Raw genomic sequence first — 140749 nt, forward strand, 5'->3', positions numbered from 1 at the left:
GGGATGCAGTTATGAGGCTTTAGCAGCCAACACTCACAGAACCTGGGGTATGGGTACACCAGCCATGTTCAAGGGGTTCCCCTGCTTCAATCTGCCTTTGAGGGGTGCAGAGTCATGAACACCAAAGCAGACTCTATGATATGCCCCCAGATTCCAGTGTGTTATGATGAATGAGCAAAGTTATTGGAAACAAACCTAGTGTGGATAAAGAAGACTAGGCATGAGATAATGAGAACTAATATGGAATAGGAACATGGACATCCAAGTATTTAGGGTCCAGGCTTCCTTTGTCAAAAAAAAAAAAAAAGCACCATATATAAGGGCAAGAAAGGAGAAGTGAGTTGGTCATTAGAGAGGAAATAGCAGGAGGTCAGATAGGCAGAAAAGGAAGCCCCAAGGTAAGGAAGGGTTTCTCCCTTCTTTAGGCATTGGCCTTTAGCCAGGTGGGGAGAAGCAAGGTGGCAACCTTCACATGGTTCCTGCAGATACCAACAACTAATGTTGAAAGTAGCTCTTTTGCTGGGCCCTTTGCAGTGCCCTGCCCCTTGTATGGCATGTTTTCTTGTTTCATTTCCTCTATCACACCAAGGACAGGATAAGGTCAGACCTGAGCATGTGGGAGGGAATTATCCTGAATTAGAGCCCAAATCAGGATATCCTGTCTTAATGTCATGGCCTATTTATGACTCTGTCTCAGCACTGACAATGTAGTCAATGGGTGGCTGTATGTCCATTATTGATTCTGGAAAATATATTCACAAATATCTCTCTCCTTAAAAGACTTAGACATAACAATTAACATTCCTTTCCTGGGGTCTAAGAAGAATCTGAGAAGAATATGGCCTTTGACTTTTCCTCATACCACCCAAAGCGATGGCTCTCTGTGAACATTCTGAAGAACTGACCACAGTTTCTTTTTAAGATTTTTTTAAAGATTTTATTTATTCATGAGAAACACAGAGAGAGAGAGAGAAAATGGCAGAGACACAGGCAGAGAGAGAAGCAGGCTCCATGCAGGAAGCCCAACGTGGGACTCGATCCCGGGTCTCCAGGATCAGGCCCTGGGCTGAAGGCAGGCGCTAAACCGCTGAGCCACCCGGGCTGCCCTGACCACAGTTTCTATGTCTGTGCTTAAAGCCAGGCATGTATGTTATTTTATTTATCCCTCATAACACTCCTACAATGGAGGTTCTGTGGTCCCCATTTTTAAAGAAAGCATTTAAAAGATTGGAAGGGAAAGGAGAATCATTCTGGCAAGTCTGATAGGAAGAAAGGATGGACAGGAAGTCTCAGGAAGCCAAGAACAAAAAGGAAGGGAAGGGAAAGATGATAACTCTAAATACAGTACAAACAAAACATTTTAGTACCCTCCTGAACATCTATACGTTCCTCTATAGTATTCAGATTTAATATAGCACTCCAGCCTTCCCAGGTAAGAAGCATATTAGGAGTCCAAGGTAAAGCTCTAACACTGAAAGTCACTTTTTCTGACATTTTCTAAAAGGAGAAAAAAAGAAAAAACCTCACCAAGCAGATCTCCGATACCTGGATGGTGAGCCTGTCACTGCCAAGGTATGTGCCTGAGAGTGTGAGAAAGCACCTGACCTCAAGTTATAGGTTAGGGACACCATGATCTCATTTCCCATCAGTGCAGCAATTATAATGTCACTGGTAGCAATGACAGTGTCTGCAAGGGGAACCAATAATATCCCTGAAGAACTGTTGGCACAGGTTAAAAGATAAATAAATAACATGAGCAATACTTGGGTGAGAAAAATCCAGAGGGACCAATGTACCTTGTAGAGAAACTTTCATGTGATATAAGGAAACAAACGTATCTTGAGGATGATGTAGAGAGGACTTGCATTGCTTGAATGCAGAACCTGTGAGGTACAGGATTAATGACAAACTCCCATGTCTCCAAGCTGACATTTTCTTTTTTTATAAAAGATTTTATTTATTCATGAGAGACATAGAGGGAGAGGCAGAGATACAGACAGAGGGAGAAGCAGGCTCCCCACAGGGAGCCCAATGCAGGACTCTATCCTAGGACCCCAGGATCATACCCTGAGCCAAAGGCAGATGCTCAACTGCTGAGCATCCCCCCATGCTGATATTTTCATCTACCAGTGTCTCCTCATCTGACTCCACAATTCACGCACCACATCTCTCCGGTTGTGCTAGTCTAGGTTCATTGCCTCACCATCAGAGGCAAACTTGACTTTTCATCAGCCAGGGATTCCTTTTGCCTATTAGCCCTATGGGGACTTCTTATTTTCGCACTGCTAAAGAAAATGATTGCTTGTAAAAGTCCAGCTCTTGAGTTAAATGCCTGATGTCTGTCTAAGTGATACACTGAATTCGGACCAATAGATTCCACTATCTGCCATGCATTTTTCTCACTACTTAGTATAGAGCAGGAGTTGGCACACTTCTCCAGTAAAAGGCCAGACAGTAAGAATTTTAGGCAGGGTCTCTGTCACAACTATTCAACTCTGCCATTGCAGTGGGACAGCAGCCATAGACAAAGTGTAAACAATCCGGTGTAGCAGTATTCCAATAAAACTTTATTTATGGATATAAAATTTCAACTGTCCATAAGTATTGTTCATCTTGTTCATCTTTCTTTTTTCAATAATTTAAAAATGTAATAACCACTATTCTAAGCTCATTAGCTGTACAAAACAGGTGGTGAGCCAGATTTGGCCTGGAACCATAGTTTTTTGATGCCTGCTATAGAAGGAAAATCAAAGAGTCAAAATTCTTGTTCTAATGAACATTTTATTTGACCAGAGGATGCATAGAATAATTAGAATACAAAAAAAATGTAAAGTTATCCATGTGATAAGGAATGACAAGAACAAAAAAGAGTGTTTTTTGAGAACCACTGGTGGGTGATCATGACTTATATATGGATGTAAAGAAGGCCAGTAAGAAAAATTAGTAATTAAGCTACAGTTTAAAAGATGAGAATGAGTGCCCCAGACAAATACAGGGAGAAAAGAATTCCTGGAAAGTCTGGATGGACAGGAATGGCATTGCAAAGGCCTCGAGAGCAGAAAGTGCTTGGAGGTTTTGAAAGGAATTGAAAGGTCAGAAGTGCAGGAGTATCACTGGCCATTGTTCACCTCCTCTCCCCTCCCCTGAAAGCTTAGTTATGATTTAAATATCATTTGGCTGGATCCCCTCTCCTAAGAGTTCCCTCAGATAGTTTAGGTGGTTGGCATAATTGCTAAGTTCCTCCAGGTCTGAGATGTCTTTCTCTGTTCCCTGTATATGATGGAGATTTTCCTAGTGTGGCTGTCACTGGTGGTGTCCCACCCAACAGCCATCTCCTTCTGTGATGAAAGAATCACCGTATATTTTTAAAGTTTTTTTATTTAATCCCAGTCAGTGAACATACAGTGTTATATTAGTTTCAGGTGCACAATATAGCAATTCAACGCTTCCATACAACACCCTGTGCTCATCACAAGTGCACTTGTTAACGCCATCACTTATTTAACCCATCCCCTACTTCCCCTCGGGTAACCAACAGTTTGTACTCTATAGGTAAGAGACTATTTCTTGGTTTGCCTCCCTCTTATGTTTTTCCCTTGGCTTGTTTTGTTTCTTAAATTCCACATGACTGAAATCATTTGGTATTTGTCTTTCTCTGACTTATTTCACTTAGTCTTATACTCTCTAGCCTGATCCATGTCATTGCAAATGGCAAGATTTAATTCTTTTTTATGGCTGAATAATATCCCATTATACATATATATAATATATATTATATTATATTATATTATATATATATAATATATATATATATACACCACATCTCATTCAGCAATTGATGGGACACTTGGGCTGCTTCCATACTTGGATATTGTAAATAATGCTGCTATAAACATTGGCGTGCATGTATCCCTTTGAATTAATGGTCTTGTGTCCTTTGGGTAAAAACTCAGTAGTGTGATTGCTTGATCATAGAGTAGATCTATTTTTAACTTTTTGAGGAACCTCCATACTGTGTTCCACAGTGGCTGCACCAGTTTGCATTCCCACCAGCAGTGCAAGAGGGTTCCCTTTCTCCACATCCTCACCAACACCTGTTTCCTGTGTTGCTAATTTTAGCCATTTTGATAGGTATGAGGTGATATAGCTCATTGTGGTTTTGATTTGCATTTCCTTGATGATAAGTTATGACAAGCAGTATTGTAGTTTTAATCCAGCAACTCCAACGGTCTGGTGAGGGTGTGTGGTGACATTACTGGTCTAAGAAAATTACATGAGTGCTTACCACATGCCAGATCCATTGACATGTGATTCACATGAATTATGTAACGTTCAAGCCAAAAACAAAAACAAAAAAACCTGTCTATGGCACATGGGACATTCTCCAGAATAGATTACATACTGGGTCACAAATCAGATCTCAACCAATACCAAAAGATTGGGATTAATACCTGTATATTTTCAGACCACATGCTTTGAAACTTGAACTGAATCAAAAGAGAAAATTTGGAAGGAACTCAAACACTTGGAGGCTAAAGAGAATCCTAGTAAAGAATGAATGGGTCAACCATGAAATTAAAGAATTTAAAAAATTCATGGAAACAAATGAAAATGAAAACACAATGGTTCAAAACCTTTGGGACACAGCAAAAGTGGTCCTAAGAGGGAAGTACATAACAATACAAATCTCTCAAAAAAATTAGGAAAGTCTCAAATACACAAGGTGACATTACACCTAAAGGAGCTGGAGAAAGAACAACAAATGAAGCCTAAACCAAGCAGGAGAAGAGAAATAATGAAGATTAGAGCAGAAATCAATGAAATAGAAACCAGAAAAGCAGTAGAACAGATCAATGTAACTAGAAGCTGGATCTTTGAAAGAATTAATAAGATCGATAACCCCCTAGCCAGACTTATCAAAAAGAAAGGAGAAGGATGCCTGGGTGGCTCAGCGGTTCGGTGCCTGCCTTTGGCTTGGGTCGTGATCATGGGATCCAGGATTGAATCCCATATCAGGCTTCCTGTGAGGAGCCTGCTTCTCCCTCTGCCGGTGTCTCTGCCTCTCTTTCTTTTGTGTCTCTAATGAATAAATAAATAGATCTTTAAAAAAAAGTAAAAGGACCCAAATTTTAAAAATCATGAATGAAAGAGGAGAGATCACGACCAACACCAAGGAAATACAAACAATTTTAAGAACACATCATGAGCAACTAAATGCCAACAAATTAAGCAATCTGGAAGAATTGGACGCATTCCTGTAAACTTATAAACTACCAAAACTGAAACAGGAAGAAATAGAAAACTTGAACAGACCAAAAACCAGCAAGGAAATTGAAACAGTTATCAAAAATCTCCCAACAAACAAAAGTCTAGGGCCAGATAGTTTTCCAGGGGAATTCTACCAAACACTTAAAGAAGAACTAATAACTATTCTTCTGTTTCAGTATATGTGCTGCCAAAGTGAGCATATCTTCTGAAGCTGTTTCAAAATACAGAAATGGAAGGAAAACTTCCAAACTCGTTCTGTGAGACCAGCATTACCTTGATCCCCAAATCAGACAAAACCCTCATTAAACAAGAGAATTACAGACTGATAACCCTGATGACCATGGGTGCCAAAATTCTCACCAAGATACTAGCCAATAGAATCCAACAGTACATTAAAGGGATTATTCATAACCAAGTGAGATTTATTCCTGGGCTGCAAGAATAGTCCAACATTTGCAAATCAACTAATATGATATGTTACATTAATAAAAGAAAGGACAAGAACCATATGATGCTCTTAACTGATGCAGAAAAAGCATTTGACAAAATACGAAGACTTTCTTGATTAAAACTCTCCACAGTGTAGGGATGGAGGGAACATACCTCAATATCATAAAAGCTATGTATGAGAAGCCCACAGTGAATATCATTCTCAATGGAGAAAAACTGAGAGCTTTTCCCCTAAGGTCAGGAACACCACAGGGATGCCCACTCTCACCACTGTTGTTCAAACAGTACTATAATCCTAGCCTCAGCAATCAGACCACAAAAAGAAATAAAAGACATTCAAATTGACAAAGAAGTCAAACTCTCCCTCTTTGCTGATGACATGATACTATATGTGGAAAACTTAAAAGACTCCACCCCAAAATTGCTAGAACTCATTCAGGGATTCACCTCTCTCTGTGTGTGTGTCTCTCGTGAATAAATAAGTAAAAAATAAATAAATAAATAAATAAATAAGTAAGTAAGTAAGTAAATAAATAAATAAATAAATAAATAAAATCTACAAAGAACTTATCAAACTCAACAAAAAAAACCAAAGAATCCAGTCAAGAAATGGGCAGAAGACATGGACAGATATTTCTCCAAAGAAGACATACAAATGGCCAACAGACACATTTAAAAATGTTCCACATCGGGCAGCCTGGTGGCTCAGTGGTTTAGCGCCGCCTTCGGCCCAGGGCCTGATCCTGGAGACCTGGGATTGAGTCCCACGTCAGGCTCCCTGCGTGAAGCCTGCTTCTCCCTCTGCCTGTGTCGCTGCCTCTCTCTGTGTGTGTGTCTCTCATGAATAAATAAATAAATAACATCTTTCAAAAAAATGTTCCACATCACTTGGCATCAGGAAAATACAAATCAAAACCCCAAGAGATACCACCTCACACCGATCAGAATGGCTAAAATTAACAAGTCAGGAAACAATGTTGGTGAGGATGAGGAACCCTTGTACACTGTTGTTGGGAGTACAAGCTGGTACAGCCACCCTGGAAAACAGTATTGAGGTTCCTCAAGAAGTTAAAATAGAGCTACCCCTATGACCCAGAAATTGCACTATTAAATATTTACCCCAAAGATACAAATGTTGTGATCCAAGTAGGCACCTACACCCCAATGTTCATAGAAGCAATGTCCACAATAGCCCAGTTGTGGAAAGAGCCAAGATGTCCATCAACAGAAGAATTGATAAAGAAGATGTGAGATAGATAGATAGATATAGAGATAGAGATAAATATGGATATAATGGAATATTACTCAGCCATCAGAAAGAATGAACACTTACCATTGACATCAATGTGGATGGAAGTGGAGGGATTATGCTGAGCAATAAAGTCAATCAGAGAAAGATAATTATATGGTTTCCCTCTTATATGCAATATAAGAAATAGTGCAAAGGATCATAGGAGAAGGGAGGGAAACCTGAACGGGAAGTCATCAGGGAGGGAGAAAAACCATGAGAGACTTTTTTTGTTTTTAATTTTTATTTATGATAGTCACAGAGAGAGAGAGAGAGAGAGAGGCAGAGGGAGAAGCAGGCTCCATGCACCGGGAGCCCAACATGGGATTCAATCCTAGGTCTCCAGGATCGCCCAATGTGGGATTCAATCCTAGGTCTCCAGGATCGCGCCCTGGGCCAAAGGCAGGTGCTAAACCGCTGCGCCACCCAGGGATCCCGAGAGACTCTTAACTATAGGAAACAAACAGGATTGCTGGAGGGGAGTAGGGGGGATGGGTGATGGGCCTTAAGGAGGGAACATGATGTGATGAGCACTGGGTGTTATATGCAACTGATAAACTATTGAACACATTTGATACTAATGATGTAATATATGTTGGCTAATTGAATTTGAATTTAAAAAAAAGAAAAGATGTTAAAACAAAATGAAAAGGTTACAGTATTTCTCCTTCAAAGTGAGCATAATAGTACACTTTACCAGAAGAAGGCGCCAGTGGGACATTTAGAAGCAAGAGGACCTGACTTTGAGAACTCACCCCCCCATCCCCAACAATCAACAAAAACAATAAATCAAGCATACAAAAACAATAATTTGTAATGATTGTCAATTCCCACAGTGTGAACAGTCCCATCATGGCCAATTTCTAGCTACCAAAGTGGTATCACTAAAAGTGGAGCTAGAAAGGGATGTGCAGTAGTACACAATCATATGGTATTTCTGTCATACAGACACTATAGACATAATCTCAAGAGCACAGATAATTAATAAAAAAGTGATTCGTTTGACTCTTTGTTACCTTAGTTTTTAATATATTTATTTACATTTACACAATTAAAAAATAATGATTGTGTTTAACACAAGTCTCAAATTCTCTGAGAATCTGCCAGTAGGAACTGGCTCCTGCACACCCGTGCATCCATCTACCACCACTCCATCATATCAGGCACACAAGCGCCTAGGCACCCCCCAACCCATCCCCACACACACTGCCTCTGGTGTTCCCAGTGCTACTCCAAGGGCTGGGGCACCTCAGCGGCCACCACTGCCTTACCGACACTCGTCCTGGACGTGTACTCAGTGACCTGACGCTGAAGTACTCCACAGTGCAAGGCTGGCACAAGCCGACACCTGTGCATTGGGGCACCAACTACAACTACCAGGAACTCCCCAAGCCAGGCCATTCAATGACCCTTAGGTTTTCTAGTATCTTGCTTTTGTGGCACTGGGCTACATTTCCCATAGGCCTCCGCGCCTTGGGTCTCTGAAGTCCCCTAGAGCATTCTCATGGTTCTTGGGTTCGCATGTGAGCAGAAATCAACTCAGATTGAGAAGAAATTGACTCAGGCACAGAGGGCTGTAGGAATACTGGCCTTGGCCCACAGTGGGAGTAGGAAGAAGGAGGTGCTGGAGGTAAACATGAACAGCTGAAGAAGATGATGGTGTGGCAGACTTGAGGAGGACAAGGGCAAAATAGGGTCAGAGTGACTCCCTGGTCACACGTGATGGAGCAACAGGTGTGAGACAAGACTGGAGTGTGTTTCTGTTATGGTGAGGCACAAACATGGTTGTAGAGGTTGTGTGTGAACATTGTGTGTGATAGACTCAAGAGTGTCTCACTGTGTGAAAGGTGATGTTGCATTTGCATGACTGCACATGACACGACAAGGATGTCCTATGATGGGCAGAGTGGTATGTGTGTGCATTGAAATCATTTAGCTTTTCAAAAAAAGCCCACAGAGAGGGAAGAGGAGAGTCACATTGAGAAAAGACCCCTTACCAACTCCAGGATTTTTATTTAGGAGTGAAGCAAATGATATCTACCATTTGCTTTTAGTGGTTCATTAGAGATGATAGATAGATAGATAGATGATAGATAGATAGATGGTAGATGATTGATAGATAGATAGATGATAGCAAAAACAACCACAAATTATTCACTTTTGTTACTGCCCTTCCACAAAGACTCTCTGCTAGCCTTGTGACTCATTCTGGCCAATGGGACAAGTTAGCAAACATAACTTGAGCAGAGGCATGAAAAGCACTTGTTTATTGGAAGTTGCCCTTTTTTGCTACCCTTTGGAACCTTGGCACTCCCATATGAAAGAAGTCCTGTCTAACCTGCTGAAGGTTGAAAGACCATCTAGAGGATAACTAGGCCTGGATGACAGCCAGCCAAGTACTAGTCTTGTAACTGAGGTCAGCTTAGATCATCCAGCCACCATTGGATCCACCAGCTGACCATAGACACATGATAGATCGTAGGAGAGATGGATCAAGTCAATGCATACTAAAACATAAAATGGAGCTGCCATCTTGCATCCCCGTGTGTGTGCATCTAATCTCAGCTGGTCTGCCAGAGACCCCCTGAGCACCAACCCTATTCCCCAGCGTGGTCCCATTTCCACTCCAACAAGATGAAAGAAACTATCACGAACCAGGAGAAACTCGCCAAACTGCAAGCACAAGTGCGCATTGGTGGAAAAGGAACTGCTCGCCAAAAGAAGGTGGTTCATAGAACAGCTACAGCAGATGATAAAAAAACTTCAGTTCTCCTTAAAGAAGTTAGGGGTAAACAATATCTCTGGTATTGAAGAAGTGAATGTGTTCACAAGCCAAGGAACAGTGATCCACTTTAACAACCCTAAAGTTCAGGCATCGCTGGCAGTGAACACTTTCACCATTACAGGCCATGCTGAGACAAAGCAGCTGACAGAAATGCTATTCAGTATCTTAAACCAGCTTGGTGCAGACAGTCTGACTTGTTTAAGGAGACTGGCTGAAGCTCTGCCCAAACAATCTGTGGATGGAGAAGCACCACTTGCTACCGGAGAGGAGGATGATGATGAAGTTCCAGATCTTGTGGAGAATTTTTTTCCTTTTTTAAAAAAATTTTTAATTGGAGTTCAATTTGCCAACATATATCATATCACCCAGTGCTCATCCTGTCAAGTGCCCCCCTCAGTGCCCATCTCCCAGTTACCCCAACCCCCCACCCACCTCCCTTTCCACTACCCCTTGTTCACTTCCTGGAGTTAGGAGTCTCTCATGTTCTGTCATCCAACCTGATATTTTCACTCATTTTCTCTCCTTTCCCCTTTATTCCCTTTCACTATTTGTTATATTCCCCAAATGAATAGACCATATAATGTTTGTCCTTCTCTGATTGACTTATTTCACTCAGCATAATACCCTCCACTTTCATCTCTTGTGGAGAATTTTGATGAAGCTTCCAAGAATGAAGCAAACTGAATTGAGTCAACTTCTGAAGAAGATAAAACTTGAAGAAGTTACTGGGAGCTGCTATTTTATATTATGACTGCTTTTTAAGATTTTGTTCATGGATCTGATAAAATCTAGATCTCTAATATTTTTAAGCCCAAGCCCCTTGGACACTGCAGCTCTTTTCAGTTTTTGCTTATACACAATTCATTCTTTGCAGCTAATTAAGCTGAAGAAGCCTGGGAATAAAGTTTGAAACAAGGTTAATAAAGTTCTTTGCCTAGGGAAAAAAATTAAAATAAAAAAAATAAAACATAAAATGCTTGTTGTTTTAAGCCACTAAGTTTTATTTGCAGTTTGTTATGCATCAAAAGCTAAATGATGTAGAAACACAGGTAAACAAATATGACAAATACTAATAATTTCTGTCTAGATGGTAGATATATAGACAATCATTGAACTAATATTTCAAAAGCTTTGTACCTTTAAATTTTTTCACAATAAAACTTGGGAAAATAGCCTTTATTTTCATGATATCATGATTCTCTACTATTCCATATAATCCTTTGTTTCAAATCTAACCTATGAAGCATTGCTTACATTATGTTAATTCAAAATATTCACTTCTTGACTTTAATTTAGAACTTTGTTAAGCAAAAAGGATAATATTTAGTAATTCTTTATTAACATATTTTAGACCTGTATCAGAACTACATAAATGCCACGAAAGAAGGGTTTGGTCATGCTATTGGGGTCTAATAGCCTTCTATGTCTGCTGTAATTAAAAAAAATATTTTTTCTTGTTAAAATACTCATATCTTGGAGGAACCTGGGTGGCTCAGCGGTTTAGTGCCTGCCTTCAGCCTAGGGTGTGATCTTGGAGTCCCGGTATTGAGTACCACATGGGGCTCCCTGCATGGAGCCTGCTTTTCCCTCTCTCTCTGTCTCTCATGAATAAACAAATGAGAGACATTTATTCATCTCTCTCTCTCTCTCTTTCTCTCTCTCTCTGTATCTGTCTCTGATGAATACATAAATAAAATCTTTTAAAAAAGGATCCATGTCCCAGGACCCCAAGATCATGACCTGAGCCAAAGGCAGATGCTCAACCACTGAGCCACACAGGTGCCGCTAAGCAATATTTTTTTGGTGTTTCCCCATATAAGGGCAACAAAAGCAAAAACAAATGGGACTACAGCAAACTAAAAAGCTTTTGCACAGTGAAGGAAACCATCAACAAAATGAAAAAGCAACCTACTGGTCCAGAGAGATAAGGATAGATGAAAATTTTACTCACCTGGCCAGACCCCCCACTTCCCAATAGTCAAAATCATGAAGAGGGGGATAGAAGGCCAGGCAGATGCCAGAAATCCGAAATCCACTCCTCCCCAAGCACAAGCACCAGAACCAATGCCCAACCCACTGCCTGCTCCTTCACTTCTTTTAGAGGGCTGAAAGGCAACAACAGACAAAGCCTGTATTACAGGAGGAAAAGACAGGAGACTGAGATGAAGGAACAGGAGGAGGTGGAGGTGGAAGTTTGGAAGGTAATGGATAAGAAAAAGGAAAAGAGGGACGCCTGGGTGGCTCAGTGGTTGAGTGTCTGCCTTCTGCTCAGGGCATGATCCCTGGTTTCTGGGGTCCAGTCCTGCACCAGGCTCCCCAAGAGGAGCTTGCTTCTCCCTCTGTCTGTGTCTCTGCCTCTCTCATGAATAAATAAATAAATCTTTAGAAAAAAGAAAAGAAAAGAAAAAGCAACCTATTAAATGGGAAAGATACTTGCAAATGATATATCCAAGAAGTTGATACTCAAAATATATAAAGAACTCATACAACTCAATGTCTAAAACAAACCACCTGGGCGGAGGACCTGAATAGACATCGTTCCAGAGAAAGTATCTGGGCATATCAAAAGATGCTCAACCTCACTTATGATCAGGGGAATGCAAATGAAAACCGTGGTAAGATACGACCTCACATCTGTCAGAATGGCTAGTATCAAAAAGACAAGAAATAGCAAGTGTTGGCAAGGATGTGGAAAAAAGGGAACCTTCATGCACAATGGGTCATAATAGTAAATTAATGTAAATGTGTGCAGCCACTATGAAAAACAGTATGAAGTTTCCTCAAAAAAAAATTCTTTTAAATCTAATTACCATGCAATGACAAAAAAAAAAAAAGAAAAAAAAAAAAAAGAATTACCACACAATCTAGCAATTCCACTTCTGGGTACTTACCCAAAGAAAACAAAACACTAAGTTGGAAAGATATATGTACCCCTAAGTTAATTGCTGCATTATTTACAATAGCCAAGATATGGAAGCATCTAAGTGTCCATCGATGGATAAATGGATAAAGAAGTTATATATATAACTTCTAAATATTATGGAATATTACTCAACCCTTAAAAACGAAAAAAATGAAATCTTGCCTTTGTGACTATGATGGATAAATGGATAAAGAATTTATATATATATAACTTCTAAATATATATATAATGGAATATTACTCAACCCTTAAAAATGAAATCTTGCCTTTGTGACTACATAATGGACCTACACGGTAGTATGCTATGTCAAATAAGTCAGAGAGAAAAAGACAAATATTATCTTATTTCACTTAAATGTGGAATCTAAAAATAAAACAAACAAACAAAACAGAAAGACTCAAATACAGAGAACAAGCTAGTAGTTGCCAAAGGACAGGGCAGGGAAAAGAGGGGATTGAAATAGATGAAAGAGATTAAGAGTACAAATTTACAGTTATAAAATAAGTCAGAGGAATGTAATGTACAGCACAGAAAATATAGTCAATAATATTGTAATAACTTTGGTGACAGAGGGTAACAGACCAATTGCGGTGATCATTTCATAATGCATAAAAACACTGAACACTATCTTGCACACCTGAAACTAGTATCACAGTGTATGTCAATTATAATTGAATTTTAAAAACATTAAAACTAACGGAAGAAAAAACACTGAACACTATCTTGCACACCTGAAACTAGTATCACAGTGTATGTCAATTATAATTGAATTTTAAAAACATTAAAACTAACGGAAGATAGGCAAGACCTACAGCAAATGCTATAAAATACTGGCTTTGAAAAATTGAAGACATAAATAAATGGACAGATATATCATATTCATGGATAGGAAGACTCTGTATTGTTGACCTGTCAGTGCTCCCCCAAATGAATCTATAGATTCAACACAATTCTAATAAAAATGCCAGCCAGCTTTTTAAAATATAAATTGACAAGATAATTCTAAAATTTATATAGAAAGGCTTAGAGTAGCCCTGACGATCTTTAAGAAAAAGGAGGAAGACTTATACCACTTTATTTCAAGACTTATTCTAGAGCTACACTAATTAAGTCACCATCGTAAAGACCTAAGGATAAACAAATACATTGATGGAATAAACCCATAACTAACCGATATCTATAAACCGATGATAGATAGATAGATAGATAGATAGATAGATAGATAGATAGATAGATAGATTCATAAATGAATATGCCCTGGTAGCAACCAAACAGAACCAATAATGGCTACAGAGTTATGCGATGTCCTGTAGGTCCCCTGCACTGTCTCAGTTTTGTTGATAGGTTTTGAGGAGGCCCAGAGTGGCTGGTGAGGAGCTAAGCTGGTTGGAGTTGGAGGCGGTGGGGGAGCAATGGACTGCCTGCCTGAGAGCTACAAGGTCTCCAAGGAGACCAGCGTGGATGCAATGAACATGGCCAGAGAAGTCAGGGAGAGACAAGAGTAGACTTGCCAGATAGAGCACATAAAAATACAGGACACTGGGGCACTTGGCTGGCTCAGTCAGTAGAGCATGTGATTTATAATCTTGGGGTTGTAAGTTTGAGCCCCACGTTGGGTGTAGGGATTACTTTTAAAAAATAAAATCTTAAAAAAAAAGGACACCTAATAAAATTTGAATTTTAGATAATTAGGTAAGTATGCACCATAAAATATTTGGGACCTACTTCTACTAAAAATTATCCACTGCTTACCAGAAATACACATTTAAATTCGCATCCTATATTTTATCTGGCAACCTCAGGCAACGGGCAGTAGAATGGACTCAGGAAAGAAGGGCCAGGAAATGAGAGGCAAGGGAAGGTCAGCTTGGAGAGAGTTGGAAGCTGGAAGGAAGCAAAGAGAAAGAGATGAAAGGAAGTGGGTGGGAGTGAAAAGCAAGGCTGGGAAAATATTTCTAGAAGTGAAAGAGAAGTAGGAGGAAGAAGGTTGTGCCTGAGGAGGAGGATGACGGGGAGTGAGGTAATCTATGATGGGTGAGAGGTGGAAGGGCAGAGAAGGAGATCCTTGGAAAAGGTAGAGAAGTTTGGAATACAGAGGGATATTGGCACATTCAGAAGATTGTGGATAGGGGCGTCTGGGTGGCTCTGTTGGTTGGGCATCTGCCTTTGGCTCAGGTCATGATCTTAGGGTCTTGGAATAGAGCCCTGTGATTGGCTCTCTGCTCAGCGGGGAGTCTGCTTCTCCCTCTCACTCCCCCACTGTGCACTCTCTCTCTCTTCCTCTCTCTCATAAATAGATGATATATGATAGATAGATAGATAGATAGATAGATAGATAGATAGATAGATAGATAGTTGTGGATAGAAATGGAGGAACTCAGGGGTCCAGGGAGACTCTTCTGAGTGTTCTTCCTAGCACTCACCTGAGATCCTCTGGTCCCTCCCCCCACCAGTGCAGGTTGCGGGTGGGTGTATACACTGGTGTGGCCAAAATATAGCCAAGTCCTCCCTGAAGTTCAACCATATCACCTCCTACAATTAGAAACTATGATCCCACTCTTCATTCTGACCCATTCCTGGAAACCTCAGTCTCATTAGTTCTCAGGAACCTGGAAGGTCAAAGAGGGCAGGGCTCCCAGAGTACAGAAATTCCTGCCCTTCCTCACATCTGAAGGGAGCAAAAGAACTCAGGGAAGAAGAAGGTTTCTCTTGAGAACACACAGTAAATGCAGGGTAGAGCCTAGTCCCTTTCTCACACCTGATCACCTTCCAACAACTCCTTCCACTTTGATTGCCTACCCCTGACCTCAAACATCCCTTTAGATGGCCATAAAATTTTCTTTTATTTAATTCCCAAGTCCTTCTCCTCCTGGCTGTGGATCGCTTCCTAGAAGCTTTGTCTTCCACTTTGTTATGAACCAATCCTCCTCCCACACCTGCCCCATTTGTGTGTGGCTTTCCACAGTCACCATGTACAGTTGTTCATGTTGGACAATGCACAAGAGCACTATACCTAAGGAGGTGCCATTCATATCACAAACATCTTTATTACTTTGGAAAAAAAATTGTAAATATTTGTGTATTATCTTACTCTTTTGCTGACTGCAAAGTAAATTATAATTTACCAGCATTTATAAACCAGCAGATGGCAGCAAAGTGTCTTGATCCAACAAGGTTGATTGCTACTATTCCTCTTCCAAATCAGTTTGAAAATGTAAGGACCCTTTATAGGGACACAGGTAAACTGGACTTATCATGGTGATCATTGTGGTGATCATCAGCAATATACACAAATACCGAGTCATTACATTTTACAACTGCAATTAATATTATACATGTCAATTAAACCTCAATAAAAAGAATTTAAAAATTAATAAAAACATATTTTAAAAAATACAAAAGAGAAAGAAAGAAAATGGGAAGACCTCATTGATCTCATATTGTCTAAAATAGCCTGTGCTTCTGCACTAGGATTTGCTTTTCACCTGATGTGCAGAACATCTTTTAAAAAATATCACCTTTCTTCCACAATAGGTTTGCCCCCAGAACACAGGTGTCATGAAAAACACCACTAAACCTAAACCAAAATGGAAAAGGAAATGACTCATGTCAACATCGTTGTCACTGGACACTTAGATTTGGGAAAGTCTATCACTATTGGTCATCTTATCTACAATTGTGGTAGGATTGATAAAAAAAAAAAAAACTATTGAAAATTTTGAAAAGGAAGATGCTGGGATGAGAAAGGGCTCCTTCAAGTATACCTGGATCTTGGATAAACTGAAAGCTGAAAATGAACTCGAACCATTGATATCTCCCTGTGGAAATTCGAGACCAGCAAAGTAATATGTGGTCATCATTGATTCCTCAGGACACAGAGACTTTATCAAAACCATGATTGCAGGGGATCCCTCGGTGGCCAGCTGTTTGGCGCCTGCCTTTGGCCCAGGGCGTGGTCCTGGAATCCCAGGATTGAGTCCTGCTTCGGGCTCCCTGTGTGGAGCCTGCTTCTCCCTCTGCCTGTGTCTCTGCCTCTCTCTCTGCATCTCTCATGAATAAATAAATAAATCTCTTAAAAAAAACACACATGATTATAGATACATCTCAGGCTGATGGTGCTGTCCTGATTGTTGCTACTGTTGTTGATGAATTTGAAGCAGGTATCTCCAATAAGAGACAGACCCATGAGCATGCCCTTCTGGCTTACATGCTGGGTGTGACACAACTAATTGTTGGTGTTAACAAAATGGATTCCACTGAGCCACACAACATCCAGAATAGATCTGAGGAAATTGTTAAGGAAGTCAGTACCTATATTAAGAAAATTGGATGCAATCCCAACACAGTAGTGTATGTGCCAATTTCTGGTTGGAATGGTGACAACATGCTAGAGCCAAGTGCAAACACGCCTTGGTTTGAAGGATAGAAAGTCACCTGTAAAGATGGGAATGCTAGGGGAATCACACTGCTTGAAGCTCTGCATTGCATTCTGCCATCAACTCGTCCAACTGACAAGTCCTTGTGTCTACCCCTCCAGGATGTCTACAAAATTGGTGTATTGGTACTGTTCCCTATGGGCTGAGTGGAGACTGGTGTTCTTAAATCCAGCATGGTGGTCACCTTTGCTCCAGTCAATGTTACAAATGAGGTCAAATGTGTTAAAATGCATGAAGCTTTGAGTGAGGCTCTTCCTGGGAACAACATGGGCTAAAATGCCAGTAACATATCTGTCAAAAATGTTCGTTGTGGCAATGTGGCTGGTGACAGCAAAAATGACCCACAAAAAAAAAATGACCCACCAATGGAAGCAGCAGGTGATTATCCTGAACCGTGCTGGATATGCACTTGTGCTGGACTGTCACAGAGTCACATTGCTTGCAAGTTTGCTGAGTTGAAGAAGATTGATCGTTATTCTGGAAAAAAAAAAAGCTAGAAAATTGTCCCAAGTTCTTGAAATCTAGTGATGCTGTCATAGTTCATATGGTTCCTCACAAGCCTATGCATGTTAAGAGCTTCTATGATGATCCTCCTCTGGGCTGTTTTGCTGTTTATGACATAAGACAGAAGGTTGCTGTGGGTGTCATCAAAGCAGTGGCAGGAAGACAGCTGGAGCTGGTAAGGTCATCAAGTCTGCCCAGAAAGCTCAGAAGTCTAAATGAATATTATCCCCAATTCTTGCCACCCCCATCCTAATCATTGGTGGAAGAATGATCTCAGAACTATTTGTGTCAAGTGGCCATTTAAGTTTAACGGTAAAAGACTAGTTAATGATAACATTGCATCTTGAGAACCTCAGAAGGAAAGGAGAATTTTTTGTGGGCCATTTGGTTTTTGTGTGTGCATATGACAGTTTTAAATTATTAGTTTTCTAAAGATTTATTTCTTTATTTATTTTAAAAAGTGGAGAGGGGTGGAGGGAGAGGGAGAAAGAAAGTAGTAGACTCCTCGCTGAGTGTGGGGCCCGTTGAAGGGCTGGATCCCACAAACCTGAGATCACCATCTGCGTGGAAATCAAGAGTCAGAGGTTTAACCAACTTGAGCCATCCAGGTGCCTCTTAGGTTATTAGTTTTTAAAAATCAGTATTGTTTATAAAGGAATTTTTATTTTTTAAAAAATATTTTATTTATTTATTTTAGAGAGAGAGAGAGAGAGCATGAGTGGGAGGGGCAGAGAGAGAAGGAGAATCTCCCCGCTGAGAATGGAGCCCAACCCAGAACTCAGTCTCACGACCCTGAGATCACCACCTGAGCTGAAACCGAGAATCTGTCAATCAACTGACTGAGCCACCCAAGGAACCCTAAGAGTACTTTTCAATGTAGACAACTGGATCAAAAATCTGCCACAGAATTTTGAGACTCATTAAAACAAAAGTTTAATGAGAAAAAAAAAAAAACCTTCTTGGTGTCTATGCTTTGGATGCATTTAATATTTTATATTACAGTTCATATTTTCTAATTATTGACTGTACCAGAATAGAATTATTGAGTTCCAAATTTAAGTCCACAAATCCTTTCACTTGGCATGAATCACTATATAATAATTAATGCTCAATTACCCTTAGTAATCCACAAAGAATGTACGTGGGTGGAAATTGAGTATTACTCAACAGTCTGTTGATTATATTATTATAGCAGTTGTTTATTATTGCTTTAACAATTTCATCAGCATAGAAATTAACTATTATTAAATTTTAATGACTTGTCATCTCCATATTATTTTAAGATGTTAAGATTCTAGAGTAAAATGTTAACCCTCTTTGACATCTATCAAGAAGGAAACATATTCAGGATTAGAAAATAGAAAGCTCGGGATGCCTGGGTGGTTCAGTGGTTGAGCGTCTGCCTTTGGCTCAGAGCGTGATCCTGCAGTCCTGGGATCAAGGCTCACATCGGGCTTCCTGCGTGGAGCCTGCTTCTCCCTCTGCCTATGTCTCTGCCTCTCTCTGTATCTCTCATGAATAAATAAAATCTTTAAAGAGAGAGAGAAAGAGGAAAAAAAAGAAAACAGAAAGCTCTTTGCTTTAATAGCTAATTGAACTAATTAAATAATTGAATAATTTTTTTCAAAAAATAAGGTAGCAGGAGAAAAAAATTTCCACAGTGGTTATTTCAGCAGAATATAGCTGAATCCAAAATCATTAATGATTGACATGAATTTACTCTCTACTCTATGTAAACTGTGAAGGAAAAATTTTAAGAAATGAGTGGAAGAGGGTAAGTGAAGAATCCTTTCATTAATACACTTTTTTTTGCCAATCCAACCATCTAATTCGGATATCAGACTCCTAAATTTAGGTTCTCAAAATGTCAGCATTTGAATATTAAACACTTAAAATCTTAAAAATTGTTCATTTTTTTCTAGTGGGCAGCAAAGCAAAGTCTATTGAGTGATAGTAAAGTTTATTGAGTCATAGTACAAAGCCCCCAAAAAGGGAGGCGGCCCAAGAGGGTTGCCCAAGAATTATTCACTTTAAATATGAAATTTTAACTTCTTTTTTTAAAGCAGGCTCCACATTCCACGTAGACTCCAACAATGGGCTCAAACTCAGGAACCTGAGATCAAGACCTAACGCTTAACCGACTGAGCCACTCAGGCACCCCAATAAATTTTAACTTTTTTTTTTTTTTAGATTTCATTTATTTATTCATGAGAGACACAGAGTGAGAGGCAGAGACACAGGCAGAGGGAGAAGCAGGCTCCATGCAAAGGAGCCTGACTTGGACTCCATTTCAGTTCTCCAGGATCACTCCCTGGACTGAAGGCAGCGCTAAACCGCTGAGCCACCAGGGCTGCCCAAGAAATTTTAACTTTTGAAAGACATAGTGGTAGACAGAAACATCACTTCACACAAATTCTTCCAACCAGGGAATAAATTATCAGATTCGGGTAACTTTATTTCATCTCAATGTATCCTATAATTAATCTTTGTTTCTCTGGAGATGGAAAAAATACACTTGAAAAAGAGAATGTGTAAGGGCACCTAGGTGGCTCAGTCAGTTGAGCACCAACTCTTGATTTCTGGGATGCCTGGATGGCTCAGGGGTTGAGCATCTGCCTTTGACTCAGGATGTGCTCCTGGGGACCCGGGATCGAGTCCCATATCGGGCTCCCTGCATGGAGCCTGTTTCTCCCTCTGCCTATGTCGCTGCCTCTCTCTGTGTGTGCATCTCTCATGAATAAATAAATAAAATCTTTAAAAAAGGACAAACATTATATGGTCTCATTCATTTGGGGAATATAAAAAATAGTGAAAGGGAATAAAGGGGAAAGGGGAGAAAATGAGTGGGAAATATTATAAAGGGAGACAGAACATGAGAGACTCCTAACTCTGGGAAACGAACTAGGGGTGGTGTAAGGGGAGGCGGGGGGGCGGGGGTGTGGGGGTGACTGGGTGACAGGCACTGAGGGGGGCACTTGATGGGATGAGCACTGGGTGTTATTCTATATGTTGGCAAATTGAACACCAATAAAAAATAAATTTAAAAAAAGAAGTAATATAACATGCTTGCAGCATCTCATCCAATACCTGCTGTATGCTAAGTAAATGTAAGAGATAATTTCAAATTACTTATTACTTTTGATTTGTATACTGTCAGCATATTGACAGAGTAAAATGTGCAAAAATCATTTGTACTCAAAAGAAAAAAAACTGTTGATTTTGGCTGAGGTCTTGATCTTTTGTGAGCTGAAACCCACCCATTGTGCTCCACACTAGGCATGGAGCCTATTGTTAAAAAAAAAAGAAAAAAAGGAGGGTGGGGATCCCTGGGTGGCTCAGCGGTTTGGCGCCTGCCTTTGGCCCAGGATGTGATCCTGGAGTCCCAGGATCAAGTCCCACGTCGGGCTCCCTGCATGGAGCCTGCTTCTCCCTCTGCCTGTGTCTCTGCCTCTCTCTCTCTCTCTCTCATAAATAAATAAATCTTTTTTTAAAAAAGCTAAAAAAAAAAAGATAATGTGTAGAGAGGGTGGTGGATACTTACAGTTAACAATACTGTATCCAACATTTAATTTGGCAATCCTTAGGCAACCCCTTCCCTCAATTTAGGTAAGAATAGGGACATACTCATATCAGGATGAAGGTAGTCCCAAAAACAGAGCCTAGAGTTTCAGGTTGCACAATGAAAAAGTCCAGGAGATGGGTTGCACAACTGTATGAATACTATACTTGACACTGCTGAACTATAAAAAATAAGATCAGGTACAAAAAATCTATATATATATATCAATGCTCCAGGCAGCATCTGTGTGAAATAACAAAAGGAAATATTGGCGGGATCCCTGGGTGGTGCAGCGGTTTGGTGCCTGCCTTTGGCCCAGGGCGCGATCCTGGAGACCCGGGATCGAATCCCACATCGGGCTCCCGGTGCATGGAGCCTGCTTTTCCCTCTGCCTATGTCTCTGCCTCTCTCTCTCTCTGTGTGACTATCATAAATAAATAAATAAAAATTAAAAAAAAAAATAAGGTTTAAAAAAAAAAAACAAAAGAAAATATTGGCACACAATGTACATAATTCCGTTTTTGACAAGGCAATGACTAGGGCTCCAGAGCAAAACTCCACAATTCTGATAACTTATGAGAAAATATTTATGCAGAAATAAAGACTGGCCTTAGGGGTGCCTGGGTGGCTCAGTCAGTTGGGCTTCTGACTCTTGATTTCAGCTCAGGTCATGATCTCAGAGTCATGAGATTGAGCCCCACTTTCAGCCCCGTGTTGGGTTCTGTGCTCAGCGGGAAGTCTGCTTGAGATTCTTTCCCACTGCACCCCCACCCCCAGCCCTGCTCACATGCACACGTCCTATCTCTCTCTTTCATTCTCAAATAAATAAACAAATAAATACATCTTTTTTTAAAAAAAAGATTGGCCGCATGTAGTGTTACATATTATCTAGGGAATGGCATTTAAATAATCTTATAATCATAGCATGTTTCATTCATGGAATCATTTTGAATAAAGTAAGAACGCTAGGGTATTTCTCCATTATTTTGGCTACAAAGCCTGCTTGTAGTTAACAAATCAGTTAAAAATTATTGCTAGATAGGCAGATTTCAGGACAGTACCTATTCCTGTGTGTAAACACGTTAGAGAATTTTGTTCACTTTGGGGAGACAGACAATGATACATTTACTAAACTGCTGCACAAACCAAATCTGAGGGGAAAATCATTTGAGAGGTCAAGTATTTGTATGTGCATGAAAATTGAAAGGTTCATGGAAGCTTATGGAATACAATAGGAGATCTTGAAAACATCCTTAAGGCATTCAAACAGAACCTGCAGACACTCAAACATCAGGTAGTTGAGGACAGATGATCGAGTAGGCAGCTGGGGGCTGGATCAGAGACTCTAAGGTACCACCTCCTGATTCGTCTCCCCTTCTCTCTCCTTGGAGGAACAAATCCAACTGGTCAATGAATAATGCAGCAAAAATTTCTGCTATACTACTAATTTTTTTAAAGATTATATTTTTAAAGTAATCTCTACACCCAACATAGGGCTTGAGCTTACAACCCTGAGATCAAGAGTTGCACGCTCTGTCAACTGAGCCAGGCAGACACCCGTATACTGCTGAATTTTTAAATATCATTCAAGCACTCTACAATTACCTTTCAACTTCTAGTAAATATCAAATATACCGAAAATACATTTTTAAAAAGATTTTATTTATTCATGAGAGACAGAGACATAGGCAGAGGGAGAAGCAGGCTCCTCCTGGGGAGCCTAATGTGGGACTCGATTTCAGAACCCCAGGATCACACCCTGAGCCAAAGGCAGTCGCTCAACCACTGAGCCACCAAAGTGTCCCCTGAGAATACATTTTTATTTAAATTTTGTTCATTAACATACAGTGCAATATTGGTTTCTGAATTCAGTGATTCATCACTTATGTACAACACCCATTGCTCATCACAAGTGTCCTCTTTAATACCCATCACCCATCTAGCCCATCCCCACTCACCTCCCCTCCAGCAACCCTCAGTTTGTTCTCTATTGTTGAGAGTCTCTTATGGTTTGTTTACCTCTCTCCTTTTTCTTTCCCCCCTCTCCCTATGTTCATCTGTTTTCTTTCTTAAATTCCACATGAGTAGGATCATATGGTATTTGTCTTTCTCTGACTGACTTATTTCATTCAGCATAACATATCCTAGCTCCATCTATGTCATTGCAAACGGCAAGATTTCATTCTTTTTGATGGCTGAATAATATTCCATTGTGTATATAAACCACTTCTTCTTTACCCATTGATCTGTCGTTGGACACTTGGGCTCTTCCTATGATTTGGCTATTGTTGATAATGCTGCTATAAATATCAGGATGCATGTACCCCTTCAAATCTGTATTTTTGTATTCTTTGAGTAAATACCTAGTAGTGCAGTTGCTGGATCGTAGAGTAGTTTGTAGGTAGATCGTACGGTAGTTATGAAAATACATTTATTGAAAATAAATTCGAAACTGTTCAGTATGCAAAGAGAAAACTGATTTGGTGGCATCATAGCATCAGGAATTCAATTTGAGGTAGCAAATGACCCCCTTTTAGAAACTGCTCATGACATTCATAAAGATTTGTAACTTAGAACATAAACCAAAGGCACACTTTGAAAATCATTTACTCTTAAATGGTGTTTTAAGTGAAATTAATATTTAAGGTAAAATACTGCAGGAATGCAATTCAATGCCCTATAAGCACCAAAGAAAGAAAGTATAACACAAGTGATATGTTAAAAATTTTTGAGTCTTAGTGGTGAGCATGCTGTTCTTTGCAGGTTCGTGTATGTTTGAAAATCTCTAATGGTAAAAAGTTTTAAAAACAGCACCTTAATGTCTACCAGCAAACATCCTCAGTTTCCACCCAATCTTTTAAATAATTATTTGGTTACTAAAGTTTATTACTGAAAAAAAATCCCTGGGTTCACAGGGAGCTCAGAGTTCATGTTGTCTAGCCCCATATGGGTATAAGAGCCTTGCCCAAATCCCTAGACCTAGATCACCAGGTCTCTGCTTGATTACCTTCTGCAATGGAGAGCTTCCCACCTAATATCTCACTGCCTCCAAAAGTACCTAAAGGTGACCCAGAATCAAAATCACATACACACAGCCACACACTCACACAGTCACTTACACACTGTCATACACACACACATACACACACACACATTCACACAATAAAGTGGCTGGTCTGATGATTCTTCAAGCCTCAATCTCTGAAACTGTGAACTACTGTGAACACCTCCAAAGCCTCTACCATCCACAGGGGCTTCAGAAAAGCCAGCCTCCTTCCTTGGCCAGTGTCTGCTCTCCAGGGGCCCTTAGCTCCACCCTGCCCCTGTGTGGCTAGCACCCAGCAGAGAGCCTAGGGCAGGAACAGGAGTTGTGGGAAGATTAATTTGGATGCAGAACAGGTTTGAGGAAGTGATGCTTGATGGGAGAGGCCGTGATTTGGCAAGAGGATGACCATGCCTATGAGAGTCCAGAATCTGGTGAATGTCTACCATGCCTGGGTGTCTGCTGTCACAGAAAAATTGCACCAAATAAAGTTAAACAGGCACAGGAGACTTCGTTCAAGAGGATGGCAGGGGCACCTGGGTGGCTCAGTTGGTTAAGTGTCTGACTCTTGATCTTGGCTCAGGTCATGAGTTCAAGTCCCATGTTGGACTCTATGCTGGGTGTGGAGCCTACTTAAAAAACAAACAAACTATACCCAATAGAGGAGAGAGACTGAGCTTGACTCCACCAAAACAAAACATGGTAAGGATTTTAAGCCCTGAATGGGCTAGTGGAAGAGTGCTACTCAACAGTGGGGGGGGGGGGGGGTCCATGGGATGTGTCCAGCACACTATTATTTCTGAGTTTCCAGGTGTTTTTCTCTGAGATCAGGCCATCTGTGTTTGCAAACTATCTTCTACTCAATTTCAGCTCCTACCCTCCCACAGAGCCTGGGAGACAGGGTGCTATCTCCCTCGAGGATGATTTTTCGAAGGGAGGGCTCCCAGGTCCCTGAGAATGGCCTTCCAGGTTGTAAAGCTGCTAAGAGACTAAAAGAAGATTTACCCACATTTCAAAGAGACAGAGAAAGAATTCACAACACCAAGTTTTCTAAAATAAATGCCCTAAGGAGAGGGAGGTCAAAGGCCTGTAGCCAGGAAGGAAAATTTAGTGAAGCTCTGGGACCATTAATGGTCACTGCCATTATGTCAGCCCTGTCCCATCCGTCTGTGGGTCTATGAATCTAGGTCTCTGCACATGCTTGGTGCCCACCCTGCATGGCACAGTGAAGGGTGTGGTCCCAGCAGGCAGCTCCACCAAGAGGCAGAAGTGAGACAGGTCAGGAGGTGCTGACTGGGGTCTCTACCCCAGCTCCAGCTGCCTGCGGGGGCATCCGTCTGTATGTCCCCCCCTGCCCACGGGTCTGTCCGTGTTCTCGGGGAACAGTGTGTCCCTCTGGTTTTCTGCCTGTGTCTCTATCTCCTCCAATATTTTTCTATTCATTCATTTAGTAATCTAATAAACATTTATAAATAAATATTTATTATGTCCTGTTCATCAGGGTGCCTCTCTTCAGGTCTGGGTTTGTCTGGGTGTCTACAGTTACATCTGTCCACACTGGATATGACTGTCTTTGCATTCTGTGTGTCACTGCCTCCCCATCTGTCTGTCTGTCTCTCTCTGCTTCTCTGTATATTCATTGGTTCATTCATTCATACAACATTGCAAACATCCCCGAGGCCTCTGAGGAGTTCTCAGCCTGACAGGGGAGACAGATAGGGTGACCATGGCTGGGTGACAGGGAGATGCCTGAGGCTGAGAGTGGGTGGATGAGTGGAGGAGACCTGGGTCATAAGAGGCTTCTAGGAGGAGGTGATGGTGTTGGTCTGGGTCTGGAGATATGGGCCCAGCATTGGAGGGTGTGTGTGTGTGAGTTTATGCATAATGTGTGTTCCAGGATAGAAAGAGAAGAGAAATAAAGAGACCATATGTACCAACCTCAGACTGGAACACAATGTGGGGAAGAGGGTTGAAAGAGATACTGCAAATAACAAATTCCCCAAATTACAGGTTATAGGACTCTAGCTCCCTCTTCCCTCAGACCGGGAAATCCAGACCCCAATCCCTCTCCCTCCTCAGCACCAAGGACTCATCATGGCCCCATCATGATTACCTAGGAGGAGACCAGGAAGGGCGGGGGTGGAGGAATCCCGGGCAGGCTGGAGAGCCGGGATGCCTGGGGCTCAGCAGGGAGAACCAGCCAGACAGAAATCAGAGCAGGAGGAGCTGTCCTGGGTGTCTCAGCTCAGCTCCACAGCTGACAATGGGAGCCCCCAGAACCATCCTGCTCTGTCTCTTTGGGGCTGTGTTCCACCTAACAGGTACTCAGACTTTTGAGATAGGTGTTAAGAACCTCAGACTCCTGGGTCTGAGGAAGGAGGGGGCTGGGGGTCTGGACTCCTGGGTCTGAGGGAGGAGGGGGCTGGGGGTCTGGGCTCCTAGGTCTGAGGGAGGAGGGGCTGGGGGCTGGATCCTGGGTCTTGGTGGAGGAGCAACCTGGAGACTGTGTCCTTCTCATGCGTCTTCTCTGTTCTCCCATCAGTCATCTATCTTCTCTGGCATCTCTCTCCCCGTCCCTGCAGCCTCTCCTCCTCCTTGCCCACTCCCCTTTCAGAGGTACTTCTGGGGAACCCTGGGGGCTCTTTCCAGAACTGAGAACTTTGGCCTCATCCTCAGGCAACCCCTTCCCCTAGTTTGGATAAGGACAAGGACATAGTTGGGAGCAGAGCGGGAGAGGAAGCTAAGCCTGCACCCCGCCCATTGTGTATCTGTCTGCTTTTCCACGGAAGACACTTTGAGTTACGTGCGTGTCTTCATGGATGTGCCTGCTGGGTCTGTGTGCATGTGCCTGTTTCTCCGTACAGATTTCATATGTGAACAAGAGTATGCTTTATGGGTCTGTTTTTCTCTGAGTTTCACTTTCTTTGTAAAAGAGATGTGTGTATAATTCTGTATATCCATGTCTCTTTGTGTTTGTACATCCCTGTGATTGGCAGGCCTGTATTTATCTCTGTGTTCATGTGTTCGGGTATTTTGATGTGTGTCTGTCTCTCTGTGTGTCTGTGCCCCATGTCTCTCTGTGTCTTGTATCTGTCTATGGTTTAAAATTGTATGTTCTTGGGGGGGCGGGGTGCTAGGTGGCTCAGTTGGTTAAGCATCTCCCTTTGGTTCAGGTCATGATCCCCGGGTCCTGGGATCAAGCACTGGGCTCTGTGCTCCATGGGGAGTCTGCATCTCCCTCTCCATCTGTTTCTCCTCCTGCTCCTGTGCTCACGTTCTCTCTCTCTCAAATAAATAAAATCTTTTTTATGTTTTTGTAGGTCTCTTTTCTGTATCTCTAACTTTGCATAGTTGTGGTCTCTCATATTATTTGCATGTCTATGATTCTTAAGACTATATTTGTCTCTCTCTGGGTATGACTTCCTATGTCCCTGGGTCTCTCTGCATGTTGCTTTTGTTTCTGTTTTGTTCCACACATTTTTCTGTCTGCTAGTATGATCTTGCATATGTCTAGGTTGGGAGAGTTTCCACTGGAGGCCTGCTTTTATGTGTGATGGTAGAACTCTGCTGTTGAAGCTCAGGATACTCTGTATGTGTTTGTGAGATTTGCATAAGCCCGTGTCAATTTAGTTACTTTGTATTTATGTCACTGTTTTAAGTGTTTTGTGTGTGTCTGTCTCACTGGGGCTTCCTATATGCATATATTTGCAGTATAAGATTGCACAGCCCATTGCCTATGCTGGAGTCTGTTTTCTACCCACAGCCTTTTAGTGCTACTGGACATCCTGAGTTGAATTTGGCAGAGAGGCTGGCAGAGCAGGAGTGAATCACTTCCTCCTTTATTTAAATCTTAGAGGGCTTCCTGGAAGAGGGTGGAGATCCAGAACAGCTTGGGGAGGGAAACTGGACTGGCAGATGCACAGAGGTCAGTATTCTGCCAGAAGGTGGAGGCTGTGGTGACCAAGCACGGCAGCAAACCCTAGTTCTCTCTAGGCACCAAGGCCTGGCTCCCCTCAGAGCAGAGCCCCTGGCTCCGAGGCTGTCGTTTGCTAGGGGGCTGAGGATGGGGGTGGGGGGAGTTCCTGGACCAGGCTCACGTCCCCCCCCCCCCAAGCTCCTCTCACCCCATCCACCCCTCTTCTCTCCTCAGCGTCCCAGGCCCAGCAATGCTACAGCTTTCAACACATCTACTTCGGGCCCTTTGACCTCAGCGGCATGAAATTCACAATGTCTCCTGTCAGCACGGATGCTCTGAGGCTGTCCTGTCCCTGGACACTGGTGAGGGACAGGAAGTGGCAAGGGGCGGAGGTGGACGGAGGGAGGAGGAAAGAGGGGAGAGAGAAAGACTGGGGTGGGAGAGGGGCGCGCGGTGGGGCAGGAGGAGACTCTGGGAGCCCGGAGGAAGGGGGCAGGGGAGGGCAAGAGGGAGTAGGGGAAGGGAGTTTCAGGGAGAGAAGGAGGAGAGGGAAGGGCAGCAGGGAGAGGCGAGGTGAGTGCGAGAGAGGAGAGTGAGATAGAGGACGAGGAGGTTAGAGACCCGGAGGAGGAAGGCTGGGACCCAGCAGCGCCCCAGGCCCCAGTCCCCTCCCGCCCCCAGGGTACCGCGCCTCAGTGACCCTGGTGCAGAAGGGCTGCTGGACCGGCCCGCCTACGGGCCAGACGCTGTTCGACGACCGCGCGCTGCCGCCTGACTACTCGGTGGTGCGCGGCTGCACGACTGACTTGTGCAACGCCAACCTCATGACCCACGACTCCATCCCCAATCTGAGCCCCGGTGAGCCGGAGGGCGGGGTGGGCACGGGGTGGGCACCGGGTGGGCTGGGAGGGGCCCCGACCCCGGCGGGGGAAGGGGCGTGGCCTCCACTGGGCGCCTCCTCCCGCGGGCTGCGATTCAGGCTTTCTAGTCTGTGAGGCGAGGCGGGCGCCCCGAGGCAGTGCGCAACCCCCACGACCGTACGTCGCAATCATTGCCTGAGTGTGCGTCTACGCTCTCATGCCAGCGCCCAACCCGCCAAATCTCAGCGGCACGGAATGCTACGCCTGCTTGGGGATCCACCCGGAGGACTGCACCCCAGAGAAGTCCCGACAAGTCCGCTGTCACCAGGACCAAAGCGTCTGCTTTCAGGGCAATGGCCAAATGACCGTCGGTGAGGGGCTGGGGGCAGGGCAGAGCCTGGGCAAAGGATGTGAAGGCAGGGCAGGCCTGAGGGTAGCGTCACTAGACAGGCCTGACAAGGAGACATGGCCATTGGTCTGAAGGGGGAGGTGTGACTCTGAGGTTCAAGTGCAGCTGCCTCTCTCCATTCTAACCCTCTCCTCGCTGCCCTCTCCCCTCCAGGCAATTTCTCAGTCCCTGTGTACATCAGAACCTGCCACCGGCCCTCTTGTACCATCAAGGGCACCTCCAGCCCCTGGACAAACATCGACCTCCAGGGCTCCTGCTGTGAGGGGCACCTCTGCAACAAGGACTCGGTGACCCAGCCCTTCACCTCTGCCTCAGCCACCATCCCTTCCCAGGCGCCCCACATCATGGCCCTGCTCCTCATGGTCCCCCTGCTGGTTGGCACTCTGGGAGGACCCCTTGTGCCTCTCCCTTAAACAGCCCCTCCAGCCTCTTTATGAGCAGGATGCTGGGGGCAGGCATGCCCCTGCTTCTCGCAACTTCAGCCTCTGTAATGTGGCTCACTGGGAAATGTTGTCAAACAGGAGTTGCACTCCTGTCTCTATCTGCTACCCACCCCCCACTTCCCCACCCCCATCCTGTCCATACCTGATCAGCAGACCTGGGACAAATTGGGAAAGGTCCCCATCATCCCAGGGTGGGGAGAAACAGCCACATCTTTGCCCACATGAAGAGCAATTCTGACAATAGCTATTACTGAGCACCAGTGAAGCCCTGGCACCCCACAACCCGGTTTCCTGTGCTGTGCTTCTGGAGCCAGCGGGGAACTATGATAATGTCTTTATTCATATCAACATGAGAAGCTCAAGAGGCAGCATATCCTAGAAGCTAGGAACCAAAACTCTGGAGCCAGACTGCATGGGTTTGAATCCCAGCTCTACCATCTAGCCTGTGGCTAGCTACTCAATCTCTCTACACATGCTTCTTCGCCTATAAGGCAGAGGTGAAAATAAAACCTACAATAATGACAAGCCCTACTTCGAGGTGGTGATGGTCAGAATTTAATGAGATGAACAGGGACTGGTTGGGACACAATAGCCTGTCCAGCGTGAGTGGACTATTATGATGCCCATGAGCAAATGAGAGGTGAAGCCACTTGCTCAAGCTCATTATCTGGTGAATTAAGAGCCAGGAGTGTGCCTCTCAACCCCTTCATTTGCTAGGCAATTCTACCTTCCAAACACGCAAGTCTTGATTAATTTGACAGAAAAGCACTCGAGGCGAGGCTGAACCCGGAAAAATTCACCAACCTGTGGAGACTGGGGAAGATATCCTGGAAGAAGTGAATCATAAGCAAACTCCTAAAGGATAAATAGCTCCTTTTTTTTAGATTTTATTTATTTATTCATGAGAGACACAGAGAGATAGGCAGAGACATAGGCAGAGGGAGGGAACCCTATGTGAGACTCAAAGGCAGACACTCAACCACTGAGCCACTCAGCTGCCCCTAGGATAAAGAGGTCTTGGCAAAGAGCAACAGGAGGAAGGACTTTCTAGGTGGAAGAGACAGCATGGACACAAGTCTGGAGGTAGGAAGGAACACAGGGCAGGTGGATACATACATAAACTCATGGACTTCACACACATGGAATCCCACAGTATGTCCTCTTGTGCACATGCTCTACAATGTCCTTTCACATCCTGTTCCCCACTTAATCCTCCCAATGAGTCAGAAAGGCACACAGGAAAGGGAGTTGCATTGCCATTAGGCAAACAAGTTGCCCAAGACACAGTGAGAGGCAGTGATTTTCAGAGTAAGTGGCAGAGCAAGAATTGATCCCTGCATCTTCTGACTTCCTTAATGGGAAGCCTTATGAAGACAAGTCATCTCAGAGATGCTCCTACCCTCCTGTGAGGTCAAGGGGAGAAGTTTTCTAGATGTCTACACATTCTGACATAGAAGTAGAAGCTGAAAGTCAATATCCATTCATTCATCACATTTACTGAGCACCTATAGTATGCCAGACACCGTCCTAGTTTCCAGGCATTCATCAGTGAACGGAAACAGGCAAAAGTCCCTACCTTCAAAGAACTGATCTTTCTAGTGTGGAAGCAGACTTTGGATTTTTATTGCAAATGTGGTTTGAAGCTGAGATGGTCAATCTGATGGGTCCACTTGCTAGGCTACATACAGTCTCAGTTAGTCACTCAAACACTAATCTCAGCATAAATGCAAAGGTATTTTGTAAATGTGATTGTAGTTCATGGTCAGTTGACTGTGAATCAGGGAGATTATCCAAAATCATCTAGGTGGGCCTGGGTCAGCCAGCTGAAAGTGCCTTAAAAGCAGAGCTGAGGCCTGCCTGAAAAAGAAATCTGCCTATGGACAGCATCTTCAGCCCATGCCCAAGAGTTCCAGCCTGCCTCTTCTGACAGCCTGCCCTATGGATTTTGAACTCACCTGGCCAGGCCACACAATCACATAAGGCTTGCCATAAATCTCTTAGCTTAATATATATCTCCAGCTAGTTCTGTTTTTCTGGTTGATCCCACACCGGTACAGAATTCATTGGAGAATTTATAGCAGGGAGCTACCATGTTTCATATGATATATGTCATATATTATATGTATTGTATATTATTATTTCTTATGTAGTATGTACATAATGTTACATATTGTAATATATCCATATAATGATATGTGTATATAATTACATATAATATATAACATATAGTAAAATGCACAATGTGCCATTTTTCCATATGTATACACCTGAGGAACCTCCACTAGATCAAGATACAGAATATTTCTGGTCCTGTCCACAAAGCCTGCCACATAGCCCTTTACAGGCACCTCCTACCCTGGAGGTAGCCACTACTCTGGCTTCTATCATACATCAATTTTGCCTAATATTGAACATCACATAAATGGAGTCATATAGCATGTCCCCTTGTGTACATGCTTTACATTTTAAAAAGATCCTTATGACTGGGGTGCCTGGGTGGCTCAGTCAGTTAAGCATCTGTTTTTGGCTCAGGTCATGCTCTCAGCGTCCTGGGATCAAGCCCCACATCTGGCTCCCTGCTAAGAGGGGAGCCTGCTTCTCCTTCTCCTTCTGCCTCTCTCTCTGCTCATTCTCTCTCTCTCTCTCTTAAATAAATAAAATAAAATCTTTAAAAAAGATCCCCGTGGCAAGAGTGGGTAGTCCACCTTCAATTCAGTGGAACCACTGGTGTGTCCTCTAGTGGAAGCATTCTTTCCTTGGGAAATAAGACTCCAAACAAGCAAAGCTCAAGGTTATGGGGAACAGGAAGCAAAAATTCTGCAAGTGAGTGGTAGGAGTAACAGTGAGAGGATCCCCTGCCACCCCTGGATACCCAGACTCATGTTCTCAGGCTGTAAAATGGTCATCACCCCAAAGCTTATGCTGTACCCTATAAGACACAGCCCCATCCTTTCAAGGTATTGACTCCCATCAGGCAACAATAACTTAGTCATCCCATTATTTTATCAGGTGAGATTCTTTTAGGTGAAGATATATGAGACAGGACCAGTGAAATGCATGGGCATGAGTCCATTGCCACACTTCATTTATTGTATAAAGAGATCCCTGGTCAGAAGCAACACTGTGTGGAAGACCCAGTGGAGAAGAAAACATTGTGCAGTCCTGGGGAGGGAATTTATGTAAGTAGGAGAAGAAAGGAGAGCCCTTAATCCTCTAGTTGTGCATCTACTGCTTCAGATGTGGATCTTGGAGATGAAGCTGAAAGGTGATAAGAGAACAGCATTAATTTACCAAACCTAGATATATACACATAGGTATCCATCATTCAATGTGATCCTCTGTTCCCAGCCATGCACTGGGCCCTGGGGCCCTGGAGGTGACTCCCAGGCCTGGAGGAGCTCCTAGTCTGATGTGAGGGAGGCAGATCCACACTCAGACAGCCACAAGCCTATGGTGGAGGGACATGCATATATAAAAGGACACAGAGTTGGAGAGGAATATGTTGAAGCTGCTGCCAGAGGGAGGAGAACCTGGGGACATGTCTTAAAGCATGCCATATGGACAGGGAAGGGAACAGCATTCCAGGCAGAGGGACTAGCCAATTCAAAGAGAGAGAACACAAAAATAGAAGTAATCTCAGGAGAGAGTCCACAGATATTTATAATTCATTCTTCTGTGCTGGGAGATCCTGGTGAATCCTACCCTGGAGGACTTCTTGGTCTGATAGTGGACACAGGCTAGCACCCAGATGGCCATAGACCTCCAATAGATTGGGGGTGGGTGGGTAAATAGGGAGTGGTTGGATTAGAAGCTAATAGGTAAAGAAGATACCTCTGATTGAGGGTTGAGGCAATGGAGCATCAGGGTGGCTACATAGAGGACAAAACCTGTGTTGGGTCCTGAAGGATGAGTAGAAGGTTATAGTGTGGACAGAGTGCGGAACAACATTTAGGCAGAGGGACAAGCCCATGCCAAGGCCTCAGGAAATGTTTGCTAAATTGCAAGAAGACAGCAGAACAAAGGCAGGCACAAGTAAGATACAGAGAGAGCTGCAGGGAGGGACAGTCAGAAAACATTTTTCATCTATTCTGACCTCGATGATGCCAGGGACCCAGTAATGAGTCAGATCCAACCCTTCTGTCCTGGTCTGGAAGGAGACAGTGAAAAACCCTGAGTCTCACAAGTGGTAAAGTATGAGGTATGAGGGCGCTAAGGGAGCTCCAAAGGGGAAGACCAGGGAAGGCTATTGACAGGAATTAATCTCTGAAAAGATATCTAAATAACTAATAGGAATTGGCAAAGCAGCCAGAGGAAGGGCATTCCAGGTAGGAAGGACAGTACTCACAAAGGCTTGGGTTGTATATACAGTGTGAGGAGGGACAATGAGGATGAAGAGAGTGGCAGGGTCCCCAAGGGCTTAAAGTGTCAGGTGAAGACAGAGTTCCCTGAACTTGTCCCTACAGCCAATGGGGATCTATGGAAGGACTTAGAGCAGGGGAACAGCATGGTGGAAGCCCAGTGATGGGAAGCTCTCCCTGTGACCATTCAGGGGACAGACTAGGGGGAGTAAGACTGGAGGCAGGGAAAAGAGAGAGGAGACTGGTCTCTCATTCAGGGCCAGGGTTCATTGAGTGTTGAAGGGTTGGAGGGAGAAGGAGGGAAAAAGAAAACAGAGTGTGTGAGGGCTGTGGGTTAGGAGGAGTAAACTTCCCATAAGTGGAGGTAGTGGTTTCCTCTGGAAATTGGGAAAGGATTGTTGTCACAAAGGAACACCAAGAAAGGTTCTAGGGAGGACCAATATAACAATATTCTCTCTGGGTGCCCAGGGTGATTTCACGGGGGCTCACAATATGACTATTTGTCCAAAATATACCTCTGAATGTTATGTACTTTCTGCACGTATGTACATTTCATACAAAAAAAATAATGCCAACAGCAAAGTTAAGGCCAGAGCCCAGGTCTTTGGACTCCCATATGGTGGCTTTTTAATCTTTGGTGATAGAAGTCAGAATAGTGACCATCCCTGGTGTGTCAATTGGAAGCAAGAACAAGAAACCCTGTTGTGACAAGAGAGATGCCCTATGGCTTGATCAGGTGCTGGTCACACATGCCCATACACAGAGAGAGTTGCATCAATCTGCGTGCTTAAGATTTTCAAACCTTACAGTGTGTAAGCTGTAACTCAATGAAAAGAAACAAAATTCAAAATACGACATATAATTAAATGATATCATGTCTGGGATTTGCATTAAAATAATAGAGGAAGTGAGGAAGTGGGTGGAGGTGAAATGCAATTAGCCATGAGTTGGTAGTTGTTAAGTGGGTACATGGTGGTTTATTATACTCTTCTTTTCACTTCTGTATGTTTGAAGTTTTCCAAAATAAAAGTATATATGTATGAATGTATGTATATGTGAATAGATAAGCATGTAAATAGTTAAGACAAATACCTACTGAATGCACAGTGACCTGGGCATTCCTTCCCTTAGGAACTCAGATGTATGCCTTTTCTCAGTGATCCAGATGTCCCAATGCCTGGACGGATCATATACGCATCACTCCTTTCCCAAGATTCATCTGACCTCTCCAGCTCAATGGAAGTGGGAGCCCTATTCAGCACCAAGGACAGATCTGTAGCTTTGGGTCTCAGAGCCACAGACCGAAACTTAACAAATTGGGGTGGAGGGACACAGGACAGGGAAATGAAGAAATGACATCCTTCCCACCTCCAGGACAGTGTGGAACAGGAAGAGGGTAGAGTCAAAGGACAGCCAATCAGTACCATTGAATAAGAACATTCCTTTCACAAATATCCATTGGGGGTCTCCTATTGCCACGCACTGTTCTGAACACTGGGGATGACAAAATCCCTGTCCTAAGCAATTAAACAAATAAGAAAATAGGATTATTTAGATAATCCCAAGTGCCATGAAGACAAAACAATTAAATAGGATACATGATTCTTTATAGAGGAGGGGATCATTTTTAAAGAAATGATCAATGGTCAAGAAAGAGGACTATATCTGAGCAAAGGACTGGATGACATAAGAGAATGATTCACGAGGAGATTGGAGAGCAAAGCACTCAGGCAGAGGGACAAGCCAACGCCAAGACTCTGAGGCAGGAAAGAGCTTGGCAGGTTTGTGGATCAACAGGAAGGCCAATGTGATAGAACAAAGTAGATGGAGGGGGAAAGTGGCAGGAATAGTTTTGGTAAGATAGGACTAGACATGCAGAGAGAAAGAGAGAGGAAAGGTATGAAACACAGAGATTGGAAGAGTACAGAAAGACCCAGAGGCGAAAAGAGAAGCAAAATGATACCATCTGCAATTTATAAAGTACAATTTCTATTATCTCTATTCCATTATATGTGCGGAATATATATATTGATATATATGATATAATATATATAGAGAGATCTTTGAACAATGTGGGTTTGACCAGTGCAGATTCACTTATACACAGATTTTTTTTTATAAATACAGTACTATAAATGTATTTTCTCTTCCAGATGGTTTTCTTAACATTTTTTCTCTAGCTAAGAATACAGTATATAATATGTATAACATACAAAATATGTGTTGATCAACTGTTTATGCTGTCAGTAAGGCTTCCAGTCAACAGTAAGCTATTAGTAGTTAAGTTTGGGGGAAGTCAAAAGTTATGTGTGGATTTTTCAACTGTGTGTGGGGACCGTACCTCTAATGCCCCCATTCCTCAAGGGTCAACTATATACATATTCATATGTATACATATATCTTTTTATTATGGAAAACTTCAAACATGAAAGAGAACAAAATAGTATGATATTTATTATTATTGTGTAACAAACCACTACAAAATCTAGTGTCTTTGAAAAAAGACGTTATTGGGATCCCTGGGTGGCGCAGCGGTTTGGCGCCTGCCTTTGACCCAGGGCGCGATCCTGGAGACCCGGGATCGAATCCCACGTCAGGCTCCCGGTGCATGGAGCCTGTTTCTCCCTCTGCCTGTGTCTCTGCCTCTCTCTCTCTCTCTGTGACTATCTTAAAATAAATAAAAAATTAAAAAAAAAAAGAAAAAGGAAAAAGACGTTATTTATTTGAGAGAGATCTGAGAGCACGAGTGGAGGAGGGGCAGAGGGAGAAGTAGACTCCTTTTTTTTTTTTTTTTTTTTAGAAGTAGTAGACTCCTTGATGAGCAGGAGGTGGAGGCGGCGCTTGATCCCAGGACTCTGAGATCATGACCTGAGACAAAGGCAGATGCTTAACCACCTGAGCCACTCAGGCACCCAAAACAAAATAAAAAGTATATTATTTCTAGTGATCCTGAGGGTTGATTGGGCACTTCTGCTTGCCTCTCTAGAGGTTACTCATGCTGCTTTATTCAGTTGGGGCTAGACTGGGCTTTTGGCCAGGGTGGCTTGATTCTCCTCTGCATGGCCTCTCCATGGGCTTCGTCACAGCGTGGTAGTCTTAGAGTTCTAAGAGAACAAAAGAAGAGGCTTCTAGTTCTCTGAACAACTGGACCGCAAGCAGGCCAAGTATCATTTCTGCAACAAACAAGGTAGCCAGATTGAAGTCACATGCCAGCACAGACAGGAGGAAATATTGGCTGCAAGCTTTAGAGACAATCTACCCCAAGTGCTTAATGTATACCAGGTCCGGGGTGCCTGGGTGGCTCAGTCAGTTAAGCACTCAACTCTTGATCATGACCAGCTGAGGTCATGATCTCAGGGTTGTGAGGTCAAGTCCCCTCTGCACTGGGCATGGAGCCTGCATATGATTCTCTCTCTCCCCCTCTGCCGCTCTACCCTCTAAAAACAAAACAACAACAAAACACATATCTGGTCTTGTGTTGAGGACTGTGGATATTCATTTAATTCTCAAGCATTCCTGTGACATAGGTATCATCCCCTTTTTACAGGACACACAGCTAAGGATCACAGAGCTAGATGTGAACACAGGTCCATCCCTGACTCAGGCTGTAGTCTACACAAAAATATTCAGTGGTCACGACTCCCAGACTGTGAGATATAATTATTCAGTTTTATACTAAATAGTATATATATTAAATTATAAACATAATTTAATGTATATATGATGTAACATGATGTACATCATTTTTAATTGGTGGAAAACAAAGATATATAATGGACAAAGTAAACAAAAACAGAGAGAAAGAAAAAGGTATGCACTTGGAGACAAAAACCTGGAGATATGGGCGGCCTGGGTGGCTCAGTGGTTTAGCGCCGCCTTCGGCCGGGGGCCTGATCCTGGAGTCCCGGGATCAAGTCCCACGTCGGGCTCCCTGCATGGAACCTGCTTCTCCCTCTGCCTGTGTCTCTGCCTCTCTCTCTCTCTCTCTCTCTCTCATTAATAAATAAAATCTTAAAAAAAAAAAAAAAAAAAAACACCTGGAGATAGAAACTGAGAAACAAGGCCGATAAGATAGAGAAAGAAAGAATCAAAGACTTAGAATGAGAGGCAGATCGAGGGAACCACCAAACTTCCTTTAGCCTGAAAGCTTTCTGAGGGCAGGGATTCTGTTTTGTTTTTACTACACTCTCAACAAGAAGCAGAACGTGGCACTCAGTAGGTGCTCCATATATGCTCACAGGAAACTAGACCAGCAGGTGCCTGCGGCTCCCAAGGCCACCACGAGGTGGCAGTATCCCGTGCCCTGAAGCCTCCAAATGCCTAAATCAAAAAGCCCAGCCGTGGTGGATTTGCCTCCACAAGCCTCTGACTTTCATGAAGGATGTCTTCCTCCTGGCTCGCCCCGCCTTTCCCTGCACAAGCCCGGGGCGACGAGTGACCTTTCCGCCTGAGACACCCTCTTCACTCTCCTCCACCACCCTGCCCAGTTAAACAACCCTTTGTCCTTAGCCCCTTCCGGCTGGGCCCCAAGGCACCTGGGACCTTTCCAGGCCCGGAGATGGGGCTGGGATGAAGGTGGGGCAGCTGGGATGAGGCCAAGGAAAAGTCCCAGGGACTCTGGAATCCGTTCTTCTAGCCTTCCTGGACCAGGAGCATGAGATCCAGCCCCTTCCTCCCTCGACCCCCAGCCCCTCCTCCCTCAGACCCAGGAGTCCAGGCCCCCAGGCTCCTCCTCCCTCAGACCCAGGAGTCCAGGCCTCCAGCCAATCCTCCCTCACACCCCCAGTCCCCCCTCCCTCACACCTCCAGGCCCCTCCTCCCTCAGACCCGGGGGTTCCAGGCCCCCAGCCCCTCCTCCCTCAGACCCAGGAGTCCAGGCCCCCAGGCTCCTCCTCCCTCAGATCCAGGAGTCCAGGCCCCCAGCCCCTCCTCCCTCAAACCCAGGGATCCAGCCCCCCAGGCTCCTCCTCCCTCAGACCCAGGAGTCCAGGCCCCCAACCCCTCCTCCTTCAGACCCAGGGGTCCAGGTTTCCAGCCCCTCCTCCCTCAGACCCAGGGGTCCAGGCTCCCAGCCCCCTCCACCCTCAGACCTAGCAGTCCACATCCCCCCTCCTCCCCTCAAAGTCTCATGCGGCAACCCACCCCCTCCTCTGAGAGGAGCAACCTATGCAGAGAGGTCCCCTGGTGTTCCTCCTCCCTCTCTTTCACAGAGACCCCTCTCCCTCTCCACTCCCGCTTCAGGGTTGGGACCAAGGGCTGAGTCACAGGAAGCTCTGGGGCCCTGAGTCACCCCCACCCCCTGGCTCAGCCCCTCCCTGGGCTGGAGGGAGCTGGCTCTGGAGCGGTGTGTCCTACCGACTGACCCCCACATCCCAGAACTTCCGTTTGGAGGCAAGTGCCTTTCCCACTGTGACCCCATTGCTGCCCACCCTGGCCTCTCCCGTGACCAGCCTTTGCTCCGCTTTTCTCTCTTAGTTATTGTGGTCTCTTTGGAGACAAAACTCCTGTCTGCTCTGACTTCCATGTCTCGATCCCAGCTTCTGCTTTCCCTTCACCTCCACGTCTCTTCTCTCCACCTCTTTGGTTTTCTCACATTCTCTCCCTGTCTCTGCCTCTCTCCCCCTCCAGCTGCACCACTCAGGGGCTCTCTGGTTGTCCTCCCACCCCCACCCCATCAGTTTTCACCAGGGCCCCCGCACTGAGGCACGGCTGTGCAAGGGCTGGAGGTCTCCGTTCCGTGGCCTCCGACTCGGGCCGCTGCAGCCTCTGTTGTCTGGCCTCTTGCCCCTGAGTGAGGCTGGTGGAAGAACTAGAAAGGACAAGGCTGCCCCCAGGAGAGAGCAACTGAGGCAGAGACAAGCATGGAGGGGTCCAGAGAGAGAGACAGAACCAGAGACAGCAAGACAGAGAGAGGCCTAAAGGAAGTCCGGAGGCAGAGGAACTGAGTCGCAGACAAAGACAGAGAAACCTAAGGTCAGCAAAAGGCAGGGACACAGAGCATTCCGGGGGGGAGAGAGAAAGAGAGAGAGAGAGAGCATAGAGACAGAGACAGTGACAGTGACAGGGAGAGAATGAACTAAAGGAACAGGGGGACACAAAGATGGAGACACAGCGATGATGCTAAGAGAGACACAGAGACACAAAGAGTCTGAGAGACACAGAGCCAGAGAGAGAGGAATGGAAACAGACACAAGGATGGAGAGAGTCAGAGATACTGAGAGACAGAGCTGGAAGAGATAGAGGTAGAGAAACAGGAGAGAACAGGAGAGACAGGGAAAGGCAGAGCCAGAGCTAAAGTTAACAGACCCAGAAGCTTCCAGAGCAGGAGAGACGAGGGAGGAGTCCGAGGTAAGGCCTGAGAACCGGAGAGGGGGGAGGAGAGGTGCAGAGACCCGTGCCAGGCCACAGGGGTGGCAGGTAGCAGGGGTGCTCCGGCTGTAGCCTCAAGACTGCCCGGGGCAGCGTTTTCTCCCAACGGGCACACGCGTGGTATCTGGGTGTGCCCGGGTGTGTCTCTATCACTCTCCCGCCGTGTCTCACCCACAGTGGGAATCACATTTGTGCCATGGAGCGGGCGGGGCACCGGCAGGGGTTGTGTTTTTGTCACTGGGCGTGTCTGTGTGTGTGGTTTGGTGTCTCTGGGTGTGTCTGTGTGGGTTGTGTTGGTGTGTTGCCAGACGTGTCTGTGCGTGAGTGTCTCGTTTCCCTGCGGCTGGCGGGTCCATGTTCCTGCATGACATATGGTGTGGGAGGGAGTGGGGTTAGGTCTGTGAGTTCTCGCTAGAGTGGTGACCTTGCTGCCACCAGCAGTGTCTCAGAGGTCGGTGTGTGCAGGGTGTTCTGTGTTCCCAGGCCAGCGTCTCCCCATGTGTTGCCTGAGGAGGGTTTGGATCTGTGTCCTGATGGGCAGCACACAGATCTCATGTAGTACTTCCATGCTGCTGCACGCAGGGACATTCCACACTGTGTGTCACTCTAGGAGTCACAGTGCATCACTCTGCATTGCATTTGCTCTTCTGTATGTCACTGTGTGTTGTGTCTCTTTATGTGTGTTATCTGTGTAAAGGGGAGCTATCACTCAGAGATGTGACCTTGTGTGTCATGTCCAGGGGTATGTCCATTTCACGGGCCTCTCCTTTCCCTGCTAAGAACACAACCTGGGTGGCCATCCTCAAAGCGTGTTGTGTTTGTGTGGCTGTGTCTTATACTGCACCGGAGGGTATGCCCTGGTGTTATGTGTGGTGTCATTGCAGGGGTAGGTGTTGGCTGTGCCAGTGGGTCCCTCTGTGTTTTATGTGATACATGGTGTCCAAAAAAGGTTGTGTCATTCTGTATTTGTGTATGGCTCTGCCTATGTTGTGTTTGCGTGGCCATGCATGTTGACTATATCGCGCGTCAGGCCGCATGTGGGCATAGTTCAGATGTGGCTTGTCAGTCAGAGGAGACGTTGCATGTTTTACTCGGTGCCTGTTGCATTTGGGATTCAGGATCCATGTGGCCCGTGCCCTGCTCCTCCTTCCCCTGGGTACCATTCTGGGTTGTGTCCTCTGTGATGCGCCAAAATATATCAGAATATCTTACTTTGGGTATGCGCTGTTTGGGTTTCTGTGTGGGTCTCTTCATGCATCCATTCCCACTGTCCTAACTGTACATTTGAATGGCATTGTGCGCTGGGGTATATTGTGTGTCGTGGCGGGTCTGTATGTGCTGTGAATCATTCTATGAGCATATATATTTGAGTTGCCATGTGCCACGTTGTGTATCAGTGTGCATTTCTCTGTGTGTGGGCGCTTGAGGTCTGTTATGGTGTGGACACAAAGCTTGTGGTCTGCACGTGTCAGGTGTCACTCCATGGGTGTATAATATTTGGGACACTATTAGTGCATGGTTTACACAGGTATATGGAGTGTGGCATTCGGGTATCACTAACATATTGTGTGTCTGTCTAATGATTAGCATGTGTTGTGCTAACGTAGCTATAGATGTGCCTCAAATGTGGAGTCTGGCAGTGGCTGTTTGTGTAAGAGAACACTGTGCCAGTTTTGACTGCGGCGTTTTTGCCTGTGTGTGGACAATGTTTGGGTGGTCATGTGCACCACAGGAGCACTGCCTTCCTTGCTGAGTGCCGGCGTGTGTCACACCATATGTGTGGTGTCTGGGTGTGGCTGTGGGTTTCCAAGCTCATCGGGAGTTGTGAGTCACTCACTGTAGGTTGTGTTGTGTGCCCATGTGTGTTAGGCTCCGTCTCCGGCCGTGCCGTGTGTGAGGGTGTATCAACCGGTGTCTTGTGGTGTCTGAGTGTGGCTGAGTTTAGGTGTGTATTACACGGTGCACCGTTGTGTGTGACACAGTCTATTGTGTGCCAGTATGTGTCTTTATCCACGTGGATGCACGCCTCTTCCTTGCTCTGCCCCAAGACACACCCCGGTCCCTCCTTAGACTGAGAAGGGAGGTTAGGGAGCCTCCCCTCTGCCCAAGGGCCACGCCAGCCCCTCCCCGCCCTGCCCAGCCGTCACCACCCCCAGAGGGCACAGACTCCTTCTGTGCCTCAAAGCAAGAGCCCCAGAGCAAGGAGCAGAGCGGGCCGAGGACCTGCAAGCCACAGTGGCTGCCCTTTGTGTGCTGCGAGGTGGGGGACCCTGGGCAGGAAGCTGGCTGAGCCCCAAGACCGCAGGGGCCATGGGCGGGGAGCTGGTGCCAGGCCTGGGGGCCCTACAGCGGCGAAAGCGGCTGCTGGAGCAGGAGAAGTGGCTGGCTGGCTGGGCATTAGCACTGGCGGGAATTGGCATCGGACTCATGGTACTACACGCGGAGATGCTATGGTTCGGAGGGTGCCCGGTGAGTGGAGCTCTTATCTTGGGGCATGGGAAGGTGGGGGCTGAGACTCCTGGGTCTGAGGGAGGAGGGGGCTGCGGGGTCTGGACTCCTAAGTCTAAGGGGGGTGGACCTGGGGGTCTGAAAACCTAAATCTGAGGGAGGACGACCTGGGGGTCTGCAAACCTAAATCTGAGGGAGGAAAAGCCAGGGGTCTGTGCTCCTGGGTCTGAGGAAGAGGCAGAGAGCCTAGACTCCCAGGTCTGAAGGAGGAGGGGGCGGAGGGTCTGGACTCCTGGGGCCCAAAGGAGGTAAATGCTCAGGGCTCTATGCAAAAGGAAAGGACAGGGTTTGAAGGTTTGCAATTGGGCAGCTGCAGGTCCAGGAGTCCTGGAGGCCAGGGGGTGGGCTTATCAGACCATCCAGTCTCCCAAGAACAGATGAGGGGAGAGGGAGCCTCAGGTTCAGTGACAGGAGGGTGGGGAGAAAGGCTAATTTCTTCCAAGTAGGCGGCGGCTCCTTGGTCCTTATCTAAACTCAGGTTTACCCAGGGCCTGGGAGGCCAAGAGCAGAGACCAGAAGAAACTGGCTGGGGTGGGGGTGGAATGGAAATGGAAACAACCCCCACCCCTCCCGTGTTCCTCATTCCCCACCTCCCCAGGGTCTGCATGCTACTTAGTCTGGGAGAAGTGGGTTCACAATGGTCTGGCCTCCTAGGTCCCAGAGGAGGGGGCCGGGAGCCCGGGCTCCTGGGTCTGAAGAATGAGTCTTAGAGCGTCTCTGGGGGAAGGGGCACCTGACCCAGGGTAGTGTGAGCAAGGAGGAAAGGGACAGGTGGGGCCAGAACAGGTCTGAGCAGGCTCTCGGCACATTCCAGCCCTGGTCTGGACCATGATGGGGCAGATAGAGGACAGGGGTCAGAATCAGTGGCTTAAGGACGGAACGGAATTGCTTAATCGGAAAGGAGGGGTTGGAGAACTGTCTGGAGTAAAGGATGTGGAATTGGGCTGGCTGGGGGTTACTGGCCTGAGGATTGGGTTGGGGGCATTCTTGGAGGAGGGAGGCTGAGATTTGGATTTGGGGGCAGAGGAGGAGGGCAGTTGGAAGTGACCAGGAGCCACATGGAGGGTCAGGGCAGGCCAGCTTCCTCTGGCTGGGCAGCCGAGGCCAGGGCAGCGGGCACAGAGGGGGTGGGGCCACCGAAGCCCATGCCAACAGGAAGCATGGCCAGGGACTACCCGCCGCTCCCACGCTTCAGCACCCCGCCCTGCAGGGGAGGTGAGGACATGAGCTCTGGGCAGATGGGAAGGGACGAGGGGGTCTTTCCTACCCCATCCTTCCCTCCCTCTCTCTTGTCACCTCTCCGTTCTTCCTTCCCTCTGCCATTTGCCAGGCTGCTGCCTCCAGCAGTTGAACTCTGGGGAAACTGCTGCAACTTTCGGAACCTCAGTTTCCCCAACTGTAAACTGGGGGTGAGGGTTGAGATACATGGCCCTAAGGGTCCTCCTCAGCCCCCTTTCTACTTGTGCCTTGACAAAACCCATGCCTCCTCCCCACCTCCATTGCTATCTTAGGAGCTCATTTTTCAGGGACCCAGACACCTGCTGGGGGGGAGGGGCTCGAGGAGAGGCAGGTGCCCAACTGGGCCAGTGCAGGGGAACACGATGGAGATATCAGGAGGGGGAGGGGCAGAGAGAGGCTGTGATGGAGAGACCGAGACACAGAGAGACAATGGTGGTGTGAGACAAGAGACAACAATGTAGTAGGAGACAGAAGTACAGCCACAGAGAAAGACAGAGCTTCCCCCAGTTGAGGTAGGCACAGAGAGATGGAAAGTCTGACAGAAACAGAGACCCTCAAACGAAAATAGAGATCGAAACAGAAACATACCCAGAGGCAAAGAAATTTCAGAGACTTAGTCAGGGATTTGGGGGAAGAGGAACTAGCAAAGTAGAGGGCCCCACCAGAGAAGTGGGTGCAGTGTGGGCAGGGGGTGTGTCTAGTGGAGTGGGACTGGGGACAAGGGAAAAAAAAGAGGGAACCGGGGAGCCTTAGAAGGCTGAAGGGGTAGGGGAGGGCTGGGAACAACAGTACCATTGTTCAGGGAGGGGTGGGGGGGCAGGCCCCCTGGGGCAGGAAGCTGGCCCTCTTCCCCTGCACAGAGGTGGGGCCCTGGCCCAGCAAGGGGAGCTGGCAGTCATCTGAGGAGAAACAGGTGCTAAGCTCAGCACCGGAGCTCAGGTGGCCCCCTCTCCCTGACAACACTCCTCAGGCAGGGACTCCTCCCCACTCCTCCTAGGGGATTCCAGCAGCCCCGGTCCCCCCTAAATCCCTCCTTCCAGAATTCTAGATCTCTCCAAGGTATTGCCACACAAAGAAAGGGGAAAAAAAAATCTCTCCGTGGTTTCTGGAGGCCATGTGCTTCCGGCCAGATCTGCCCTGGGCTTAGAGCCAGGAGAGAGGGCAGGGGGAAGGAGACACAGGGGCCAGGACTCCGGGGCCTCCCTCAGAGCTGGGGCTGGGGTCTCAGGGACCCAGTTCCCTAGGTAGGGGGGGTTTGGGGGGTGGGAGGGTGTCATTCACTGCTTGGATACTGGATGGGTGATCATTTCCAGGCTCCTTGAGAGAACTTCTAGGGCAGGTTGCTTTCTAGGGCAGGACCAGCTGTGTGTAAGGGAAGGGAGGAACTTTCTAGAGGCCAGATGTCTGTTTCCAAACCTCCCCACTCCCCGACCCCCTAACTGAGGAACTGAAGGGATGGGGGAGTTAAAAAGACACCTAGGAGACTTTTGAGTTGCAAGGTCTCGCCTCACACGTGGGTCCTAGGAGAATGGCCGAAGAGGAACGTAGACACTGGCATCTGAGCCAGGGAAGGATGGGCAAGGGGAGGCTGGGAACGATGAGGGCAGATGATGGTCTCCTTGGGGACAAGATGATGGTTTTGAGAGTTCCCCAAAACTGAGACATCAGGTAGAACCAGGTCTGCCAGGAGGACAGGCAGGGGGATGGGTGGAGGAGGCCAGGAAATTAGGAATTGAGAAGGGATGGCATTATGGGAGGAAGGTAGAGGGGACTGACTGGTTGGGGACCTAGGATCTTACCCCTTTTTCTATCCCTCCCAACAGTGGGCGCTCTACCTGTTCCTGGTTAAATGCATGATCAGCATTTCCACCTTCTTGCTCCTTTGCCTTATCGTGGCATTTCACGCCAAAGAGGTCCAGGTAGGGCAGACCTCACCCCTGGGCCCCTTCCTGCTACTCCCCCCCCCCAGCCCCCACCACACCCTGTCAGCTCACACTTTCCACCTTCTCCTCCTCCTGGTCTGAGTAATGAGGTTTCTCCACCCTGAGATTTGTCCACACCCTCACCGACCAAGTTGAGAATAACCACAGATAGACAGACTGAGCCTCCCGGAGATCCACCTGCAGCCCTGTCTCCCCTTGCATTCCTGTGGATGCTGAGAGCTCCCACCCCCAGGCAGCCTCACTCCAGGCCCAGCCCCCTAGATTTCTGTCCTCCATCCCTGCAGCCCCATCTATTCCAGTCCCAAGCAACCTGAAGTCTAGGTTATGCGCCTGCGGGTCCTTCTCGACTCCTGAGCTCCCCACCTCTGTGCCGATTACCTCCTAGACTCTGGGGTGGGGGTGGGGGTGTCTTTCCACCCATTGCCCCCTTCTATTTCATGTCTTACCCAGACACTCAGCTCTCCACCCTCCTCCCCTCATCCCATCCCTCACATCCCCAAATCCTGTTGCGTTCACCCCTTTCCTCTCTACCCCCTCCCCCCAAACATTTGTATATAAAATGGAGCTTATCCATCCTGAGTAGTAATTCCCCCTTGTGGGGCCTGCTGAGTAAAAAGTACACGTTATCATTAATAACAGTCATTCGAACAAGTCAGTGGCCTGGTTTTGTAGCTCAGCTGTGCTGCTACACCCAGGGGACCCGGGCCTCAGTCTCTGCATCTGCAAAATGGGGGTAAAAATGCTCTCGATTTCACCGTGTTGTGACGATTCCCTGAGTCATATGTGAAGGAGATAGAGCAGTGCCTGGCACGTTCAAAGTGCCCTGTAAATGTTAGTTGTCATTGCTAACGGAATGAGGTTTACAGTTAGTTCCTACCCTTGTCCCCAGAAACAGGAGGAGAGGGCTCCGGGCATGTGGAATGTCAGCTGCAGGGAAGCAGGGATTTCTGTTTTGTTCCCCTGTATCTTCAGTCTATACAGCCACGTGGGGTACACAGGAAGTTCTGGAAGTGGGCCGAAGCTGAGGGGGTGGGTGGTGGTGAAGAAGAAAGTGAAGAGACGTCCTCCCCAGGTCCTGCCGCTGCTCCTCCTCCACCTTCTCCAGCCCCACCCGCCCGCCCTCCCGCCCTGGCCCCGCGGGGCGCGCCCCCCTTATCTCCTGGCACTGGCAGGCAGGCGGCCGCCTGACCTTCATGTGACCCCCTCCCCCGTCTGTCCCCTCCCCGCAGTTGTTCATGACCGACAACGGGCTCCGGGACTGGCGCGTGGCGCTGACCGGGCGGCAGGCGGCGCAGATCGTGCTGGAGCTGGCGGTGTGCGGGCTGCACCCAGCGCCGGTGCGGGGTCCGCCGTGCGCACAGGGTTTGGGGTCCCGGCCCACGGCGACGCAGTCCTGGCCGGGCTTCCTGGATGAGGGGGAGGCGCTGCTGTCGCTGGCCATGCTGCTGCGCCTCTACCTGGTGCCCCGCGCCGTCCTCCTGCGCAGCGGCGTCTTGCTCAACGCGTCCTACCGCAGCATCGGCGCGCTCAACCAGGTCCGCTTCCGCCACTGGTTCGTGGCCAAGCTGTACATGAACACGCACCCGGGTCGCCTGCTGCTCTGCCTCACGCTTGGCCTCTGGCTCACCACCGCCTGGGTGCTGTCGGTGGCCGAGAGGTGAGGGTGCTGGGGGTGAGGGGTGCGGGTACCCGGAGCATCTGGAGGAGCCGCTAACCGCCAGGGCTGCCCCGCGAGGTGGTACAGCTTGGGCCCCCTGGGGCAAAGCGGAGGAGGACGCGTCTGCCCACACTCACCCACGGGCGCCGGGAAGAACCAATGGGCCAGCTCCTGCCCTTCCCCCACCTGGCAGCCTCAGTCTCCCCAGACACACACAGACCCTAGCAAGCCCTTCCTTTCCCGCTTCACCTGTCCTGCCTCAAGTCTCCAAGCACCTAGTCAATCTCTAAACCCAGGTACTGGGGGCTGGCCAAAGATTGCAGCTGCCTCCTTGGAGGTCAGAGACACCTGTTCTGAATCAGCACAGATGCATTGTAGGTGCTGCCCATGATCCTGGGACGGTGGTGATTTAGGGCTGCTCTGGAAGGGAATTCCCTGAAGGAACTGAATTGATACAGGATTCCAGGCTGCCTGCTGGACAGACTAGATGCTGAGCTTGTATCCTTTCGGGCCCTCACACGCTCTCTCTTGCAGATAAAGTGAGGGGGGGATCTTAGCCAGTGGTTCTTTTTTTTCCCTTTAATATTTTATTTATTTATTCATGAAAGACAGAGGGGGGAGAGAGAGAGAAAGAGAGAGGCAGAGACACAGGCAGAGGGAGAAGCAGGCTCCATGCACCGGGAGCCCAACGTGGGACTCAATCCCAGGACTCCAGGATCACGCCCTGGGCCGAAGGCAGGAGCTAAACCACTGAGCCACCCAGGGATTCCCCTAGCCGGTGGTTCTTAAAGTGTGGTTCCAGGACCAGCGGCATCACCTGGGAACTTGCTGCAAATCCAAATTCTTAGGCCCTACCCACACCTACCAAATCCAAAACTCTGGCAGGTAGGGGCAAGCAATCTGTTTTAACAGGTGATTCTGACCCCTGCTCAAGTTTGGGAACCTCTGGTTTAGTACATCTATCTGGCAAAGGATTCTAGAGGGGAAGCGGGGAATGATAAGAGCTGTCTTTAGGTCCTCTCTGACCCTCAATTGTAAAATGGGTATCAAATTGTACCAACTTTGAGGTCTCCCGGGCAATTCTAATCTTGCACAATTTAAAACTCATTCATCTTGCAAGATCTCAGTTTTCCTCCCACATGTTTCCCATCTGAAACATGGGAGGGTGGGGGTGGGTCAAATTTTTAAATCGCAAAGCAGAAGTCCTCAAACTTGAATATACTTTGGGATGAGGGGAGTAGGGCTTAACAGTGCAAATTCAGTCCCCACCTCCAGACACTAGTGTAGTGGGTCTGATGTGTCTGGAGCCTCATGAATGAAGCTTTCCTTGCTGACCCTGATGCAAGGGGTCTATGGGCTCAAGTTTAGACAAATCAGGATTTTCAATCCTTTCCATGGCTGGAACTAAATGTCCCTTTTTATGAAGTGAGGGGAAGGGAGGGCAGGATCTTGCCGTTTTAGTCTTGACAGGGGCCTCCTGTATAGGCCTTACAACATCTTTATGAACATTAGAGAAAAGTGCCCCTGGGGCGCCTGGCTGGCTCAGTCAGTGGAGCGTGTGACTCGATCTCGGGATTGTGAGTGTGATCTTGGGATTGTGAGTTTGAGCCCCATGTTGGGTGTAGAGATTACTTTTTAAAGATTTTTTTTTTTTTTTTTAATTCGAGAGAGAGAGAGAGAGGCAGAAACACAGGCAGAGGGAGAAGCAGGCTCTATGCAGGGAACCCAATGTGGGACTCAATCCCAGGACTCCAGGATCACGCCCTGGGCCGAAGGCAGGTGCTAAACCGCTGAGCCACCCAGGGATCCCCGAGATTACTTTTTTAAAAAATAAAATCTTTAAGAAAAGAAAAAGGTGCCCCTTCCTCTGGGCGGATGCAGATCCCTGCCAGGGTGTGACAAGGGGAACTTGGGCTGGGTTTCTGACCCCCTCAACCCCTCAACCATGCAATCTGAAAGCAGCAGTCCTGGTAGCCTAGCTAAAACCAACAAGTTTTGCAATTGGCTGGATCTAGGTTCAAAACCCACAGCCTAGAGTGGCTGAGCACAACTTGCCCAGCTCACACAGCAGAGAGGAAGTCAGGCAGGCTCTCCTTAAGCCCAGAACTTAACTGACTTTTTCTCTGAGTGCTTCAAGGGACTGTAGAGTATCAAACATCATGGGAACCCCTGGGGTAGAGTATCAGAACTAACCCATCCTTCCCCATAGGCAGGCAGTTAATGCCACTGGACACCTTTCAGACACACTGTGGCTGATCCCCATCACATTCCTGACCATTGGCTATGGAGATGTGGTGCCAGGCACCATGTGGGGCAAGATTGTCTGCCTTTGCACTGGAGTTATGGTGAGTACAGCCCTCTCAGAGACCCTACCCCTGTCCCCAACTGCTCATCCCCTGGGCCCAAGGAAATCATGCAGCCAACAAAAGCACTGAAGGACACCCCCGAGAAACCTGGGTGTCTGGATGCCCACAGCCCCATTTACTTTCAAAATCCAGGAATCCATCCCCTAAGTCCTTGCTCTCTTTGGAACCTAAGACCCTGGACTCCACTGTCCTCAGGAATGACTTCCCAGCTCCATTTCCTTCTAGAATCCAGGAATCCATCCCTGAGCCTTATGAAGGCTCCTCACCTGTCTACCTCTCAATCATCTAGGACACAGGCCCCTGGTTTCTCAGCCCTAGGCTCCTCTCGGACCCAGGAACCTAGTCTCCAGTCTCCATTAAGGCTACAGATTCATGAAAAGCATGCCTGGAAAAAAAAAAAAAAGAAAGAAAGAAAAGCATGCCTGGGGTGTCACGCTGCCTGGCTTCAAATCCTCCTCCTGCCACTGCCAAGCTGGGATCAAGCCTATAATCTCCCAGTTTCCTCATCTATAAAATGGGGATACTTATAACTAGTATACTCCTCATGGGGTTCCTGAAATTAATCAAACCACATAAAGGGTTTCAGGTAGTGCCCAGCACATAGGAAATGCTCGGTAAATGGGTCATGGGGTGGAGGTGGGAAGGCTGTTATTTGTAACTGGTCCCAAGCATCCAGCTGCCCCCACCCTAGCTCATGTCCTCAAGGAAGAGGCAGAGACTCCCCAGAGTTGGCCTCCTCCTGAATCCAGACATCTACCACCTTCCCTTCATAGACCTAGACATCCAGTTCCCCCTACATAGCCCCTATCCCCATTCAGGACCCAGCACCCAAGGCCTTGGCCTTCACTTCCCCATGAGACCTGGCTCTTCCCACCCTCAGGGACTCAGGTCCCCAGCCCCAACCCATTCTGGGACATGCTGCATTTCCACTGGTGCTGGATAGGTTGACAGGGAAGTTCAATCCCCTCCCCCACAGGAGTCTTTTGGACCAGGAAAGAGGGCAGAGATTTGGCCAGGGAAACACCAAAGGGTCAGGGACCCTTAGGGCTGCCCGGGACCTCCTCCCTTATTTGACACAAAGAGAAACAGACTTAGAGAGATCAGGCAATTTGTGCTAGAGCTCACAGCTCAGCTCCTGGCCAAGAGGTTCCCCGGCACAATGGAATAATCATAACTAACTTTATCAAGTACACACTCTGTGCCAGCCTCTGCTATGAACACTTTCCAGGTGTTAGCATAAGGAATCCACAGAGTAATACTGTGAGGGTGTGCCCATTTTACAGGGAAGAAGGTGAGACTCTGAGAAATTAAGGAATGTGCTCAGAGCAGGGCTTGGAACACAAGGAATCCTGGAGCCAGTGTTTGTAACTAGCAAATTGTTCAGACTTTTCATGAGCTAAGACACAGCTTGGGGAAGGGGAAGGCTTCAGAAGAAAATTAATTGTAACTCAAGGAAGAGCAGCAGGTGCCACCAAGCATCTGATGGATCAGAGGCCTTGGGAGAAGGGAGGAGTGTTTAGACCAAGATGCTTGGGCAGCTGAGACAGAATGAAGCCAGACTGGGTTGTCTGGAGGTGAGGCCTAGACCTTGGAAGGCTCTGAAAGAGAGGGTAAGAAGTTTGGGGGCAATGGGAGCCTATATTAGGGTAAGGGGGCAAGGCCATAATTGTTAGATCTCCCTGGGGTCCAGGTCAGGAGAGGGGAAGGCTGAAGATGGTCCAGAAGGGAAGGGGTGGGGACAAAACTGGGCAGGAGCCAAGGGGGCTGGAGGAGGGGGAGGGACACCTTTGGTGACCTGATGGCCAACTGGGCCTGAGTAGTGGGGAGGAAGGGCTCCGGCAGGAGCCCAAGGCCTACTTCTCACCCAGAATCAGTCCTTCTCCCCTCTCCAATCATAACTTTAACGAAAGAGGGCATCTGGAGGTATAAACACTACAAACACAGTGGGACTCAGACACATGACCTCTGATCCCAGCTCTAACCCTCAGGGCTGTGGGACCCTGCTTCTCCTCTCTGGGCCTGCTTGTCTGTCAACCAGCGGTGGTCATGCCTGCCTTATGTGGCTGTTGTGAGGGTTCAAGGAGGGAGTCTGGTGGCACGGGAGCCCCAAAGGCCTCCTGTCTGCTGTGCCCACAGGGGGTCTGCTGCACAGCCCTGCTGGTGGCCGTGGTGGCCCGGAAGCTGGAGTTTAATAAGGCAGAGAAGCATGTGCACAACTTCATGATGGACATCCAGTATGCCAAAGAGGTGAGGATGGGTATACAGCACCCACAGCACATGCCTCCCTCAGACCCAGAAGTCCCCACCCCATCCCCTCCTGCTCCAGCCCTCCCTCTCCTCCCTCAGACACCATCCCCTCCTCCCAGAGCCCCAGGTGTCTGCCTCTGCTGACACTGTGCCCACCCCCAGATGAAGGAGTCAGCTGCCCGAGTGCTGCAAGAGGCCTGGATGTTCTACAAACACACACGCAGGAAGGACCGTGGAGCTGCCCGCAAGCACCAGCGCAGGCTGCTGGCTGCCATTAACAGGTGAGGACCTCTCTGTGTGCACATCTCCTTTCTTCACGGTGTGCAAAGATGAATGTGTGCCCAGGTCGAGACACCTGTGTGTTTGTGGCTTACTGAACAGCTGTCCACCTAGACCTCACAGTAACTGTCTGTGATGATTTGTCTTGCACGTCTCAGTGTCTAGGGGGTCAGGATACCTGGGTCTCTACCTAGAAGATGGGCTCATGGGTGCTTCAGCACTGGCAACGCTTCCTCGCTGTACTGCGTCTATGTGAGGCTCTCTTCCCCTTATCCCACCCACGAGCTGGGGTCACTTCTGACCTCCATCTTCTTCCCACAGGTTCCGCCAGGTACGGCTGAAACACAGAAAGCTCCGAGAACAAGTGAACTCCATGGTGGACATTTCCAAGGTACTGGGGGCCTGTGGGAAGGGTCTGGAGGTTGGCACAGCTGCTGGGGACAGCTGGCTCCAACACAGGGAACATGTGTCTGGTGCACACACATGCACTCAATAGAGGTTTGTGGTTGAATGAATGATGTAAGAGTTTCTTAAACTCACGGAGGAGACCCATCCCTTTTAAACTTAAAAAAAAAAAAGAAAAGAAAAGAAAAGAAATTGCACAAAGAACTCCACTGTTTGGTTTTACATTATTTTTATTGTTGAGTTACATGTGGACGGATATAAAATTCCTTCCAACTATGACTCTGAGACAATAAAACCAAAGCAAATATACAAACCAGTTCAAACACAAACGGTAAAACCAATAAAATGCAAATTAACAACACTGACACAGACAGGGCACATGGTTTTGGTAAAAGCCAGGCTCTGTTACTATTGCAAAGAGGGGCCCCAGGCCACGGGGGCTTCCGCACTGGGCAAGCTTGCCTGGCCAAGGCTGACTCAGCTTGCCCTTCTTCTGCTGGGACCACTTGATTCGGCCAGTGCTTGGGGATGGTGACATCACATCCCTTTGTTTGGCTCACAGCACCTTTTGCTTATTATCAAGTGGCTTTGCTTTTTCTCATTAGCCCGAGACAATTCAAATAGTGGCCCTTGGCACCAATGCCATGGCCAAGTACAGTCACAGATGCAGGTCCCTAAACTTCATGGCAGGTCTCAGCAAGGAGGTGGTGGCCTGGATCTGCCAGAACTGGCAGGTCGTAATTTCTTAAGATTATCCAGCCCCAAACTGAGAATTCAAGAATTCTCATAGAAAGGTCACAACACCCTCAAAGATAAAGCTATGAATCCTAGTTTGAGAGGGTAATGAAAGGGCTATGTGGGTTTTGAAGTCATTCATCAATTCCACAAATACTCAGCGAGCACCTATCTTCTATGTACTGGGTCTGACTCTGGGTGTTGCCTTGGGCATGTCATTTAACTGCTCCAGGCCTGTTTCCAAAGCTGTAAAAACGGGAATGGAATCCTCACTCCGTATGCTTTTAAGAAGATGTAAACCATGTGTGAAAAGCACCGAGCCAAGAGCTGGGTTAAGGAAGAAATCGATCTCAGCCTGATACCTCCGACCCCCTCTCTGCCCAGATGCACATGATCCTGTGTGACTTGCAGCTGGGACTGAGCAGCTCACATCAGGCCCTGGAGAAGCGGATGGATGCACTGGCAGGGAAGCTGGACACCCTGACCGAGCTGCTTAGCACTGCCCTGGGGTCAAGGCAGGTTCCAGAACCAAGCCAGGAGGCCACGTAGCTGGTGAGGGGGCTGGGACTCGGGCAGACAATGATCCTGGTGAAAGGGTACCTGTGGATAACACCCCATGTGGTTAAAGGGGTAGGGGATGGCCTTGGAGACAGTGCTACCCTTTCTCTTCTGCTCTGCCCGTCTGGAGGAAAGGACTTGAAGTTTGGGGCTGGACTGGCAGTAAAGGAAGGAAACATTCCTTCCCCCCTTTGCTGTCAATACCCTCTCCCTCTTTCTTCGTATGGTCAGTCTGCCTGTCCCTGGGTGTGTTCGTGCCCTCTGTCCAAATGCCCAGTCTCTTGGTGGCAGGTACACCCATTCTCTTCCTTCCTCCTCTGTCCACTGGTGTCTATCTCTACCTCAGTGTCCCTGCTCTTGCTCTCTCTCTGGCTTCTGGCCTGCTTATCTATCCATCTCTGTTTGTCTCTCCAGGATCCATGGAGGAAGAACCAAGCTACTTTCCTTAGGATTGAGGTCAAGGACATTGTCCCTGCTACTCCTGACCCAGCCCTATGAATAAGCACCTCAGGTGCAAGGACCAAAGAGGCCCCACCTTAGGGTGGGCTCACTCACTGATGGCTGGAGGAGACACTGGCTCAAGGAGAAAGGCTGTGGCCATACACACAGCCCCAACCCCTGCCCCAAATGGGAAAATGGTCACTACTACCCCACATCCCCTGGACAAAACCATCCTCATTGTGCTGCTACGGATGACCTCTGGCTTTCAGTTAGAAGTGGAGGTGCCTGGGGCGCTGAGACTCCTGGGTCCCAGAGGAGGTGGGGACTGGGGGCCCAGAGTCCAGGATCCTGGGGTTCTTCAGTTACCACTGGATAGCGGAGTGGAAGGAACCAGGCCTGAAGCTGAGAGGTGGCAGGAGGCAGCGCCCCCTGGTGGGAAATCAAGGAGAACACAGTTTCCAGAGCTGCGGAGAATCTGGTGGGGAGAAGGCGGGTGGGGGGGGGGGGGGCACAGCTCACCAGTCTCTGATCTTTGTAATAAATGTTCAACTAAGCCAGAAGTTGCTGTCTCTTTTCAAACATATGTATACTCCCAATAGGCAGGTCATCCAGCAGAAAGCTCTTGTCCTATCCATTTCCCAATCTATAAAAGACACCTCCAAGTGCCCTCCCAGCTCTGTAGGCGATGATGTCCTCAACAGCCCGCACTCCCACAGATCTGTGGCCAAGAGCAAAGGCTTCAAATCCAGGATTTGGTTCAGGGTCCAAAGCCCAGCTCTGCTATCCATCGGCTGTGTGACTTTGGGCAAGTGACTTCACCTCTCTGAACATTTTACCTCCCCTCTAAGATGGCTCCACCTTCCCAGAGAACTGCTGTGAAGATGGAAACAGGGAGTGACACAGAGAGTTGGTCACTTATTAAGAACCAAGTACACGAGAGATAGTTAATCATTTTTATTATTGCTACTGATGTTCAGACACAATGGATGGCTGCTCTTCCTTCTGCTGCCCTCCCCCCCTCCCACTCATCTCACCAGAACCTAGATGACTACTCACCCATCAGGAGACTAACGGGAACCCCAAACCATCCCACATAACTCATTCCATCATCTGCTAAGACTCAGAGGGGAAAATGGAAGGGGCTAGCACTTCTGGACATCCTACTGTGTGCCTCCCTTTGTAAATCACCATGACCACTTCCCACCCTGCTCCACCCCATTGTAAAGAAACAAAAACTGAGGTTTCAAGAGGACCCAGGTCTAGAGGTGAGAATCTGGCTGCAGGGACAGATTCATACCCAGCAGCTAAGCCCTGTCTGAGGTGAGTCAGAGGCAGAGTGGCCTTGGACCTCCGACAGAAGTTTCACTTCCCACCATGGCTTCATTCTACTTTGAGAGGCTGATTCATCCTTGCTTCCTTAGACTTGCGGGGAAGCCTGGACTGCGAGTCATCCTTTTCTGCTGAGCTATCTTTGGATTTCCCTCCAAATCCACAGCCAGCCTCATTCCTTCGCCCTGAGAGCTAAACTGGGGCTGCACCACCCACTGCCACGGACAGCCCTTCCTCTGGACGCCAGCCCCTCTGGCAAGAAAGGAAATGGGAACTGGAGGGGGTCTCTGAAGACATTTCCAGCACTCTCCCACTGCAGGAAGCCCTCGTGCAGTGCTGCCAGACCCCCTACCATACTCATTCCTCCTAGTCACACCCCACTGCAGCCTAGATGTCCCCTTCTCTAGGAAGCCCTTTCTGAAATTCTCACAGCCCCCAGGAATCTGTCTCTATCACAATCGTTTTTGAGCCCAGCACCATGCTAAATCCTTTATATAAATGACCTCACAAAATCTCTAAAAGTGGGCATTGTGGTCCCATTTTACATACGAGGTAACCAAGGCAGAGAGAGATTTAGAAACCTGCCCACAGCCACAGTAGAGATGGGGAGCTGGGATCGGACCCCAGGCAGCCTGGCTCCAGAGCCCCAGCACTTAGCCCACAGGCCCGTTCAGAAGCTCAGAGATGCTTGCACCGTATTTTCATTTTTGTTCTCTACTGTGTCTTCAATGTCAAGGGCTAGCATATGCAGGATCTCAGTGAAGGTGACTGAATGAAAACAATGAGTACCTGGTGTGGCCCAAACTTCTCACCTTCTACCACAGTGGTTTCTGCTGACACAAGGTAGGAAATGGTGAGAAGCGGCTCCTCACTAAAAAACTAAGAGAACACATGAGAGATCTGCTCTGAAGTATCTCAGATCTGTCCCCATCTACCTGCACCCACTCCCCAAAGTGGGGCATGGGTCCTGAGGCCCCCCTTTCAGCAGTTTTGCACTTCTCCTCACAAAGTCAGCACTTCCTAGAGGCCTTGCACCAGGGACTAGGGCTATAGGTATGAATCAGAGGGCTCAGTCTCAGGGTGCTCTGGGCTTCTTCCCTCCCCTACTAGTTTTGCCTCCACTCTCATGAGACGACTGGATAGGGAAAAGAGGGCCCAGAGAGGGATGGGTGGGGGCTTACCAGGGTTAAAGAGCCAGTCAGGAGCTGAGGCTGAGGCAGATTCTTCCTCCATGCACCTGCCTCCCCAGACCCTGAGGACTCTCCCAACACTCAGATAGGACTGGGTCTACCCCTGACTCAAAACCCTTCTGTGGCTCCAACCTGCCCTTCCATCAAAGTCTAGCTCCTTAGCTCAGCTCATTTTTTTTTTCTTTTATTAAGATCCATTTTACATAAAGCACAAACATTTTAAATGCAGTCTCAATGAACTTTTACGAATTTATTCACCCGAGCAGCTACCACTCAGATTAAGCTAGAAGTTTCCAGCCCCCTTAAAAGTTCTCCTGTCCCTCCCTACCCTCTTCCATCCCCATTATCCACCATCCTGACTTCTTCTGCCCAACTCTGAACCCTGCTCTACATGCTAGTGTGTACCGGCTTCTTGGGCTCTGCACAGTAGCCACAAGATCCATCTAGGCCACTCACTCTTTCTCACTGCAGAATAGTATTCCATTGTATTAATACACCCACAGATCTCACCTTGGCAGGGGGGAGGCCTCTTCAGGCTCTGGCCCCACTCCTCTTCCAGCCTCCCTTGACCCTATCCCAGCTGCTAATGACTCTGCACCCAATTCCAGTATGAGGGTTTTTCCCCCCACACCAAGCAATTCTCAGACACCAGCTGGGTGTCCTACAATTCTGCACTATTTGGAGACAGAGTCAGATTCCACAGGTTAAGAGCTCAATCCTACAAGATAGCACTCCTCCCCCGGCCGCCCCCCAACCTTCAGATGCCAGTTGCAAGGTCCAGGTTGACACCTGTGCTTCTGACCAACCAGCTACAGATTGCAGGTTCCAACAAATGCCCCCTTAAACTGGATTAATTTGCTAAAGTAGCTCAGAGAACTCAGAGAAACATTTTACTTACTAAATTTCTGGTATACTATAAATCAGTAATTATTATAAACTAGGATAAAACTCTGGAGCAACCAGATGGAAGAAACATACAGGCAAGGAATGGGGAAGGGTGGAAGCTACCATGCCCTCTCCAGGGGCAACACTCTCCCCACATTTCCACGTGCCCACCAACCTGGAAGTTCTCAAAACCTGTCCTTTCGGGTTTTTTTTCGTCCTTTTGGGTTTTGACTGAGGCTTCATTACTTGATCATCGTTAATTAAATCACTGGCCACTGTCAATTGATTCAACCTCCAACCTCCCTCCCTTTCCCTTCCCCAAAGGCCAAGGGTCAGACCGGATATTCTAACCTCTAATCACAAGGTTGGGTCTCTGGCAATAAGCCCTCAAGTACCTAGGTTACCTAGGTACTTTCCAAAAGCCGCTCTATTAACATAACAAAAGACACCGCTAGGGATCTCACCACAGAAAATTCCAAAGGTTTTAGGTGCTATGAGCCAGCAATGGGACAAATACCAAATATATTCAAATATATTATTATAAATCATAGTATCACAGCTGCTCCTGCCGGGGGACTCCTCTTCCCCAACATTGCTTGTTGTACCTGCCCACCACTGTCCCATCCACTTAGAACAAATATCGCATTTACCCAGTTTTTCATTATGGTTCATAAAGGTGGCCCTACCATTTTACATCAACACCAGTCTGTAGTCCAAAGACCTATTTGGAACTTTTACACTGTGTGGAATAGCTGCCGACACCCAAGAAACACAGAAAAGAGTGGTTTTCACAATTTGGAGGGAATGTCAGATGGTACAGCTTTCCTTTCTCTTACTGGGATGAGTGGGCCCCTCTTGGATTCAAGTCCAATTCCTCTCTCCACCTGTCATCTGTCAGCACCACAAACCCCCTTACCACTCTGAGGACCCGGTTCCAAAGTCTCTATGTCCATGGAGACTCTACCACTCCCATCAGCATATGAACATGATGTAACTTCTCCCACCTTAAACACACCCCACTAGGCCTTTAAGCACCTTAGATCCTGCATTACATTTAAAGTTCACCATGTACTAACCAAACTGCAAAATATCTGGAATTCAAATTCTGATTTTAACTATTGTAAAGCCTTCACAGTTCTTACAGAACCAATCCACTTTCGTACAACATGGAAGATTTTCACAGAGCAAAAGAAACCAGACACCCAGGAGACCTGCTGTGAGATTTCATTTATCTGAAGTTCAAGAGCAGCCCACAACCCATCTATGAGCAGAATCAGATCAATGTGGGGTGGGGAAACGGACAGGAGAACTGCACCAAACAAATTTCTGGCGTTCTGGAAATGACCTCAATCCTGATCTGGTTAATGGTTACAGCAGCATTTAGATTTATTTTAAAAATTCACCGACCTGTACCCTTCATGTCTGTGTCCTTTATGTGCTTTACCATGTTTAAGTTCCAACTCGCCAAAAGAGCTGAAGACAAATACTTATACTTTTCCTTAGGGAATCTGTATTACGATAGTCAGCCATTTCCTTAACAGACTGGGGGATAAAGCAGCCATGTAGACCTCACACCCACCTCTAACAAGTGCCCCGGACCTCTGGTCCCCAGCTCATCACTGTCTCTTTGGAATCTTTTGTTCCCTTGGCTCCAGGTCACTCCCTCTGCTCATGCTCCTATCATCTATATACTAACAGCTCCAAATGGAGCATACTTGTACAGTTGCTAATAAGATGACAGGACATCTGAGATTTGCTTTTAAAAAGTAAAGAAACTCCAAGTAAAAAGTGTGGTTATGTGTTAGAGGGGAGAATAGAACAAGAGAAGTAAAATATAGATGACTACCAATACTGAGTGATGGGTATGTGAGTTTTTTGTTGTTGTTGTTGTTGTTTTTTTGGAAGATTTATTTATTCATGAGAGACAGAGAGAGAGAAAGAGGCACAGACACAGGCAGAGGGAGAAGCAGGCTCCATTCCATGCAGGGAGCCTGACGTGGGACTCAATCCCAGGTCTCCAGGACCACACCCTGGGCTGAAAGCGGTGCTAAACCACTGAGCCACCCAGGCTGCCCTGTGAGAATTCTTTATAGCATAATACCTTTGTATATGCTTTTAACATTTCATAATGAAAAAAAATTCATGAAATTTCATAAAGAAAAGTCAATAAAAATTGTATTATCTACAAACCCTGGCTTCTCCCCTGCCACTCCTTACTTGATGTCCAGTTGAGTATCTCAGAGTTAGTTCAAAGCTTGTCAATTTCCCATCAAGAGGACTCTCATGCATTTTCGCCAAAAAGCATCACTCTTCATTCAGTTGGTCAAACCTCAAACCTTTTGGATAACTTTTAAGTCATCCCTGATTCATGCTTCCTCTAACACAACCCTCTTCCTGAGTCACCATCATCTCCTGTCCAGGCAGGGACATGGACTTCCTCATCGCCTATGTCCACGCCTGCCCAGCTGCAGGTCTTTCTCCTTGCAACAACAGCACCGCTTTAATTTTTTTGTGCATAAACAGTCAGATGGCTCAAAAATGCAGAAGTCTTAAACATTCATCCTCACAACTCTGATCCATAGGTCTATGACCTTCATCCCCACAAGCAACCACAGTCATTAATTTGGGGTGTTCACTAGAGATATTTTGATAAAACATACATCCCAACATGCTGGTCCTTGCTCATGGCCCTTCAATGGCTTTCTGCTACACTTGGGAAGTGACTTCCAAAGCCCTTACCATGGCCTATAAGACCCTATTGAACCTGGCCCCTCTCCATAGCTCCATTCCTAAACAATCCTTCCTCTCTTCCTTTTGCTCTGCTCTAGTCTACTCTGGTCACCTTGACAATCAATCTCTGAATACCCATCCCCCCCTCCCACTTCTTCCAGAGGTCTTTCCAGGGACTGCTTTTCAGCATCTTCATGTGGCTCATTCCCTTACCTTTTTTCAGGCCTCTGTTCAAATGTCACCTCCTCAGAGAGCCCTCTCTGACCACCTGTCACTCTGACCTCTGTTACTCGAAATTTCCTTATCCTGACTTTTCCTTCCAAGCATCTTTTACCTGACATCATCTTCTCTACTAGAATATCTGCTGGTGGAGGGCAGGTGCTCTTTCCTATTCACTGTAGGATCTCTACCTTACAGGCCATGCTTGGCAGCTGACTAAACTTCCATAATTCATTCAATATATGAATGAATAAAATTAATAGAGACGTGAATGAAGAAATGGATTTAGCAATGGCTCTCAACACTCCCTGGCTTGTACCCTGGACCCACCAATTCTACTTCAAACAAGATATCATTGATAATACTGCCATATACATGCAATCAGATATACAAGGCCATTAACTGCAGCAAATGTTTGTGAGTGCTAAAGTTCAGAAACAGCCTAAAAGTTTATCAATAAGGACATGGTTAAAGCATGGTACATCCACACTATCCCACCAATATAAGAAAAGGCGGGTCTCTGGGTGCTTGTCTGCACCACTGACTCACCACGAGGCAGACTGCCCACTGCCAGGGGAAAGTATGTGGGCTTGCTCTGTGGTGAGACAGGCTTGCATTTGAATCCAGGCCCTGCTGCTTCCTGGCTACGGGACTTCAGTAAGGACTTCTTCAGGCTCACTTTCTGCATCTGTTAAATGGGGAGGGGAAAGGTTTATTGCTGTATATAAAACACAGCCTGGTACACAATGAGCCCAATGTCAATGTTAGGCCCTTTTAAGTCATTTCCACCTGAGGGTTGCTCAGATTTGTGAAACTGTCATGGAGGGTAATCTGGGATTGGGAAATTTAATTTAATTAAGAAAAACTGATATCGGGACACCTGGGTGGCTCAGACAGTTAAGCATCTGCCTTTGGCTTAGGTCATGATTCCAGGGTCCTGGAATTGGCCCCATGTCCAGCCTCATGGTCACTTCCTGCTCAGCAGGGAGCCTGCTTCTGCCTCCCCCCGCTGCTTGTGTGTGCTTGTGTGTCTCTCATCTCAATCTCGAATAAATTTAAAAATCTTAAAAAAAAAAAAAAAGTCTGATATGACCTGAGATAAAGATGCTAAAGAGGCACACTGACATAATACAGACGGCCTGACTGTCATGTACGTCTCTGGGAAATACCCAGTCTGGTAATCTGTAAAATGGACTCTCAACTTAGGTCTGTGTGACTAGTGATTTCGCCCAGCCTGTGGCAGCCTGGAGAAACACTTCCACCTGGCACAGGTACTGAGAAAATGGCAACAGGGATGAGGCTTAGAGGGGAGAGGGGAGCTCAGAATCAATCGCTATCACTACCATCGTAAACCACAAAACATGACAACACATAGTGTTACTATGCACCAGACACTGTTCTGGACACTTTCACCCATTTAACCCTGCCAGTAACATCACAAGGTGCTGCCACCTCCATTTTAAAAACAGGGGCGGGGAGAGGGGCAGTGAGGGCACTTGGCTAAAGTCGGCTGCCATTTATGTGAACCCAGAATCAAGCTCTTAACCACCAATGCTTTGCTTAACAGGAGTTCCAGAAGGAAACTGGGAGCCAGTGCTTTAGAAACAGAATATGGCTGGGATCCCTGGGTGGCTCCGCAGTTTAGCGCCTGCCTTCAGCACAGGGCATGGGATCGAGTCCCACATCGGGCTGCCTGCATGGAGCCTGCTTCTCCCTCTGTGTCTCTGCCTCTCTCTGTGTCACTAATGAATGAATGAATAAAATCTTTAAAGGGGATCCCTGGGTGGCTCAGTGGTTTAGCGCCTGCCTTTGGTCCAGGGCGCGATCCTGGGGTCCCTGGATCGAGTCCCACGTCGGGCTTCCGGCATGGAGCCTGCTTCTCCCTCCTCCCGTGTCTCTGCCTCTCTCTCTCTCTCTCTGTCTATCATAAATAAATAAATCTTTTAAAAAATAAATAAATAATAAAATCTTAAAAAACAATATAGGAACCAGAGTAGGAGACTATTGTGTACCCCACTGTCTGCTTGAATTTTGTCAGAATGTACATGTATTTCCTGTTCAAACAGAAATTTTAAAACACTAAATAAGACTTCAAATGAAAAATGGTAAATTCCCCCATTCGCGGATAGGAATGAATCACTCTCCTCCAACTAAGGTCACCGCCGCCTCGGCTCAGGCGCTGCGCATGCGCCCTCCGCGGGCCGCGCTCTCCGCCCGCTATTCCCCTCTGGCGCGTACCGGGCTTGACTTTTCGACCCTTAGGCCTAGGTTTCTCTTCCCCCGGAGCCGCCGAGGGACTTACTACGTGCCCTATTCCTCCCAGTCCGTGTCTCCCATGCCTTCGGGGTAGAATTTGCCCCCTTGGAAGCCCTTCAGGATCTGAACTGCCCTTCTGTGCGCCCTCACCTCCCAACCCAGGGAAACTGAATCCAAGCCAGTCTAGACCTTTCCCTGTCTGGGGTGCCCTTGGCCGCCCTTCAAGGTCCAACCGGACCCAGACCCTTTCCCTAAGTGATTTGATCTGTCTCCCTCCCCAGAACGGGATGTCTTTCAGCGTCCACGCCGGGTCTGTTTCATTCCTGTGTTCTCGGCACTTACTCCGCCCAGGACCCTGAAATCCCTCCCAGCCGCCCCACCCCACCGAAGCCAGCCAACTCCACTGACGCGGCGGGACTCGAACCTGCCATCTCCGGAACTGCCCTCTCTCCCTCTGCGTTAGACGGCCACACAGCCCCCCCCCCATGCGCATGCGCACTAAGTCGGAGCCGCAGCGTTCTCCCTCCTCCCTTCCGTCGTCCGCCAGCGTGCTGAGGCCAACCACCGCCCTCCACGCATGCTCAGCCCGGCGCGGACGCTCAGTTCTCGCGCGCCCAGCCCTCGGCGCATGCGCAAGGCCAGCACCCGGCGGGTCCAGCTCTCAGCTCAGTCCCGCGCTACCTCCTCTTCCTCTTTCAGCCCTGCGTTTCTTGGGTGCAGCTTCCGGGGTGCCTAGGCCGGTTCCAGAGTGGCCAATTCCTGCTTTTTCGGTACTCTTCCCACGCCCTTTGTCCCCCAGACGCCATTTACAGGCCCGTGGCTCGTGGTGGAACCTCCCCCGACCAGCCCCGTCACGGAAAACCCGCGTAGCGCTGCGCCCCAAGAGCCAATCAGCAGCCGCCTTAGGTAAGCGGCCCGCGAGCCCGCGAGAGGCTCGTGCGCCGGCAGGGGGCGGGGCGCGGGGGCGCGTTGGGGGCCCCGCCCCCTTTTCGACCGTTAAACGGTCGCTCTGACCCCCGGCGGGTGTGTAACTGAGTAGGGAGCCAAGAGCGAACCTTAAATTTCCGGGTTGGCGGGCGTGGGGGGTTGGGGCCGGTGAATAATGTGTAAATAGGGACTTCGGTTCTGGGAGGGCCTAATAGGGCCTGTAAACTGGCCGTGAAGTGTTGCAAAGACCCCAGCGATAGCGTTTAAAGGGAAACTTTAAGTTTGGGGAACACGCTCGCAGAGGGTCTACAAACAGACGCTATATACGCGGAAGGTTTTCCATATAGTGTGTAAAAAGGAAACTTAAGTTGTAGGGTTCCCCACAGGAAGCCTCTTAAGCAGGTGCCTAATTTGAGCGATGCCCTCTGAATACAGTCCATAGACTCATAAGTTGTAAGAGGGGGGCGCCCCATGGACAAAACTTGTAAATACACGTGTTTAAGTGTCAGTCCTTAGAAAATCGTGTGAATCGACCGTTAGGTTCTGGGGGTGGGAGGTGGGCATAAATACGGAGTTAGGAATTAGGAGTGTGCAAATAGACACTTGGGTTCTGGGAGCCTCCCCTGCAAGGGTCACGGGAAGAGATGCGCCAAGGGCTGAGGAAAGGAAACTTCCCCCACAGAATGCCTAGGTAGATTCCTGACGTCGGGGAGGTCGCCGACCAGAGTCCTGTAAATAAACACAGACTGGCTTCAAGACGTCTTGAGAGAATCAGCAAAGGAGCCTGGAAACATTGGAGGTCCCCAGATTGCATGTAGGTGTTCTCAGATTCTGGGGAGCTCCCCCTCCCCCGTGGAGCTATCAAGTAGAGGCAAATACTGTGGAAGTGCCCAGAATAACCTGCAGAGCAGAGGGACATTTTCTGTGTGGGAAAGGGGTCCTCTTGGTGTGTAAACAGACATTTGAGCCCTAGGCTGGATGGAGTCCTGGTGGAGGAGAGAAAAGAGACACTTGAGGGCTGGAATAGGGGGTGGGGCCATCTCCAGAATAATGTATAAACCCACACTTAAGTGCAAATGGAGGAGTCCCAATTTCTGGGGGAATCTCCCTCAGAGACTATAAACAGTCATTGAAGTGCTGAGTGGATCATTTTCCAGAAGCATGTGTAAACAGGCCTTACCCTCCTGTCTCTGAAGGCAGTCTTCAGCTCGGTTTGTGGCTGGAGGAGAGGTCACTTGGAGCAGTGAGGAGCTAGACAGGCCCCTGCCTGGCTAGCAAAATTACTCCCACATCCTGTAAACACTTAACTGCAGTCTGGAGAAAGGGTCTCGCACAGGGACCTATTAGTCACTGTTTGTTTGGATGGGGTAGGGGGGGATTCATAGGATAATTTCACAGGCACTTAAGAGCTAAGCGAGGGTCAGCAGACTTTCTGTAAAAAGAGGCAAATCATTTGAGATTCTGCAGGCCATACTGCCTGTCTCAACTACTCAACTCTGCCATTGTATCAAGAAGGCAGCTGTAGACAATGTGTAAATTGATGGATGTGGCTGTGTTCCAATAAAACTTTATTTACAAAAACAGAAGGCAGCCCTGATTTGGTCCATAGACTACAGTTTAACTTGACCTGTGAGCTATATAGTAAATGGCCTCATAGCAAACAGACTGTTAAGTACTCTGACACTTCCCTAGAAGTGTAAACAGCTGGGGAAACTCCCTAGAGGGACCAATAAAGATAGTTAAATGATAGAGAGTGGATTATATAGGTAGCAGTACATTTTATAACATCTTAGGTTAACCACTGGTGAGACGTTGGAGTGTGAGGGATGGCAGACCATCAGAAATGGAAGGTAAACAGACTGACACGGGGTGAGACACCGGATGAAAATAGGCCCTTAAATGCCCCGCATATGCCAGTGTTAGGTTATCAAAACAATAGTTGTTGGAATGAGGACCATGTTACTGATTTGTAAGGAAATGGTTTGCTGCAGTTTGGGAAAGAAGATGTCCCTTTTTTTTTTTTTAATTTATGTAGTCATACAGAGAGAGAGAGAGAGGCAGAGACACAGGCAGAGGGAGAAGCAGGCTCCATGCACCGGGAGCCCGACGTGGGACTCGATCCCAGTCTCCAGGATCGCGCCCTGGGCCAAAGGCAGGCGCCAAACTGCTGCGCCATCCAGGGATCCCAAGATGTCCCATTTTTATGTGACCCTCCCCCTCCCCCTCCCTCTGAGTTATACTTACTTGGGGGCAAAGTAATTAATAGTTGGGAATAGTTTTAGCTACAAGTAAGATAAAAATGTATTTGTTTCTCAATACATCCAAAAGTAGACAACATAAGGTTAATAGGGGACCCCTGAATCATTTTCTCCCACACCTTTTTTCCTTCCTTCCAGTCCAGGGTGGCTGCTTGAGCTCCAGCCTGCACACCACATTCCTTCCAGCCAGGAGGACGGCAAAAGGCATGTTCTAGTGTCTGAAGGGAAGTTTCTGAAAGCTGCCAAAACACACTTCTGGTGTCCTACCATTGGCCAGAAAGAACTTAATCACATGGCCATCTACCTGCAAATTATGCTGAGACGTGTGTTCTGGGCAGCCACGTGCCCTACTCAGAACTGAGGGTTTTATTTTTTTTGGAAGAAGTGAAGGGAGAATAGATCTTGAGCCAGCTGGCAATCACTACCACAGCCACAGAGCTCTCTGGAAAAGAAGTGCCTTCTTACAGTCCCGGGTAAGCCAGATAGATTTAAGAGCATCTCTTCACCCTGAAATCAACCTCTTTCTCTCTGTAGGCAACCATGTCTGAGTCTGGCCATAGTCAGCCTGGGCTCTATGGGATAGAGAGGCGTCGGCGGTGGAAGGAGCCTGGCCCTGGCGGCCCCCAGAACCTTTCTGGCCCTGGTGGTCGGGAGAGGGACTACATTGCCCCATGGGAGAGAGAGAGACGGGTGAGTGAGTGGGCAAGGGCAGCATCCCTGTATCCACTTGTTCCACAAATGTTTTTTAAGCACCTGCCATGTGCCAGGCACTAATCTAAATGCTGGGCATCTGTCTGTGAACAAAACTGGCCTCATGGAATAAGGGCAGAGAGTGACAAAGGGAGCTGTCTTAGTTGAAGTGGACAGAGAGGGCCTCCCTGAAGAGGTGAGGAAATACACCACGACAAAATCTGAGTGAAGAGCATTCTTGGACAGATATGAAGCAGATGTGAAGGCACTGAGCTCTATGTCTGATATATTCAGGGTGTAGCCAGGAAGCCAGTGTGGCTGCAGAGGCTGAAGAAGAAGGGAAGGTGATAGAAGATAATGTCAGAGAGGTAACTCAGGCCAGATCACGTTGGACCTGAGAGGCCTGGGAAGGGACTTGGGATTTCACTGAATGAAATTGGCATTGGAGAGTTTGAGCTGAAAGGTTCCATAAGCTCATGTTTTAAAGAGTCATACGATAGCAGCTGTTTCTTTTTCTTTTTTAAGATTGATTTGATAGGGAACACGTGCATGCACAGCATGCAAGCCAGGGGAGGGAGAGAAACAAGCAGATTCTGCACTGAGCTCAGAGCCTGACGCAGGGCTAGAACCCCTGACCCCGAGATCATGACCTGAGCCGAGATCTAGAGTCAGATGCTCAACCAACTGAGCCACTCAGGCCCCATAACGACAGCAGCTGTTACTGTCTGTTGAGCAGCATGTGGTATGCTGGCACTGTGCCAAGTGCTTTAACATCATTTGGGTCTTCCTGAACCCTTTGAGCTACCCCATGAGGTAGAACCTAGGATAGATTAGATTTCCACTAATGAAAGAAAATGAATCTCCGAGAAGGGACTGCCCCAAAGTCACAGTCAGTAAGCTTTGGGGCCAGAACTCAAACCCAGATCCAGCTAAGCCCAAGTCCAGCCTGTTCTGTGTGCTGTAGTGTCCTGGGTGGGGAGTCCGGAGTCTTGATGAGGGCACAGATCCTGTCTTGTTCCTGTCCTGTGCCGAGGGGACTTGCTGCCAGAACCTGTCCCTCCCCTCCCCCCCCCCCGGTTCTTCATCCAGGGCCCTGCCCACCTCTGAGAGGTTTGTTGGGGTGGAAGACTGGTAATAATTGGGACCAGTTTCTGAACCATAAAAGTGCAAACATGGAGAATAATTTGTTCACAGTGAGCTCAGCTCTTGCTTGTTCCTTCCCTTGGGTTGTAGCACAGGTGAGAACAGAGGGTCCCTCTTCCTTCCACACTCAGGCCTGAGGAACATTCCCATCTTCCTATACTGTCAGCTTAAGTCCCTGGTTGAGCACTCCAGAGTCTCTTGTCTCTGTCTCTGATTTTGCCATTGAGCCCTGGCAGCCTCCTGACTGGTCAGTGGCCTCCTAACACCCTCCATGTCCCCTGCTGCCCTCAGCAACTTCCTCCCAATACCCATGACAGCCCATCGGGTATCATCCTGGACATCCCCACCCCATGCCTGTCAGGCACCAGTGCTATACATTGTGCCTCCTGAGTACCATCTCCTGTCCACCATCTTCTGTCTACCCTCCCAGCCTCGGCCCCGGCTGTCCTCCCTCCTCCCTGGCCTTTGGAAAGCCCACAGTCTCTCCTGTAGTTCTGTCTCAACTGTTGCCTTCAGAGTACTTCTCATGCCCTCTTGTTTGTTCTTCACCATAGGCCAGTCTCTCCAGTATATGGGGGAGAAACAGTCCCAGTGAAGGTTCATGGCTCTCATGAGGTTCCTCAGGGAACCAGGAAAGAACAAGGCTCAAACTCAGATCTCTCCCCTTTCTTATTAAGCAGACCCTGGGGTGAGTCAAAAGAAGCCTGAGGAGGGTGGGGTGTGGGAATTAGGCCACTGGCTTGGCAAGCACAAGAGTGGAGCTGAGGGAAAATCGGGATAGAATCTGTGAGATAGCAAGCCCCTGCCTCTCCCCTCTGCCTCATGGACCATGGACCATTTACAAGTTCATCTGCTTTCAGCCTTGCGGCAGTCCCGTGAAGCACTTCTATCCTTGTTGGCCAAGTGAGGAAATTAGCCGAAGTGAGGGTGGTTCCTTATTCAAGTTCACACAGCCAACAAAAGGCAGGGCCAAGTTTGAACCCAGATCTAGCTCCAGAGCCCTGGCTCCTCCTGCCTGGTCTTGTTGTCTGGCAGAGGCAGCCAAATGTGTCCTGGAACTAGGCTGCCAAGACTCAAATCCTGGCTCTGTTGCTTATTGACTGCATAACCTCGGGCAAGCCATTTCAACCTCTCTGGACCTCAGCCTCTTCATTTGTAAAATGGAGATAACAGTATGTATATCTCGGGGTTAGTGGTGGAATTGAAGAAGTTAATATATGAAGGTATTTAGAATTGTACCTGGCACATGAAGGCCTTCAGGAGTGTCCAGGAGAGCCAGGGAAGCTGTTCCTGAGTCACTGCTCTCCCTCACCACAGGATGGCAGTGAAGAGACGAGCTCGTCGGTCATGCAGAAAACCCCCATCATCCTCTCAAAACCTCCAGCAGAGCGGGTGAGCAGGGAAGAATCTTCTGAAGGGGGGAGGCCGGGAGCAGTTAGGTCAGGGATCTCTCCCATTGACTGGAAGCTTCTCTGTCCCATAGTCAAAGCAGCCACCACCTCCAACAGCCCCTGCCGCCCCGCCTGCTCCAGCCCCTCTTGAGAAGCCTATCGTCCTCATGAAACCACGGGAAGAGGGGAAAGGGCCTGCAACTGTGACAAATGCCTCAACCCCCGAGGGCACTGCCCCTGCACCCCCTGCAGCCCCAGCACCACCCAAGGGAGAAAAGGAGGGGCAGAGACCCACACAGCCTGTGTATCAGATCCAGAACCGAGGCATGGGCACTGCCGCACCAGCAGCCATGGACCGTGAGTTGGGGCAGGGCAGGATCTGGTTGGGAGCTGGAATGCCCTCACACAGACCCTTACCACATCCTGTCTCCTTCTTTCTCCTGTCTCCAGCTGTCGTGGGCCAGGCCAAACTACTGCCCCCAGAACGCATGAAGCACAGCATCAAGTTGGTAGACGACCAGATGAACTGGTGTGACAGCGCCATTGAGGTACTGAGATGAGAGGTTGTGTCTCCATGTCCCATATCTCGCCACCTCCACCCCACCTCCCGACTGCCACTCTTGCCTCTTGCCAGACAGTACCAGACTAGACAGCTTTGAGGCGATGAGAGAGAAGGAATCAAAGTTCTCACCTGCCCAGAACTGAATTGCAGTGGCTTCCACTAGATCAGCTGTGCTGGTAGTTAAAATACTGAGATAGTTTGATACTGGTTGGCAGGAAAGGACTCCCACTACCACCCAGATGCCCTGGGATCTTGGTACCGTCCCACAGCAGGGCAGCCTCCTGGACCCTGCTCCTGTTCTTTTCCTAATTGGTTGGAAGCCATGCTGTACCAGTGGTAACTGGTTTAAAAGGCACTCCCCCGGTGGCCCCTGCTCTCGCTCAGGCCTCACGTTCCTGGACCATCCTACCTAGCTCCAGTCTCCGCCCAGCCCCGTCATACCACATCCCTGCCCAGATTCTCCTACGTATGTCTCTTTTCCTTCTCCCAGCAGCTTGGACTTACTAAGACAACATACTAAGCCCATCTTTTATTACCTGGCCTGCTGCCTTTGTACGTCTACTGTCTCACTGATACCGACTGGGGAGCTTTAAAACAAAACAAAAGCTGGTGTTTAGCAGGCCTACCCTTCACTTGAAATAGAATTCTGCAGTGTTGAGAATATATTTGCACTATCTAGTATAATAGACACTCTCCTTCTACATGGCTGTTGGGCACTTATCCACTAGTATAATTAAGGAACTGAATTTTTAGCTTTGTTTAATTAAGCTTAAATGGCCGCATGTGGTCAGTGTCTGCCCTTATAGAACAGAGCTAGCCCTAGGTATTCTGCTCTAATGTGTCTAGGGTTAGGCCCAAGAATAGCTGCTGCTGCTGCTTTTTTTCCTTTTAATAAAAGCTCCAGGTGGCTCTAAGGAGCCAGTTGAGGACTTCTTTGTTTTTCTTGAGGAGTGTGTCTCACACCCCCTGGTGGTGGAAGGCATCAGAACTGGTGGGCCAGAGGTGAAGGTCTCAGGATTTTCCAAGACTCTTAAATACCACAGACCGGAGCCAGGATGAACTGACCTCCCCTTCCTGCAGTCTTTTCCCTTTTTCACGCTTTCATTTGTTTTCCCAACCTGCCCCAAGCCAAAAGCCCTCCAGGAGTCTGTTCCAGTGGTCCTGTCTTCCTCCACCTGCCCTTCATTCCTGTGCCTTTCCCCTTCTCTTCACCAAAGTCAGGTTTCCCTTTTTCCTACCATGTTCCAGCTGCACTGATTTCCTAGTAGCTTCTTGACCTTGCCAGGCTCTTCTCTACCTTGGAATTCTCACAACATCATTCTTTGTGCCACCACATTCATACACAGGCCCTTTGCTCAACTTGGGGGATTGAAGCCGTCCAAGTTTTTCTTCATATCTGACAAGGCAGGCAGGCCGGCCAGCCACAGAAGTATCCACTCCTGCCCCCTCCCCTACCTCACCCCCACTCCTGCTCCAGCCACTGACAGATTTATGAGAGTCACACACCTTCATCTTCCCCCAGTACCTGTTGGATCAGACTGATGTGTTGGTGGTCGGTGTCCTTGGCCTCCAGGGGACAGGCAAGTCCATGGTCATGTCATTGTTGTCGGCCAACACTCCTGAGGAGGACCAGAGGTAAGGGGTGTGGAAGGCCAGGAGGAGGGTGGGCCTGGCGATTATAAGTGGTGTTACCAAAGGACTTTCACCTCCCTTAGCCTCAGTGTCTTTGTCAGATGAGGATGATTAGGGACTGGACTAAATCTTTGTGTAGCTCCAAGGTAACCAGTCCTTTTCCTCACTCTCTGTGTTGCCCCAGGAATGGTACAGAGCCCAGCTTTGATTTAAGCTGACCTCACTGAGCCCTGCCACTCACTAGCTAGTTGACTTTGGACAGGTCATTTTACTTGTCAGTATCTCACTTTGTCATCTGTGAAGTGGGTTTTTGAAGGATAATATCAGGAAGGCAGTAGTTAACAAGAACCTGACACAGAGCAAATGCTTGCAGGATATTGGTGATAAGGCCTGGTAACTAGAACAGGGAAAGAGACCTGGATGTAGGGCATGGGTTCCAGAGCAGAACAGAAGCTGTTCTGTCCTGCATTCTTGAGGAAGGATGGGGAGGATTGTGAAGAGTAAAGTATGAAGTCACAGGAGAGGATTTGGAGGAAGAGGGAGCTTAAGAACTAGGAACCAGAACTGACAGCAGGAGAAAAAACAAAGGGGCTAGGGAGGATGGAACATGTACAGTCTGATTAAGGAAGATTCAGACTGAGGAATGAGAAAGGATAGTAACCACTTGGGATTGTTTAAAAAATATAGGGGTTTGTCTTTTTTATAAAGCAATAAATACTACCATGCTACAACCTTGCAACCTTCTGTGGATGGGCACCAGGGCATATCCACAAACCTCCTAACAGTATATGCAGAATTTTATACATACCTGCAGTCACGCTTTTCTTTTAGAGAAAGGATGTATAGCTTCTACCAGATCTTAGAGGGGCCTGATGGAGACCCAGAACAGGATAAGAACCACCATTGTGACAATATACATCCACTAGAGCCAGAGCTGTGGGGGTTGCCCTTCCTCCCAGGTCACCTCCATCTCTTCTCTACTCAGTCATAAGTTCACCTTGGCTGTGCTTGGGAACAGTTAACAGCGCTCTCAGATGGCACTCTCCATCTCAGCTTCCCCCAAATAGCAAAATTTCCCCTCAGCTCCAAGTTCAGATTCCTGAGCTAGAGAGACTCCTGCTGGCCTAGCTAGTCTTTTTGAGCTGTGTCATCCTGTGGCATGGTGGACTTTGATGCCAAATCTAGCCATCAAGTCTCTTGATTAGGTTAAGAATTCATCTGCTTCTCCCCTTCATTCCTATCTCCTGGTCTAAGCCTCTGACATCTTCCCTAGAGGATGCCAAGAACCTGCTTATTGGTTTCCCTGCTTTAGTTCAGCTAGTATTTATTGAGTGCTTACGATGTGTCAGGCACTGTTCTGGGCGCTGGGGATATACAGCCAAACAAAACTAGCAAGAACGTTTGTCGTCGTGAGGCTTAATTTTAATAGGGGCAGTAGCAAACAAAATAAGTTACTCGACATGTTAGAAGATGATAACCACACGGGAAGGGATTATAGGGAAGCAGTATGGACGCTAGATGACAGTTCTAAATCGAGTATTCAGGGAAGGCCTCTCTAAGGGGGACACTGAGAAAAAGCAGACTTGGCAGAGGGAGAGCATTCTAATCAGGGAATGGCAAAAGCCGGCCTCTGCAGCAAGAGCTTGCCTGGTGTATGTGCAGAATGACGTGGAGGCTGTTGATCTGGAGCAGAGGGAGCAAGACGGGAAATCCTAGACTATCAGGTCAGAGAGGATAAGGGAGGCCCAGGGTGTTGGGCCTATAAGTCGTCATCCACTCTTTCCATGCTACAGCCCTCACCGCATAGCACAAGGGGAAGCTTTTCAAAGCCCACATCCAGTCCTGTCACTTCTCTACTTAACTGTCTTCAGGGCTTCTCCAGGCTCATGGGCCAAAGCCCCAGCTCTTTACCATGCCCCACAAAGGCCTATGTACCTACTTCTTGTTCCCAGGGCCCCTTGTTCTCTGCTTTTACCACACTGGTCTTTGTTGCCTCGTACACACCACCTGCCTTCTGCCTGGGATAGTCTTCCATCCTGCATCCCCCCTGCACTTCCCTCTGTAACTTAATTAAATTTGCTTAATTAACTCTCTTCTCTCTCCCTCAGTGTGGTCATTTGCCTCTTTTATGGCATGCCTTTCTGGCTCTACTGTCTGAATTATCCCCACTCAGAGTGCTACACATCTCCTCTTCCTGCCACTTGAAGTTAACTGATAGCTGTTAATTTGTAAGGTAGACCAGAAGGTAGACCTTCTCTCCATGGAAGCAAGACTGTCCTTACTGCCACATCCTGGTATCTGGTACATAGGAGGCCTTCTGTACAGTGTTAAGCGGGAGGATATTTGCTCTGTGTCAGACAGCATGCTAAGCATTTCAGGGAGGTGGGGGTTATCCTTTTGAGAAGTAGGTACTCTTACTCTGATTTTGCAGTTAGAAAGAGGAAATAATCTCTTTGTCCAGGCCACAGAATGTGACCAAGTTGAGCTCATTGGTTAAGGCAAGGCTCAGCTCTGCCTGCTTTGCTCTCGTCTCCCCATCCAGCACAGATAGAATTGAGGGAGACTCTTCTCACAGGAAAAGAACTGGGAACTGAGTTCTCCAACCAAACAGCTTCTCACTCTGGGGGCGGGGAGAACTCAGTGCTGTATCTCCAATGCCTGGCCTGTGGCAAGGGCACTTGGTAATTAATAGCTGACAGTTACACATCACTGCATATCAGGCAAGTTCCTAAGGGCATTACATATAGTAGCCTCATAGTAACACTAAAAGTTTTGAGACTGTTATCCCCATTTACAGATAAGGCAACAGAAGAGAAAGATTAAGGACTTGCCCAAATCCACATAGCCAGGAAGAGGCAGAGCTGCTATTTGAATCCCAGCAGTCTAGCAAAACCCCTACTCTTAAATACCTCAGGTTGCTGACTTCATTAAGTGAGTTAACAAACCTACTTATGAGTAGGGGTAAAGTTATATGGAACAAAATGTAAGCCCCCAGACAGCAGGGGCCACAGATGGAAGGCTTTGTGGGCAGGAGGGAACCATGTCCCACATGCTCCTTTCACAGGGTCATACTCCGGAGGTGTCGGAGGCTGAGAGCCAGACCTCTAATGTACTCCACCTGTTCCTCTCCACAGGGCATATGTTTTCCGGGCCCAGAGTGCCGAAATGAAGGAACGAGGGGGCAACCAGACCAGTGGCATTGACTTCTTTATTACCCAAGAGCGGATTGTTTTCCTGGACACACAGGTGCCAATCTCCACGTGCCCCATCCTACTGCATGCCACACTCAGCTCCACCCCTGGGTATTTATAAGCCAGAATCCTGCTTGGATTCCATGTGGTTTTAGCCAAGTTGTGTCTTTTCTTGGCCTTTAGTCTCTTACCAAATTTTGCCTCCCTCCCCTCCCACCCATTCTGTACATAGTAGCCTAAAGAATCTTCTAGCAGAGTGGTCAAATGTGTGGGCCCTGTAGTCGGTCTGTGTATGTCCAGATTCTGCCTTTAATTCTTAACAGTTGGGAGACTTGAAGCAATTTTTTTTTACACTCCCAGACCTCAGTTTGTCTATAAATGGGGACAGTAATTGTACTCAGTTTCATAGGATCATTGCAAGGATTCAGTACAACAGTCCAGACCAAATGCTTAGCATAAGACCTGGCACGTATTTAATGTTCGGGCCCATCACTATCATTAGAACTGACCCATCATGTATTTGGTAGTTTTCCTTGTGTTCTCCCTTTCCCTCAGGCAGAGTCCCTATTCCTTAGTGTGGCGTTCAAGGCTTATAGGGTTTGCCTCCTTCAGACTCTAGTCTCCCCTTTCTGATGTAGCTCTAGCTCCACCACACACACCATAAGGCCTCACCATGATCTCTCTTCCCTCTGGGCTGTCCTCATCCTGTTCCCTTTATCTGAAACCACCTATTTCTCATTTTTCTTTAGTGGGAAAAATATTATTGCCTACCTGCAGGGTTTTGTGAGGCTTCAGGGCTTCACAAGTAAAGTCCTAATGACAGTACCTGACAAGAAGTACATACTTCATACTCTTAGCTGGCAGTACTGTGATCACAAGAACACTGTCCCCTTGCCTTGTTGCCTGGCTAATGCCCAGAAGACTCCGCTGGGGTATTGCCTTCTCCCAGAAGTCTTCCCCTCAGAGTACCCACTGGTGCCATGTGCACCTTCCATCACAGCACTGATTTATCACAGTCTGCTTTTTGTGTACTGCTCCCACTCCTGATCTACCTGGAGCTCTTCCAGGAGGAACACTGTTGATCAGGGCCTGGCCCATAGTTGGTACCCACTGAATGTTGATGGAACAAAGTTCTAGTCACCATAGGCATTGATAGCACAGAGAGTGGAAAACCTACAAATGTGGTGTGAGATCTGTGAGCCAGGCCTATGCAGGGGCCACCGGGACCTAGAAACAAACTAAACTGCTGTGATCTGGCCCCAAGACCCACATGGAGAAGAATGGGAGCTAAAACAAGACAGAATAGAGCATGGAGTGCTGCGAGTTTTAGAAGTCCAGCAGTTGGAAAAGCCTCTTACTTAAAGAATTCCACTCACTGCACCAAGAAGTCAATAAGACTGCCAAGCCGATTTAACTCTTACGGTTTTTAAATGGAATGTTCCTTTGAGAAAAGGTGATGAACTCACCACTGATTTTTTTTTTTTACACCCATTGATGCAATTTTTAAATCTTCACCAGTTTTCACACTATTCATTGTTTTTTGACCAAAGTAATTATCATAGCAAAGTTTTGAAAGCATTTGAAACAACTAAGAGAAGAAAGGGCTCTTGAAGGGACATGACTCATTCAAGTCAATATTACATTTATTAGCACTAGAAGAGTTCCCTTTGAGCGTGAGGCACTTGAGAGTGGTGATTTTGTAAAAGAACTGGCGGAAGTGTATCTGCTTTGAAACATTGTTCTCTCACCTCCTCTCACTGACTAGCACTCACTTATGAGGAACCACCCATGTTTCTGACCTTATTTAGTCCCGAGAGAGGTGAGGTATTTGCCTTCAACGTGTGCAACTTAGGTGGCTGTGACCTTTAGGGTCCTGGCCACCAGTCCCTTTCCTGACACCTTCTCTTCCTTGCAGCCCATCCTGAGCCCCTCCATCTTGGACCACCTTATCAATAATGACCGCAAGCTGCCTCCAGAGTACAACCTGCCCCACACCTATGTTGAGATGCAGGTGAGGGGGCCAAACCAGTCCTTGGGGAGAGGTCTTACCCTTCCCCTCAAGATTTGTGACAGAGAGCTGGATGTGGGTTGACCTAGTTTCTGCTTCATGAAGAGACTTGGGTGCCCCAAGAGCTGTAGGAAAGAACAGTATTGAGAGTCCTGTCTGGCTGTGTTCCTTGGAAAAGGCATTTCCTGCCCCCTCCCCCTCCAGCCTCATTATCTGCCTGTGTAAGGTGGGGGTAATCATTCCTACTTTGCCTAACTCAGGGATGGCCATAAAGGAAGTGCCAGGATAGTCTGGGCACACAGAAGGTGCTTAGAGGCTCTGAGGCCCTTGCCCTACTGCCCCCTCAGCTAAGTCCTGGGAACAGGGACCCCAGTCTGGGCAGAAGGGACCTTCAACTCTCTTGTCCCTTCCTGCCCATTTGCAGTCACTCCAGATTGCTGCTTTCCTCTTCACGGTCTGCCATGTGGTGATCGTTGTCCAGGACTGGTTCACAGACCTCAGTTTATACAGGTGAGGAGCAAGTGGGGAGGGGGAAGCCAGGCAAGAGATGGGGACCAGAGACTCAGCCACTTGCCCACCTCTCTACGTTCCACATAGCAGCCACAGGGACCTCTTTAAAATGTGAGTTGGAGTGGATCACTACCACCCAGTATACACACACTTCTAGCTCTCCACTGACTTTATGCATCACTCAGAATAAAATTCACAGTCTTCCTACATACAAGATCCCCTACACGGGACAGTCCCAGTCACCTCACTGACCTTCTCTTCTACCACTTTCCCTCACTGCTTCCATTAAAGGCCTGGTGACCTCATGGCTATTTCTCATGCAGCTTATGATCTCTGCACTCTATCCCTCCCTCAGCTGGAAAGAGAGGTCTTCCTGCAGACCTCAGACACCCTCCCTCATGTCTTTTGGACCACCTCAGGCTGTTCCTTATCTTACAACGTACTGCCCCCCTTTCTTCCCTGACTCTTATCTGCTGTGTTTTCCTTCATTGCATTTATCACTCCCTGACAAGACATCACCGATCTCTTTACCGTCTGTCTCCCCCAGTAGAATGTAAGCCCCAGGAGGACAGAGTCCCCAGTGCCTCACACAGTGCCTGGCATAAGGTAGATAATACACATTTGTTGAGTGAGTAGCATAATCGGGAACTGGCTTGTCAATCTTATCCATCTCCTCCAGGCATGTGTACCATTCTGTTGGTACCCTGGCAGGTAGGCAAAGGGAAGGAGTCCTGCCTGAAGCAGCTGAAGGTTCTAGAAATGCGCCCTGGAAATAACTGGCTCAGAACATGAGGCACAAGGGTTTCCTCTTGCCCTCAGGGTCAGTGTGGAGGCCAGCCGCCTTGGGCATAGAACTCAGACAAAAGGAAGGAACAGGAGCTCATGGGGAGGGGAGAGCTGAGCCAAGGGAAGCAGATATCTCCAAAGTGAGGCAGCCCTGGGTTTGAACCCTAGCTCTTATTAGGTGAGTGTCTTCTTTTTCCTTAGCTCCTCATAGACAGATCATTTTATGCAGATGAAATGAGTTAAAGAATTCAAAGCATTCAGCACAGTACCTGATACCTAGTAAGCGTCTTTGATATATGATAAATATCATATATTTATGATATGGATAAATGGAAGCTTAATGTTTATTTTAGGAATCCTGGGGGTGGTGGTGAACTGTGGGTCTGGCCAACAGTAAAAATGAGCTTCTGGGAGAGCCAGCTGTCATGACCAGATCTAAGGGTCTTATTTCTGAGACAGCCACCGCACCACCACCTCCACTATTGTGTATTTGAATTCATTCACATGACAAATATATTGAACATTTACAAATGCCATTTAGTGTTCTGGGTACTGGAACACAAGTGTGAAAAAAACAGACTGCCCTGTGGAGTTTACATTCTGATTGGGGTATGGACACGGGCCAGCACACAGCACAGCCTAGCCGTGGGCTTCGTAGCAGGTGAACTCCTTGAAACTGTGGATGACATACAGTTTGTGTCTGTATGAGGAGAATATCTATAATGCTTAATTGGGACCCATTATCCCCTACTTCAGATAGCAGATTTATTCTATTTACATATTTGGAAAACTTATTTTAAAATAGCATAAATCGAAAAAAAAAATAAAATAAAATAAAATAAAATAGCATAAATCGAATAGCATAAAATAGCATAAATTGAAATTTAGGTCCACACAGAAACCTGCACATGGATGTTTATAAAGCATCTTCTGACTCTTGATTTTGGCTCAGGTTGTGATCTCTGGGTTGTGGGATCGAGCCCTGCATCAGGCTCTGTGCTGAGTGTGGACCCCCCCCCCCCCTTCTGCATGCTCACATACACACATTCTCTCTGTCTCTGTCTTCTTTCTCTCTCTCTAACAAATAAAACAGCATTATTCATAATTTACAAAACTAGGAAGCAATCAAGATATCTTTTAGTAGGTAAATACATAAACTGTGGTACATTTAGACACTGGAATATTATATCAAAACATGAAAAGGCATGGAAGAAGTACATATTCTTAAGTGCATATTACTAACTAAAAGAAGCCAGTCTGAAAGGGCTACTGTACCATTCCGACTATATGACATTCTGGAAAAGGCAAAACTGTGGAGACAGTAAAAAGATTAGGGATTAGGAGGGGAGAGAGGAGTGAGTGGATAGAGCACAGAGGATTTTTAGGGTAGTGAAACTATTCATTGTAAAACCCTGTGGTGGATACATGATGCTTTTGCCAAAACTCAGAATACACAACATCAAGAGGGAACCTTAAGTAAACCACAGACTTTAGGTGAAATGATGTGTCACAGGTTGGTTGGAATGTTGATGGTAGGGGACGCTATGTGTGGGGGGGGTGGGCAGGGCATCTGGAAATCCCTGTACTTGCCACTCAGTTTTGGTGTGATCTTACAAATGCTTTTAAAAAATGAAGTGTTTTTTTTAATAGCATAAACTCATTAAAAGGCACGTACAGTTGGCACGGGTCCACAGATTGGTGTCTGAGAGAGTTGTCTCTGAATTCCCTAAAATTATGTGAGAAATAGATAAAGATGCAGCATTTATCTGAGTGTGGTTGTCGCTTTCATCAGACCCACAAAAGGAGCCCTGACCCCCGACTGTGGGGTAGGGGGAGTCAGTGCCAGAGCACCAACCCTTTGCCCCAAACCCCAGGTTCCTCCAGACAGCAGAGATGGTGAAGCCCTCCACCCCGTCCCCCAGCCATGAGTCCAGCAGCTCCTCAGGCTCTGATGAAGGCACGGAGTACTACCCCCACCTGGGTGAGAGACTTTCTGGGGGCTGGAGGGGTGGGCAGGGGAAGAATGAGGGGCGAAAACCAGGGGCACTGGGGAGGTGGAGAGCTGGGAGGAAGAAAGAGCAAATAGCTGCTCCTTCCTCAAAGGTTCCCACATGGCCACCAAGGGCATGTACAAGGGTCTGGGTCTGGCTCCTTGATCAGAATGAGCACTTTTTGCAGACAGGACCCACATGTGCCCAATTCTCTAGCCCTGGTGCCTCCACAGATTTCCAGAGTGAGTGTGGAAGTAACCCAAGTGGCCCCAGGTGCCCTGCTCTTTCCCTCTTTCAGCTGCACACATGCCAATCCTTTGCCAGTTCTGTCCTTGCTCAGCTATGCTCTCCCTACGTCCTGTTTTCAACAAAGATCTGTCTAGTTCACTTATTGCTACCCTAGGTGGGGTCTCTTCTATTTCCTCTGTCTCACCAGGCCCCTGGGGGCCTTCCTGTCATACTCCTGATCCTGTGGCTATCATCCTCTTCTGTCTTTTCCATCCAGACTGGGGGCTCTGTGGGGGTGGAAGCCAGTTGTGACTCATATCTAGGTCCCCAGCATCACCCTGCGCAGGGCCTGGTCCTAAAGCAAAGTGACATGTCATGTAAATATTTACAAGTGCTCTGAACCCAGGGGTGATGGCCGATCTTTGGCATGAGAAGGGAAGTCCACATAGCCAAATCCCAGCGGCCTCACGGGACCACATCTCTCCACCCCTCAGTCTTCCTGCAGAACAAAGCTCGCCGAGAGGACTTCTGTCCTCGAAAGCTGCGACAGATGCACCTGATGATTGACCAGCTCATGGCTCACTCCCACTTGCGTTACAAGGGTGAGGGTCCCTGAACCATCCCCCAAACTGGCCAACAGTCTCTCAATTCCTGATATGGTCCCCTGGCCCTGATGTCTACACTGGCCTCCTGACCCAAGTTAGACAATCATCAGACCTGTGCCTCCCCTGCCCCTCAGCATAGGACCCGCAGGCTGATGGGTTCTCTCCTCCAGGTACTCTGTCCATGTTACAGTGTAATGTCTTCCCTGGGCTCCCACCGGACTTCCTGGACTCTGAGGTCAACTTGTTCCTCGTGCCCTTCATGGACAGCGAGGCAGAGAGTGAAAACCCACCAAGAGCAGGTATGGTTCTTCCTCAGGGGAGTCTGGTCTGGGATGATAGGGACCCACACTGGTCCCTAAGGTGCTTGGACCCTTTCTTAGGAGCATGTTTCCAAGTTGTGGAAGTACGGGAAGAGCTGGCCTGGGTCTGAATGTGGAGGTACTCCTGGTATTCCAGCCCAGGATTCTAGATGGCTAGGAGAAGGAAAAGGCCCTCCCTGCCAGGCTGACCTCCTTATCCCCCCACCTTAACTGTCCAGGACCCGGTTCCAGCCCTCTCTTCTCCCTGCTCCCTGGGTACCGCGGCCACCCTAGTTTCCAGTCCTTGGTGAGCAAGCTCCGGAGTCAAGTGATGTCAATGGCCCGGCCACAGCTGTCACACACGATCCTCACGGAGAAGAACTGGTAAGAGCTCTTGGCAGAGGGGTCAGTGTGAGGGCCCCACCCTGGTGCAGACAAGAGGAAGTTCTCAGTGGTCTCGCCACTTCTCTATTTCCTTTTCTGAAACGGTGGTAATTGCTTCCATGTCAGGCAGTGTGCTGTTTCATGTGATCTTGAGTCCTCCCCAGTAGCCAGTGGGGTTTAAGTCCTGTTACCAGTTTTACTAGTGGGGAAATCTAGACTAAGAGAAAGGAAATGTCATGTAGCACCATCACACACCTGTGGCTAGGTGTCATTTGATGGTGAGTAGTAGGACCAGTGAGCCCAGTCAAGCTCGAGGAGGGTTTATTCTGAGGCCCTGAATGCAAGCCTTGAGGCCCTGGAATGCCCCCACAGCAGCTGCATTCTCCAGCTCTCTCTGGATGGCACTGCTTCACTGTTCCCTCCCACCCCACCTTCCCTCCTTCGCTGGCCACTGGCTTTCTCTGCCCTGCTGTCACAGAGCCCTGAACCTCCCCAGCCCCAGCTTCACATGACTCTCTGTGTCTGGAGCCCACAACACATCTGCCAGATCCAGGTCTATACCATCTAATTTCTAGAAGACACAAATTTGAGAGGGAAATAGCTTCACCTGGTGCAGCCTTTAGCATGGCTCCCCTGGGCCTGCAGTCAGCTGTGGCCAGAAAGGGCTGGGAGCTGTCTTCTTTTCACTGTCTACAGCAGAGGCCAAGGCAGGCAAGGGTCATTACAAGACCCTGGAGGGAGAGAGAGGGAGAACCCCAATCCACAAAGCCCAACACTGAGTGTGGAAAGAAGTTTGGTCTCAGAGTTGGGGCTTTGAGGCCTTTGTCCCAGACCAGGCACCCTCAGCTTTGCTCACCCTGGGTGAGGTCTGAGAACCCAGGCCACTCCCGTCAGCATGGCCATCTTCCCTGCTTCTTGACCGAGGAAGCTCTTGTCTCAGGTCATATGGCTCGTACACAGGACCTGTTTTCCCTCCTGGCCAGGGTCAGCATGAGGCTGGTGGGCCACAGCCAGGCAACTGACTGTGGACCTCCTCCCACAGGTTCCACTATGCTGCCCGGATCTGGGATGGCGTGAAAAAGTCCTCTGCCCTGGCAGAGTACAGCCGCCTGCTGGCTTGAGGCCGAGGGAAGGAACGTCATGCAGAGAACCCCCTTCTGGGTCCCCGTGAATGGTTAGGGAGCATCACGTGTCCTACTCCCATGCTGGGGTGGAGCGTGGCAGCAGGCCTGATGGATGAGGGACTGCGACGTTCTCGCCCAGAGACATGAGGTGTCCAGGGCCAGGCCCCCCACCCTCAATGGAGTATTGTTCTGGGGGCAACTTTGAAATCCCACCCCCACCCTGGGGTAGGGTGGCCCATCCTCAGTTCCCCACAGGGACAGGCAGTGGGAGTCGTCTAGATGGTCACCAGGAATCCCAGGTTCCATCTCGACCTCCCTCTGCAGGGACAGGAGCAACAGGTCCCTCCTCCCTGACTCTAAGCCTGATCCTGTAAGGTGCGGCAGGGTCTGGGGAGCTCTTTGTTGGGGCAGATCTGGTGGTTTGAATAAAAACAGTCATGCAAGCCTGTTCTGGTGCTTTTCTTCCGCTCTCCCCAGCATGTTATCCTGGGGAGCAGGGCACATTTGGGACACAGCCACTGTAGGTCATAGAGATGTCAGGAGCAGATGAAGACAGTCTCTGCTAAGGAGGAAGCCCCTAGAAGGGAGTATTCTGTTTCTGGGGTGACATTAAGCCTCCCATCTCTGTGCTACTGATAGGAAAACACAGTCCTTTGCTTTGGCTAAATGTAGTTACTACCCTCGTGTCCTCTGCTTTCAGCTGAAGACAGTTTCTGCCTTCGGTGAAATGCTTAGCTAAATACAATGCCTAATTCAATACATGGTTAAAAAGAGCGTACCCTAGTTCAATATAGTCCTTCCCCTGATTGAAACAGCTTCTGCCCTTATGCAGGTATTCATATGTTACCCTTACGTACAGTGCCTACTGTTGGTTAAATATGTTGGCTTCCTTCCCCCCATAGACCTCATCAGTTCTTGCTTAAAAGTAGTCTTTACCCTTAAATCCAGAACCTACTCTCAAATACACCATACACTTCAGCATGGGACCTACCCTCATCTCAGTTTAAATACGCTACGTCTTAGCTTAATGTTTCCCAAAGTGTGTCTCCAAATGAATCTGGCCACCCCACCCATCATCCCCAGCTAGTCCTGACTTTCCAATCCTGCCACTCCACCCTTTGCTAATGCAGTTGGTTCCTGTCACCAGCTGAGTCTGTCTGCCTACTACCCGTTCCCCCTTGGTCTCCCTGCCTTCCTCCTGCCCTGGGGCATATGCTATAGCCCTCTTGCGTCCTTGTCATGGGAATCCTGGGTGTGGTGAAGAAAACATTCAGCCCAGGAGTTGGATCTGCACGGATCTCTAAAAAAGCGAAGGGGTGAGGTTTGGGAGGCATGAGACCCAGGGCATGCTCTGGCCCTACCATTTGCTGGCTGAGAAGACCTCGGGCAAGAACCTCCCCTAATGATCCTCAAGGCCCTTCAGAGCTGTGGCATTCAGTGCCCTCTTAGGGAAATGCTTCTGCACCTTTTGCCGCCTGCACGCCTTCTAAAGTGCCCTTTCTAGGGGCACCTGGGTGGCCCAGTGGTTGAGTGTCTGCCTTCAGCTCGGGTCGTGATCCTAGAGTCCTGGGATCAGGTCCCATATTAGGCTCTCCTCAGGGAGCCTGCTTCTCCCTCTGCCTGTGTCTCTGCCTCTCTCTCTCATGAGTAAATAAATCTTTTAAAAAATAGAGTGCCTTCTCTAGCTAGACAGCTGAGTTCCTCTCCTTACCTTGTTGAAATTCACCTGCCCCATGCCCCATCCCATCCCTCCCCATCCCTGGGGAACTGCTGGTTGATGTGAGGGTTCAGAGCAGGAAAGGTGGGGCAGTGGCCAGCAAGGGCATAGATCGAGGACCCAAAAGCACAGAGACAGCACACGGGGCTCAGTCCAGGAGAGTTAGAGCTTGCATTTTCCATCCCCCAACACCACACAGCCTGGGGATAGATAGAACCTATAGCCTCCCAGCCCTTCACTGCCACTTCCAGCTGGCCTAGGGTCAGGGCTGGGATTGTTGATTGGATTTATCTGGGATCTTGTGGTTGGGCTTGTCGAGGAAGGCCTAAGTCAGCACTTTCTGGGCATCCTTGATCACCTTGTCCTGAGACGTGTGGAGCATCTGGTAGATGGTAGCAAAGGAGATGCCACAGGTGACCAAGGTGCCTAGGACAGGCACGTTGAGGAGCTCCTGTGTGAACGCAGAGGCATCCCTGGAGGCCTGGCCCAGTAGTTCGACCACTAGCGCCTCAGTGACTTCGGTCTTCGGGCCCTGTACTGCCTCCAGGATCTTGTGCCAGGGCTGGCCTGTCTGCTCCGCCAGCATTATGAGGGAGTCCTTGTCTAAGCCGAAGCTGCGGAAGTAGCCTTCCAGGGAGTTGATGAGCATGCACAGGTCACACACCACATCCTGCACAACCGGCACAGGGCTTGGGTTGACACCGCAGGCCACAGTGGCCACCAGCCAGAAGTGCTGCTGTAGTGAGGCTGCCTTCTGCTCTAAGATGGGCTTCGAGATGTTGGGCATGGCCAGCAGAAACGCATGCCGTTTATGGCTGTTGAGTTCTTTCACCATCAACTCCTCCAGCAGGTCGAAATCGTACTTGCCCAGCTCAAATATGGAAAGCCGGAAGACTGGGGGCCTTCACGCCCCCCACTGCAGGAGACAAGAGCACCACTGGGTTTTGGCACCAGAGCAGGCCACCATGTTCTGACAGCTGCTGAGGCATGAGCATTTGCCAGGACGGCACAGCACGACATTGCTCTAGAGTGTTGGCCCTGGAACTGGGCTGCCTGAGTTCAGATCCCAGCCTTGCTACCTACCACCCGTGTGGCCTTGGGCAAGTTACCAAATCAAATAAGGGGATCATTGTACCTACCTCCTAGGGATGCTGTGGTAGTGAAGCGAGTGTGTGAAAATGGTGCCTCTGGTAATCCCTTAATAAATGTTAGCTGCCCTGAGCCACAGCTGCCAGCATCCCGTAGGCATGTGGCATTTGCACTGCTCTAACTTGGCAAATACACAAGCCAGCACATGTCCCGTTTCCTTATGCAGGTAATGGGTCTCTGTCACCTGTGACCGAGCAGTGCCAAGTCTCAGGAAATGAATGGCAGCTGTGAGCATTATTTCACTGCGGGGCTGAGTTCAGTCACGCAGTGTGACCTTGGACGACCCCTTCCCCACTGTGGGCCTCAGCTGGAAGAGGAAGGGGAAGGGGCAGGCCATCCCTCCAGAATCCACCGCCCCCAATGCTCCCACCCGCTTCCACCGGCCAGAGCCTAAGCTCACCCTCCAGCCGTTGCCAACAGTCCTCCCTGGTCTGGCTGAGTGCTCTTTCCTCTGAAAAGGTGCTGGGGCACCGACTGCATGAGGCCGCAATGTCCACGTCTACCTTGGAGCGGATGAAGTAGAAGCGCATGCCCAGCTGCAGGATCTCACAGGCTAGCTGGGTATGGTGGGCAGTGAAGCTCTCCAAGGTGATGATGAGGAGGAAGTTGTAATGGTCCAGCAGCACCTGCTGGAAGTATTTTTTGGCCTGGAAGGTAGGTGTGTCAATGCCCGGCAGGTCCCAGATGATGACGTTGGGGTACTTAGGGTGTGCGCATGGTGTGGGGTCCACCGACATTTCCACCACGCCCGTGTAGGCCGGTCTGGGGTCCTCGTCTCCCAGCCCCCTGATGGCATTGACAAAGGTCGACTTGCCTGAGCCTGTGCCCCCAGTAATGCCAATGTCCAGCCTGGCGTTCTCCGGCAAGTGAAGTGTGGCCTGCAGCTTGGTGGCTACTGTTGGCAGGTCTCCCGCCTCAAAGGCTCCCTTCAGAGCACTGGTGTCACCATCAGACTGAGCTCCAGTATCGTGGACTGGGTGAAGTTTGACTGGAAAACTCTGCTCGCCATGGGCTACCTGAGGTACAGGCTTCTGTCTTCAGGATGGATGACCTTCAACAGGACGGGTAAGAGTATTTTCCCTCTCTACATCCCTCATCATGTCTCAGGTATTTGAGGCATCACCAGCAATCGTACTGAGCGTGCAACCATATGCCAGGCCTGATGCTAAATACTTTAGTTCAGTTCGCATTTATTCATCACTGCCAGGTTCTCCTCCTGGAGTAGCTCATAAAATCCTCATAACAGCCGGAAGAGGAGATTCCCTTACTATCTGCGTTTGGCGCTGGGAGGAAAAATAATTTGCTCAAGGCCTCCAGCTAGTGCCTGGAGTATTGGGAATAGGAATTGGGTCTTGTGATCCTAGAGTTCAAAATTTTTTAAAGATTTTTTAAAAATTATTTTTAGTTTTTTTAAGTACTGTCTACACCCAACATAGGGCTGGAATTCACAACTCTGAGATCAAGAGTCGCAGGCTCCATGAACCAAGCCAGCCAGAGGCCCCTAGAATTAAAATTCCTAAATAACTTTTTGTGGCATTTCCCGTGCACCAGGCACTGTGATCAACAATGTAGGGCAGTAATTAAGAGCTAGAACCATCATCATCGCTGAAGGCAGTTTATACTTGTTTACTCAGGGCCAGCCACTGTTCTAACCTCATGCATAATTTCATTAAGGCCCCATTGTACAGAATAGGAAACCGAGGCTTAGGGAGTAAGCCTCACTGTCTTCTAGTCTGCACCAGAGCCAGGACACGGGCCAGCTCCCTCTTATCCTTTTGCCAGACAACCTCCCCATCCCATCTTTGTACCATTGACCACCCGCTGTGTGCCAGGACCTCTTTGGGTGCTACAGTTCCAATACCAGCCAGAGACTCGATGGAATAGGCCTGGTGCATCTGTGAAGACACTGCCCCCACGACTGCTGGTTTTAGGGACCCACATCTGCTCAGGACCCACAGTGCACACCTCCATGAGTCCCGCCCTGCTCTGAGCCTCTGAGTCCTCCCTGGTGTGATGGACTAGGGTACCAGCACAACTCCAACTAGTCCCATCCATACCAGGGACATGGGTGACATTGCGTGGGTCATGTCCCCTCTGCAGCCTTTAGTTCCTTCTGCTTCCTCACCTGTGAAATGGAGAGATGACTCCCCAAGTTACTCCAGCTCTGTTTTCAGAAGACTCAGGGTCTTATTGTTGACAAGTTTCAAAGTCCAGCTTGAGGTAGTCTTGAGCATCAGACTGAGCTTGATCTTTCTGTGTGGGTTGCCATGGAAGGGTTTTCAACAGGGAAGGGAGATTGAGCCCCCAGTGGACTTTGGGGAGTGACACCAGAGCCTGGGAGATGAGGCAAGGAGCAGGGGCAGGAGCTGCTGGAGAGGGTGAGGCCTGCCCTAGAACAGTGGCCGAGTGGGTGGAGATGGGGGATAAGGAAGGGACAGATGGAGGCAGAAAGGACAGGACAGGGCAATCAGTGGATCTTAACCTTAGGCGCAGTGTAGGGAGAGTATTGCTATTCATGCCTGACCTTCCCATCCCAGCCCCTCAGGGCCCACGAGTTCTGTGTTTAAGACAATGTCTGAGGGCTCACAGGGGTAGGGATCTGGGCTGTTTTGTTTTTTTTTTTTTTTTTTTTTTTTTTTTGCAAGGGCTGTTTTTTTGAGAAAAGATTTGGAGTGGACCATCTGTCCTCATATCTGGGGGTCTGGGATTTCCCTACCCTTATTCCCCACCAGCTCTTTGGTGCAAAAAGATCCAAAAGCAGTCCCGGCAGATCCAATGGGAAGGCCTTCCAGGAAGAGAAGAATCCCTTTGCAAACCACAGAGCTCTTCAGCAAAGAGAACTGGCACCCCCTGTAATTGGCCAGGTGAAAGCGGCCCTTCTTAGTCTGGAACTGGTTCACAGGTTCAAGGTAATGAGGCCTTCAAATGAGGTTAGAACCATCACCAGATCTGGGAATTTCCGTAGGCAGTATTTGTGAGCAACTAGGGGTGAGGCCGTCTCCCCTGCACTGGAGTCCCTGCTTTACCACCAGCCTTGTACACAGCCTCCAGAGCCTTCCTGTGAACTGGAAACTCGCCTTTCTCTGCACCTAAATCTGACCCTTCCCTGACCATATCCAAGCCCACCGAAGCCCTAGGGGCAGCCTGTCCTGTCCAAAGCCCCTACTCAGGTACTTTTTTCAACTTCTAGACATATGTGACCCTTGACTTGGCATGTGAGGTCAGGCTTTGGCGGGTATGAGGATGTCAGGTTCACTTTTGCATTCCCACCGAAGAGCCAAGGACAGAGCAATAGGGAGTACCCCGGGATTCGTTTTTGCAGGGACGCCTGGGCAGATGCAGATCCCCTCACCCTGTGTTGTTCACACCCAGCAATACCCACAGCCACATGGAACTTTCAGGAATCCCCCTGCCATCACCATCTGTCAGCCCCATGCCTTTAGCACAACCCCACCATTCCTGCACCCACACGGCCATGCAGAGACAGCAGGTAACCCCAGTCAGCAGACTGCTTACAACCTCTGACCCACAGCATCAAAATCCAGGACACTTACCAACACTCCTCCCAATCACAGGCACACCAGAAATCTCATTACCACACACCTTCCCACACACACACCTGCAAGCTCTCCAAAACAACTTGTTCGAGGTGGCAGGATTCACCTTCTGACCCTCTCTCCTTTGATGCAGAGAGAAAGAGCCCACCAGCCCTCTTGCCACCCCATTCTCCATGCAGAGGCCAGCCCAAGGCCATGGGGCCTCCCCTCCCCTGCCACCCACACTGACCATCACTCCCTGCAGCAGCGGGGCTGGTCCGAGATGACCATCACTCACTGTGGCATGGGAGCTGGTCCGAGATGACCATCACTCACTGTGGCAGGGGGGCTGGTCCCCCACCCTGTGTAACCAGGTTGCTAGGCACCATTGTGCCAGTCCTGGGCACTGATTGGCTGCCCCTCCCTTTCTAGAGGAAGTCTTTGAGGCCCTGGGCTTCTCAGAAACAGACAGGAGATGGCATAGCCAGCCCTGAACTGCACCAAGTTACCCGCACAGGTTGACAGTGGGATCCTATCTTGGATCCGGGCCTGGCTATCCTAATGCCCCACAAATCTCCCTTGACTACCAGGGGGCCAGGGAGAGATCCCACCAAGGGGCCCTTGGTGCACCATCCATACCTCGAAGCTCTCCCCACCCAGATCAAGTCCCATCCGGGTTCAGTGTGTCCCCTCTTCAGCCCCTCCACACCTCCCCACCACACCCACCCCAACCCCGCCAAGACAGCAAGCTCTGGTGCCCTCAGCATGCAGCACACATTTTCAATACACTGGCTTGGTTTAGTTGGTTTTGCTAAGGCTCGGTTTGTGGGTGAGGCAGGGGGTGGGGCTGCACGGTCACTTCTCTTCTGACAAGTCACGCTTCTTCCAGCTGTCGAGAATATACTTGAGGAGGAGGCCAAGCTTCCGGCGGGCTGAGAGTGGTGCTTCCTCACAGCCTCCCTCCCCAGATCCCCGCTTTTCCACACCATTGTCACCGGCTGCCTCCAGGCTGACTTCAGACTGGGGCTCGTCCTCCTCCAGGGCCTTGATGCGGACCCGCTGGGCGTCTTCAGCCATTTCATTGAGGCAGCCCTGGAGCATGGTATAGACGGTGCCAAAGCTGATGCCACCGGCCACCAGCGTGCCAAACACAGGGATGCCCTTCTCAAAGGCACGGGCCACCCGCATGGCACCATCAGATGACTGTGAGTAGAGCCGCAGGACGGTTTCCGGCGAGACCTCGTTGGCCAGCGGGGATCGGATGACGGAGCGCAGGTCACCTGCCTGCTTGCCCACCTGCTCAGCCAGCTTGGCCAGCGAGTCGTCATCCAGGCCAAAGCTGCGGTGGTAGCCACGCAGCGAGCGGATGAGCAGAGCGTCGTCGTAGGCGGCCGCCAGCCCTGGCACAGGCAGGGCCTGGATGACGCCTGACACCAGGGCTGTCTTGAGCACTTGCTCCTGGAGCATGTCCTTCTTTTTCTGCAGGGCCTCCAGCGAGATATCGGGCAGCGAAAGCAGGCCAGCGTGGCGCCGGTGGGCAGGCAGGTCGTGCTCCCAGGTGGACATGAGCAGCGGAAAGTCGTAGCGGGCCGGCGAGAGGTTGGACACGAGGAAGATGCGCGGGTCGGTCATGCCAGCCACCCGCAGCCGTTCGGCGCAGTGGTCACGGATCTCCTGCAGGACGGCCGCCTCACTGAAGCCCGAGGGCCGCTGGGTACGGGTGGCCGCCAGGTCCTCGTCCACCTTGGTGCGCACAAAGTAGAACTTCTTGCCCTGGCGCAGGATCTCCGAGGCCAGGCGGGTCTCCACAGCCCCGCAGCGGCGGGGAGAGACCAGCAGGAAGAAGTCATAGCGGCCGAAGTCCACCTGCTTCAGGTACTTGTCAGCTGGACAGCCCGGAGAGCCAGCCCCCGGCAGGTCCCACAGGGTCACGTCTGGAAACTGTGGGTGCGGGTAGGGCGAGGGCTGCATTGTGGTCTCCACGACGCCGGTGAGGGCCGCACCGGGGTCCTCGGCCCCCACACCACGGAGGGCGTTGATGAGGGAGGACTTGCCAGCGCCCGACTCGCCTGTGACGCCCACCTCCAGGCGGATGCTCTGGGAGGAGGCCAGCAGCTCCCGGAGGCGGGAGGCCGCCTGGGGGATGTCGCCCGACTCAAAGGCGCTGCGCAGGGCCTCCAGCTCTTCCTTGGCCATGAGGATGGTGGTCTCCTCCTCCCCGGGCACTGCTCGCAACTTCGAAGTAGCCATGGTGACCAACGGTTCAGAGGGCGCAGGGTTTGGGGGAGAGTCACAGGACGCGTGGTCCTCAGCGTCTGCGGGGGCACAAGGGAGCCGTTCACTTCTTCTGGGCCTTGGCACAGGGTAGGAAGAGAGAGAGACACCAAGGATATAAGGGAAGTCTGTCCGGCACCTCACAGCCCAGTCCTTCTTAAAACAACCTGGGTACAGCTTTGACACAAGGAAGGGGGCTCTAGAGTCCCACACGCCCAGGCTCCCATCCCATCCTTGCCACTGACTTGCTGTGTGACCTGGGGGCAGAATGAAGTACCTCTCTGAGCCTGTTCCTCTGGTAAAGGGCATGGTGACTGGCCTGCCTCCTGAGGTGCTCAGGAGTCCTCAGGGTAACAGTTTGATGGCAGCTTGTGACAGAGCCCCAGGCTCAAAAGGCTCAGCTCTTGGCTTAATGCTCTCCTGACGCTGACTGAAATTCTTAATGATATTTGAACCAAGGGCCCTGTGTTTTCATTTTGTACCAGGTTCCACAAATTTTGTACCCAGCCCTGCAAAGGAAAGGGCTTAAGCCCCACACCAGGACCCAGGCAGAGTATGCTGTGTCCTGCTGCTGCTGTTGGGAGCAGCGGGAAGGGGTGATGAAAAGGACCCACACCCTGGAGCCAATCCTAGAGTTAAATCCTGGCTCCCCTACATACACACTGAGTGACCTGGGGCAAGTGACTTGAAATTCTCTGCCTTGTTCCTCTCATCTGAGGCCAGTAACTATGATAATAGCAAACCACCTCCTTGTTGAGAACTAAGTGAGTTGATACAGATAAAGCATTTGAAATAGTGCCTGGCCCACGGCAGGTGGTCTGTGTTATCTTATTATCCCTGTTAATATTCCTAGGTGTGTGACTTCAAGCAATCCCCTGCAGTCTCTGAGTGCGCCACAGGCAAGCAAGACCTGTGATGATTGTGAGCCCACTTATCTATCCCTAGGCCAGTATTCTCGGGTTCAGCTGGTGGAAGAAGCCTGGCATGAGGGGATGCCCAGGCACTGGGAGTCCTCATTAAACACCCAAATCTGCCCTACTTGCTAAACTCAGCTCATGCTAGGGATCACTGTCCCCATCAGACAGGGAGGGACTGAGACTCAGACTACACAAGTGATGTCCCTGCACAGAGGCCCAGCCAGGACTCAAACTCAGGTCCCCGGGCTCCCTCATCCCTCTGAAGAGCTGCCCTCTCTTCAGCTACATATATGTGCCTCCCTGCTTGTCTTCTCCCTCCTTGTCTGGGCTGTCCTCGTTCACCCCCCACAGAAATGTGTCCTTATTACATTATTCCCACCAGGTCTGTTCCCCCAACCTAGGTGGAGGCATTTCTCCCATGCTATGCCCACTCTCCCTACACCCTGTCCCCCTAAGCCATGTAAGGATATGGCCCAAGGATCGGAGAACAGGTGCTAGATAGAGCAGGTCCCAGCAGCCAGGGCCAGACGGTCAGTGGGCCCTGGGGTGGGATTAGGGCTGAGGCAGCTAGGATTGGCCCTGGAAGTCCCTACCTCCCTTCACCCACAAACCCATCCAGACAGCTCTGCCCTCAGGGGACTTACCTGCCCTGCAGGCTCTCCCTCTCCCCTCACACTTTCCCCGCTGGTGGGGTCTCCTCCCTTAGCCCAAGGTCAGACCCGTTGCTAGGACCCATTATAATAGCAAGCAGCAGCTTATTGGTCAGCCAGCCCTAATGCAATAATGTGACAGTGATGTCAGGGGGCGGGGTCCCATGGCAGGGCAGGGACCCCATCCCCCAGCTGCTGCTGGCCACCCCCCCCACCGCCCCTGCTTGGTCACACTGGGCCCTCAGTCCCCCACAAGGGACTCAGAGAGATCTTTGTAACACCAAGAAGGTCACAACCTATCTGTGGTCTCCATCACCTGCAGGACAAAGTCCCAGCTCCTCAGCTGGCATCCAAGGGCCTGACGCTGCTCACCACCCACCCTCTAATTCTCCTCCTTCTAGGGGACTGTTTCCCAAACAACTCATTCATGTTCCCTTCAGGGCACCATCTCCTCACCTACCACCCCGAGGTGTCCCATGCGTCGTGCTCTGAGGGTGCCGGTTTGGCTTCACCAGCGCTACCAGCTGGGGAGAGGCCAGGTGTGAAACCACCACCACAGTCACTGCCACCATGCCTTGGCCAGGACTGGCACCCGTGCAGCACAGCCCAGTGCCAGCACCACACCCCAATTCAGTATCTGGTATCTAGGCTCCCAGGTTCTGGCCTCTCCCTCCCCAGAGCTTTCACGTCCTCTCGGTCCCCTCTGTCCCTCTCCTGCCTCTGCCGCCTTATGACCACTGCAGGTGCCAGCACTGGGACAAATTGGGAGGCAATCTGAATGAGAAGAGAGCCTGAGGTGGGGTGGGGAGAGAAATACTCCAAGAAAACAGCAGAGGAAGAGTCCCGCCGGAAGACAGGGTGGACAAGAAACCACTCAGAGGGACGCCTGGGTGGCTCAGTGGTTGAGCATCTGCCTTTGGCTCATGATCCTGGGGTCCTGAGATCAAGTCCCCACAGGAAGTCTGCTTCTCCCTCTGCCTATCTCTGTGTCTCTCAAAAATAGATAAAACCTTTAAAAAAAAAAAAAAAGAAAAAAGAAACCACCTCTGACAGAAGCAGGAAGGGACCGGTCAGAGACACAGGTCACATAGAGGATGAAAATGTACAGAGCCTGAGAGATGTGGGACCAAGGCGTGGAACTGAAGGTCAACAGATTTAAAAACAGTTGCAGACCTTCCCAGACACTGAACACATAGACCCGGACTCCTCCCCTAAAGTCACAGACATGCACACCTGGCCCAGTAGGGAAGGTAGAGGCACAGAACCTCCGGTTATTTACAGAAAAGCCCAAGTCAGGCAGATATGCAGCCCCCACACAGCCAGGCACACACAGACCTGCAGACCAGCCACGAGAGACTCCATCACACGCAGGCGACATACGTGGGTCATGGCCCCTGGGGCCCCCTCACCAGTCCCAGCCCTCATGCATTCAGCCCCCCTCTCCTGATCCCAGTGCCCAGCCAGCTATGAGCCGATGCTCCAGAAGTGCGGCAGCCCCAGGCTCTGCCCTCGGGGTCTCTAGGTCAGAGGGAGGGGACACGGTCACAGCGCCCCCCCGCCCCCGCCCCCGCCCCGTGACTGAGGGCCGAGACAGGAGACAGCCCCTGGGCACCTGCAGAGATGCATCCGACGCAGGAGGGCACACTGCCAGGGGCATTCCTACCAGCTCCTGAGAGCACCAGCCCAGGAGAGGCTGCTCCCTGGCCTGTCTGCCAGGCCTCCTCTTTCCTTGTCATTCATCACACATTCCGCACCTCTCCAGGCTCCATCCTGGGCTGGGTGCTGGAAACACAGCAATGACCAAGACAGCCCTGAGCTCTGTCCCTCCTGGGCTCCCAGTCCTGTGTGGGAGTCACCTCCATCCACAGACAGTGACGACCCAGGACTGGAATAGGGGACCCCAGAGGGCTGTGGGAACACAGGGGGCAACTGACCCAGCCTGGGGGGTCAGGGAGGGCTTCCTGGAAGAGAGGGCACCTGAGCTGCGATCTCTGAGCCTGGTGGCGTGTTGGGGAGTTGTATCCCAGGCCATGGGACCACCTTGTGCAAAGACTGAGTTGAAGGAGAGCTCTCATTCACCCAGTAATTTATACAGTTATTTGGTCATTCCCCAAACATTTGCTTACACCTGACCCTAGGCCAGTCCCTGTAATGGCCAGAGGTGTGAATCTCACTCATCCCTGCCCTTCTAGACCTCAAAGGCTGCTGGGGGCTGCTGACACAACCACACACAGGGCAGAGCGCTCACTTACTGGATGTTTACAATGTACCAGGCACGGTGTGAATTCCATCAGATGAAGTAGCTCATTTAACAGGGACTAGAATTCTGTTCTCCCCACCTGTCATCCCCAGACAGACACAAACCCCAGGAGCTGAGACTGGAATAGGGAGGCAGACAGAGACAAATGAGATAAGCACATTTATTCATTCATTCTTTCCACAGATTCCCTGTATAATCAGATCTATGGTGCCACTGGATGTCAAATGCATCATTTTCTGTCCCACTAACAAGGGCAAAAATTGCTGCCGGTACATGTATGATACAACATTCCCTTATCACCTAAAATTTTTATTTTACACTTACTCTTTGTAAACTTAGAAAATACAGATTTTTTTTTTTTATCATTTATCACTTGCATATGTATCTAACTGGGAAAATACAAGGGAAATAAATTGGCGAAGATGTTCCTAACCGCAGAGTCTGACTCTGTGGAATCACTTCCTCCTCCGAGCACAGGATGCTTTCCGACACTCCACGTCCTCGTCCTCTGCGCCACCAGGAGCACTGATGAAGCTGTTAAAAGCAGCTCCATTATCACATCAAGGCAGTGACAGCCACGTCACAATGGCTGCCTGGCTGACAGTGATTGTAAGGTGCCATCAGCTGTGACTTTCCCGATTTCAGAATTGCTAAAATGTGGGGGCGGGCCGAGGGAGTGCACCATAGAATCCGTGAAGGTGATTCCTGAGTGTCCACTGTGTGTCTGCCAGGCTGGGAACAGCAATAGAGACAGTGGGGTGGGGGCACTTCCTGCGGCATGTGCGTGCTGTGTGCCAAGGACCCGTTGGTTGATGTTTGGAGCCCAGCCGTGACCACAGGCAGCTCCAGCCCTGACCCCATAGGACTCAGAGTCCAGTGAGGGACACAGAATCCTCCTCTGACCGTGACGACCCACAGGGGTAAAGTAGGGATGGAGTCCCCAGACAAGTGTGAGAGCCAAGTGGGTGCCTGACCCAGCGGGGGTTCGGGTGGAGTCAGCGAAGGCTCTTTGGAGAAAGTTCATTCACCAAACACACTTCCTGGGGACACCTACTGTGTGCCAGGCCCTGCTTCCCTCACGAAGCTCCAAGCACTCTACCTCCTCTTCTTCTTATTTCTTAATCTTATTTAGTTATTTTTAAAGATTTCATTTATTTATTCATGAGAGACAGAGAGAGAGAGGCAGAGACACAGGCAGAGGAAGAAGCAGGCTCCATGCAGGGAGCCCGACTTGGGACTCCAGGATCACGCCCTGGGCTGAAGGTGGAGCTAAACTGCTGAGCCACCTGGGGATCCCAGTCTTTTTTATTTAAATTCAATTAATTAACAGACTGCATTATTAGTTTCAGAGGTAGAAGTCGGTGGTTAGTCTTATAGAACACCCAGTGCTCATCACATCACGTGCCCTCCTCGATACCCATCACCCAGTTACCCCCTCCCCACATTCTCCCCCTCCAGCGACCCTCAGTTTGTTTCCTAGAGTTGAGAGTCTCTTCTGGTTTGTCTCCCTCTCTGATTCCATCTTGTTTTATTTTTGCCTCTCTTCCCCTGGATCAAAAGACTTAAGAGAATTTCCATGAGGTGCTGTTGAGGTAGAAAAGCAAGATGCAGAGAGCTGTGGCTAATGTCCTATTAGAGACTAAAAACCCTTATACCAACATGCATGTGTATATGTGTACGTATCTACACAGATACTGGTATCAATGCATGCGTAAGTGTGTCCCTATATGTATTTATGCATCAAACGTCTAGATGGGATTATTTGACTTCAGGGAATAACAGGAAGACCTACGGGAGGCTGTTAGCATGATATCCCGGGGCGGAGGGTGGGGGGTGCCTCTGGGCAGAGTCTACAGGGAGAAAAGAGGGAGAGGAGGGAAAAGCGAAGGGGGGAAAATTCAAAGCAGGTACATTTGTAGCAAAAGTACAAGTAGGGTGTTGTTCAGGGTAGCACTTATCTCAGGAGAGGAAAGGCATTTGGTCAGTGAAGGGGCCACTGGGGATTACAGCTGTTTTGATGTTTCCTGTCAGCTGAGCGGTGAGAGACACTGCTTACTCTTTGTTTTTGTATGTCCTAAGTAATTTGTAATAAATTTTAAAAACTTGAGTAATGTACTCACATTGGTGCCCTTACAGAAAAGCAGGAATGTGCAATAAAATTGAACTCTCAAAAAACAAAATTGAACTCTGCCCGGGCTAACCTCCTCCCACTCACCCCGACCCACCCTCTCTGGACTCCAGGGTCACAGTCATCAGATGCCTGATGCTGCCTGCAAGCATTTCCTGAGCACCTCTGTGGGCTCCCAGCTCAGCTGAGGTGGATCACGTCCTGACCCCATCCCCTGGGCCTCCAATCTCACAGAAACATCTCCTTCCTTCCTCACCACCCCAGGCTCCTCTGCACCCCACCTTCCAGCAGACATCCTCCAGACAGGAGGGCTTCCTGGGGAGCAGAAAGAGAGGGGCTTCTGAAGTCACACACCCATCTGGACTGTGTAGTCCCAAGGGCGCTCCCCTTCCCCAACGATGGTAGATAAAGGCTATTATTTACTTGTATTGAACTCTGATTTCTGTGCACTTACGGTCCTCACCCAAGGTCACAAAACTAGTAACTGGCAAAGCTGGCGTTTGATCCCACAGAGACTGGTACCAGAGACCACACTCTTCTTTTATTTTAGAGAGAGAGAGGGAGGGAGGGGAGCATACGAGCAAGGGGGAGGGGCAGAGGGAGAGGGAGAGGGAATCTCAAGCAGGCTCCACGCTGAGCATTGGGGGCTCAATCTCATGACTTGGAGATCATGATGTGAGCAGAAATCAAGTCATATGCTTAACCGACTGAGCCACCCGGGCACCCCCAGAGTCCACACTCTTAACCACCATCCCTCTCTGATGTGACTCCCATCTGCATATCAAAGTAGGCAGTTTTCTTTTTTCAAAATTTTATTTATTTATTTGAGAAAGAGCATGAGAGAGAGAGCTTGCAAGCAGGGGCGGAGCGGTAGAGGGAGAAGCAGACTCCCCACTGAGCAGGGAGGCCAATGTGGGACTTGATCACAGGACCCTGGGATCACGACCTGAGCCAAAAGCAGATGCTCAGCCACTGAGCCAGCCAGGGGCCCCTGATAAGATTTTTCTATGAAGACTTGAGAAGAACACCACAGCCCTGGGGGTGAGGGAGCTCTCCCCTGAAGGCCAGGACATTCCAGGGCCTTCTGCTAATGGACAGGGATGGGGGCAGGTCAGGGAAGCTCTCAGCTGCTTTATTTTAGACCGTCCTCCCTCCCAGGAAGGACACGTAATGCAGAGGTCATGTGTGCAGGCTCTGATGCACAGTGAGGTATTTCTGGGTAAAATGTGATGTCTGGGATTTGTTTTAAAACTTCTCAGCACAAAGCGGAAGGAAGGGAGGAGGGGGTAGGAGTAGGAAAGGAAGGGAGGGAGGGTGGAGGGTAGAAGGAAGAGAAAACAGACAGGGGGAAGAAAAGAGGAAGGAAGATATGGAGGAGAGGAGGGAGGCCGGGGGAAGAGGAAGGAAAAGGATATAAGTGGCAGAATATGGGGAATTTATGATGTGGGGGCAGGAGCGGTAGAAGGGACATAGATAGCTAAAGGATCATTATACTGTTTGCTCTGCTCTTGTGTGTGTTGCAGCTTTTCCTCCGTGTTTAACAGGAGGAAAAGTTTATCTTCTAGAATCAGGCTAATCCTACGGCTGCTACTTACTAGCACTTTCTCCCATGAGCCTCAGTTGTCTCTTTCACACACATGGACAAATAATAGTACAGCTGCCGTGATGAGTAACACCCTAGGAGGTGACTGCTTCCGTCTGCTGCAAGTTGAGGACGTGCCAAGCCTTATGCTTGACACACCTTACAGTAATGGGAGGTCAAACTCTTACTGCCTCCATCTTCCAAGTGGGAATGCAGGGCTCTCACAGACGTTACGAGGCTTTTCCAAGGCCACACAACAGATCACTTGTGAAGCCACACTAGAAACCCAGGTCTGAGTCCAGAGATCTGAACCAGACTCTGTCTAGAGCAGCGGTTTGAGATATGTGGCTCTACCCCCCCACCCCACCCCCCACCCCACATCTGCCTTCCCTTTCCTCTGTGATCTCTGTGCTAGGCAGCATGGGCCAGGTGATGCCACCACGGGAACAAATAGCGCAACGTATTGGTGGCTTACAACAACCACTCACACGGCATGTCCCCTGTGGGTGAGGCTGATAGAGTCTGCGGACAGTCCCTAAAAGGACTGGGCCCGGTGACTCTTCGGTCTACAGAAATCATGAGCCACAGATGAGTCCCGCTACTTGATAGGTGACTCTGAGGTGGGGACTCAGAGGTCCCTTATCTGCAAAATGACAGTCTACAAGGCCTACGTCACAGGGCATGAAATAAGATGAATAATCTGAAACCCCAACATGGTGCTTACCACTAGTAATACTTCCTTCCCTTTTTCCTCTCAGCAGGGTTACGAACTAATGTTTGTGTCTCCCCAAAATTCATATGTTGAAGCCGTGGCCCCTCGATGTGATGGCGTTTGGAAGTGGAGCCTCCGAGAAATAATTTAGAAGAGGGCATGAGTGTGGGGCCTCATGATGGGATTAGCATCCTTAGACCAAAGGAGGAGGGACCAGAAGGAGCTCCCCATCTCTGCCACATGAGGACATAGCAAGAAAGCATCCATCCGGGGGTCACCTGGGTGGCTCAGTGGTTGAGCGTCTGCTTTCAGCTCAGGTCATGATCCTGGGGTCCCGGGATTGAGTCCCACATCGGTCTCCCCACAGGGAGTCTGCTCCTCCCTCTGCCTGTGTCTCTGCCTCTCTCTGTGTGTCTCATGAATAAATAAATAAAATCTAGAAAGAAAGAAAGAAAGAAAGAAAGAAAGAAAGAAAGAAAGAAAGAAAGAAAGAAAGAAAGAAAGAAAGAAAGAAAGAAAGAAAGAAAGAAAGAAAGAAAGAAAGAAAGAAAGAAAGAAAGAAAGAAAGAAAGAAAGAAAGAAAGAAAGAAAGAAAGAAAGAAAGAAAGAAAGAAAGAAAGAAAGAAAGAAAGAAAGAAAGAAAGAAAGAAAGAAAGAAACCATCTGGAAACCAGGAGGAGGGAGGGTCCTCACCAGAACCCAACCGCACTGCACTTCCAACCTCCAGAATTATGAGAAAATGTCTGTGGTGTAAGTCACCGAGTCCGTGGTGTGTGCTCTGGCAGCCCGGGCTAAGACCAGAAGCATCCTAACAATTGCCACTCTCTGAATGCTTATCACCTGCTAAGCACTGTATGTCTACATTCACTTTTTCAGGAACAATTACAGCTCCCAGTTTGCAGATGAGAAAACCCGGCATGAGAGAGGAGGGGTCCTGCCCAATGTCATTGCCTGTCGTCCCTCAGTTCCATATCCACCCCTCTCTGCCCTGAAACGCTGAGGCTGGGAATTTGAAAACTACATTTCCCTGGACTCCTTTCCCACCTGACTTCTGCAAAGAGGAAGCACTCCAGGTCAGAGGGTAAGTGCCTCCTCCACCTCTGCTTCTGGCAGCATCCATGGGACCGGCTGTGGTGCTTCCTGTTTGGCCCCAGCCCCAGCCGCACCACCTGGGTGGCTCAGTCAGTCAAGTGAGATTGAGCCCCGAGTTCCGGCTCCACACTCAACGGGGAATCTGCTGAGGATTCTCTGCCTCTCTTCTGCCCCTCCCCCTGCTTGTGGGCTTTCTCTCCCTCTAAAATAAATAAATAGATCTTAAATATGTATATTTAAAGTTCCATATATATTAAATATATATTCCATATATATTAAAATCTCACCACCCCAAGATCATGACCTGAGCTGAAATCAAGAGCTGGCCTCTTGACTGACTGAACCACCCAGGTGGTGCGGCTGGGGCTGGGGCCAAACAGGAAGCACCACAGCCGGTCCCATGGATGCTGCCAGAAGCAGAGGTGGAGGAGGCACATTTTACCCTCTGACCTGGAGTGCTTCCTCTTCGCAGAAGTCAGGTGGGAAAGGAGTCCAGGGAAATGTAGTTTTCAAACTCCCAGCCTCAGATCTTAAAAAAATATATATATATATTCTTTTTGTTTGTTTGTTTGGTTGGTTGGTTTTTGGTTTTTGGTTTTTGTTTTTGTTTTTGTTTTTGTTTTGGTGCAGAATGTGGGGCAGCCATGTACCTTATGAGAGGCTGCGGCCTCTCTCAACCCGAGGGACTGAAGCTTGATTAGCTGAAGTCAGTCAGGATTACCATCACCTTGACAGGGATTGGCTGGCTCCATTTTGGCCAATGGGACGTGAGGAAAGTCTGCCAGGGGATAGGGTTTCTGGGAAGACAAGGATGGGGGGCCACCTCCACCAGCTTTTGGTGTGGTTGCAGGAGGGCACGACGCTGGAGCTCCAGCCACCATCATGCAAATACCAACATGCTGAGGATGGCAGGGCGCAAGAGAACAAGGTAGGTTCTCAGTGACTCCTTTGAACTGCTGAATTCAGGACCCCTGGGGACCCCTCCCTCCTTTCTTCCTGTTCAGATGTGTATTAGCTATTCCTTACTGCTCCTCCCTCAGGGCCTCTGCCGTTACGGCTCCCTCTGCCTGGAACGCTGCCCTCTGCACCCCACACAGCTGCACGGCCCTCTGCCTCACTCCCCTCCTGGTCTTCACGCCTCACATATAAAAGCGCACCCCTCCTACAGGCCTCCCCATTCCTCTTCTCTGCTCTGTGTTTATTATCTGGGGCCCCCACTGAAACAAAGCAGAACATTTTCTTTACTGTGTGTCCTCAGTGTCTCGAACTGTGCTCCATGCGTAGCACGTAACCAATAAATCTTTGTCCAGTCAGTACCCAGTGAATACTTTCTGCTCTTTTTGTTGGACTTTGTATTACTTTTAGCTGAAAGCAGATGGTTCCTGGCATCCTGCCTCCTGTCCAGCTCCCCATCTTTACCTCTCTGCTCAATCCTTTGGGTCCGATGCTTGCTCTAAAATGACACTCACTCCAGACTGAGCGTTCGTTTCTCTGCCTGCCCTGGCTCCCAGATGCTGTCATCTGCAGGTCCCCTCTGGTCCCAGAATCCCCGGGAGAAGAGAGCAGACCACATCAGGGCCCTATTGGAGGTTGCGATGTGAGAAGAAGGAAACCCAAACCACTTGGCGTTGTGGGATGAGATTCATTCGGGTTTGGTTACAATGGGGAGACTGAGCCCAGATAGAAGAGAGCCAGTGGTGCTGGTGGTGGTGGTGATAGTGGTGGAAGGGGTGCTCTAAAAGCCTAGGAAAAGAGTGTATTTGGTCCTCAAACCCATCTTGGCTGCCCAAGACTTTGCTAGACCCTAAAGAGGGGAGGAGCTGCTTCCCAAGGTTCAGGAAAACAGACACAGCCCTAGTTTGAGGGAGGCGCCTGGTGTTGCAAACAGCCTCGCCTGAGGAAGGAGGCTTCATCTTTGGGGCCCCTGATAAGAATGTGTGACCACAGAAGCAGCTCTAATCTGAGGCCTGAGGAAGTACGGCTTAGTCTGAGGGAGGAGGCATAGCCTTCATACCCTGGTGTTAAGAAAGGGGACTAGCCCTGGGGAAGCTCTTAGTCAGAGGGAGGAGGCTCACCCCTGGTTTCTGACTTCTCTCACCAGAAGCTTCTAGGCTTAGAAATGCCAGAAGTAAAGGGGGGGTCAAAGTGCCATCTTGCAACGTGGGCCACAAGCATAGGGTTGAGTGGCTGCAGGGCGAGGGCAGTGGAGGCCAGCCTGCTCAGCAGAGGGCCGCGGTGCTCAGGGCCACCAGCAGCATGGACAGGGCAAGGTGGAGGCCAGGTGGCGCACCCGAGTGGCACCTGGAGCTCATGACGGCGCGCTGGCTGGTGCTGCACTGGGGCCTGCGGGCCAGCCGGTGGCCAGGCAGCACCAGAAGCCCCTCGGTGGCGGCCTGGGCACTGCACAGGTCCGGGGAGCCGCAGCCGCGCACACTCATGTTCTGGCCACCTGTGGAGACGTGAGGGAGGACGCACGTGAGGCCATGTCAGCAGGTGTCCCCGGCACCATCGTGCACACCTGTCACTGTGTGCCACCCGGGAGGTCCTCTGAACCACCCAGGTCCTTTGGGAAAACTCACCAGAAAAGCTGGGATCCTCCAGCTGGGGCCTGGTCACCCCTGTGCCTTTCATTGCTACTCTTTATACCTTACATGTATGTTGCAGGCTTTCTTTTTACTTGTATTCTTTTTTTTTTTTTTTTTATGATAGTCACACACACACAGAGAGATAGGCAGAGACATAGGCAGAGGGAGAAGCAGGCTCCATGCACCGGGAGCCCGACGTGGGATTCGATCCCAGGTCTCCAGGATCGCGCCCTGGGCCAAAGGCAGGCGCTAAACCACTGCACCACCCAGGGATCCCTTTTTACTTGTATTCAATTATTAATAGTACTGAATACATTAATAACTGTGATGCCCGGAGGCCGTTCTATTCCACACACCCTTCCAACAGATTTAGTGCACAGGTTCCTTACCTTCTTCCTACCTAGGCTTCCGCAGAGCCATTTCAGAAGGATTATGGTACAGTGTGATGCATTTTATATAAATATAAGTATACAAACAAAACCAGTTTATTGAGAATTCGGCGGGGGATATGAAAGTGATCTAGTCTTATTTTACCAACAAACAACACCCCACCACGATTGCAGCTTGTTTTTAAGTCCTCATCTTTTAATTTTTTAAAGATTTTATTTATTTATTCTTGAGAGATACAGAGAGAGAGGCAGAGACACAGGCAGAGACAGAAACAGGGTCCTCGAGGGGAGCCTGATGCGGGACCCGATCCCGGACCCCAGGATCACGCCCTGAGCCAAAGGCAGATGGTCAACTGCTGAGCCACACAGGCATCCCAAGTCCTCATCTTTTAAAGAAGTGTATGGAAAGATTTACAGTTCAAAGGATGTGATATCTGAGGTTGCATTCAAAATAATGTGGGGCGAGGGTAGAGATGAAACACAGTTGGCCATGAGTGGATAATTATTGGGGTTGGGTGAAGGGCACATGAGATTTATTAAACTATTCACTCTTTTATTTATCTTTGAACTTCTCCATTAAGAAAAAAAAAAAAAAGGAAACCTCACAGCACAGTCTGTATTTTCTTGGTTCATTTCCTCATAGAGCCATGATGGTCTCAGATTCACTGAAATGCCATACATAGCATTTAATATGTTCTAGAATTTTCAGTACAGTAGCCACTGGCCACACATGGCTATTGAGCACTAGAGATACAGCTGGTCTGAAGTGAAATGTGCTGTGAGTATAAAACCCACATCAGAGGGACGCCTGGGTAGCTCAGTGGTTGAGCGTCTGACTTCGTCAAGGTGTGATCCCAGGGTCCTGGGATCGAGTCCCACTTTGCGCTCCCTGCAGGGAGCCTGCTTCTCCCTCTGTCTATGTCTCTGCCTCTCTCTCTCTGTGTCTCTCATGAATAAATAAATAAAATCTTAAAAAACATCCATACCAGATTCCAAAGGCTTAGTAGGAAAAAACGAATGTAAGGTATCTCATGATTTCTTATATTGATTATGCATTGAAATTACAACTGTTGGATATATTGGGGCAAATAAAATACTAAATTAATTTCATCTGTTACTTTTTACTTTTTAATGTGGCTACTCAGAAACTTGAAATTCTATGTGTGGCTTGCATTATATTCCTTTTGGACAGTACTCATCCAGAAGTCTTATGGACTTTGAGACTCCCAACTCAGGCATGCCTGGTTCAAAAACCAACATGCTCAGGCTCACTCTTGGGTGCACACACACACACACACACACACACACACACATACACACGGACACATAGATTACCTTCTACAAGGACCAGGTCCAGCTGGACACACTCAGTTTCCCCACTGCGACACTGCATATAGAAGGAGGAATTGCAGGACCCTGGCTGGCTGCTGGGACATGCAGGACACAGGAACTCGTTCAGGGTGTGTGAAGTTGGCAGAATTGCTGTAAAGGGAAGGGTGACAGTCAGCCAGGAGGGCTCTCAGGACCTCCAGGGCTCTCTGTGCTCACGAGCTCCCCAACAGTGAGATGACCTTACTGGAATTTCCCACTTAGCTGGGGTCAGGGTGCCTTTGGGCAGCCTGACTGGGGAATAGGGATGCTCCTGAGTGATGTTTCTACCTGCCTGCCTTCCTCAAATCCGGACAAAGTCTCCTCCACAGTCACCCCACCGCTTCCTTGGCCACCCGCGACTGCTTTCTGGTGGCAGCATACCGAGAGGAGTGAGTGCTTGGCAGTTGCCTTGGCAACAGGTGGAATTGATCCAGAAACTAAAGTCACTGCTGTAGGTGAAGGCAGAGATGGAGGTGCCAAATCCACAGTCCTTGGAGGCCACACAGGAACCACGTCTCCAGACAACAGAGTTACCTTCCTCTAAGGCTGGAGAGATGCGGAGGGTAGGTTTGTGAGGAAAGGCGATCGTGAACCACCCCCTGACTAGAAGCCCCCTCTGGGTGTCATTGTTGGCATCTTTACTTACGTTGCTGGAAGGCAGAGAAGAGCTGGTTTCCAGCTCACTTCCTTTTCCCATGTACAGAAAAGTCTAGTTTTTCCCTTTATGGGGCAGACCCACAGAGGCCTCCTTGCCCAGAATGTTGTCCTAGATCAAGATGGCTGTGACTCTATCTCCCACCCCCCATGCTTTTCTGTATCTTACCTCAGCACTCCCATATCAAGAGATAGAATCCATGTCCTCATCCCTTAAATCTGAGCTGGCCTTGTGACTAGCTCTAATCAATAGACTGTGGCAAGAGTGACACTGGGCTGGGGCTGGGCTTCTCTCTCTTAAGAAGCCCATGGTCTCCACCTCTTCCTTCTCGGAAGCCAGCACCATACTGTAAGGAAGCTCAGCGAGGCTACTGACTGGTGACAGACCACATGGACAGAGATCTCAGAAGGCAAGAGGCTGTATCGAACATTCCAGCCCCAGCCAGGTTCTCAGATAAATGCAGCCACATGGAGGAACATCACCTCTTGGAGGAGAAGATCTGCCTAAGCTGAGCTTCATCAACCCACAGAATAGTGAGAAATAGTAAATCATTGTTTTAAGCCACACAGTTTTATTTTTAAATGGTGGCCAAAAAAACCCAAAACAAAACCACCCTATATAATATAAAATGTACCCTCTTAGGCATTTTTAAGTATATCTTCTGTGGTGTTAACTATATTTACATTGTTATGCAACAGATCTCTAGAACCTTCTCATTTTGCAAAACTAAAACTACCACCAAGGTGACTACTCTAGGTATCTCACATAAAAGAAGTCATGCAGTATTTGCTCTCTTGTGACTGGTTAAGCCACTATGTCTTGAGCTGACTTGTTCAGTAATAAATAACAGTAGCAAGGTGGCATCAGATTTTAAATGTACACGCTCCACCGCCACCAGCCTCTGCCCTCCAACTCCAGGAAAAACCTGCCTTCGCTGGTGCTGGAGGCCAGGCAGCAAACAAAGGGGCTGGGCAGCAAACATGGGGGGCAGGGCAGCAAACGTGGGGGGCGGGGCAAGGGGTGGTGTGCTTCAGACCCCTTTTCACCTCCACCACCCAATCCAGTCTCCAGGGACACTCACCCAGGATGCCCAGTGTCTGAAGGCAGTAGTTCCTATCCGCTGCGCAGAAGACCGTGTCACAATCATTGAGGCCTGAGCAGGTGAAACAGGTGGTGAGTTTATCCTCGGTCAGAGTTGTGGTTGCAGGGGAACCTGGAGAGAGAGAGGAAGGTAAATTGGCTTGGGAACAGCTTCTGTGTGTGTGTGTGTGTGTGTGTGTGTGTACACGTTTCTGAGTACATCAGTGTAAATATGCTGCATATGTGCACTTCTGCAATGATGCAGTTTGCGTACACAAGCACGCAGTCCTGTTGCCCTGTGTGCACACGTGGTTGTGAGTGCCTATGTTGAACTCTGCGTCCTCTGGAACTGTCTGCAGAAGGGTGGGGATGTTTGCGTGTGGCTCCATGGGCCCCCCTGTGAGAAGCTGTCTAGGTGCATCTCTGTGTGAGCAGAGCACCTTCCTATGTGGATACATATAGGGCTGGTTCTGTGGGTCTGAGCGTGTTTCTGTGTCTGGGTCTGTCTGTGTTCCCAGCAAAGTTGAGGGTGCTTGCATATATATGTGGGAGTACAGACATGAATGTCTGTGGATGTTAGTAAAGTGTTTCAGCACATCTGTATTTCTTACTTCCGTATGTTTGTGTGCTTATATCCGTCCATGCGCACGCACCTGATAACTGATAAGTCCCTGCACGGTTGTGTTACATGCCCATAGGGACCATATATGCAAAAATTCCACGTCTTGTCTTCTAGTTGTTAGTTACCCTGTTTTGCCCTTTCTCCTTTCATATTGTAAATTTTGAGGTCCTTTGTCCACCCTTTTTTGTTTTCTTCATTGTGGTCATTAATTTAATCCACTGTTTGGGGCACCTGAGTAGCTCAGTGGTCAAGCGTCTGCCTTTGGCTCAGGTCGTGATCCCAGGGACCTGGGAATCGAGTCCTACATCAGGCTCCCTGCAGGGAGCCTGCCTCTCTTCATCTGCCTATGTATGTCTCTGTCTCTCTCTGTGTCTCTCATGAATAAATAAAATCTTTTTTAAAAATTTAATCCACTGTTTAGTTTTTAAAAGTAAAACTCCAATGGCTGGTAATCTGAGGAAGCCAAAGGTGAGAATGCTTCCTCTTTGCCTGCAGATTGAGCAAACAGATTGTCCTTTGCATCTCAGAACTGTCTTTGCTGGGTGGTTTCTAACAAAAGAGGATTTGGAAATTGCCTCTCCAGCAGCCTGGGTAGCTCAGCAGTTTAGCACCGCCTTCAGCCCAGGGTATGATCCTGGAGACCCGGGATCAAGTCCCGCATCAGGCTCCCTGCATGGAGCCTGCTTCTCTCTCTGCCTGTATCTCTGCCTCTCTCTCTCTCTGTCTCTGCCTCTCTCTCTCTCTCTCATGAATAAATAAATAAATAAATAAATAAATAAATAAATAAAATCTTTAAAAAAAAAAAAGGAAATTGCCTTTCTCACCTCTGAAACATCTGTGATTCTGTTCAGTTGTCTCACTTAAAAAGCTGTTGCCCCAGTAAATACTATCTCAATTAGCAACTCTCTTTTCTGGAAGATAAAACTTACTGTCTGTGTTCTTTGTTAAGCCAAAAGAAGGCTGTTGGCAAATCTGTCTTCTTTCACAAGCAAGGAAGTGAAGGAAAGAAAGAAAAAAAGACCATTAGATTTCTTGTTTAAACAGGGTTTGTATCTCTAGTCTCACTTACATGACAGGATGCTCGTGTTTAGAAATGTGTGCTCCTCTGTCGGCAAGTTTTGGGTGCTGGGATATAGATGTAGATGTTTGTGGATGTGTGGGTGTGTGCCAGCAGGATTTTCTGCTTCTAAGTGTGTTACATGGTGTGTGTGTGTGTATGTGTGTGCTCTTCTGTGGGTAATTGCACTCCCTGAGAGCATATGGTAGGGGGAGGGGATACCCTGGAAACACATAAGATTGGGAAGGGCATGTGGGATCTGGGAAGGGCAGAAAAAGATAGAATCCCAGGAAGTCAGAGTTCAACGCACTTGGCTGGGGGGTAGTAACCATATAGTCGCATTCAGGCTTGCTGATGAGATGAAATCCAGATGCTTCTGGGCCCAGGGTGGTGTTCACTTGCAGGTGGCAGACATTTGGGGTAGCACAGCCCTTCAAGATTTGGGGACCTCCTGCAGAAACAAGAGAAAGTTGCAGGAGGAAACTCAAAGTCAGAACCTTCCCACCTTGATGACTTTCTCTGTCTCAAAGTTCCCATCTCTCTTGATAGTTCTATAGGATTCATTTTCAAATCTGCCCGGCCTTTTCTTACAACCTCTTGATGCCTGCTCATTTTTGCGATTCTAATTTTATCCCTTCAAATGTGTCACATACAGCTATGTTCTACAGCTGATAATTACAATAGCTGAACTCCTCCTGAATCTACATCTCTTATTTCTTGCTTCTGCTCTCACTCATGGTGACTTGTTCCCTTGTGCATTTCATGAGCTCTGACTGTGGGCTCATATCTGGTTGATGTTAATCTGGGGCCCTCCTGGGAGCTTCCCATTTGAGAGGATTTGCCTTTGTTTATACTGAGGTCTAAGAGGTAGTACCAACCAGGGATCATTTCAGTCCCCTTCTAAGGTCCCTGGCTTATGTGGGACCCTCAGAGTCAGCTCCTCAACCATGCTGTGGTCCCAAGACCTAGTCATCCAAAGCAGAGTGAGATCAACCTCTGTTTTCAGGGCCACTGTGCTTTTCATGTTTACTTACTGCTCTTGTTCTGATTTTTGCTCACATTTTTACTTTGTTTGGGGGCCCCTGGAAATTCCCCTAACTTCCTATAAGCCCCCAAAAGCATGGAAAATATTTTTGTACAATATTCAGTTCATCTGTAAACAGTGGCATACCAAGGGGTATGGTAATGGGAGCAGGCTATAAGGGAGTGTGCTCTCTGTAGAGCATTTAAAAACAATAATAAGATGGACTAGGGGTGCCTGGCTAGCTCAGTTCATAGAGCATAGGACTCTTGATCTTGGGATCCTGAGTTCAAGCCCTACGTTGGGTGTAGAGCTCACTTAAAAAAAATAACAATAGGGACACCTGGGTGGCTCAGTGGTTGAATATTTGCCTTTAGCTCAGGTCGTGATCCTGGGGTCCTGGAATTGAGTCCCCGCATCAGGCTCCCAGCAGGAAACCTACTTCTCCCTCTGCCTATGTCTCTGCCTCTCTTTGTGTCTTTCACAAATGAATAAATAAAATCTTAAAAATAAATTTAAAAAATTAATAATAATGACTAAACATCAATCTGCTTCTTTTTATCACCATATTCCAGCATTTCTACACAATGGCTGTGATAAAATAGTCCTCCCTCCCAGAGCAGACTACTCCCACCTCCTGTGCCCCCCACCCCCTGACCTCATACCTCCCCTGTATGCTACTACTTATAGCAAGAAGACCCTTCAGAGGATCCAGGCTGCCAGGAGCAGGCCAGATCACTTCTTCCTATGACTTTGTTGGCCTAATAGTCTATCCTCAGGTCAGTGTAGTTCTATTCTAAGACTTTCACTCTAAAAGGCTCTATGTCAACCATTTGCCAACACATCATGGTGATTTTAAAATACATCTACAGGGATCCCTGAGTGGCGCAGCGGCTTAGCGCCTGCCTTTGACTCAGGACGCGATCCTGGAGACCCGGGATCGAATCCCACATCAGGCTCCCGGTGCATGGAGCCTGCTTCTCCCTCTGCCTGTGTCTCTGCCTCTCTCTCTCTCTGTGACTATCATAAATAAATAAAATTAAAAATAAATAAATAAATAAATAAAATACATCTACAAATTCTTTGAAACATCAAAAGTCTATGCTTTGTCTTCTTGAAACCAGATGGACTTCTGTGACTGTTTCAACCAATAAAATATGGTAAAATGGCATGTGACTTCCAAGGCTAGATCATCAAAGACCATGCAGCTGCCACTTTGTTTCCTGGAATACTCTCTCTGAAAGTCTTGAGTCACCATGTAAGGATGGTGACAGCCATGATGTGGGGAAGTCCAATCTACCCAGTGTGGAGAAATCACATAGAAAAGCCCTAGGAGAGCAGCCCAGGTGGCTCAGCGGTTTAGTGCCACCTTCGGCCCAGAGCATGATCCTGGAGACCCAGGATCGGGTCTCATGTCGGGCTCCCTGCATGGAGCCTACTTCTCCCTCTGCCTGTGTCTCAGCCTCTCTCTGTCTCTTTCTGGGTCTCTCCTGAATAAATAAAATCTTAAAAAAAAAAAAAAAAAAGCCCTAGGATTACTTGCAAAGAGAGAGAGAGATACCTAAGTGGCCCCCATTGATGCCTTGATTGCTGTACTATTCAGTACTGAGATCTTCAGTCAGCATATAAAGGGCCCTGAGGCAGCCATGCTGTGAAGAATCCCAGTCTAACCAATGGGGAAAAATCACATCGAGAGGCCCAGAGTCTACACAAGTGAGTTGCTCTGGGACCTGCATTTCCAGCTCCTGCCACCCTCTGCCTGGGAATCCCATGAGAGATTCAGAACCATCCAGTTGAGCTCTTTCACAATTCCCAACCTACAGAAAGAGTTAATAAAATGATGGCCATTATTTTAAGCCACTACCTTTGTGAGTGATTCACTAAATAGCAAGAGCACCAGAGCACCACCTACTAATGAACCTCGGCACTCATTTGTGCAGGTGAGAGGGAGGCCCACCACCCAAATTGGTCCTGAGGGCCAGAAACTCTTACCTCCATTCCATGTCCCATTGAGGGTGAGACACACGGTCTGATCACCAGTGCAGTTCATGACCAAACGGGAGTCACACAAGGCTGACTTATCCCCAAAACAATAGTGACATTTCACTCCGTTGAGCTGGGCTTTGGGTGGTGCCTCTGGTGGGAGTGGATGTGGTCAGGGTGGGATGAAGGCTAAGAAACACCCACCCCTCCCTGCAGCCCTCCTTCCCCGACCAACCCCCACCACAACCCAGAGCATTTTCCTGTGAAGTGGGATCAGCCTGGTCTCAGCCACCTCCTTCCAACCCTGAAGACATGTTCTGAGGAGCAGCAAACAGAGCCGAAGGTGAGGCTGCCCCACACTGGTCGTTTGTCCTAAACAGACCTTCAGGCTGGGTCCTGTGGATGCTTTTATTGATCCCACAAACATTTCTTGAGCGCCCACTGTGTACCAGGCCCTGTTCTGGAGACACCACTGACCATCCAAACCAAAGCCCTCCCTTGAACACACTGAATTCCAAAAGTGATTAAAAAGTGATCCTGTTATTTCAGGGTTTTTTTTTTCTTTTTTAAGATTTCATTTTTATTTATTTGACACAGAGAGAGAGAGAGAGCACAAGCAGGGGGAGCAGCAGGCAGAGGGAGAGAGAGAAGCAAACTCCCAGCTGAGCAGGGATCTGGATGTGGGGCTTGATCCCAGGACTCCAGGATCATGACCTGAGCTGAAGGCAGATGCTCAACCACGGAGCCACCCAGGTGCCCCCTGTTATTTTAGGTTTTAAGATACTGTGGTGTTCTGCCAAAGAGCAGGGCTGTGGCTTCTGGGCTTTCCACCACCTGATCAATCCCAGAACTTGCTTAGAGATCTGAAACATTTAAGAGAAAACTGCTTAAGCATATATTTCCTGAGTCAAAACTAAGCCACCAATCATTTTAATGTGGGTTTAAATCGCAATATTGGCAAACAGAAAAGTTGACTGAAGAGGGCCACTGGGGTGGCTCAAAGTGGTCTGACTCTTGATTTCACCTCAGGCCATGACCTCAGGGTGGCAGGATCGAGCCCTGCATCAGGCTCTGCACTCAGCACTCTCCCTCTGCCCCTCTCCCTGTTTGCACGCCTCCCAGGTTCTCTCTCTCATCTCTGTCTCTCTCCCTCCCTCTCTCTGACTCCTCTTAAATAAATAAAATCTTTTTTTAAAAAAAGTCCACTAAAGAAAACATGACCACAGAACTGTGCTAATACGTGGCCACTGTGCACCTGTGGCTGTTGAGCTCTTGAAATGTGGCAGATCTCCCTCCTGCACTGTTGTAAGTATGTAAGTTCCTCAAAAAAATTAAAAATAGAAATACCATATGGATCCAGTAATTCCACTACTGGGTATTTACCCAAAGAAAGCAAAAACACTAGATCAAGAAGATACATGCACTATGTTTAAAGTAGCATTATTTACAATAGTCAAAATATGCAGACAACCCAAGCATCCACCCATAGATGAATGCATATGGTTAACAAGGGGAGGTGGATTGGGGGGACAACATTTGTGAAGGGGAGGGGGCACCTGGGTGGCTCTGTGGTTGAGCATCTGCCTTCAGCTCAGGTCATGATCCTGGAGTCCTGGGATCAAGCCCCACATCCAGATGCGTGCATATGGTTAACAAGGGGAGGTGGATTGGGGGGGACAACATTTGTGAAGGGGAGGGGGTACCTGGGTGGCTCAGTTGGTTAAGCATCTGCCTTCGGCTTGGGTTGTGATCCCAGGATCCTGGAATGGAGCCCCAAGGAGCCTGCTTATCCCTCTCCTCCCCGCTCCTGCTCTGTCTCCCTCGCTTACTCTCTCTCTCTCCTCTCTCTTTCAAATAAATAAAATCTTTAAAAAACTATCAGTGAAGGGGAGTGGGAGGTATAGGATTCTAGTTATAGAATGAATAAGTCACAAGAATGAAAGGTACAGCATAAGGGATATAGTCAATGAAATGGTAATGGCTTTGTACAGCTACACTTGTGGTGAACATAGCATATATGACACATACAGCTGTCCGATCACTTTGTCGGACGCCTGAAACTAGCGTGACATTGTGTGTCGACTCTACATCAACTTTAAAAAACAATGACAAAAAAAAAAAAAGAAATGTGGTAGATCGCCTTGGGGGTGCTGTGAGTATAAAACACATCCTAGATTTCAGAGGCTTAGTTTGAAACAATAAAATATCTCATTAATAATTTTATATTGATTACATATATGTCAGAAGAATAGTTTAGATATGTTACCTCGAATAAAATACATTACTAAAATTAATTGCACCTGTTTCTTTGCACTTTTTAACGTGGCTACTAGAAAAGCTCTTATTACGTCAATGGCTCACGTTGCATTTCTCCTGGGCAGCACTGCTATAGATTGTCCACCAAAAGACCTTACTCAAGAGTATTCCAAGATAGTCTTTTTGATCTTTCTCTACACATAAGAATTTTGTCTAATGCAGTTAGAATCATAACTGGCATTTTATCTACTGAATGGCATGCGGACCATTTAGCTAGGAACTGGCTGTTTTATTTGGGGAGCAGCACAATTTTTAGAAGGAAGGTAATCCTGGTTGTTTGAAAAGGATGGCTGGGGGATCCCTGGGTGCCTCAGTGGTTTAGTGCCTGCCTTCGGCCCAGGGCATGATCCTGAACTCCCTGGATCGAGTCCCACGTCAGGCTCCCTGCGTGGAGCCTGCTTCTCCCTCTGCCTGTGTCTCTCATGAATAAATAAAAAATCTAAAAAAAAAAAAAGGAAAGGATGGCTAGTAGCCCCGAGTGTGGAGCTGTCCCAGGTCTCCCCCCATTGCTGTACCTGCCAAATACGGATTCCTTCTTTGGAAAAATAAACAAGCAACAAAAAGTGATCTTTATCGCAGCTCCGAGCCAGGTCTGAATGGAGTAAGACCAGCAAGGAGGCACCCCCTCTCAAGGTCATGCAAGCGCAGAGTCAGCGCCTGAAAGTGAATGCCTCCTTAAATTTTGCACCCTGGGGTACTTGCTGGCCTCACTCTAAACTGGGCCTATCGCCATGCCTATGTTTCTTTTTCTGTCTCTTTTAAAATTTTATTTATTTATTTCACAGAGAGAACACAAGCAGGGGGAGTGGCAGGCAGAGGCAGAGGGAGAAGCAGGCGCCCTGCTGAGCAGAGACCACGAAATGGGGCTTCATCCAGGACCCCAGGATCATGACCTGAACCGAAAGCAGATGCTTAACCAACTGAGCCACCCAAGCGCCCCACACTGCTCTGCTCAATTAGCCCTCAAGGGAGCTCTTCTCCTAAGGAGAAATAAAAGTTTGAGGCTCCTCTCCAGCCCCTCAATAACTCAGTGAGTGCAACTACAATTTCTGCAGTGCCTGCTACGTGCCAGCCTTGTGCTTGAAGGCACCCCCTGCAAAACTTAGTTCACACCCATTTTCCAGATGAGAATACTGAGGTTCTCCTTTCTCTGGTCAGCCAGGCAGAGCTGGAAATTGAGGTCAAGTTCCCCCAACACCCTACCTGGGGCTGTGACCCCCAAGTCCTGCCAACAAACCTTGTCGGGTGGCCTTGCTGCAGTTGTCCTCACAACAGGCCATGCTGACCCAGAGACTCAAGTCGGGGCCATAGGTCAGGGAGTAGACACCTTCTCGGCATTCCCCAGGGGCGACACATGACCCGTTCTTGATGAGATTCCCATTTTCTGGGGACAGAGGTTGTGGAGGAGAGATCAGAGACTCTCCCACACCCCGGCCCCAACCGTGGCCCTGTCTGTAGCAATCCCCCAGCTGGCATTGAAGCCTGCCCCCTAACCCCCCACCACCCCAGCGGCCCTATGCTGAGTTATGAGTCCAGTCCTGGGGTGGTTCTTTCATGCCTTCACCCCCACACACAAAACCCTTCCCCACCCACTTTATGGGTCCTCCACCCAGGCCCCCTCTGGTCCCCCCACCCAGCTGCATCTGGCTAAACAAGCAGGCTTCCTTGGTGGGAGGACAGGTTCTCTCGGTACAATCTCCCAGCAAAGAGCAGGCTGGACACATCTGGGAGGTCCCTGTGGGGAGAGAGGAATGATCAGACCCTGCAACTGAGGAGAAAAACACAGGTGCACACACACACAGGATTCCAGAATAGTAGTACAGGCTGGGGTGGGAGGGAGATCATGGGATGTTTTCCCGGAGCTGTGTGGCCGGCGCTCTGGGTGGGCAAAACGGCAAAGGTTCAGAGGCAGGGAGCAGCATCACCAAGCTGGAGCTGCTGGCCATCTCCAGCTAATCGACCTGGTTCTCGCCAGGAAACTCCTTCTCCAAACATCTCCCTTGCAAGCCCAGAGTTGAACATCTAAAAGTGAAATGCCCCTTCCTGGGCTAGGCTGGGGAGACCCGCGTCCGTCCGTCCATCCGGGAAGCCTTCTTGTCGACCTGCAGAGAGGCACCTGGGGCTCTCCCGAGAAACCGTGAGGCTGGAGGGGAGCACGGTCTGAAAACAGTGAACCTCATCTCACACCTGCCGCTCGTGGATGAGTACACGAGGCAAGTGAAAGCAGATGGGGCTTAAAGTCCCACTCCAGATCATGCAGTGAGACCCTGGCTAAGGGCCAGGCCACTCGATCCCCAACCTGAGCCAATGAGGGCAGAATTAGAAGCAAAGGGGAGACAGGAAGGCAAAGTAAGGAATCGAAACTGTTCTTGGCTCTCAGTGTGGATCCCTTCGGACAGGGCTACTTATGGCCTGAGACTGTTCTAAGCTCTTAAAAAGTTCTTTGAATATATTCATTCCATGAATGCCCCCACCAGCTTTTTTTTCCCCTTTTGAGGCACAGAGACGGTCAGTGGTTTGCTTAAGATCACACAGCAAAGTGATCTTTGGTCACTTTGGTGGAGGCAAGATTTGAACCCTGGTGGCCTGGCCTCAGAACTATGCTCTCCAGCAGTTTGGCTGCCTCTGCTAGACAAAAAGCCGAGGTAGAAGGGGCTGGGCCTCAGACTCTGAAGCTGGATTCGCATCTGTGAACATGGACTGTCTCACTCGCTCGCTCACTCGCTCACTCTCGTTCTCACCCTCCTTTTTGGGTTTTGCTCTTGGGGACCGCACATGATGCGCCTACCTGCTGGGGTGGCCAGCGCTCCCAAGAGCGCCAGAGCAGTGAGGAGCTGGAGCATGATCCAGGCCGGAGGGGAGGAAGCAGGACACAGGTGACCTGGCCTTTTATTCAAGGGCCTTGGCTAGCAGCCCTGGAAGAGAGAGAGCAAACAGACTAGGGAGAGGGTGGCCCCACCTGCCATCCTGGCCACTGGAACACTTGGCAGGGGACAGGGGCTTAGGGAGCACGGAGATGGGGAAACTGAGTCCTGAGAGGCACATGGGAGAAGCTCGAGTTACTCATGAAGCCAAAGAAAGACAGATAGGTGTGCTGGTACTATTATTGCTATTATTAACAAGCTCCTGGTCATTCCAGGGAGATGTTAACCCACTGGATCCTTACAATAGTCTTACAAAGCATTACCCTTCTCCCCAGGAGGGATACAGCGTCCCAAATATTCTCTGTTCATCAGTACAGGCCACGATATGTGGCAGGGACAACCGTGCACAACTGCTGGAGCAGTGACCCAGTGGCCTCCACCGACCCAGCGTTAAACATTTAGTTGCTGGAACACGAGGGTGCCCAGGAGGACCCAGATATGTCACGGGGGGCACTTGGGGTCTTAGGATAGCAGATTTTTTACTGACCAGACCTGGAAGTATTTCAATATTTTAACAGCTGGTACAGTTGAAATGAGTCCTTATTTTCCCCATTTTAAAAAAAGATTTTATTTATTTATTCATGAAAGACACACACACACAGAGGTAGAGACATAGAGGGAGAAGCAGGCTCCCCGTGGGGAGCTTGATGCGGGACTCGACCCCCAGACTGAGGATCATGCTCTGAGCCAAAGGTAGATGTTGACCTCTGAGCCACCCAGGAGTCCCTAAATATCCCCCATTTTATAGAGAAGGAAACTAAGTCTCAGAGTCACGAAGGCCCTACTCCAAAGCTGTGAAGTAAGGACATTGGCAAAATCAGGATTTGAACCCAGACCTCTCAGACTTGACTGCTGGGCTTTACCTAAAAGAAAGAGGGGAAGCAGTCCCCTACCCTTACCTAGAATATGACCTGCCCTCGCCAGAGGAGGCCTGCATTTCTCTCCGCTGATGGGCAGCTTTGATTCACACATCTGTTCAATGGGAGTGAGGTCGATCTCAAGCACCCCCGAGGGGCTCCCAGCCCCAATGCTTAGTCTCCGTCAGAGTCGCCTCTTCACTGCTTTGACTCCCCACCTGCCTCTCCCTTGAGGTATAACTCTGGGGATATCCCTTCCCATGTCTTGGTCCTCAGTGCGTCCGTCCACTACACTGGCATATTCCAGGGTCTACCGCTAATGCTGGGCACGCGGTGGCTACGCGAGTGTTGGGAGGATCTGTGCCAGTGATGCTCAGGTCTAAGGAGACCACACACCCATCCAGAAGAGGATGAGCACTTCGGAGCCAGATGGCTGGGGTTCAAGTTCCAGTTCTTCCCCTTCAAGCTCGGTGGCCCTGGGCAAGTCATGTCACCCACCAAAGCCTCAGTGTCCTCATTTGTCAAACAAAGAAAATAGGAGGGCCTGTGCCAAAGGCCCGCCATGAGGACTCCACGAGTCAGCGTATGTAGAGCGCCCAAGGGTGTAGGTGCTGCGTATTGTCACCATCATTCAGCAGCGCGCCCCGCAAGGCTGGGGCTGGCTTCTCCCCTTGGCTCAGCGGAAAGATCCCAAACAAGAGAAAGGACCTGTCCAAGGTCAATCGCAGGGCTGTTGGGCTTCCCAGACTCTAGGGGCGGGGGGTAGGCGGGGTGGCCCTCAATCGGCAGGTACGATCAAGGAGCTTGCACCTATGGGAGGTGGGAGCCTGGGGTAGCTTTTCCTGCCGGGATGCTGCGGCAGGGAGAAGTTTAGGGAGGAGGCCCACCGCCTTCCCTGGGGGGACCGGGAGCCCTTTGGTCTACGAGAAGTGGGAAGAAGAGGGATCAGTCCTGGAGTCTGGAGTGCGGAATCAGAGAGGAGGGAGCAGCAGCTCTTGGCGCTTTGTGACTCGAAGCCTATCTCCTCAAAGGTCAGCTGATAAGTCAGGCTGGGAGCCGCACAAACACGAGATAAAAGTGTTTGAAGGGTAGAGAGGCAGGCAAAGGACATGTTCTTGCCCTTAATTTGAAACTCGGAAGCGAGGGGACATGGGAGGAGTTATGGAACACACACACAGGCATAGGCCTCCGCGCCCCGCTTCGAGGCACAAACCGCAGCGTACAGTAAAGCATCGTTCTGCCCCTAAAATTCTTCACTTGAAAATAAAATAATTCGAGTTACACAGTTTCATTTTCCCCCCAGTGCATAAATGTACCTTTGTGCATTTATGTATTTTCCCATTTGTTGGGTATTACAAACTATGTTGCAACAAAGAGCTTCGTGCCAGTATCATTTCACACATGTGCCAAGTTCCCCTGAGTGGTAAGTGGTTTTACTATGTCAAAAGGCTTTTCTACATTTGTCATTTTGAGAGCAATTGCAGAATCACCCTTCCTGGGACTGTACCAACTTACACTCACACCAGCTGTGTAAGGGAGTGTCTGCTTCCGTACAGATTCACCAGCTCTGCGTATCATCCAGCTGTTTTATTTTTGCCAGTCTGTAGGTGAAAGGGGCGTGGGACGATGCAAACAGCCATGACCTCTATGTAGTAGCTCCTGCCATCGAGTGACAGAACCCGTTTCCCTCACCCCAACTCTGCACCAGTCTTGGAACTCGCTTTGACTATAGAAGGAGGCAGAAGCGATGTTGCATGAGTTTGGGGTCTTGGGTCAGGAGGGTTTGCAAGATTTCAAGTCTCTGCCTCGCTGCTGGGAGCCCTCGGCCCCTGTGTGAATGAGCTTGCCTCCTGCAGGGTGGGGACGGCCCCTCGGAGGGGGGGCTCCGGGCCTCCCGGCCAGCCCAGTGAGGACCCCCAAGCGAGGCCATCCAAGACCAGCCGGGCCCAGCCGAGCCAGCCTCCACCAGCTGGGCCCTGCGACCCCTCGTAATGTGTGTTGTTTTAAGCCTCTCCATTTTGGGGTGCTGTAACCCAGCCAAAGCTAAGTGATGTGAATACCACTGTAGTGCCACTTTTATAAGAGTCATTCATGCTTCCTCCTCTTTCCTGTGCGAACGTTTCTGTTGATTCATAGGAGCCGTGTTACTTTCCCGTGGCTGCCGCAACAGAGCGCCACAGACCCCGGCGGCTTAGAACAACAGAAACGTGTCGTGTCACATCTGGAGCTGGAAATCCAAAACCAAGGTGCCGGCAGGACTGCCATCTCGGAAACCCGTTGGGGAGTCCCTCCTGCCTCTTGCCGGCTTCTAGTGGCTTGCTGGTGACCAGTGGCTTGCTGGTGACCTTCGGCATTCCTTGGCTTGTTGCTCCCTGACTCCAGTCTCTGCTCTCACCATCCCATGGCCCTCTCCCTGTCTCCCTGTCTGCATATGGCCATCTTCTTTTTTTTTTTTTTTTTAAGATTTTATTTATTCATTTGAGAGAGAGAGAGAGAGAGTGATGGGGACAGAGCACAAGCAGAGGGACAGGAAGAAGCAGACTCCCCGCTGAGCTGGGAGCATGGCCATCTTCTTATGAAGATGCCAGACATGTTCATAGGGCCCGCCCTACCCCACTGTGACATCATCCTAACACCATCAGCAACAGCCCTATTTCCAAGTAAGGTCACATCCTCAGTACTAGGAATTAGGATTTCAACATGTCTCTTTCTTCTTTCTTTTTTGTCGAGATGGGGAGGAGATGGGGGAGGTGGAGGAAGGTACCTTCCACCCTTAACCAGAGCTCTTTGCCTATTAGCATCATTATCTCTTGAATTGTAATGAGTTATTTCTGCTACTGCAACTTGGTCGTACAACTTTGGTGGCTAGAGATGAGGAAACCTTTCTTCTTTGTACAAATTTTTTCTCCTCCAGATCCCCTCCTCTCTGCAGGTCAGCTCAACCTCATGAAGCCAGAGGGAGCCATGGCCAAGGGCACCAGTTGGAGGACAGGATGGAAAGAGCCTGGGGGCTTCTAGCTCCCGGTTCTTCTCTCCCCAGAGCGGGAACACTCAGGGTGATATAGTTATGTGCTTGTTGGCCCAGAGCCAGCCTGTTTGGGTCCAAATCCTGACTCTGCCTGCAGGCCATCATAGGCAAGTGACTTAGCCTCTGGCATCTGATTCCTGTGGTCGCCCTAACAAATTAGCATCAGTTTAGTAGCTTAAAATAATAGACACGTTTTCTCTGACAGCACTGGAGGCCAGAAATCAAAAAATGAGTTTTAAGGGGCCAAAATCAAGGTGTGAGCAGGGTAGTGCTTCTTCTGGAGACTCTAGGGGGCAGGGTCACCTTGCTCTTTTCCAGGAGCTAGAGGGTTGCTCTGGCCTCCCTCTGTTCCTGGTCCCTTCCTCCACCTTCAAAACCAGCAGCAAAGCGTCTTTCCTCTCTAACCCTGGTCTCTTCCCTTGGTCTATAGTCAAATGTCCACCCGCCTCCCTCTGTAAGGACACTTATGATTATATGGAGAGCCCATGTGGATCATCAGGATAATGTCCCCATCTTGAGATCCTTGACATAATCACATCTGCAAAGACTCATTTTTCCACAGACAGTACCACTCAACAGGGTCCAGGGCATGTGATCTGGGGCTCTTTGGGGTTCGGTGTTCACGCCTTCAGTTCAGGTGCCTGGGTGGCTCAGTGGTTGAGCATCTGCTTTCGGCTCAGGTCATGATCCCGGGGTCTTGGGATCGAGTCCCACATCAGGGTCCCTGAAGGGAGCCTGCTTCCCCCTCTGCCTATGTCTCTGCCTCTCTCTGTGTCTCTCGTGAATAAATAAATAAAATCTTAAAAAAGAAAAAAGAGGCTGAGGAGGGTCCCAGATGGACGCAGTTTCTCTGTGTCTCTACCTGTTCTCTTTGAGAGTAATCAGATGTCATTCTCTCCAACTCTCCCTGTCTCACCATCTCTGTCCTTCTTTCAGGTGGAGAGAGAGATCTCTCTCCCTCACTCACTGCCCTGGGGTCTCCATCCTCCTCTCTCACCGTCTCCCTCTATCTCACGTCTCTTGCCCTTTGTCTCTCTAGATCTCTCTCCGTTTCTGACTCTGCGGGAGATTCTCCCCTCCTCAGCCCCGGGGAAGCCCCCGAAACCTGTGGGCCTCCCTCAGGACCCAGAAGGCAGGTAGGAGCTGGGCGAGGCCCAGGTGAGTCACGAGGAGGAAAGAGTTGACATTCCTGCCGCTTTTCTGGGATTGTGCACGGGCCTAGCCTCCCACCTGCTCCCTCCCGTGACACGTCACTGGACCTCACAGGTGTGTGTCACTTAAGGGAGAGACAGAGGGAACGAGTCACACAGAGACAGAGACAGAAACAGAGAGACAGCCCTGGAGAGACTCTAAAAACAGAGACACAGAAAAGAGAGAAGCAGAGATAGAGACAGAGACAGAAAAAAGACACAGAGACACAGGCAGGAAGACATGGAGCGAGAAAGTCAGAGAGAGAGAGAGAGAGAGAGAGAGACAGGATCGAGAGAGATAAACAGAGACAGAGACCAAGACAAAGAACAAAGCAGAAAAAGACAGAGATGGAGAGACACAGGAGGGGAACAACAGACAGATTTTGAAAGACTAGCACAGTCTGAGCTGGAGCTGGGTGGCTAAATTCTGTACATAAAAGAGTGAATAGGGCAGCCCTTGTGGCTCAGCGGTTTAGCGCTGCCTTTGGCCCAGGGTGTGATCCTGGAGACCGAGGATCAAGTCCCACGTCGCGCTCCCTGGGTGGAGCCTGCTTCTCCCTGTGTCTGTGCCTATCTCTCTCTCTCTCTCATGAATAAATAAATAAAATATTTTTAAAAAAAGCGAATAGAAGCGGCAGTGAGAGAGGTGCCTGGGTGGCTACCCATTAAGCTTCTGCCTTGGGCTCAGGTCATGATCCCGGGATGCTGGGATAGAGCCCCACATCGAGCTACCTGCCCATCGGGGAGTCTGCTTCTCTCTCCCTCGGCCCCTTCCCCTGCTCCTTCTCTCTCCAATAGGTAAATAAAATCTTCTTAAAGCTAGGGTGGGGGGGCAGTGAGGTCATCGTGCCAGGAAGCTGGATCATAAGCCTGCCTGGCCCAACACCCCAACTTTCTATTCCCCCCTCAGTCTTTGTGTCAACCCCAAGAGGGGCCCCACTTTCCACATGAGGGAACAATTGAGGCTGGCAAGGAAAGGCTTCTGTTGGCCCAGGGTGACCAAGCTAGGGAGCAGTCCAGTCCCTTAGCTGGCAGCATGACAACCCCTGCCTCAAACTCGTAACATCTCTCCACCTCCCTCCCCACTGCCACCTCTCCACCCCTCACCCCCGTCCCCAGAAGCTCTGGAGAGCCAGGAGCAACCATAATCAATGGCAGTTAGAGTTTTTTTACTGAGCATGTACCACACGCCAGGCAGGGTGGCAAGCACCCTGGGTGCATTGTTTTATGTCCCTAGCACACCAGCCCTGGGAGACGCGCACTTGTTAAGGGGCTGAATGCACAGGGAGGTTAAGTAACCTGCCCAAGCCCACACAGTAGTGAGCTGCTGGAATTTGAACCCTCCCAGTCTGGTGGCAGCCTCCACATCTCAAACACTAGGCTCTACTGCCTGTTAGAAGAGAGGATTTCTTTGGGATTGTTCTTGCTTTACCTTAAAATTATTACCTTAGGGCAGCCCGGGTAGCTCAGCGGTTTAGCGCCGCCTTCAGCCCAGGGCCTAATCCTGGAGACCCGGGATCAAGGCCCATGTCAGGTTCCCTGCATGGAGCCTGCTTCTCCCTCTGCCTGTGTCTCTCTCTCTCTCTCTCAGTGAATAAATAAATAACATCTTTAAAAAATTATTACCTTAAAGCTTCAATTAATTAATAAGAACAACAATACTACACTCCTTATTAGAGTGTAGAGGTAGCTACTACTCACTCATTGCCTACTACCCTCTCCCTTCCCTATTCTGTTCCAGCCACACTGGCAGCTCTGCTGTTCCTAGATCTTATCAGTATGCTGCCACCTCAGGACCTTTGCACTGGCTGTTGCCTCTCCCTGCAGCTCTACTTGGACCATCTGCCCAACTTCTGCCCTCACCACACTTAGCCTCTGCTCAAATGCCACCTGATCAGGGAAGCCCTGTAGCATCACCTCACCTAAAACCAACCTTCACTCACTTAATACCTTTCTACTTCCGACATCCTGGTTTGTCATTCTCTGTGAAGTTACTTATCACTGCCTGAGCCAGAGATTAAATAACACATGTTTACTCTTCATTGTCAAGGGCAGGGACTTTGCTTTGTTTCCTGCTGTGTCCCCAGCTCCTCCTGAACCAGTGCCTGGTACAAAGTAGGTTCTTGGTAAAGGCTGAAGGAATTTGTTGAGCCCTCCTAGTAGGCCAGCAACTGTTTCAGGCATTTTCACCTGCATTAATTTGCTCTAATTGGTCAGAAGCATGAAGAGATGAAGAGACTGGAGGATATTATCTTTTACATTTTATTTTACTTTTTTTAATATATTTTTTTTTATTTTAGGAAGATGAGAGAGAATGCATGTGAGTAGCAGCCAGGGGTGAGGAGGCTGAGGGAGGAGAGGGAGAGAGAATCTTAAGCAGGCTCCATGCTTCATGCAGAACAGGATGCAGAGCTCCATCTCACCACCCTGAGACCATGACCTGAGGGGAAATCAAGGCAGCCGCTTAACCAACTGAGCCACCCAGGCAACCCTATGTTTTATTTCACTTTAAAATATATATATTTATTTATTCATGAGAGACACAGAGAAAGAGAGGCAGAGACACAGGCAGAGGGAGAAGCAGGCTCCCTGCAGAGAGCCTGATGTGGGACTCGATTCCGGGACCCTGGGATCATGACCTGAGCTGAAGGCAGATGCTCAACCACTGACTGAGCCACCCAGGCATCCTTTATTTCACTTTTTAAAGAACTTAATGAGGACCTTTACAAACACACAGAAGAAAAGACAATGGCATGTAAGTTACCCTGATAGAACTGATTTTGCCTTCCTTTTTTTTTCTGAAGCATTTTAAAGTAAATGCAGACATCAGTGACATTCACCTCCAGATATTTCAGTGAATGTCTGTAAAGACTAAAAACAATTTCCCACATAACTACAAAACCATTTTCATACCAGCAATATCTACTTCTTGACTGAAGTGTTTTAAGTCAAATTAGAGACATTATTTCACCCCCAAATATTACAGTGTGTATCTCTAATGATAAAGACATTTCCCCCATGTAACCACAACACCATTACCCTTCCTGACAAAACTAACAAAAATCCTAACAATAACTAATGATCAGCCACAAATGTCCCATCAGGACAAGTTTTTTATTTTATTTTATTTTATTTAGATTCAATTAACATATAGTGTATTATTAGCTTCAGAGGTAGAGTTCAGTGATCCATCAGTTGTATATAACACCCAGTACTCTAATATTCCCGCACCCACCTCCCCTCCAACAACCCTGTTTGTTTCCTAGAGTTAAGAGTCTCTTATGGTTTGTGTCGCTCTCTGATTCCACCAGGACAAGTTTTAGTCCCGTGCTGAGGTCCCGTAGCAGGAGGAAGAAGAAGCGGAATTTGCACCTTGGCAGCCTGGAGACAGCTGTGACCATGGCCACATGAGTCACAGCAGAGCCAGCCCCCTACTCCTGGCCGGCCGCGCCCTGGCAAAGGAAGTGTTTGAAGAGGAGGGGTGAGTGGGGGAGGAGGGGGAAGCACCCACGCATCTGGGGCTGACTCGCTCTTTCGTAAAATCTCTGGGAGGAGCCCCGGGGCCACAAAACTGTGTCCTTCCCTGGGCCAGACCGAGCGGTGCAGGGAGCCACAGACAGGAGCTGCTTCCAGACATGGGCCATCCGCTGCTGCTGCCGCTGCTGGGGCTGTTGCTTCAGACCTGCGTTCCAGGTAGGGCCTGGGTGCCCAAACGCCTGCGCTGGGAACTGGGACGCAGGAGAGGGGGGACGAGCGGGAGGGGGGTGCCCAGAGTTTGATGAGTTGGAAGAGGGCTCAGTCCCCAGCCCTCCCACTCGCAAAATAATCCTCCTGCCATCTGCAGCCGCACACAGCAGTATACCTGGCAAACAGTAGGTGCTCAGAACATAGGAGCGGAGCTAGGGCGGTTAATAGCGGCCACCGCGGAGTGAGCGCGCTCCTTATTCCGTGCGCCCCTCTAAGCTCCTTCCGTGCAATTTCAAACCGGACGGCCCGAACTATTTTAACCCTGTAACCTACGTCCAGCCCTGAGTGAGTGCGAGCCTGGCCCCGCAGGGGCGTCCACGGCTCTCCCCGCTCTGCCGGCGCCCTCCCCGCACCACCCGGTCCCCGCACCGACCCAGCCCCTGGAGAGACCCCGAGGACCGAGCCGGAAGTCGCAGAGACGGGGGCTGGGGATCCAGGGCTCGCCCCTGGAGGACCCTTCCCTTTCGCCCTCCCCTAGCTACCCTCCCAACTCCTTTCTCGGGAAATGTACGGGAGAGGGTTGAAAAGCGAGAAGAAACTGAGAAGGAACTGAGTCAGGGCCGGGCGAGAGAGAGCCGGGGCTTGCGGGGCGGCTCAACAGTGAATAACCCGGAAAGCTCTCCGGACCTTTCGCGGCCAAGAATGAGTAATGACTCTGGAAGGCTGCGAGTGTGGAGTGGGGCAACGGATCGCAGCAGGGGAGGCCTGGCGTGCGGGCAAAGGCGCCGGGGCGGCGCTAGGGCGCCAAGAAAGAACTACGGGGGGCGCTACTGGGCGGGGCTGGAAGCTCGGGAAGAGCCAGTGGGCGGGGCGAGGACCTGGGGAGGGGCTGGGCGAGGACCTCGGGGGCGGGGCTGGGGGCGGGGAGAGAACCTCGGGAAGAGCCAGTGGGCGGGGCGAGGACCTGGGGAGGGGCTGGGGGCGGGGCGAGGACCTCGGGGGCGGGGCTGGGGGCGGGGAGAGAACCTCGGGAAGAGCTAGTGGGCGGGGAGAGGACCGGGGGGCGGGGCTGGGGGCGGGGAGAGAACCTAGGGAAGAGCCAGTGGGCGGGGAGAGGACCGGGGGGGCGGGGCTGGGGGCGGGGAGAGGACCTGGGGAGGGGTTGGGGGTGGGGCGATGACCTCGGGGGCGGGGCTGGGGGCGGGCAGAGGACCTCGCGGGCGGGGCTGGGGGGCGGGCAGAGGACCTCGGGGGCGGGGCTGGGGGCGGGCAGAGGACCTCGGGGCGTGGCTGGGGGCGGGGAGAGGACCTGGGGAGCGGCTGGGGGCGGGGAGAGGACCTCGGGGGCGGGGAGAGGCCCTCGGGGGAGGAGCTGTGGAGGCGGGGAGACAACCTCAGGAAGAGCTAGTGGGTGGGGGGAGAATCTGGGGGAGGAGCTGGAGAACTTTGAGGAGGCTACAGTTGGGGCTAGAACCTCTCTAGTGCAGCACCTGGGTGGTCAGTGGTTGAGCGCCGGCCTTTGGCTCAGGTCGTGATCCTCGGGATCCTGGGATGGAGTACTGTATGGGGCTCCCTCCAGGAAACCTGCTTCTCCCTCTGCCTATGTCTCTGGCTCTCTGTGTCTCTCATGAATAAATAAATAAAATCTTTAAAAAGCAAACAAACAAACAAAAAAGATCCTCCCCAGGGCTGATGGGCGGAGTTAGAACTTTGGCCTGGACTGATGAGCGGGGAGAGAACGATGGGGAGAGGCTGTGGAAAGGGGGCATTAATGGGGTGACAGTCAGTGAGGGGCACTGGGAACTGGAATAGACTGTAAAGATCAGTTGCAGTTGAGTGAGAGCAGAACACCCTTAGGAGACTTTGCGAAGCAGAATAGACCGTAGGCCAGTGGGGTGGGGGAAAGGATCTAAACTGGAGCTCGGCTATAACGTCCCAATCCACAAAGAGGGTGGGATTGGATTCAGGGTAGGCCGCGCGCTGATACAGAATTCAAGGGAAAATGAGCCAGGACAGAACTTTAGGGAAGGATTATGAGAGGGTATAGAGCTTTATGGTAGGGGGTGTAGATAAAACGTTGGGCTAGAGATAGACCGGAAGTACTGCTGACCCGAACCCAGTGTTGGAACTGGGGGGCGGGAAGAATGTGGAGCGCGAACCTGAGCACCCAAGGCCTGGAGACTTGGTCCTAGTGTTGGGGCATGAAGGGGGCAGGGGGAGATCACGGCACGGAGCTGTAACAATCTCTCCTCTCTTTCCTCTTCCCCACCCAGTCTCCTGGAGCCTGCAGTGCATGCTGTGTGGGAATACTGGGAAGTGCCAGGTGGAAGAGTGTACCCCTGGCCAGGACCTCTGCAGGACCACGATCATGCGCATATGGGAAGGTGGGCTCCCCCTCTACAGAGCAACAGGGAACTCAAGTGACCAAGAAACCTTATTTCACCAGTAATCAGAGAAATGCAGACAAAAAAGACAAGGAGATCCAATTTCATACCTACCAGTTTGACAAGCATTTAAAACTCTGACAGTGCTGGGATGGATGAGGTTGTGGAGCTGCAGACCCTGCTAATGGGGACAAATTGGTGCATCCACTGCACAGAGCAATTTGGCAATATCTAGTGCAGATGAAGATTAGCATACCCTAGAGACAGCAGTTTAATTTCCTAGGAGTATAGAAACCCCGAAGAACCTCAGACATACATGCCCAGGGACACATGTATAAGAATATTCTTAGCAATCATGTTTGTGGTATGGATTAGTCATCAGCAGAGGAAAAACATTATGGTATAATCACACAGTGGAATGCTCCACAGCAATTTAAATGAAGGAACTTGAGCTGTAGATATTAAAGTGGATACATCTCAAAAACATCAGGTTAAGAGAAAAAAAAAATAACATGTTGCAGGGTATGGTACCTTTTCATATAAATAGTATATAACAATATACAATAAATAATTAATAGTATATTATAAATAATAGTATACATTGTTATGCATATCTAGTGTGGGAATTACCTACACCAGTGCTTGCTTCTGGACAGGGCATAAGGGGAATGGGATTTAGGGAGATGAACATAAGACTTTAACTGTATCTTTCAAATTTAAGCTGGGAGAGAGGGGTAGATGGATCCAGTCGGCCTCAGTGATAGTGTGGCCACTAAAAGATGGTAGGCCCCCTGTGATAGGAGGATGAGGAGGGGAGACAGTTGGATCCAAGAGCAGAGGCCTGGCAAGGATCAGCCCCAGAAGTGGGTGACCTTATGGTCAGGAGTGTCAGAGGCTGGTTGGGCCTGGGGGAGCCTTTGGGATAACAAAGACACATTCCTCACAGATGGTGATGAGCTGGAGGTGGTGGAGAGAGGCTGTACCCACCCAGAGAAGAGCAACAGGACCATGAGCTATCGGACAGGCATGAAGATCATCACTCTTACGGAAGCCGTATGTGGGACCAACTTGTGCAACCAACCCACCTCTGGTGAGTTGGGCAGCCCTCACCATCCCCAACCCCGTACTCATCATCCTTCTGACTGTCTCCCCACCAGTCCCAACTCTCAAATGTCAGTTTAACAAAAAGACTTAGAAAAGCTCAAATTCTCCAGTTTCCACAGGAGAGGGTGGGAAGCATGGATGCATGTTGCTTGGTCATGCATTCGGATTCCTCTTTCTGAGCCTGGTAAGGAAGGAAATTGGTTAAGACCAAACCAGTCACAATGACGTCAGTAAACAGAGCACCTACGTTTGCACTATTTCTTGTTCATCCATCCTGACCTCAAACTTTCTCTGGCAGAGACTGAATCAGATGTTTATTATCAAGGAAATGACAAGAGAGAGGGCACAGCTTCATCTTTTTGTTAGATGTGCTTAAGGGAAGTACTGATAATCAAGTCTAAGTGATTCTCCTAATCATAGAAAATATTAAAAATATTTAACAATATCAGTCAATGCAGAAGATATTGACCAATCAGAAGAATCCCACAGCCCTCGCTGTAGCTGATGGATCTTGGAGGCATGGGGTTCTACAGAGAGAGTTGGGAGTGGTCAGGGGTCCAACAGCAAGCTTGAGAAAGCAACTGTCAGTTTGGTAATGTAGTAAGTGGTAAAGCAATATCAGCCCCCCATTTCTTTTCTCTTTTTAAAGATTTTATTTATTTATTCATGAGAGACACACAGAGAGAGGTAGAGACATAGGCAGAGGGAGAAGCAGACTTCCCACGGGGAGCCTGATGCAGAACTTGATCCCAGGACCCTGGGATCATGACCTGAGCCAAAGGCAGACACTCCACCACTGAGCAATCCAGGTGCCCCACAGCTCCCCCCCCCCACCGTTTCTAAGGCCATTTTACCCTGTTTGTGGTGACCAGAATAGTTGGTTAAACCACATCCTGTATTTATGTGAAACTGGGATACAGAAGTGACCAAGTTAGCTTTGGGCCTTACCATGGGCTTACAGTCCAGTAGGGTGGGAATAGGAGTGACAGACCCATCACCAGACATTGACTGCTCAGATTAGTCAGAACCAGGATGGGAAGCACAGGCAGAGGGATCAGAACCATGAGCTCTCTGGTCTTAGAGGGGTCAGAGCTGTAGTTGGGAAGTACAGTCCAGAATTTTCATGGCTGAGATAAGGGAGACAGAGGCCAGAGTGATCAGGGCTGAGATGGATGAAGAGTAGGGGCTGTGGGACCCTAGGGGAGAAACTGTACTTGGGTCAAGGAAGTTTTCCTACAGGAAGCAATGACTAAGCTGCATCTTGAGGGATGAGTAAGAGTAAGACTGTTAAAAAGACAATGGAAAGAGTTTTTTAGGAAAATCAACAGACACAAGAGCCCAGAGGTAGATGAAAGTGATGTGGCTGGAGAAAGGGATAAAACAAGGCAAGAGGAGCTGGTGAAATTGGCAGGGTCATAGTACACAGGGCCTTCTAGGCTGTGGTGAGGAATATAGACCATACAGGCAACAGTGGGAGGTCATAAAAGGATTTTTTGGTTGTTTGTTTTTTAGATTTATTTATTTATTTTAGAAAGAGAGAGCAAGAGAGCCCATAAGTATGAGAGTGGCGGGGAGGGGCAGAAGGAGAGAATCTCAAGCAGACACCCAGCTGGCTGAATGAAGAGGCCAACTCAGAGCTCAATATCATGACCCATGATATCATGACCTAAGCTGAAATCATGAGGTTGGACGCTTAACCAATTGAACCACCCAGGTGCCCCAAGGGTTTTGTGGGTTTTTTTTTTTTCTTTTAAGATTCTTTTATTTATTTGAGAGAGAGAGCGAGAGAGAGAGAGCATGAGCAGGGGGAGGGGCAGAGGAAGAAGGAAAAAGAGAATCTCAAGCAGACTCCCCATTGAGTGCAGGGCAGGGGTGAAGGGGCTTGATCCTACAATAATGAGATCATGACTTGAGTGGCCAAGAGTCTAACACTCAACCGACTGAGTCATCCAGGTGCCTCGGCCATAAAAGAGTTTTAAGCAGAGAGTATCATGATCAGATTTGTATTCTTGAACAAATTATTCTGACCTCAGAGGAAAGCAATGATGGAGGAAAAGTAGATGAGGGCAGTCCAACTTGGAGGTGGGTAAGGCTGTCCAGATGAAGAAGAGCGTGAATGCATTAGAATGTCAACCCTGCACATGGAGAGAAATGAGTGGATTTCAAGAACTATTTAGCAGGTAGATGAGCAGGACTTGGTGGATTAGACATGGGGGTGGGTTTGCAATTCTGGTCATGATGGAGTCACATGTATCAAACTAATCTGCCAATGAAAGAAAAGCTAGACACATGATAAACAATTACTTGAGGTCAGTGGAGAGCAGCTGATGAAGAGAGGAACTTGCAGTGCTACAATCTTTGAAATAAAAGAAGTACAGAAACTGAGTTCTGTGGAAAGCTGGCTTAATCCTTGAGTGCACTTCCCAATTCACTACTGTGAAGGGGAAATAAAACCCAAATAAGAGAGATCATTGCTAGACTGAGAAGACAGGGGTTAGAGTCTAGGGTTGCCAGAGTGTCTGGAAAATGAAAGGTAGAATCCTGGAACAAATGGAACCACAGAAAAGGGAGTCCCCAAATCTGCAGATTTCCTGGCAAGCCATATATGCAGAGGGTGAGACTCCAAGAAACTCAGCAGAAAATAGTATCTGGGAAGCGACAGAATTGAACGAGGATTCCAGCAGGCATATGATGCTGGGGAAACCAAAGTTGCCAAGTTGGAGAGAGAGGCCTTGGTAACCAGCCCAAGCTTTCCTCTGAGACCATACCCTAGGCATAAGGGCAAAACTAAAAGAGACCAGCCCTAAAAACACCTACACCTGATCTTCAGCGAGAAGAAAACCTGACGTTCTTGGGAAGAAAATAACATTATTTAGAGCCTTTACAAGTTTTCATTTGGATGCCTGGAATCTAATAAAAATTTACAAAGCATCCCAAAGAAAATTAAAAGGACCAATAAACTGGAAACCTAGAGAAAAATCCAATAGTAGAAACAGACTCATAATGATTCAGATAGTGGAGTTATTAAACAGGAAAATTTAAAATAGCCATGATCAATATAGTCCAAAAAAATAGAGGAAAGGACAAGTTTTAGCAGAAATGTGGGTCCCATTTTTTAAAAGAGTCAAACAGGAAACACAGAATACGGACTGATATTAAGAACTCAATAGATGTACTTAATGAAGACCAGAAGCAATGAGGCAAAAGGATTAAAGAACTAGAAGACAGGTCAGTAGAAGTCTTCAGATTGATGCCTAGATGTGGAGGATCAAGGAACCTGCCAGGTTTCTGCTTTGGGAGACTGAATGGGACCACCTCCGAGATATGGAATTCAGGAGACAAGGACAAGTTTGGAGAAGATGGAGAAAATGGAAAGCTTCCTTGGGGGCATGTAGAGACTCCAGGTGTTTGAGAGATGGCCAGAGGGCCACCAAGAGGCAAATGAGTGTACAGGTGTGGAGCTCAGAGAGAAGTCCTGCCTGCAATGAGTTCCCAGCAGACATGTGGAAATGAAGCCAGGTCAATGGATAACATCCCCATGGGAGAAAGTGTGTATCACGAGAAATGAAAAGGGCCTAAGACAAAATAATGAGGATCATCCACATTTAGAAGAATGAGGACATAAGAAGAAGAGTTCACAAGGCAACCCAAGGGTGGTATGATGGTAGTGATGGCAATTTGTGTTTTCATTTTCATGGAAACTCATGTGAGAAGACATGAGTTGTTGGCATTTTACTTATTTTCTTTAGGGTTGGGGAAGATTTGGCTTTGGATGTTGAATGATTCACCTAATTCCAGCAGCTGGCCTGCCAGTTGAGAGAGTAGCTGAGACTGCCCTCCCCTTATGTAAGACTTGGCCCCAACTCAGCTGGATATATGGGGTCAGGAAGGAGGGCATGCCAGGCTTTGGAATGGTGTGAGCCAAGGCCTGGCCAGAGGAATGACTATAGTGTTTCCAGGGAAAAATAATTCATCCACTTGGCCTGGACCAGCAGGTGTGAGAGGTAGAGTTATCACAAACCAACCAAGTGAGGCTTGGATCCCTGACATAATCAGGTAGTGTATTAATTATCTATCACCACATTATAGATTGTCCCAAAACTTAAAACAAAAATGAGCATGTATTATTTCACAAAGTTTCTGAAAGCTCAAGAATCTGGAAGTGGCTTAAGTAGGTGGTTCTAGATCTTTCATGAGGCTGCAGTCAAGAGGACAGCTGAACTACAGTCATTGGAAGGCTCCCGAGGGAGCTTTACTCACATGGATGGTCTGCTCTGTGGCTTGGACAAAGGCCTCAGTTCCTTGCCACGTAGACTTCACCACGGGGTGTTTAAGTGTCCTAACCACATGACAGCTGGGTTCCCTCCAGACCAAGTAATCCAAGAGAGAGCCAGGAAGAAGTTTGACGCCTTTTATGATCTAGCACAGGAGTCATACGGGGTCATTTCTGCAATATCCCATTAATGACACAGGTCAGCCCTATTCTTTGCGCATGCCTACCAGGAAGCATGCCTACCAGTGGGCCTTCTTGGAGATTGGCGACCACAGGGAGCAATAGCAGGGTTTTAAGCAATTATTCATTCATTCATTTAACAAATATTTACTGAGTGTCTTTTCTGGCCCTGGCACTGGCCCTGGCCCTGTGCTGGGTGGTGTTGGGACACGGTAATGATCAGGACAGCCCTGGTCCTACCCCCAGGGCTCAGAGTCCAGTCAGACAGGGATGACCCAAAGTGGGCATGGCTGGGATTGGGGAGCCCAGAGGGGCATCTGATCCAGCCTCGGAGGTCAGGGAGCACTTCTCAGAAGAGGTGAAATTTGAGATGATGCCTGAAGAATGAGTAGGAGGAGACAGGGAAAGTAAGGGGCCAAGGAAGCGTGTTCCTGGCAAAGGCTGGATGCCAGTCAGCATGTACATTCAGAGAATGTGGGAGGTCATGGGGAGTAGAGTCTGAAGGGTTAGTGGAGGGAGATGGGCAGGAGAGGTAGCCCGGGCCCAGATGTCGATTGGCCTTGAATGCCACACTGAGTAGCTTGGATTTTATTCGAGGGCACTGGGGAGCCATGGAGGGGTTTTGAACAGAGCAGAGGCAGGATCAGATTTGAGTATTAGAAACATCCTTCTAGGGTCATGTGGGGATGCAGTGGGTGGGGTCAGGGGCAAGGATGAAAAGCAGGAGGCCAGGGAGGAAGCTGGTGTTGAAGGAATTCTGACCTGGTCTTGGGGATGGAGGGGATGAATGCTAGAAAGATACAGGAGGTGGGATGGGCAAGGCTTTGATGATTGACTGCAAGGTGAGATTAGGAGGAATTGATGCTAAGGTGAGCCTTCAAGGGGGCTAGATTTCCCGAACTCTCTCATGGAGTCTCACCATCCCGCCTCTCCCCAAACAGGTCGGGTTTCCACCTTTCCCCGAACCCGAAGCCGTTACCTCGAATGTGTTTCCTGCGGCTCCTCAGATCTGAGCTGTGAGAGGGGCTGGGACCAGAGCCTGCAATGCCGCAGCCCTACAGAACAGTGTGTGGAAGTGGTGACCCACAGGGGCCTGGAAGGTGAGCTCTTCCTGCCAGCAGCTCCTCCTCCCTGCTTTGTTCCACCCCAAAGCCACCCTTAACGATGACCCCAGAATAACAAGTATTTAAGCAAGGTAGAAAGTTAGTTCTGTCACACACAAAAAAGTCCCATGATAAAAAGTCCTGAGCCACAGGACAGTTCTACTGCCACCAGGAACCCAGATACCTTCATGTTGCTTGTATATTGGCTTCCATTCTCAAGATTGCCTCATTGTCCAAGATGGCCACCAGAGCTCCAGGCCTCATGTCCAAGTTCCAGGAAGGAGAAAGAGGAAGAGGGACAAAAAGTAGGCACCCCTCCTTTTGTGAGGGTTCTCCTTTCTGGAAGTCTCATGAAGTCTTCTATTTATATCATATTGGCCAGGACTTAGCTACATGATTATACCTGTGGAGGCTGGAAAATGTGTTTTTTGGCTCGATATATGGCTGCCCCCAAATAAAACAAGGCTCCTATGGTGAAAAGTGAGGCAGGAAATGGACAGATGACTGGTGCGGTGGTGGACAGAGCCAGTCTCAGCCCCTGAACAACCTGACCTCCCTCTCTCCTCTGCCCCCGACAGACAGTCCAAGGGATGAGCACCACACCCGCGGCTGTGGCAACCTCCCGGGCTGCCCAGGCCCCACCGGCTTCCACAACAACCACACCTTCCACTTCCTGCGGTGCTGCAACACCACCAAATGCAATGCGGGCCCAGGTGAGGGGCGGGGGACCACATGGAGTGAGGTCTGGGGTCGGGACAGAGGTGTACCCGGGCTACTGCCACTCACTCACTCACAGGCCACCCCTTCCTCTCTAGGTCTCTCTCTCTTCTGAAAGCCCCTCCTCAAAGAAGGCTTGTGTGGGAATTCAATGAGGCCACCAAACCTTTGCCAAGAACTTTATACTTCCTTGAATTTTTCCACTGCTCAGTGCCCTGGTCCATGCCACCAGGGGCTCTTGCCTAGATTGTTGCAATAACCTTCTCGCTGGTCCCTCTGCTTCCACTCTTGCCTCCTACAAGCCAATGCTCAACAGAGCAGCAAGAGTGATTTTCAAAAATATTTTATGTATTTATTCAGACACAGAGAGAAAGGCAGAGACACAGGCAGAGGGAGAAGCAGGCTCCTGATGAGGAGCCTGTTGCGGGTCTCAATCCCAGGACCCCGGGATCTCGACCTGAGCCAAAGGCAGCCGCTCAACCACTGAGCCACCCAGGCGTGCCCTGCAAGAGTGATTTCTTAAAAATGTCAACCAGAGGGCAGCCCAGGTGGCTCAGCGGTTTAGCGCCACCTTCAGCTCAGGGCCTGATCCTGGAGACCCGGGATCGAGTCCCACATTGGGCTCCCTGGATGGAGCCTGCTTCTCCCTCTGCCAGTGTCTCTGCCTCTCTCTCTCTCTCTCTCTCTCTCTCATAAGTAGATAAATAAAAATGTTTAAAAAAAATGTCAGCCAGAGCATGTCACTCTCCATCCTCAAGCACTGCAGCCACTTCTTGCTCTCAAAGTAAAATCCAAAGACCCTCCTGTGCTCTGTAATCCGGCACCCGTCTGCCTGACGATCTACACTGAGTTTCTGCAACTGCCAAACTCCATCCTGCCTCGTGGCCTTTGCACACGAGGTACCCTCCACCGGGAACACGACTCCCCCACGAGTTTACCTGGCTGGCTTCTTCTCATTTGTTAGGTCTTGGATTTAAATTTCGTCCTCAGGGAAACACTCCCTGTCCCTCCCCTCCACTATAATCTCGCTCCTTCGTGATATTCTGCCTCTATAAACCAGTACCGTCCAACAGAACTTTCCACGGCGATAGAAATGTTCTACATCTGTACTGTCCAATATGGTAGCCACCAACTCGAACGGCCATTGAGCACTTGCAATGGGAACTGAATTTTGAATTTTAGTTAATGTGAATTCATTTCAGCGTAAATGTAAACAAGCGCACGTGGCTAGTGGCCACCACATTGGACAATGTCGCTCTAAGTGGTCAGTGCTGTAGGGCAGGGACTGTTTCGTCCTCCACAGCTGCTCGCCTGGTCAGATAGGGCCTGAGGAGGAGCCGGCAGGTGGGATTTCTCTCACAGGTTCTAGAAAGAACCCCCCAGAAGACAGTGCCATTCCAAGGCCTGACCACAAGGTGGCTCCATGACATCTCAAGCTGGGAGCTGACAGTTCTAGGGGAGGGTAACAGAAGGAAGGACACCCCTCCACCCCTCCCCTGCCCACACCCCCAGACTAATTTCCTTGGTTTCTGTGTCGCTTGTCTCCTTCCAAGTCCTGGAGCTTCAAAACCTGCCTCTGAACGGCCTCCAGTGTTACGGCTGTGAGGGGAACAGCACCCATGGTTGTTCCTCCGAAGAGACTTCCTTGATTGCCTGCCGAGGCCCCATGAATCAATGTCTGGACGCCACGGGCACTAATGGTGAGCCCTTCTAGAAGGCTGGGAGAGGATGCTTGTGGGCAGGGGTTGTCGGCTAGAGGTTGACTTTGCTGAGGTGGGTCTTCCTGTGGGAAAGAGAGGCCTTCCTTCATGGGGGTGCAAAGTGTCATCAGGAATTAGGACTTCATTAAGAAGGGGGTGTTTGGGGCGCCTGGGTGGCTCAGTGGTTGAGCATCTGCCTTTGGCTCAGGTCATGATCCCAGAGTCCTGGGATGAGTCCCACATCGGGCTCCCCACAGGGAGCCTGCTTCTCCCTCTGCCTATGTGTCTGCCTCTCTCACGAGTAAACAAAATCTTAAAAAGAAGAAGAAGAAGAAGAAGAAGAAGAAGAAGAAGAAGAAGCAGGTGTTTCAGCAACAGAAATGTGGACTTCTCTGGGCATGGGACTTCCCACAAGCAATGGGACTTCACAGACATCCGGGCTTCCATCCTGGGCCATCCCGGGCATGTCTCCCCACTCCAGTGATTGTCACACCTTTTCATCTCAAAACTCTTTTGTGCTTTTAAAAAGTATTACTTATGTCAGTTATATCTATAGATATTTACTGCATCAGGAGTTAAAACTGAGGTATCTTAAGAGATGTTTTTATTAATTATTAATTTTTTATTTTTTATTTTTAGAGAGAGAGAGAGAACCTGTGAGTAGGGGAGGGAGAGAGGGCAGAAGGAGAGGAAGAGAGAATTTTAAGCAGGCTTCATACCCAGTGTGGAGCCGGACACAGAGCTTGATCTCATGACCTGAGCTAAAACCAAGAGTTGGACGCTTAACCTACTGACCCACCCAGGCATCCCTATTAATTTATTTTAAATATAAAATATAAAATAAAACCCCACTCCATGTGGGTTTTCCAGTGGGTTATAGAAAAGATAAATATAATAAAATATAAATATAAAATAAAACCTCATTCCATGTGAACATATTTTTTACTAGAAAAAAAATAAGTCTCCAAAATGGAAACATTTAACAAGAAGACCAGCATTGTTCTACTATTTTGCAAATCTCTTTAATGTCCGGCTCAATAGAAGACAGCTGAATCCTCATATCGGGCGGCTCTGCATTCAGTCAGCTGGAGGTCACATGTCCCAGGGTTTCTGGAAAACCCACTGTGCACTTACAAGAGTGGAAAAGTCAAATGATGCTTTAGCATTATTATGAGAGTAGTTTTGACTTCTTGGTTCCCCCGAAAGGGTCTGAGGGACCACACTTGAAACTGTCGCTTTCTTCGGGTGGCATCCACCACAAGGTGGCATGTCACCCAGTGAGCACTGCAGGCCCAGCCCCAGGAGCTGGGAGTCTCACGCAGTCTTCTCTCTCCTCAGGGCTGGGCAACCCGAGCTACACAGTTCGAGGCTGTGCGACCCCCTCATGGTGCCAGAGTCTCCACGTGGCTGAAGCCTTCAGCATGACCCATCTCAATGTCTCATGCTGTACTGGGAACAGCTGTAACCACCCAATCCTGGATCACCAGCCTCGCATAGGCGGTGCCCCCCGGCCTGGTCCTGCCCACCTCAGCCTCACCGTCACCTTGCTGCTAACTGCCAGACTATGGGGAGGCACTCTCCTCTGGACCTGATCCCCCACTCCCCCTACCCTGGCTGGATCCAGGGAGGTCAGCTGCCCTCAGCTCCCAGCCCTGCAGACTTGCTGTGTGACCTCAGGCCAGTGTGCCACCCTCTCTGGGTCTGTTTTCCCAGCCGTTAAGACACCTGTCTCACAGAGTTGCAGAACCAGGAGAGAAAAGCTGAAGAAAGACCACAGGCCAGCAAGAGAGGTTTATTATGTTAGCAGTGTTGCACCGTTGTTGTTATTATTAATTAATATTTGTTTTATTTAATATTTTATACTTAAATAAAGATTTTTATACCAATGAACAAGGCCCGATCTTCCCTCCTCCCTAGCATCAATCTTTGCAAGGATTAATGGGGAGGTACCTTTCATCCAGTTCCTGGGATTAGGGGTCACATTGTAGAACCCAAGCAGTTGGCCCCCAGCCTTGGGAGCAGTTCTAGGTGGGCCTCCACCTAAGCCATCTCCACATTGCCCTCCTATTTCTGGGCTCCAGTTCACTTACCCAAGCACTAACTTTCCAGTCTCTTCTCCCCAGCTCCAAAGGTCAAGACTACTTTGTTGTTCTAAGGAGAGGCATCTGCATTTCCTGGGGGGTCTCTGAGACAGGAGATAAATGAGAGGGATAATCTGATGGCCAGAATTCCCTGGAGGCCCTGCAGTAAGGAAGAAGGAAGGACAGGACTACATTTTCCCTGGTGCCCTGGTGGCAAGAGATAAAGGCTAGGCTATTTTTCCTAGGATGCCATCAGACTAAGAAAAAAACAGAACTATCATTTCAATGGCACTCTTGGGGCACAGTATTGAGGACTTCATGTTTCCTCTGATTCGCTGAGACAAGCCCATAGAGACAATATTACATTTCCCAGGACCCTATGGCTAATGAAGAAAAGGATAAGGCATCTTCCGTGGTATATCGGGGCAGGTAAGGGACAGGGGTTTCTTTTTAGGACCTCCTCAAATCACATATCATCCATGGTCAGTGGGGTGGCTTAAAGAGGTGAGCCCAGTATCTCCACCTCTTGAACACGAGTGGCTCTGTGACTGCTTTGATCAATAGAATGTGGTGGAAATCATGCTGTGCCATGTTCTAGGTCCAGGCTTTGGGAAACCGGCCCTGGGAAAACCAGCTGCCATGTAAAACTCCTCCTGCACTGAGACTGCCATGCTCTGGGGACACCCACGCTCCTGATGCATGGATGCCATATGTGGAGAGAGCCCCAGATGTTCCAGCCATCTCAGCCGAGACACCAGACCAGTGGGCCAAGGAGAGACCCCAGACATCCCAACCTCAGCAGGTGTAATGTGCAGGAGAATCAGGAAGCCCAGCTGTCTTTGTTTCCTGGGACTGCTGCAATAACTACAAAATTTCAAACTAGGTGGCTTCTGGCAACAGGAATGTATTCTCTCAGAGTTCTGGATGCTAGAAGTCTGAAATCAAGGTGTTGGCAGTGCCATGCTCTTTCTAAATTCTCTAGGGAAGAATCTTTCCTGGCCTCGTCCTAGCTTCTGGGGGCTGCTGACAATTCTTGATGTTCCTGGGCTTGCAGTCATGCTACTCCAATCTCTCCTTCCCTCATCACATGGCCTTCTT

At 49.0% G+C, this 140749-nt stretch overlaps 6 protein-coding genes and 2 pseudogenes across 12 annotated transcripts; 6 read left to right on the forward strand and 2 right to left on the reverse strand.

Annotated features, from left to right (window-relative positions):
- The first annotated feature begins 9640 nt into the window (after window positions 1-9640).
- LOC121485111 lies at window positions 9641-10716 on the forward strand (annotated as a pseudogene).
- A 3410-nt stretch (window positions 10717-14126) lies between these two features.
- LOC121479005 lies at window positions 14127-17140 on the forward strand (annotated as a pseudogene).
- A 554-nt stretch (window positions 17141-17694) lies between these two features.
- On the forward strand, window positions 17695-30057 carry LYPD5 (LY6/PLAUR domain containing 5). The gene is given in 7 exon segments (XM_041734536.1): window positions 17695-17829; window positions 26514-26577; window positions 28407-28478; window positions 28481-28534; window positions 28854-29030; window positions 29257-29403; window positions 29595-30057. Coding segments are annotated over 7 exon segments (909 nt in total). The 3' UTR covers window positions 29855-30057.
- Window positions 30058-39578: 9521 nt separating this feature from the next.
- On the forward strand, window positions 39579-57804 carry KCNN4 (potassium calcium-activated channel subfamily N member 4). 2 transcript variants are annotated; one of them, XM_041745661.1, is made up of 9 exons: window positions 39579-43080; window positions 46182-46277; window positions 47531-47958; window positions 50168-50303; window positions 52461-52571; window positions 52734-52852; window positions 53172-53241; window positions 54375-54542; window positions 54963-57804. In XM_041745661.1, the coding sequence occupies exons 1-8, from the start codon at window positions 42922-42924 to the stop codon at window positions 54537-54539; spliced, it is 1284 nt and encodes a 427-aa protein (XP_041601595.1). In that variant the 5' UTR covers window positions 39579-42921; the 3' UTR covers window positions 54540-54542; window positions 54963-57804. The 2 variants fall into 2 exon arrangements, 1 of the variants encoding a protein (XP_041601595.1); XR_005986263.1 differs by lacking the exon at window positions 54963-57804 and having other exon boundaries at window positions 52691-52852; window positions 54375-54445.
- Window positions 57805-64219: 6415 nt separating this feature from the next.
- On the forward strand, window positions 64220-87258 carry SMG9 (SMG9 nonsense mediated mRNA decay factor). 6 transcript variants are annotated; one of them, XM_041744470.1, is made up of 16 exons: window positions 64224-64504; window positions 65208-65339; window positions 66922-66987; window positions 67318-67473; window positions 69934-70008; window positions 70100-70364; window positions 70458-70555; window positions 72092-72204; window positions 75336-75447; window positions 77308-77403; window positions 77825-77910; window positions 80571-80677; window positions 81410-81517; window positions 81691-81819; window positions 82059-82203; window positions 83246-83770. In XM_041744470.1, exons 4-16 carry the CDS (start codon window positions 67324-67326, stop codon window positions 83322-83324), a joined length of 1563 nt encoding a protein of 520 aa, XP_041600404.1. In that variant the 5' UTR covers window positions 64224-64504; window positions 65208-65339; window positions 66922-66987; window positions 67318-67323; the 3' UTR covers window positions 83325-83770. The 6 variants fall into 6 exon arrangements, with proteins under 6 accessions (XP_041600408.1, XP_041600409.1, XP_041600404.1 ...); XM_041744474.1 differs by lacking the exons at window positions 66922-66987; window positions 83246-83770 and adding an exon at window positions 86653-87258 and having other exon boundaries at window positions 64220-64504; XM_041744475.1 differs by lacking the exons at window positions 66922-66987; window positions 83246-83770 and adding an exon at window positions 86360-87258 and having other exon boundaries at window positions 64222-64504.
- A 2522-nt stretch (window positions 87259-89780) lies between these two features.
- IRGC (immunity related GTPase cinema) lies at window positions 89781-92262 on the reverse strand. Its single transcript, XM_041744476.1, has one exon. The coding sequence runs from the start codon at window positions 91977-91979 to the stop codon at window positions 90585-90587; it is 1395 nt and encodes a 464-aa protein (XP_041600410.1). The 5' UTR covers window positions 91980-92262; the 3' UTR covers window positions 89781-90584.
- A 10723-nt stretch (window positions 92263-102985) lies between these two features.
- Window positions 102986-117338, reverse strand: LOC121479025. The gene is made up of 9 exons (XM_041734541.1): window positions 117212-117338; window positions 116057-116158; window positions 115661-115807; window positions 112117-112260; window positions 109414-109554; window positions 107426-107557; window positions 106071-106235; window positions 105654-105800; window positions 102986-103793 (listed from the first exon to the last, which is right to left on the reverse strand). Exons 1-9 carry the CDS (start codon window positions 117264-117266, stop codon window positions 103564-103566), a joined length of 1263 nt encoding a protein of 420 aa, XP_041590475.1. The 5' UTR covers window positions 117267-117338; the 3' UTR covers window positions 102986-103563.
- Window positions 117339-125950: 8612 nt separating this feature from the next.
- PLAUR (plasminogen activator, urokinase receptor) lies at window positions 125951-139454 on the forward strand. The gene is made up of 7 exons (XM_041729813.1): window positions 125951-126115; window positions 128383-128493; window positions 129440-129583; window positions 134992-135150; window positions 135732-135866; window positions 137424-137570; window positions 138909-139454. The coding sequence occupies exons 1-7, from the start codon at window positions 126058-126060 to the stop codon at window positions 139160-139162; spliced, it is 1008 nt and encodes a 335-aa protein (XP_041585747.1). The 5' UTR covers window positions 125951-126057; the 3' UTR covers window positions 139163-139454.
- The last annotated feature ends 1295 nt before the right edge of the window (window positions 139455-140749 follow it).

Source organism: Vulpes lagopus, chromosome 2 (assembly GCF_018345385.1).
Source record: "Vulpes lagopus strain Blue_001 chromosome 2, ASM1834538v1, whole genome shotgun sequence".
NCBI lineage: Eukaryota > Metazoa > Chordata > Mammalia > Carnivora > Canidae > Vulpes > Vulpes lagopus.

Coding starts and splice junctions, on each gene's coding strand:
- IRGC (XM_041744476.1), bottom strand. CDS start 91,979: ATGGCTACTTCGAAGTTGCGAGCAGTGCCCGGGGAGGAGGAGACCACC.
- SMG9 (XM_041744470.1), top strand. CDS start 67,324: ATGTCTGAGTCTGGCCATAGTCAGCCTGGGCTCTATGGGATAGAGAGG. Junction 75,448..77,307: donor TTGTTTTCCTGGACACACAG/GTGCCAATCTCC, acceptor TCTTCCTTGCAG/CCCATCCTGAGCCCCTCCAT. Junction 82,204..83,245: donor ATCCTCACGGAGAAGAACTG/GTAAGAGCTCTT, acceptor CTCCTCCCACAG/GTTCCACTATGCTGCCCGGA.
- PLAUR (XM_041729813.1), top strand. CDS start 126,058: ATGGGCCATCCGCTGCTGCTGCCGCTGCTGGGGCTGTTGCTTCAGACC. Junction 129,584..134,991: donor GTGCAACCAACCCACCTCTG/GTGAGTTGGGCA, acceptor CTCCCCAAACAG/GTCGGGTTTCCACCTTTCCC. Junction 135,151..135,731: donor GACCCACAGGGGCCTGGAAG/GTGAGCTCTTCC, acceptor TGCCCCCGACAG/ACAGTCCAAGGGATGAGCAC.
- LOC121479025 (XM_041734541.1), bottom strand. CDS start 117,266: ATGCTCCAGCTCCTCACTGCTCTGGCGCTCTTGGGAGCGCTGGCCACC. Junction 109,555..112,116: donor CAATGGGACATGGAATGGAG/GTAAGAGTTTCT, acceptor TTGTTTCTGCAG/GAGGTCCCCAAATCTTGAAG. Junction 103,794..105,653: donor GGACCTGGTCCTTGTAGAAG/GTAATCTATGTG, acceptor ACGTCTCCACAG/GTGGCCAGAACATGAGTGTG.
- KCNN4 (XM_041745661.1), top strand. CDS start 42,922: ATGGGCGGGGAGCTGGTGCCAGGCCTGGGGGCCCTACAGCGGCGAAAG. Junction 50,304..52,460: donor GCCTTTGCACTGGAGTTATG/GTGAGTACAGCC, acceptor CTGTGCCCACAG/GGGGTCTGCTGCACAGCCCT. Junction 52,572..52,733: donor ACATCCAGTATGCCAAAGAG/GTGAGGATGGGT, acceptor GCCCACCCCCAG/ATGAAGGAGTCAGCTGCCCG.